This window comes from Scleropages formosus, chromosome 15, assembly GCF_900964775.1.
Source record: "Scleropages formosus chromosome 15, fSclFor1.1, whole genome shotgun sequence".
Classification (NCBI taxonomy): Eukaryota; Metazoa; Chordata; class Actinopteri; order Osteoglossiformes; family Osteoglossidae; genus Scleropages; species Scleropages formosus.
The window spans coordinates 11,989,428-12,118,864 of record NC_041820.1 but is presented as its reverse complement, the minus strand read 5'-3'; the positions used below and the strand labels follow the sequence as shown (position 1 = coordinate 12,118,864).

Here is a 129,437-nt window from a genome sequence, read left to right as displayed (position 1 = left end):
GGGACTGGCGGTTGTTGACAGTGGTTGGTTGGTATGTATGTAGAAGTACGGGAGTCATGCAATCAATACTGAAAGGTTTCATATGATATATTCACTCATGCAGTATCCTTATATGAACATGTCCAGGAATATTATAAAATTGGCTTTCTTTAGTCCCATTCTAAATGTATGCTTAAAGTGCTGTTTTAGTTGTCATAACTTTTACATTTTTTTGAAATTCATCCTACTTCAATAACCTCTTCTTTTGAGAAAGGGCGCGGTGATCTGGAGCTATCCCAAAATTGTTGGGTGCAATGCTGGGGGGGGGGGCTACACCCTGGATGGGATGCAAGTCCATCGCAGGGTAGTGATTTTACTGAAATGAAATTGAAATCTGTTTTGTTATTTAACTGGACAAGTGGCGAAAGGGATGGATATGAAAGTTAACCGGTAAAATGTGACACGTGGACAATGCGGCTTCATAGTGCAGTCGCGTCGAGTCAATCCGTCTCACGCCAGCGAGGCAGAAAAAAGGGGTTTGAGGCAGTGGAATTCATTCTCTGAGGGAGTCCCAAAAAAAAAAGTCGCTGCTGGGGGGTAGTGAGTGTGGCGAGGAGCTGTGTGCCCCATTGTACCCTGGGATTACTCACACAATGCATGATGGTGATGACCCGCTGTGTGCAATCATGTGAATGCTCTCCTTTGCTGTGAGAGGTTAGATGAGCTCCCCAAGTCAGTCCCGAGTCACAGCGTGTGCTGTCAGCTGACCAGAGCTGAAGTGGTGAAACACCGGGCAGTCCCGTCGGCCGTGGAACAGGAAAAAAAAAAAAAACCCCAGTTTTTTTACTGCATTGCACACTTCCAAAAAGACACCCGGAGTATAAATGTAAAGGCGAGCTCTGGGACAAGTCACTTATGTTTTTTGTTCAGCGTTAAATTCAATTTCATTTTGCGCACTCTCATGATTTTAGCTCTGACTCAACTCTTGCCTCGTCAGCTGACGGAGAATTGAGTTGCGAGCACCAGGCGGGAGGGTCAGCTGATCAGCTGAGGAATGAGAAGCTGTAGGAGGATGCCACACCGGCTCTGACCCTGAACGAGAATAAAGGGACCGTTGCAGATAGATAGAGGCACGGGAAGCAAACTTCATCTTCTGTGCAGCATCTCACGATGGCATGACTTCATGTGACGAGGGGGCTTCTGCTCCACATCCTTGGCTGTATCGCACTTTGTTCCGGTTCCCACGTGATGCATTCAGTTCTCAGGAATGTCACTGAAACACTGGAATGTGAGGCTGGATGAGGCGGGTGGATCCAAGCGCAGCGTGTTCATGCGGTGAAGCTGTGGAGAAGTGGGAAAAAAAAGCAAAGCTCTTTGTGGAAAAATGATCAGACAAGAACAAGCACAGTCAGTTCTCGAAGCTGGAGTGTGGCGCGAGGGAGCGCGCGACAGGTCCCTTTAAGCAGGTGCCCAGGATGCTCGTAGTTGCAGGTGTGCTTCGTCTAAAGGGTGGACTCGGAAACGGGGGCTGGCGGGTGTTACACAGACCAATCGTTCTCCTCTTAACGTGAACGCAATTTTCTTTAATTTATTTTGCATTGCATCGTTTAATCCGAACTTGCTCACTCGGTGGTTTCGTCTGTTAATCTGTTAACCATCGTTTTCCAAAGAAGAACAAAAGCAACCTCTAATTTTAAAGGTAAAACCTGTGTTTTGCAAAGCAAATATCATATTTTCAGAAAAAAAAAAAAAAACTGTATTCCAGGAACTGAGAAATGAGCAAAGTATCTTGCCAACATACTACTCACTTTCGAAAAACTCCACTGGCTTTAAAATCCTCTGTTCTATTCATTACTAATATGCTCTCGGCCAGCTGCTCTTTAAGTGGGCACAAACGTCCTGTGACAATTTCGGTAAAAACAGCGTGTGCTCGTTGGACTTAATCCAACAATAGCCCAGTACATTTCCATGCGAACGCTTGCCGATCGTCGTTAGCTGCGATCGACATGTTGCGTAAGCGGATAACAACCATAATAGTGTAATTCAGAGTAAGAGGCTCAAGCGTCTCTATGTTGCTAACGTGTGATGCAAGCGGATGGACGCCACGGACCGTGAGAAGCGTCTGACGCTAAGGGACGTCCACGAGGGAGGGGCCGCGCGTTCAGGATTGCGCATCCCAACCCCGGGCCACGTGCCTCCCGCTTCTGGGGTGGTCTTCACACCCGCTAAGCTCCAGAAGCTTTGCTTATTAACCGACTACGTCATTTGGTCCTGATGGTCTGGCTAACAAGGCCTGCAAGTTAATCAGTGTAAATATGATCCCTACGAAGCCTCTGAGTGGGACGCTTGATTACGCTAATGAAAAGCTCAAAATATTATTATTTAATTGCTGAGCTCAATAGCCACTTCTCTCGAAAACAACACACTGTTTCGCCCACTTATAAAGTACAGTGAGATATGCGCTTGTGTTACGTACCTTGCCGAAAGGCCGTGGATCAGCTACCAGCCGCCTTCGTCGTCCACCCACCTTACCTCCTGCAACAGAATAAAGACAATAAAGCATTTAGAAAAACCACGTTCATCAGGCTGCAACCTAAAGTGTATTCAGTGATTCGTTCAGCTGATGCTCTTCTCCAAAGCGACTTACAATGTTAAGGTTACGGTTATTAGAGTTGCAAGCTTACAATTTCGTATTTACCCGTTTACACAGCTGGGTAATTCTCCTGGAACACTTTAGGGCAAGTACCTGGCTCAAGGGTACAACAGCTGGAGGTGGGGATCCAGAAGCGCTAACTGCGACCCCTACGCTACCAGCCGTCCCCGTGACAACAGGTAAGACATAAAATTCAGAAAAGCGCAATGGAACGGCTGCTGATGCCACAACTAATACATAATTTTGGACAAACAGAAATTAAATGAAAAAGAACAGTGTAAAACATAAATACATGACTGATAACACACACCTTCTCTGGACCGCAGCGAACCGGAGCCTAACCCGGCAATACAGGGCGTAAGGCTGGAGAGGACACACCCGGGACGGGATGCCAGTCCATCACAAGGCACCCCAGGGGGGACTTGAACCCCAGACCCACTGGAGAGCAGGACCTTGTCCAACCCACTGCACCACCACGCCCCCCTTTGAGCAATAACAACAATTCAGAAATAAAAAACCAAACATTTAGGCAAAGTATTGGGAAACTAGAAGCACATCAGTTATAAACAGTATATATAGCTGATATATATTACATACTGTATCTAGGTATAGGTTACATATATATAGGTATATATTATATATATATACAGTATATATATATATAAATATATTATATATATATAATACATATTAAATTATTGAATTAAATTATTAAAATATATAAAAAATTATATATACAGTATATATATATATATATATAAAATTAAAAAATTTCCCCACTCGCCCCCCCCTTTTTTGCGGGCGGTCTTACTCCTTCAAGCTCAGGTCCTCTACCAGAGGCCTGGGAGCTTGAGGGTTCTGCGCAGTATCTTAGCTGTTCCTAGGACCGCACTCTTCTGGACAGAGATCTCGGATGTTGTTCCCGGGATCTGCCGGAGCCACTCTCCCAGGTTAGGGGTCACGGCCCCAAGTGTTCCAATTACCACGGGGACCACCGTTTCTTTCACCTTCCACATCTTTTCTAGCTCCTCTATCAGCCCTTGGTATTTATGTATATGTGAGGGGGGGTGCAGTGGTGTGGTGGGTTGGGTTTGGGGCTGGGCCCTGCTCTCCAGTGGGTCAGGGGTTCAAGTCCCGCTTGGGGTGCCTTGCGACGGACTGGCATCCCAGCCTGGGTGTGTCTGTGTCCCCTCCCCCTACAGCCTTTCACCCTGTGTTGCCAGGTTAGGCTCCGGCTCCCCACGACCCTGTATGGGACAAGCAGTTCAGACTGTGTGTATATATCTATCTTTAGTAAATTTAAACTTATATATATAAAATATTTATATATATACCTGTATATTTGGATGCCTAAGAAATGGCCCTGACTCTGATCACACAAGAAATCACCTGAAACATCTTTCTGTCAAGCTGAACCTGTCTCTCTTCTCTCATCTCTACCTCAACGCAGGTGAGCGCTACCTGGCTGGCAAAGTAGGGAGGCTGGGCTGCTGTAAGGCCACTCTCTGCCAGGGGGAGGCAGTAGAGACGCCCTCCTGCACGGCTGCTCTGGCATCCGCTTCCGCTCTTAAGCTTTCCGCTCGTTACATTAACATGGGGCTGCTGTGACACAGCCGGCATTAGGACAAGTAAGAGGATTAACTGATGGACATTTCTGGCATTGCTAGTCAATTATGAAAATGAAAATCAGCGTCTGGGAAAGCCGGGTGCGCTACCGCATGCCACGCCGCGGATGCGGCACAAAACTTTATCGTGGAAGCAGAGGGTCAATGAAGTTCGCTTCAAAAAAAGAAAAAAAACAGAGCCATATTTGCAATAAAGATGCTTTTGGCTGTGGATTACAAAAAGGCATTTAAATATTAATGTTTTAAGAACTAAATGACATTATGCAACTGTTGAGAACCTGTTGGTTTCGCTGCTGTTCATGTTGCGTGCATATGTTTGGCTATTTTTGAGTAGCACAGAATAAGTTTTGTCATCGCAGGACAGCACTGGTTTTTTTCTGCCTCTTGCCAAGAATTTAGAGTCCGAAATTAGAAGTGGAGGAGACTGGAGACAGATATCATAGGAGCCTCAATCCCAACACTACGCCTGACTTTTGAACACCCATAATATGATCAATATTTCTGCCTACTGGTATTTCAGAGACACCAGCTGATTAAAGGACAGCAGGGTGGCTGATGCCATAGCGATGAGCAGCGCGTTCAAAGTAGGACTGACGCTGCCCCGAGACCCCCTTTGCAGCAGATCCCATTATCTACGTGTGTCCTTTGCATGCATCCTCTTTACTGTAGCTATACACACATGTAGATAGCTGCTGTAGTATAATTTACCTCTCAGTGGTCAGTTACTTGTTCTTCTGTGCAGCGCACCAGCTGGTCTTCCCAAGAACTCAATTTTCATTAGAATGTGAAATGCTAAGGGGGCGCAGCTAGTAGCGTAGTGGTCACTGTTGTACCTTGGGACCCAAAGGTTGTAGGCTCAAATCCCCCCTGCAGTACCCTTAAACAAGATTCTTACACTAAATTGCTCCAGTAAAATTACCCAGCTGTAAAAATGGGTAACTACTTGTAGGTACCTTGGCATTGCAAGCTGCTTTGGAGAAAAGCATCAGCTGAATGAATAAATGTAAATGCTCTTTACTTCCTTCGCTGAATAAACAGTTGGTCCACATGCTCTCTATCTGTATAAACAACTGATCCGCATATGTAATCATTATAACTAAAATCAGTGGGTGTTAACTAAATATCAATTTTTTAAAAATTTCTTTAGTCTTTCATTCAACAGAAGGGGGTGGCATGGTGGCACAGCGGGTAGCACTGGTGCCTCAGACTTCCTGGGCTGTGGGTGCGGACATGGACTGTTCTCCCCGTGTTCACGTGCGTTTCGTCTTGTGCGCCGCCTCTCTCCCACAGCCCAAAGACGTGTGTTTCAGGAGAACTGGGGCGTGAAAATTGCGGCTATTGTCTGTGAGACCTTGCTCCGCTGTGTAAATAGGTAAATGGCTGTCGTATAATGATGACAAGTTTTATTAACAATGACAAAAGGTTCAATCTTCCAAAACAGATTTTTAGACAAAACATACAGGAGAGAACAAAGAGATGGAAGCAGGGCTGCTGGCCAAAACGGAACCAGGTAAGAACGCTGCGAGCAGACACATACAAACAAGATTCTTCTAGAATCAGCCTTAGAACCAGCTTCCTTTGAAGGCAGCCCTGATTGCACATCTGCACACATGTGGAGGAAAAGCCACTGGATCTGAGGGGAGGGAGCCCTCTGCTGGTTAATTGGAGGTACTGCCACCATGATTTCATCTACTGGTTCAGCTGCTTATATTAATAAGTAGATGATGTTCAAGTAGGTTCAAATGTAACCTACTTGAACATCAGTACTTATTAATAAGAAATGCTTAATAAAAAGTGGTTTTCTAAGTGAATAAATGCATGTTCTGAGTCTAACTTCTGCATTCGTATTCAAACTTGGAAACCCTTGTTGGGTACTTTATTTACTGCACTTGACAATAAACAGCTAATTATTTTTACATGCACACAATGTCTGCAAGTGCTTATCCCTAGTAGGGTTGCAGTGAACTGAAGCATAACCCAGCAACACAAGGCACAAGGCACAAGGCCAGAGGAGGAGGGGACACACCTCGGACAGGACCCCAGTCCACCGCAAGGCGTCGCACACAGGACTCGAACCCTAGAGCCACGACACAGCACGCCCTAGTTATCGGTACTAAACAAGAAATTATTCATGGAGATTAGGGCTTTAGAGAATAATTAGTCCAATAATGTTCACTTCAGTATGAAGACTTCTATCGGTAAAAAGAAGTTTGGAATTGCATTTAGAGGCTATTACTAGAGGGGGGCGCGGTGGTGTGTGTGTGTGTGTGTGTGTGTGTGTGTGTGTGTGTGTGTGTGTGTGTGTGTGAGAGATATTACTAGAGCAGTAAAGCTTCTTTACCTGAGATTTGCTCTTGACCACACAGCCACTATCCAGAGAGCAAATCTCAACATTCTAGTGAGGCATGAAGGTTCTTCAAGGAAATTGTCTTTTTCTGGGTGTTTGCACTGAGCACAAGGTGACATCGCATTGCCTGCTAAGTGTAGGAAGCATGAAAAGAGACTCGGAGTTGGAAGAATGTGGTCCGGTTTTGAAGCGATACTTTTAATTCTTCCAGGTAGAGATATCTGACAGATTAGAAGCAAATATTCCTATGTGAGACAATATAATTTTAATTAGACAGTTAGGTTCCCACTGCTATAGTGTGAAATATACAACGTTAAAAATGATACCGTATATATGTATACACACATTCATATACGTACAAAGATTACATGCATTCATATCACATTTGACAAAAGGAATCTGCACCACGTGTGACAGAAAGACCATTCCACAGTGACTAGTTTGAATTAAATTTTCAGCTGAACATTAATCATGGTCTCCATCATTTATCTCTGTGCCATAAATGCCTCACCCAGTTTTAATTTTGGGATTACTATCTGTATCTGTAGGCTTTAAATGCAGCAATCAGAATAATCTTCAAATTGCCTCTATAAGACAGACTTTCGATTGTGACTCGCTACTTTTCCTGCTGGGAATCCCCAATGTATTTCTGAATGACAATATCTGAAAATAATGCTGCCTAAGATCCAATTTACAATTATTAAAAATCCTCTGTGACCAGTGACCACGGGATGATGTAAATATATTTGACAGGCACACGTCTACATTAGCAGATGCGCCTGGATGGGTACTGCGGCTAGAAATAACATCATTAAAGCACCTAGCTGACAGTGTCGTCTAAAAGGACGTGCCGAGGTTGCGTCTTCTTTCTCCAGGAAGAAGTATTGATCTAGGAGACAAACATACACACCACCTCCACCTCCGTTTTGTCAGTTCTTTGTTAAACCTTCCTGTTTGCCAAAAATAAAATTGAGAGCTGCTTCTTATTCCTTTGCTATCGGTAAATGGTTCTGATCAGGCTCGTGGTGCGGTTTGTCGAAGCTCTGAATCAGTGTTCTCCAAAATATTTACGAATAATCCATATGATCCCTTTTTTGTTAAGTGAGAGGAAAAAGTTTAACACCAAGTAAGATACATTACATGGACAAAATGCTTCACCTTTTATCTAGCTTTTTGATGAGATGCAAAAGTTTTTCTTCCAAGGCAAAAATGTAGGATCATAACAGTTTTTCTGCTTTGTAATGCAAAAACTTCGTAAAACTTGCCTATGGAAATTGAAACTGCACAGCACGTTAAGCGTGCTAAAGCAACAGAGACACTGTAATGTCAAGGGTGACTTCAAAATGCGGATGTAAGGGAGAAGATACCCGATAAACACACATTTGAACACGATTTAATGATATCTTTAAGGTAGCAGAAGACTGGGCATAACAGTGAGCCAAATTAACATTTAGAAAGATTCACAAATAGTTTAAAGATATCGCATTTCTTCCTCATTCACAGCAATACTCCTTGATGCTGTATCTTTCAATCATCAGAACATTCAAAAAAAAAAAAATTGGTTTTAAATATATCTTGAAATGAATAAATATTTAGAGATATGTTAAGGATTAGTGCTATCTCTAAATGGTATTTCAGTGTTTGTGGCACCTTCAGTCAAAAAGTAAATAAATAAAACAGTCAAATAAAAGTGCAAACAAATTTTTGCATAACTACAAACTATAAAGACTAATGGATTAACCAATACACACACATTTTTAGTACTTCCTAATATGCATTGTGCAATTCTTCATTTCACAAAAGGTTTTGTGAAGATAAGCAATAACATCATGTTCAGATACTGAACAGACCTATGGGCAAATACACACACACACACACACACATTGTCTGAACTGCTTGTCCCATATGGGGGTCACAGGGAGCCAGAGCCTAACCCAGCAACACAGCACGTAAGGCTGGAGGGGACACACCCAGGACAGGATGTCAGTCCATCGAAAGGCACCCCATGTGGGACTTGAACCCAAAACCCACCGGAGAGTAGGACCTAGTCCACACGTCCACACCACCACACCACTGCAACCCCCTTATGGGCAAATACACACACACACACACACACACACACACACACACACACACACACACACACACACACACACACACACACACACACACACACACACACACACACACACATTTTCAGAACCGCTTGTCCCATACGGGGTCACAGGGAACCGGAGCCTACCCGGTAACACAGGGCGTAAGGCCAGAGGGGGAGGGGACACACCCAGGACGGGACGCCAGTCCATCGCAAGGCACCCCAAGCAGGACTCGAACCCCAGACCCACCGGACAGCAGGACTGTGGTCCAACCCACTGCGCCACCGCACCCCATTATGGGCAAATAGTTATTCAGAAATAAATGTACTGCACAGCAAATGCACGTAGGAAATAAAAAGCCCTGTGGACATGCAGCTTGTTGCACCTCTACAAAGAGTATTAGTCAGTATCTGTCAGAATCTCTGATTGTTTGTTAGAATCCGATAGTATTTGTCAGTACCTGTCAGAATCTGTTATCCGTCAGTATTTGTCAGTATTTTTCCGTATTTGTCAGAATTTGTCAGTATTTGTCAGTATTTTTCCAAATCTGTCAGTATTTGTCAGAATTTGTCAGTATTTGTCAGTATTTTTCCAAATCTGTCACTATTTGTCAGTATCTGTCAGAATCTGTTATCTGTCAGTATTTGTCAGTATTTGTCAGGTTCCGTTGCTCTTGCGCCCCCGTGCGGTGAATTCTGGACTTGTTCAGGACAAAGACGAACCTTCCTAAATACGTTCGTTCATTCTCTGCATTTTTCCGTCACGGATCTATTTCCGAACAGCACATTGCTACAAAGATGTATGAATCACGTAGTGCAACCTGTTGGTTGTGCTGAAATGTGACAGCTGAAATACAGGAGCTTGCAGAAATATTCTTCTTTGATACGGTATCATCCTGTATTATATACCGTGTCCATGGCATTATAAGGATCCTGCCAGCTGGACTGGACTCAGTGTGCTGGGTCAGGACATGGACTTACATTTTACTTTTATTCACTTAGCAGAGGCTCTTGTCTAAAGCAACTTCCAATGAACTCTGTTTAGTGTTACCAGCCCACACACCTTGTTCACCATAGTGACTTACACTGCTAGATACACTACTTACAGTGGGTCACTCATCCATACATCAGTGGAGCACACTCTCTCTGTGTCACTCACATACTATGGGGGAACCTGAACAGCATGTCTCTGGACTGTGGGAGGAAACCAGAGCACCTAGAGGAAACCCACACAGACATGGCAAGAACATGCAAACTCCACACAGACCGAGTGGGGATCGAACCCATGTCCTCTCATACCACCCAGGCGCTGTGAGGCAGCAGCGCTACTCACTGTGCCATCTCGTAGCCTGAAACTTCAGATTATATTCCTGTGCAAGATTATGTGTCACTTGAAAAAACAGCACGGAGGAGCACAACAAAATAAGAGGATGTTCCACCTTTAACGCTGAATGGAGTTTTCAGTGCGGAGTGTTACTCTTTAAAACATATTGCAAACACTTCCCAGGTGGATTTTCCCCCAGAGATGAATCGCCGGTGCCCATCTGTGCCCCGCTGACGTGTCCCTCCCAGATGTACTGAGAAGAAGTCTGACTTTGTGCTGGGGAACAAAGGGCTGCGCCTTCCTCAGGTGTCGGATTCCCGAATTCCGCGGGTACCCTGGGAACGGGGAGGGCGGGCGAAAAGCGGCCGAAACGACAACACCGGGCCCGACAACACAAGGCCTTTGCTTTCGGTAACGGACACGCCGGGAAAAATACGAACAGAAGGGCTCGCGATCCGCAGCACGGCAGCCAGCCGGAGCAGAGCGAGAGGTTCCCGGCTGCGCCGGAACCCCTGACCGGTTCCTCCGCAAAAGGCCCATGAAAGAAGCCGCTCCGGGTGCCGGGCGCAAAGAGGCTTCGGTGGAAAGTACCGACATTCACAGAATTTGCCTTTGTTCGTATTCCTCTGACGGCATCGTCCGCAGACCTGGAGCAACTTTCATTTCTGCTGGGGAGCAACTTAGATTAAATGACAAGACGGAAGACTGGAAAAATTCCCGGCAGCTCTTTGTATTACCTCTAAAGTCGTTTACCGCACCTACAACGTACGTAGGTCGGTTATCATGTTATCATTTGGTGCACTGTTTTTCACCATTGTGGAGCAAAATGTAGCACACGCACACACACACACACACACACACACACACACACACACACACACACACACACACAAAGAGCAGCCACGGTACCAAGAGAGACTGACATAAATCCAAATATTTTCTAAAGGTGTTTTCTCTTTACTCCCATAGACAATACATGGACTTCTATTGTGCTGGGAAGGTTTCTTTGTCCTAAAAACAATATCACCGCTTGGTGAGTTTACACAGGTCAAAGCCCGTACTGTTCCGATTAATATCTCCAGTAATAACTCGTCTCCTTGCCAATTACACAACTTGATGGCGGCAGGTAGCGCCGATGCATCGCAGCTACTGAACTGCGAGTTCAAATTCAAACATGTTGCTCAGTCTGTGTGGAGTTTGCACGGTTATGTGGGTTTCCTCGAGGTGCTCTGGTTTCCTCCCACAGTCCAGAGACATGTTTCAGGTGGATTGGTAACTTTAAATTGCCCTTAGTGTGTGTCAATGCCATTGTGTGTTGCATTGTTTTGTTGTGTGAATGGGTAGATGTTATAAATAGCTTCACAGTGAATCCAGCACTAAAGCCACCTTGGACAAAGTAATAATAATACACACATTTTCAGAACCGCTTGTCCCTTACGGGGTCACGGGGAACCGGAGCCTACCCGGCAACACAGGGCGTAAGGCCGGAGGGGGAAGGGGATACACCCAGGACGGGACGCCAGTCCGCCGCAAGGCACCCCAAGCGGGACTTGAACCCCAGACCCACCGGAGAGCAGGACTGCGGTCCAACCCACTGCGCCACCGCACCCCCCGTAATAATAATAATAACAATAAAAGTTATGGTCCCAGCAGGTCCTCTGGAAGGCTCCCTGTATGTATTTGCAGAATCACATGTCTGCATCTATATCATCTAATTTGTTGGTGAAACGCACCTTTTTCCTTTCGGTTGTAGATCACCTGTGAGAAACGTGTCTGTGAAATGAACAAATGTAAAGGTGCTTGTAAGTGAACAGCACCCATCCTAGGGCCAGCAGCAAGATGCAGCTTCCCACCAGGCCCTCAATACACTGGAGGCACATAGGAGCAGCATGCTCCTCACCAGCCTCACTTGGCCATGTGGAGGAACACACACACACACATCATCGGAAACCACTTGTCCCATACAGGGTTGCAGGGAGCCAGAGCCTAAGCCAGCAACACAGGGCATGAGGCTGGAGGGGGAGGGGACGCACCCAGGACGGGACACCCGTCCGTAACAAGGCACCGCAAGCAGGACTTGAACCCCAGAGCGAGATGCAGCCCAACCCGCTGCACCACCGCACACCCCGATCCATAAATGATGAGAACAAAAAATATTCTTCACTTGAACACAGTCAAACGCACTGTTCAGATGTATTGGATGTGATCATCATCTTCTGTTCATAGACAATATTATATCATCTGTCACTATCATATACACAGCATCATATTATCTTGTTTAGAAAAAAAGCAACTTTGAGAGATTCTTACGGACCTTAGAGGAAACTTCTAGTTTTGAAAAGTGGGATTGTCGCATTCCAGGATGCTTGGGGATCCTTCTATTGTCGCGGGATCACCGATCAGCTGTCTGTAAAGCCATCAGAACTGTGGCGCCTCATACTCATTTGCATCTCTAGAGGAGCAAAGTGTGTGGGAACAGAGAAACTGTTGGACTGAGCACTCTTGGCAAACATTAAAATTGCATAGTTCCTCTTATCGCTCAGTAAAACACATGCGCTGCAGCATCCTGGCTGCACATCAAGGGGGATGTGACCAGGGGGAACACGTCCTCTCCAGTATTCTAACAAGCCTCCACGACTCCATGGAGCATTGCTGCAAACACGCTTCGGTCCCCGAGCCCCTGCTAAGTTGGGCGACCGTTGCCCGCATCGCCATAAAGTTTAATAGCGTCTGCAAATGTACCTGGTTCCTTTGCCAGCATTTTACTATTTCTTATGTGAAATCTGAAAAATTAAGCACCAGTGTCAATACCACAGACCTCTTGAAATGAATGCAACCCCTGGGGAGATCACTGGCACATTACTGGCTGGATGAAACATTCTATAAAATACATCTAGTACCTTTACGGAACTACGGAAGCGGCTAAAACTCCGGTGCTGAGTGTGGAAAATGCAGTTTGCTCATTTTTTTTTTTTTCATTTCATTTAATTAGTGCTATGTGTATAAAATGTACAGTATACACACACATTTTCTGAATGGTCGCGGGGAACCGGAGCCTACCCGGCAACTCAGGGTGTAAGGCCGGAGGGGGAGGGGACACACTCAAGACGGGACACCAGTCCGCCGCAAGACACCCCAAGTGGGACTCGAACCCCAGACCCACCGGAGAGCAGGACCCGGTCCAACCCGCTGCGCCACCATGCCCCCCCATGTACAGTATATACTCATGAATTTTATTAAACTTGTGAGGGGTTGCAGTATACTCTTTAATTATGTAACCATCTAAATATTTCACCAAACAGTTTCTTCTGTGAGCGAGGGCGTGTGAGGCCTCTGCACAGCTGTCTTCTATTCTCACGTACGGTTGTGATCTCACGCACTTCAGAGCCGTCATTATGATTAGTTGATTCTTTTCATTTTTATGTTCGGCGATGCGATATAGAAATTTACGGAGCTGTGCGCTGCAGTGCAAAACATGTGGCTGACAGCGGTGCGCGATGTAGCAACAATGCAGCTTTTTCAGCCTCGTGCTCCTCTCGGCCTGTCATTTGAAGACGTGCGTCTTAATAATTTCAAAGAAATCCTTAGAAGTGGCTTTTGCTTTCACATCCATTAAAACGACATAATCATAAGCATTAGACTTTGATCACATCTGTTCGCATCTGTACTTCTCATATAGCAGGCAGACGATCTCGAAATGTGTCCCGAACGGGAGCCGACTCGCATTCGTTGCCGTATAATGTGGTTTACGTGCGTGCCGATTCATTCGCGCTGCCGCCGTCACTCACAGGGCTCCTTGCGCGGCGTTGCACCGTCTCGGGGTCCAAGAAGCATCGAACACTGTTTTGTAGGTGGTGCAGCGGTTAAGGCGCCGGGCCGTCGACCATGTCCAGTGATGAGCAGTCAGTCTTCAGTATTTTGCCATGAAAATATCACTCTGCAGCTTTTGCAGGCGAGCAGAGGATTATAAACTATATTTGGCAGGCGGAACCTTTTCCTTTAACGTAAATATCAATATATTGTAACGACCCGCGTTACTTGCATTTAGGAGGGAAAGCCGTCTAATGTGAATAGTTGCATTATGGGAAATAATGTTAAATGCGTGTGTGTGCAAGCACTGGGGGCACTTAGGGGGAAAATGATGGGGTGACCCGTGTTTCCGAGGGTGTTGGGAGAGAGCCTAGGGGTGCCAAGCAGGCTGGGAAGGCTGGCTGTAGGTGCAGGGTCCTGGAGGAAATGGGGTTTTTGGACCGAGGGCATTATTTTTCTGGTGCCGGTGTTCTAATAAATTGTTCATAAAAAATGCTGCTTCCATGTCCTTTTTCGCCCCAGCCAAACCCACAGTGAGGTGCCACAATATAAATCTGGGATGACAAGTAGCACAGCGGTTAGAGCCCTCGCAGTGCAAACAAAGGACTTGGGCTCGGATCCCTGCTCTTACTGCAGAACCTTTGACCAAGGTACTTACCCCAAATTGTTCCAGTAAAAATGACTGAGCTGTATAAATGGGTAAAGGACCTTAGTATGCAAACCAGGAATGTACATGGCCGCTGCGGATATTGAATATCGGAAAAAAAAGTCACGACGTCCGAAGCTTTTTTATGTGAAATCCAGTGTTCCGTTCAAGGTGCTTGTAACACAAATTTCCTTTTGATAACGGTGGAAATCATACTCATATTTGCTCATCCTCTCAGTGCCACACAGGATTGCAACGCTGAAAACCCCGGACGCGTGTTCCTCAGCAGCACCGCTCGCTCCGGACACTCGGTGTCGTCCTTCCGCTACCCAGATGGAGGCCGGAATGGAACCGTCGCCCCCAGTCCCCCCCCATCCCAACTCATTGTTGACGAGAGGAAACCAGCCTGTAAAAATGAAGGGTCAGATTTATTCTGAACAATGGCTATTTGATGTAGCACACGTTTGCACGGACACTTGCGTAGTGGAAATCAGCTGGAAATCAAGGGTAATTAAAACACTTTTCTCAAGGAAAAATACAGCTTTGTTCCCCCTAGGGTCCTGAAATCCATCCGAAACACTCGTATTCCAGATGTCCCGATTTAGACTCAATATCGGAAATGCAGTATTATTATACAGCACGTATTAGAAAGCACCTTGCCACATGCATCTTGTTCCACCTGAAGGCATTTGGGAGAGAACTGATGTGATACATTCCCCTTGTTCACGTGCAGGGACCGCAGGAACCTTGAAGACGTTTGACCGAATACTTTTTAGCGAGAGTCACTACTGGTGAAAGTTAGTGACTCTTGCAGTTACCTTCCTTCTAGGTCCTACGGCACTTCGTCTATTTCTTTGATTCTGGTCTCTGCTCACACGCTTGTCTGCCGGCTGCTGTTTGATAAATAGCTTTGTTCTGGACAACATGATGCACTCAGCTTTCATCTGTTCCATTTAGGACTTTGCTGCCTTTTCTCTTTACTCCAGCAGGACTAAAACTAGATCCACGCGGAGCCCAGGTGGAATTAACAGTACAATATTGCGGCAGACTGCCAAAAGCAATCGTTCGTGTAAATGTACCTAAGAAGTGTAAGAAGCTGCATATTGTCACGTATGTAATAAATGCTGTTTCATATAACGCTGTGGAAAATTGATCAGTTCTCTAGAAAAAGAAAGAAGAAAGAAAACAATATTTTGGCTTTACAAACTCAAATAGGGCTGGGAAGTTCATTACATGATTTGTAAATCCAGTGTTGCAATATTGCTTTTACCACTAAGCCGCTATCAATAGAACCTAACATATCAATGCCTGGAGATTTATTCACTTCTGCAAAAACCTCAGGTAAAGCAATATTAAATAAGACTTGCTTTATTTTTTGATTAAATTCACATAAAATTAAAACTAATTTCTAATCATCATTAAAAAAAAATGCTAATTTCCACAACCTGGTGACAGATTCACAAACACCTAAGTATATGCAATATTAATTTTTGCTATGTACACAATCAAAAGATTAATAACACGTAAGTAAATCAATTTATTCATAGACTAGATTAAGTAAAAATCTCCAATATAGCTATAATAAAGAAAACTACTTTGTTGGTAACATTTTGTGCTACATAAAAATCAAAAAAAAAATTAAAGAGAAAACTATTTAATTCTGACTTGAGTGATTCATCCCTTAATCCCATGTCTCATTCGTCATCCTGCACTTCATCACAGAAATTCATGAACGCCACACACACCAGCTATACACAGCAGTGTATCTCACACTCCTGTTCTGTCTCTGTGTGTATTGCTGCCTGCTAGCAGCTGGACGTGTACATGCGGGATGTGGTCGCTTTACAAACAACCAGAAAATTTGAAAGGTAGGTAAGTGAAGAAAATACAATGAAAAATTAATAAACCGGATGACGTGTCACACGAGAAACTAGTGTATTTGCAAGAAAATACTGGAATTAATGTGTCTATTGCCATTATTCAATATGCCATTAGTCTTGAAGACACGTTAGAACATTATAAATATATGTTCTGCTAAGTTATTGCAACAGTTATTGTGGTATTAAAATCTTCAGACTTACCTGTAACTAAGACACAAGAACAATTACTTTACAGCTGCTTGGTCAGAGCTCTTGCGATGGAATCGAAGGACCAAAGTGCGTTTCTTCACTCTACCATTTCTTTCATCAAGGTAAGTACCCTGACTTGCTAGAATACAAATAAAAAGGTAAATAATGGCCAGCAGTTTACTGTGCAAAATTTCCATTGTAAGTTGGTTTGGACAAAGGTATCAGGTAAATATACAATAATACGAAGCAGAAACAATTTTTTCTGTCCATAGATATTGATCTTAAAGAAAAGTCTATACAACGCTTCTTTACCTCTAAAGCAGTTACAGTTTTATTGGTGTCAAGTTTAATTATTTGGGACCCTAATTCAGTCATTTTAAAATTCATTACATTAATATTTAATGAAACATACATGAAAATGACAAGGAAACAAACAACAACTTCCAACTGCAAGCCTTGCAATAATGAATGAACTGAGAATTCTGATGTTTTCAAATTATTTATTGTGCTGCAAAGAAACAAAAATACAGGAAATTGCAAAAAATTGCTGTGCTACGGGAAATTCCGAAACTGTATCTTCATCTATCGTTTTTTATAAATTTTTTTTTTCATTTATTAATATCAACATTTTTTCCATTTTTTTCTTTTTTACATTATCAAAGAAGACCAGAAGGATACGGACTGTAAAACGACTCATCTTTCCGAACAATGAAAAACCAGAAGAGAAGAAATGGAACAAAGTAGGGGAGACAGTGCCATCTCACCGCCCAGGTATGGCATGAGTCATTGGGAAAATTATTTACTATCAGAAGAGTACAAGTCTGTTGGGTGGAGCTTTTACAAATTTCAAACTTTTGTACTTGCCTATGGCAGATTCACAGGAGACAAAGGAAAAAAAAACACAAAGGACTCGGTACACTCCCACATATAGTACAACCTCTGTGAAATAACTCATTTTTTACAAGTTCAAGCTGCATTATTTATGTCATATATGTTCACCTTTTGTTATTTTTGTTAATCAATAAATTATAAAGGTCATTAAACAATAAATTATTATTATTTTTTTTTTCTCTTTCCAACTTATTCCGTATTTTGGCGAATAACACTCAAGTATTTACAACAATACTTGGAGGATGTACTGAGAATACTTCAAGATTTACCCTGTGAGACCCATTATGAATATGTAAAGTTATTTATGATTACAGGATCAGTGGCTTCTGGTTGGCCTGCAATTAGTGGACAAACCTGTACAAGTTAACCAAACGAACCCTTATAGTTTGAATTGTACCCAATGCACACTTTGAAACAGTTTTGAGAGAAGGTGAACTCTGATTAAAATGTTTCACAGCCATTGTGTTTTTTAAGTGAAATACTAAAAAATATAAACCTATCAGTTTTATACAACTGCATCTGAGTGAAGGTTTTGGATAAAAAAAAGACCAAAAAAAAAATCTTCTCTCATTTAAGTAACTGGAAAGTAGCTCTGAACAGTGTAAATATGAACAGTTTTGTATTATGAAAATTGTGACAAATGAAAACACTGCCACATAAGGGTGAAAATGTCGTGTTAAGAAAGACAATATAATGCAGCAAATACTGTACTGAAATTCCATTACATACTGATTAACAAGATTTTACTGTCTTTACATAAAAAAAAAACAATACCTTAAAAACAATACCTACTCTAACTGTGTTTGGAAGGAATGGGCTTCTCATTTTATTGGACTATAAGATAGAGTGTCGGATTCAGCAGGATTTTACTCTTAAGCTGGCAGCGTGTAAATGTGAATTATCAGTGTACAGATGTGGATAATCTTGCTTTCACACATTGTCATAAGCCGAGTCATTTTGCCGAACATTTATTTTCCAATAAATATGGTTAAGAAATCTATTTTTAAATGAAACTTTCTCAAGTTATTTTCATCTTAATATTCTCCATACGCCTCTAAATATACGCAAGCACGTCCGTAAAATTCTTGTGCATTAATGGAAATGATTTTCACCGTTACAAGGCTACATAAAAATGACAGTTGGAAAACATACAATGCCCACTGACATCTACCAGACTCATCCTGCTGATTATTCAGTTCTCTCAAGTCCAAATCTCTGCTGCTTTTAAATACAACACAAGCTCTATAGCAGCCTGAAGCACATAACAGACAAGTGTTACGAAATTCTGTTTCGCAAGTTGACTGCAATTACGATACGGCCGTGTAATTACAGCTAATGTAAATGAATATTCATTTGAATATGTGATGCGTAGACTATTGCAATCACTATATTACAAGCAGTTCAGGTGTTCAGTTATTCACTACTTGCAGGTCATTCTCTCGTTATATGTACTGTACTTTGTCTGCGGTAGAGGATCTCATAGGGTTGCGCGGAAAAGGGCCGCTCCCATGAAAAGTATTTTCTTAAAAAAACGGAACCGGTTACTTTCTATATAAAAGTGCCAATATATCTAATTACATCTGATCAGACGGAGATTGAGAAACACCCAAGATGAACTATATCACAAGTCGACTCCCCCGCCCCGAATCCGGCCCTCCCCTCAGCACGCCCACCACAGCTTATATCAGTCAACTTTCCAGTAGTTCTGACATCGGAAGCAACTATTCCAAGAAAAGCTAGACTCTATGCTGTTCAACTAAAATAAAAACTTAAAATTTAAAAAAAAGAAAAAGAAAAAAAAAAAACAAGATTAACTTGGCGCTCTGACGTATTCTGTCCTCTTATACTCACTGAAGGAAACTTACGCAAGGAGTGAACGCACTCTGTGCAGCTACCGTGGAAAAGCGCGCGTGCACACACACACACACACACACACACACACACACACACACACACACACACACACACACACACACACACACACACACACACCGAGCTACATAAAAGGAAAGAAAAAAAAGAATGAGATGTTTGTCATTTTCATTCCATCTTGTTTCTTTTTATCTTCTGCCAGAGACTAACTTTCAAGGCCATGGAATGCCTTCACAGCTCCCCCGTCATTCAGGAAAATCTCTCTTCACCATAAATACATTCAATAGGAAAATACGTTCAAAAATTTACATGTGAAGAAAACCATGTGTGCATGCATGTGTGTGTGTGTTTATACACACATACTTACATACATGCATAGACATATACACACATACATATATTCACACAGTATTTCATGTATTTTCATTTTAGAATAAAATATATACATAAGTGTTCCTATAATGTCTGAAGTAGCCAAAACATTTACTGCAAAAGGGCAAAGAACTCAAAAGGTGCTTGGATAACATAAAATCGTGTAGCTCCCATGAAAGGGAGCACTTGCATAACCAGTAATGCAATTGCTACACAAAAGTAATAAAACAATCTTTTCCTCTTCCCCAGGACAGCCTGTTTTCAGACCATGAAAAACCCCAAAAGACAAATGACCACCGAGATTATTTTCTGAATTTTTGTCAGGCACCAGCGTCACAACCCTGATAACCAGTGGACCTTTCTTCTGCTTAAAAAAAAGAAAAAAAAAAAACATACAAGCTAATAAAAAGGAGGTGGGGGGCTCAGAAACAAAGGAAAAAGGCGTACTGAGAAAAGATATGCTTAAAATTCAACCCATAACTATCACAGAACATTTATATTAACTTTATACTGTTTTTAACCCTTTATTGACTTTTAACACATTGTAAGGTTTTCAGGAATTGTACTGTAAGTCTGCCCTTACCTTTAAATATAGAAGCCTATTAATGTGAAAACTTGAGCAAAACAAAAAACAAACAGGTGAATAGCCGGAAGAAATCTACTAAAAGAAAAAAAAAATAAACCGCAAGCAACCAGGTTAACATCTGGTGATGGAATAGCGTTGTTTCTTCCTATTGTCCTCTTAGTCGACGAAGTGTTACCGGAAAGTAAAAGAGAAGTGAAAGTGTCCATGAACGACCAGGCGAGAGACACTCAAATTCTGCTGCGTCTGTCCAGGCGCTTTACTCTGCTCTCTGTCTCGGGTACGGTAATAGGAGTCCAGCAGCGTCACCTACCACAGTATAGGGCAGACACCAGCAAGTCTCATCGGTCTTACGGACACATAGACTACGCGTACGCTTTGGTGCTACAGTGCTCTTCGGGGGGGGGGGGTGTTATGGGGGGGGGGGAAGGAAACATCACTCAGAATTTCTGTGTTTTTCTTTTCAAAGTCAGTTCAAGGAAGCAGGAATGGAGTAAAATAGCACTGTTGCCAAAGCCAGTTTGTCCTAATCCCAAAGCTGTACATTAAAACTTCATAAACATACAGACACACGAAAAATCCATCCAGGAAACGTCAGAAACCAGCTTATCTCATTTCGTTAAAACCGCCAAAACAACGTGACTGTTTGGTTTACTATGTTGCATTTCTTGATAAGATTGTCAGTTTGTTTTCTTTCGTTTGGAGTCTGTCACACTTGTTATTATTATTATTATTATTTATTTTTTTTTTTTAATTTTTTTTTTTTGGGAGATATTTTGGTGGCAATGTCCTTTAGCTTCTACAGCCGCGATTAGCTATGCGCCGCACCCACACCTGCCAGCGGCTCACTCACACAGTCTGATAGAAGTTGTCCGCCTGCAGGTTGTTCTGCTTCTGCATGCTGTAGTAGCCGCTGTGCCTGGAGTCAGGGTCGGCGATCCGCAGCACGCGCTGGGAGCTGTCCACCTGCACCTTGGTCCCCTTCTGACAGTCCACGTACACCAGCTGGTTGTTCAGACAGGTGGTCTGCAGACATCACACACGAGACAAGAGGCGCAAGGTAAATGCCCTTGCGGCAGAGCAGAGTTGATGCGATTTTCCAGGACGACATCAATTCCAGCATCCAACACGTCCTTCTCCCCGCCACCATATCTCACCTGTTTTTTAATTCCCAGACAGAAGCGATACTGAAATTCTAAGAACCATGAATGAATAAACACCCTGGCCCTTCACCTTAAAAACGCAACTGGGAGCCGAGTCTGAATAGAAGTCTGGACTTTTCTGTAACTCAAAAGTCACTCAACTTTGTAAATCGAAAGTCTGAGTTATTGCATACCGTATACATACTTTTTTGTGGGTTAGGCTTTGTAAAAGTCCCAGGCATAATAAATACACACACATACACATTTTCAGAACCGCTCGTCCCAGGGAACCAGACCCTACCTGGCAACACAGGGCATAAGGCAGGGGAGGGGACGCACCCAGGACGGGACGCCAGTCCGTCGCAAGGCACCCCAAGCGGGACTCGAACCCCAGACCCACCAGAGAGCAGGACCGTGGTCCAACCCACTGCGCCACCGCGCCCCCCATTGCATAATAAATAATAAGTTAAAAAAAAAAAAAAAACAACTTTGAGAGTCTTTTTATTTTACTATATTAATTTTGAGCTACATTAAAAACATAAACTAAAAAAAACCTTTAAAACAGCTGGAACTAAATAACTTGTCTACACAAACTCATATTCCGTGCTGATCGTTGATTCCTCCCAAGATCATATTCGTTGACAGTCATCGCGTTATTGATTGTCAACACTCAACAACATCACACGCAAACTGTAAACGCTGCGGAAGCAGGCTGATTCAAGTCGGTCCCACATCCCTATGTTGTCTGGGTACTTCTGATGGTCGACAGGTCACGTTCGCTTTGCAACTAACAAAATGCAGAAGATTGGTACGTGAAGAAAATGCCGTTAAGAATAAATACATTGAAAAACGCTTGTGTATTTGACAATTCCAGGAGTTACGGGTTACGCCGGCTTGTACCTTTGTAGGGGTCCGGTAGCAGGGGACGGGGACCCACTGCTTCTTCTGGTTGACGAGCAGCAGGATAGCAATAGTAACGAGCATCATGAGCACGGGCAGCGCCACCCAGGCCACCGAGTGGAAGGTGTCCTCTTCACTGGGCACCGGTGCCTTGCCATCCAAGTACGGCATCTGTAGGCTTCCGAAGTCTGTTGCGAAAACAAAGAGGCTTTGAAATGAACGAAAGCACTTCTCAAAAACACGGACAAAGTAGAACTGATTCTTTTCAGCGCTTTCCGATTACCCAAAACTGTAATAGCTTTGAGTCGTACTTCAGTAACATAAACTGCCAGCTATTGGGGGACATGTTAGGCTTGCTAGATCACTGCTGGGGCATTCCCCCGCCCCCTCACGGTAACACGTGTACCTACTTAGAAGCAGGTAAAGCCGAAAAAGCAGCGGAAAGAAAAAGCTGCAAGGTTGCCCCCCTGACCTCTGAACTGGGGCACGATGTCATTCTCGCTCCTCGTTGGCCAGGCTGACTGGTGCACCTGCGAATCTCCCCGACGGTCTGTCTTCTCGATGGGTATGTTCGTGGGTGGATACACACCTGAAGCACGGACACGGACACGCACCATTGAAAGGCGGTTAATGCAACAATTACGGCTCGCACCGAAACCATTTGAATCGCGTACAGTGCAACGCTGGCTCTACTTTTTTGTCTTTGCAAGTTAAACCGAATGTTGCATTCGATAACATCGTGTTTAGTTTAGTTTAGTTTACACACCGAATGAGCCAAGGCTTGGAATGCAAACACAAAACATGAAACCCCACTCTCCAGCGTTTGCACATTTCAGCTAAACTCTGCTCCGGGCTAATGCAGCTTTTATATAAATGTTTCCCGTAAGTAGTGACGGGTCAGAAAATGCAGAGAAAAGGAAAGACAATAAGATGAGCGTTTATAATTCCCTAGAGTACTCACAGGGCAGCGTGAAAGACATTGGTTTGAATTACTTTCCTGAGTCACCCTGAACCTGATTTGAGCCTGTATTAATTCTTCCATGTGAATTGTACCCTTAAAAGCTCAGTTTTTCCATTTTACTCCCTACTTTAATCATGTATTGCATATAAATTTGAATCAGCCAGTGTAAGGATTCCAGTGGATTGTAATTATGAGAATATTATCCAGCCCTTGCTGAATTAGTATTTGCCACCGAATCAATCGCCAGGTGAAACAGGATGGTTAGGCTGCAATCAGTGTAATTGGCTCGAAAAAATCAAAAGTAGAATATTAATTTAATCAGAGTCTAAACCAAAATCTCAATCAAAACAGTATTTTATAATGTTTCCAGTGTCTACTAGCTATCGAGAAAAGAGGTATTGGCGTAAGCAGAACATTGTGTGCCGCAAACTTAAAGCCACATAATCACAGCCCACCGCTGTTTTTGCAACTTTTTCCTCTGATGACGCATGAGGTGGCATCATGGCAGTTACGAAACCGAATACATTCAAGGGTTGTGTTTGGGAGAAACTTTAAGTACAAATCATGCAGCATTTTGCCGTATTTCATCATTTTCAAAACTACATAATTCAGCACAGCCATTCTTTAAATAAATATTTGCTTGAAACTTTCATGCTTTTCTCTTTCTCCTAAAGATGAGCGGAATCACTCGCGCAGCATCAGCACACGGATGCAGCAGGACTTTTGGGGCGGCGAATAATAAATTTTCTCCGTCTCGGTGCGGATCGCACTCTTCCACGAGCTTGTCTCCCCTCGGCTCTTTGAATTCCAAACATCAAACCGTGAGGCACGGCGAAGGTGTTAAACTGAAACTGCACTGTCGGTGAAACGTGCTGCTCTCCCATCCTTGAGTCCATGTTCCACAGTCTCGCCCTCATTTTGCTTACTCTAAGCAGCGGTGCGAGCCTCTGCAGGGACGTCCCCATGTCTGCCTTACACGGCAAAGCACTAATAAAAACATCACCCCTTTCAATGACTTCAGAAAAAATATCCCGGAATTTGGATTATTGAATTACACTCATGTTTCAGCAATGCAAACAGTCTAAGTATACCTTATCATATCTTAATTACACATTATGTAATTATACTCTATATCCTGATCCTGCTTTCTTACCCTTGAGCAAGGCACTTGGCCTGAAATGCTCCAATAAAAAAAATCCAAGCTGAATAAATGGGTGAACAGTTGTATGTAGGTTACTACACAGACCCAATACTGTAAATTGAGCGTTGTCAAAGGTGTCAAATAAATGAATATGTAAGTAATATGGATATATGGACAAAAAAAATATATATATTATATATAGAGAGATACGGAGAAATGTCTGAAACGTCAGGTTTGATATTCTCCATGTGCTGCAGAACAAAACGGAGAAACGGCGATATTCTCTCACAGTACAACGACAACGTGGTGTCGAGCGGTGGTGTCGTGGCTGTGGACTGCTGAGTAAGGAAGTCAACTCAATGACCTTTTTAAATCTCTCATCCCACTGTCCCCACGCGGTCTCCTTTTGCAGAACTGCTGTTCTATTCATAGTTTCAACAATGTTGTGTTTGAACAGCGAGCGACCAGAGGCCCTCCTCCCCACGCACCTGAGCACATGGGACAGCAGCTGCCCTCCACGTAGACGGGCTCGTGGCAGGGCAGGGCGGGGCAGCTCACGGTGGAGCACAGCGTCTGGCCCTGCAGGCAGTAGCAATGCGTGCAGCTGTCGATGTCCCAGCGCTCCTCGTCGGCGTATGTCTTCCCATTGAAGTGGCACACCGCCCTTGGCACCGTGTCCTCTGGGGGAGCGAGGGGGAGAACGGCGGAGTTACGGTGAAGAAGAGTCATACCTAATGCTCGCTTGCACGAGCACACAGACAAATGAGCGTGCGCGCATACACACCCATGCACACCCCAAAAATGCAGGAACGGGACAGAACAGAAGAGGGTAAGTGCTTTATTTGGTCAGGAGGAATTTGACAGCGTGACCTTTTTATGAGTGGAACTCCTGCCGGACATCGTAAGCTTCCGATCCATTTGATAAAAGTGCCTTTTAAGATAATATCCGTTCGTACGTGCTCAGTAATCCCAGACTGAGACAGGACTGCGGTGATCCAAAGGTGAACGCGGAGTTTGGTTACAAAGGGAAACACTTTTTGAAGGGAAATTTTTTAAGAAAGCCAACATGAGCATGTCAAGAGCCTCATGGACGATCCCTCATCAGAAGAACTAAGGGCCAAATTTGAACCCTTAGCCCTAGGGCTGTGAAGCAGACATCGCTACTCGCTGAGGCGCCTCGCCATTCGCAACACAGTAAAGTTATAGCGTTGCCCCGCAGACCGTCCGTGTCTCACCTAGGCAGTACGGGCAGCACTGGCCCTTGCGCAGCACAGGCCTCGCGCAGCCCACCACCGGGCAGGACTCGGAGAAGCAGCTGATGACGCCGTCCAGGCAGACGCAACTGGAGCACATGTTGGGCTTCCAGGACTCAGCTGCCAGGAAGATGTCACCCTCCTCATTGCGGCAGTAGCTGGGCATGCTGTCATTGCTGGGGGCCTGTGGAGTGAGGGGCTCATCTGGGGGACAGCACATAAAACACTGTTTTGTTCCTCATGCTCCAAAACGTGCATTTATTCTTTTATTCCAAAGTGACTCATATCTCAGAGAAAAAAAGAAAAAAAAACGAGTGCATTACATCCTAAGGATATAAAGGCAGCAGGTACTGATCAGAGCTGAAGGACCCTGGTTTGCACCCCCGTTCCAGCTGCAGTATCCTTCAACAAGGCGCTTTTCCCAAATTGCCCCAGTAAAAATGATTCCGCTGTATAAATGGGCAGAACATTACAGAGAACTTAACATTTATCGAAAGTGGGTTTTGCGAAGTGCCAGTAAATACATAATTAACACTGATAATTTTATTTTGCAAAAACTATTTTTAAACCCCGAATTTCTAACTTGGGCAGCGGGGCTAACGTCACACAGGACTGGGCAACGTAGGCAATGGACTCTACAATGGAAACAGGCCATATATGGGCAACATGTGCAGCTGATCACATCATCAATTGTTCAGTGGAAGTTGTGGACAACATGGATAATCAGACCTGTCTGGCAGAGCAGTGTGGGCAATGTGCCATAGCTGGGTATCAAGCTATGTGTTGACAATATTGGGCAAGTCGGACTCGTGTGCGTACATAAATGTGTGTCATGTGACCCATAAGCTAAATCTGGGCAACGTGACGACTGTACACCATGGGACACACCTGGGCAATGTGGACAGCAGGAGTCCTGTGTCCTGATGGGACTGTGGCATAGCAGGGGTGGGCAAACCTCCGTCTCACACAGCACCCTGCCGCTGTGGCATGTGCACTGCGTGCATGAGTCGATGTTCCAAGTTTCACCCTCCACAAAGTACTCCCCGCTGGGGGCCAGGCACACGGATGCCTCGCTGAGCTCAGGCTTGTGGGAGCTGGGGTCATCTAGGGTCACACACGAAACAAAAAGCCAGACATGAAAACAACACGCCAACATGCATTAGACACCACTGTATTGTCTTGGGTCAACACACAATCTTTGGTCTGAACCAGATACTACCTCTACCACTTACTAATAAACTATTACTACACATACAGAAACCAGTTTGTAGTTTAAGGGGAGGTGGTAACATGGTGGTTAAGGTAATGGTGCAGAATCTAAGAGGAGCCCTAACATTAATGTAGGAGGGGCTTTGCTGTTGTGTTTACATTTGCATTTATTCATTTAGCAGACGCTTTTGCCCAAAGCGACGTACATCAGTTTAAGTAACTTTGCTCATGAACAAAGTTACCTACTTGAACGATGAACCTCGGTGTAGCAAGTGGTAGGTAACAAACTAGGTTTGCTTGAGACTTTCAAGTCTGCAGCTATGTCTCCTTCTCTTAATGTGATGCATAAATTGTATTTCTGCTGAGATGTACGTCGCCATGAACACGGACCTTCATGGAGGTTCAGACAAGGTCCTACCTGCACAAGACGGGCAGCACTGGCCAGGTCGAATGGTAGGGTTGGCGCAGACGGGCACAGGGCACGAAATCAGAGCGCACATCTCCCTGCCATTGTGGCAGTAGCAGTCCCGACAGCCGTCATGCCAGTTGTCACCGTTGTCGTGCCGACGGCCATCCATGGACAAGCAGGAGCCCAGTTTCACTGAGGGTTCCGCAGATGAAGTGCTTTGGTCTGAGGGAGGAGAAGGAGAGGATGCAATAGACATAGGTCACAAAGCCTCTCTGAACAAGTTTATTCTGTGAATGTGATAAGATACAACTCCAGTGAAATGGAGTTCAGGAAACCATTTGAAAAACCTCGGACAAAGTTTGACTAGTCTCCACCTATTTTCTGGTTAAACTACAACCAAAACTCTTTTTTTGATGATGTTACGGTACATACAGCAGCTTATCTTACATACTCGGTAAGGAAACGTATTTTAATGCAGTGGTCCAGAAGTTCACTCAAAAAATACAAAGATGGCTATGTTAAAATTCTACTTTAAATTTCTACCACTGGAAAAAAAATTACATTTTTCTTTTGCATGACAACTCTATGGAATTCTGGAATGTTGGGACATACTTCTAGAAGTTATTAAATTGGGCTACATGATCACACCTGTAGTATATTGTCCCCTTCTGACCTGAGCCGTTGCTCTATGTAGGTGGACATTTTTGTAGCCCCTCACTGTATTGCTTACCTCTATGTTGTTGTAACCCTAGGCTGTTCATAAAACTTTATTAAAAAAGTAAATAAAACAATCCCGTAGAGAAGCATGGCATTCCCATTAACTGTTGAGCAAAGGGAAAACACATAGGCGGGGAACTCAAAGATCCCACCGTTGCTAGTTCAAGCCCCTGGAAAGGCCTGGCTTAAACCCTAGAGCAAAGCACTTAGCGTGAATTATTCCTAAAAAGATATCCGGTGGCTTTGCATAAAAGCAATGATAAAAGCTGTTATTCATTCTTATTTATGGACCAAAACTCAATGTAATAATGCGAAAGTCAAATGAAAATTATAAATAGAATATTAAACGGTTCGAAAATATTAAACAAAAACTTAAAAAAAGAGTTGACATGCATAAACTTCACACTAGTTGAGGGCTTTATAATTCCGTCCCTATTTCACTGCACATGCATAGAGCATTTAATGGATTTTTGTTGATTTTGTTCCTCTTTTGAATATCAAATAAAATCTGTCTATTAAGCCATTTCATTAGTGTCACTTGGAATTGCCAGAACCGCAGAGTGCATCTTTGGTTTTGAAAAGACAGAAAATGAACTGGGGGGGGGGGGGGGGGGGGTTGCTATGTGCAGCCTTGGAGCTTTCTTTCGCTGTAATTAAATGCTGTCCAGCAACAACCTTGTCCCTTATAGCCTCCAGATTAGAAAGCAGGTGCAGCAAAGGGTATAATCAATATATCTGTGCAAAATAAGAGGGACGGAGGATGGAAAATCACATTAATTAAATCCTTTCTTAGAGATATGAAGGATGCACATTTGAAAACATCAAATTAAAGGTGCCTTCATTAATACAGCTCTTCTACTTCCTTTTATAAATATTTCACATTTCAAATACATTATTTAAATTAATTCCCCCAAAACATGGGAAGAATATTAATAACAGAGACGGCCAAAGACCCTGTCTTCCCTTTGCCAACAACAGGTAAACCGAGAGCACAGAAATTAATCATACAGAAAGACAGAATAATATACAACTGCAAAAAAATGAAAAAAATGTTACATATTTATAAAAATCTTAATGACAAGTGAATCTGCACTTGGATGAATGCTAATGTTTTCTGTGTAGGCTTAAATTATCAAGTTTTTTTTAAATGCATCTTCTTATCCCACCGATTTAAAAAAAAAATGACATTTACGCATTTTATTTAAATGACTTTGTCTATTTAAATTAAAATACATGGCACTGTAATTGCACCATAGCCCAGGTGTGTCTCATAATTTAAAAAAGGAGAAAGACAAATCCAGTAAAGCAAAAGCTATTTTGACAATGATGTTGAGCAGAGGTGCAACAGGTGAAGAGAAGAGTGAGTTCTGTTAGTCACCACAGTTACAGAATAGTGTGTGTGTGTGTGTGTGTGTGTGTGTGTGTATATAGTGTGTGTGTATATATATATATATATATATATATACACACACATATCTCCGGTACACACACACACACACACACACACACACACACACACACACACACAGACACACACACACAGACACACACACACACAGAGAGAGAGTAAAGCTCTCCCATATAATAAGACTCCCACCTTTGCACTGGCAGGTGAGGCAGCCCAGCCGGTCAAGCTGGAAGCCAAATGGACAGGACTTGTCGCATGGCACCTCTGGGCACTTCCTGCAGCGGCACACTTCACAGCCATGCTTGTTCTTTCTGATGGCAGACGGTTCGAGAATTAGTGACAAATTGATTCATTCCGTAGCAGGAGTGCAAATAAAAAAAAAAAAAAAACTATTAAATATTGAAGACAGAAAGATAGAGTACATTTAGATGTATACTGAAAAATTCAGAACGGTCTTATCTTTTTAGGGATAGCTAACTGGAACAGGAACTAATATTTATTTTAATATCCCAGTTTATGTACATACAAGCTTTTAGGTGGCGACTGGCATGCTCTGTTAATTATAATTTGTTCAATTTCTGTCACTGGTGTTTAGTACACCGTTGAGTATGAAACAAGTCTTGACAACACAATAGTGTTTTTTCTGTACTTCATATATCTTACCGCCTTACTATTCTCTATAAAAGGGAAGGTAAAGGTAAAAGGGTAAAAATGCTGGGTGAATATCGGACAGAACAAAATTTGGGTTTTAACTCCCTGTATGATAGGTTATGCCCTTAACCAGCGCAGTACACTAAAACACTATCAAAACACAGTGGTGATTTATATAATCCGTCTGTGAACGGTTCCATAAAAACAGCACAGGGAAACTGTAATGGTATAATGGCAACATAATGGTAAATGCATAATGATAATAGGCTGAAACAGCACAGCATGTGTTCCCTTCTATGTTGACCCATCACCGAGATACTTTTACCCCGGCATTTTTTCGAATGTGAAAGGTTTGGGCCTCTTAGTAATGATTCAGAAATAAAATCTATTACTCATTGTAAAAATGAATCTCTATCAGATATGTTGAGCCTTAATACAGAATTTATTATGCTACTGCCACGTGACACGATGAATATAAATGTATTATTCCATTGCTGTATTTGGAATGACTGACATCAATACATCTTAAAGAAAAATGCTAAATTCCCATTGTTTCTGTCAGTCCATTATACAGATGTCTGCAGTATGTTTAACCAAAAAAAAAGAAAAAAAAATTTACCAAGTGATCCAGAGAGCGTATGTCAAGTGCTCTGTGCTTTTTGACTGTCAACTCATCTTCGCTGAAGCTCAAAATTCCTCTACAGCCTCTCTTAAGTGCTGTACCCCGTCTCCTCCCTCTTATCTCACGAATTACGGGGAGTGAAAAGCAGCCATGCGCTATTCTCATTCAGAGCCGTGATAAGGGGCTATCAGCAGTGATTTCAGTCGTGCAGAATATCAACAGTGGAGGGGCAGGGAGCAAGAAAGGGGGCTCTGGGTCAATGAATAATTCAGACGCTCTGAAGTCCATCTTGCGGCAGAACTTTAAGGGGACAAGTATATCTAAAATTATGATCTTAGATGCAAACGTTCACACCGCTGACATATTCAAAAGGACTGGAATAAAGAGAAACATAAAGAGAGATGACCTGAAGAACTATCGCACATATCCAGTTGCACTCCTGCCTATTCAATCTAAATTATTACAATAAAGTAAAATATTAAAGCAGTATGCACTGGCTCCTCAGCTTATGAAGAAAACAGACCAGATGTCTGTTCACACATTAGTTTGTTAAGAAATCCAATGTAACCTTTATCACTAAGTCATACTTAATGAAATTTTAGGAACTAGGCAAAAAATGCATTTAACAACAAAACGAAAATGTCCACATTTTCAAAACTTCGTAACTCAACTGTCAGTAACACAAAGAGCCGGCGCAGTACTCGACTGTAGTCAGCGCAGAAATTAGAAATCGCATATGCAGGCTGGGCTTTGCTTCCTTTGCAAAGACATCTTCTAAATATAATTAAGAAGTCGCTAAAGGCCCATCGTAACAATTTTCACTCTCGCTGTTTGCTCATTCATTTAGTCTCCTTTAGCAAATGTTAATTCTGAAAAAAATCTATGTCGATTTCCTTCCAAACCTGTTAGGGGAATGGAAACAAGCAAACAATGATCAAGTGAATTGAGGCTGAACATCTGACTGCAGGGCTGCTCGTGTGTTCGCTGGAACTCCGAGCCTTGTTGACTTTTGAAGAGAAAGGCGGCGAATGACTCACATGAAGCCAAAGGGGCATTCCTTGTCGCAGGACACGGGTTTGCACTTTTTGGGCCTCGGTCGACACTGACATACTCCGCATCCGTGGACGTCGGTTTGGAAACCAAAGGGGCAGTCGAGGGTGCAGTCCGCCATGAGGCCCCTGCACAACTCCTCTCCTGAAACGAGCAAGAAAATGAAAGGAAAGCTGGACATGAATATGTAAGTACTGCAGTCCCGTGTTGCACTCTATGACTGTTATCCGAAACATCAAAGAATGAAAAGAATTAAATGCTAATTTTAGGTAAAGGAGCTGGAAATCTAATTTTGCTTAATTTAGTCTAATTTAGCGTGTCACGGGTATTCCAGCAGCTGAGCGGAAACTTCATGAGATATTTGGAAAACCGGCTACAACCCAAAAAAAAAAAATAAATAAACAAAACCGCACCGTAATTAGCATTGCAGAAGCGGTATTCGCATAGCTATCTGGACAGTGGTACATGGCACATAACACAATGGTCTGAGATAGATGCAAAATCAAAATGTAATACATTATTTAACTTTTAGTTTTTCTGTCCTACACAAAAGGAAAAACAAAATATTTCAGTTCCTACTTGAATTAACCCCTTGTTATTTACTTATTGGCTATTCTATTTTGTTCAAAATTACTAACATCATTTAAATACATTCTAACATCACCTAACATTAATTTTTCCCCCCTATATTTTAGGAAACAAATCTGGCACATTGACAGAGATCCAAACGTATTATTATCAAAAACAAGAGACTACCCTTTGCTCAAGTTAAATATAAAATGGCTCACATTTCAAATGCATAAACTTATATTTAAACATTTTCCATAAAGAAATGAGGCTCTAAACTGCACTTTGAGGACCTGGACATCATTATCTGGACATTTTTAAAACACTGTTGGTGAACAAATGCTGTAAACACTACTATACTCTCACATAAAATTTTGACCAATTGTCATGGTAACAACAATTGTGACATTTATTTTGATGGAAAAAGCAGGTCTGTCTTTTTATGCCTTGCATAATGCGCAATATTATCATAGGAAAAACAATTAATTTACCTTTTTGCGGCTGAGGCAGTGTTACTTTGTCTCACATCAATATTGTCAATATTTAATAGAGAATCAAGTATCAAATCCCTGTACTTCATGTGTTTTAATTCTTAGAATTGAAATTTCTCTACTGAGAACTTCATACAGCAAAGAAGAAATAAGCTGCTCTGAACAGCACTAGTAAAAAAAAAAAAAAAAAGAAACAGGTCCACATAAGAAATTTTACCTGTTGCTTTACATCAATATGGATATTTGTGCCTAATTTCCTCTAAGTTCCATTGGCTCTGGCTCAACAAAAGAAAATGGTGCTATACTGTGGACAGTGTGTAATTTAAAAGTTTGAACCTCCCAACCTCCCGACTGCACAACGTTCTTACCCTTAAAGTACAAAATGATATGTAATATGGTCACAGTTTTATTTAACTCTTGAAAATAATCACTATATCTCAAGACAGCCTGTTAAAAAGGAGAGAATTACTAGGGTGAAAATGAATGTAATGTATGCTTTTCATGTTTTTATGGTACATAACTGCCACAAATAACAGAGGTTTAATGCATCAATCTTTTACAATAGCGGTTTCACTCTAAGCTGCTAGAGAAGTGTTTTTTTTGTCCTCCAAAGGCTTAGGTATTTATACTGACAAGCTTAAATGAAAAGGTAATATTCAGAAGAAAATTAATATCCCGTTTGACAAATGTGAATAATTAGCCTACTGCGCATATGAAGGAATCAAAAGCACTAAAAGTAGACATGTTCGAGAAATGTACTTAGTTTTACTACTAGTAACTGATTTATTGTGCAGGACTTTGCTCCAAGCTCTAGGCCATGAACATCTTACAAATGTGTGTCAAAAGCAGAACAGAAGATAGATTGTTCTGAAGATCATGGCTATACAATGAACATTAATTACAGAACACTGCCCGAAGAAATGTGTGTTCTGAATAATGTTTAACAAATTCTATTAAGAAGGAAAGTGGTTTCTAGTGGAACAATGAGAGGGTAAGACATTATTTGATTTTTTTAAATTATATATTTAAAAAATTGCAGTAAGTAGCACCGGTCCCTCACAGCTCCTGGGCTGTGAATTTAAACTCGAGTCTAAACTTCAACATTCTCGTTTCCTCCCCACAGTGTAAAGACACATTTCAGGTGGACTCATGACAATAAAATTACCAGTAGACTGTGTGTGTGCATGTGTCATTGCCCAATGTTGGTTTGGTGTCCAAAGAATCTATTGATGATAGATTCCTGAACTGTATGTAAAATGTCTGAAAAGGGGGCACACTAAGCAGGAAAAAAAAAAAAAAAAAAAAAAAAACTATTTAAACCTCCATTTTCAAAGTGCTAATGAAAAAAAAGACATTTCAAACTCATGTTCAATTATGACCTTGAAGAAGTACCACTTAAGTAACTGTTCATAACATATTAGCGTCTAAAGAAGAATATAACAATGTAATATGCAGTTAGCTTTGATATTATAAAATGTATAAACACAACCATTTTATTAATAATAATAATAATAACAATAATAATAATTATTATTGTTGTTATTTACGTAGTAATGAAAAGTTTAATAGAAAAAATTCTCACGTGTCTTGCACTGGCAGATGCGGCAGTTGTCCTGGTCTCGTTTGAAGCCGTAGATACAGTCCTGCTCTGTTAGGCTGCAGTTTTTCATGGAGTCACAAGCAGGGGGAGCCATGGTGATGTAGGTGGGCTCTAGGAGAACATAAACAGAGGATGGGTAACCGTCATGGAATTGCAACAGTTTCCTTCGCTTGAAGGAAATTCTGTCAGAACCCAATTTCATCTAAGCTTATATACTTATGTAAACATATTTCTGAAATTTCTGGATGAATCAAAAATCAATTCAATCTCATCTAATGAATTCATTATTATTACTTTGCTTACATAGCGGACTCCTTTGTGAAAAGAAAATTAGAATGTCAGGTTTGTACGCTAAGCTACGGTAGGTAGGTAGGGTCAGTAACAAAGAGTTGAAGGTGTCTTTTGGTGACCACCTATGCTGTTTTCATAGCCTTCAGTTGGACATGTCTTTGGACTGTGGGATGAATCAAGAGCACCAGGAGAACATGCAAACTCCACATAAGGACCTTGCCGGAAGTGGCCGTGAAGAAAGATTGTAAGTAAAACTGGTCTTGAACTGAGTTCATCAAAGACAGATCAGTGTGGCTGTGTTGGGCGTTGGGCCCAAACACTGGTTCTCCCTGCTGCACTAACGTACTACTGTCAGTGTGCACATGCAAAGAATGTGGCTGTCACCTGTTTGTTGATATATGAACACAATCACCCAACTCCCAGCGCACAGTGATAGGGGCCTGCAACTCAAAGGCTCCTGACTCAAGCCCCAGAAGGACCCCAGCTGTGAGATCCTTAATTGAGACATTAAACCCGAATTGTTTCAGCAAAATACTCAGTTGTATAATTTGGTAAAAAGCGAAGTTGCTTTGGATAACAGCATCGGCTAAGCAAAGAAGGAATAACAATAACAAGATAGATAGGAAGGGCAGGTCAAATGCAGGCTTTGTATGCCTTGTACCTGTGAGGGATGTTGTAATAACCATTACACACCTCGAGGGGCTTTCATCCCAATCTGACAACCTTCATTTGCTTAATTACATACATTGTGCCCCGCAGAATAACCAACTGCCACACAGAGGGTGTCACCTTCAGGAAATGAGGCCTGGTTACAAATAATAATTAAGAAATAAAAATGCATAATTCAGAGAACGGACTAGAAGGATGCTAAATTAAGTTCAACAGGGATCGGAGCGAGAGAGGCCGCACTTTGATGCAACAAGAGCACCGGGCAGGTTTGAAATACGTCAACTTGTACGTGTGTTAACGTGGCCCGGCTGAAATTTGAATTTCCTCAGAGACCCCTTGAAGGACAAAACCGGTCCAACGTCAAAGAGCTCAATGATACAGTACAGGAACGCTAGATATTTGTAACCGACCGAAGCGTTGCTTTTGTCTTTCTATGATCCCTTTCCTGATTTTAATGGTTATAAGTCAACACATAATGTTACTAGGTCTCATGTTAAGGCTTTGGTCCGTCATGTTGGGAAAGCGACTAAAATGAAAATAAAAAATAAATTGACAGAAAAATTAATTTAATGTTATCTTTGCCAGTGAGTGGTAAAACAGCCATTTTCTATATGTGCTAAGTCGTATGAAAAAGCCCAGACATGCTTTTTGCCCTTGTGATGTCAGTGTTTGATTTTTAAAGGAGACAGGATGAAAACTAAATATGAGGATATGAGGACCCCTACTCACAAGAAAAAGCTGAACACCCAATGAGAGAAAGAAAGAGAAAGAAAAGATGGGAATTGTGAAGTTAACTCACACCTGATCAGGTCAACAAACTTCACATGTCTTCAAATGGGTAGTAAGAAATACACAAATCATTTTTCATAATGGTGTAAAAAGAACATTCCGTGCAAAATAATTTTGGCCACAGAAATAAAATCCCAATAAAAACAGATTACAAAACCAGCTGTGGTGGCAAAATCACGTTAATTATTTGCTTAGCGCCACCATAATTAGGAAGTTCTGTTAAAACAGCACAACAGAAAACAATTTTATGTGAATGCTAATCGCCAAAACGTTTTATACACCTGGAAAAAACAGCCTAAAGCGAATAAAAACCTTGGCAGTATTTTGAGGCGATACTTCAAATTCAACCACCAACAGCATCCAATGTACATTTTTCATGCAAGAAATGTGACAAAGCACAAATAAGTAGAAGGTCTGCATGGTGTGATTTTCAGGCCCAACCTCCTTTTTTTCCCCCCTCGTGGGTCACATAGTCTGGAAATTAGGCAGAACTGCTTTCGCCAAAGTCAAACACACTAGGTTAAGGAAGGCAAATGAGAATAAGATTGCAGCCCTTCTCCCGTCTGAGAACAACCAACAGGTTTGATGTGTTTGTCCGCCTCATTCTGAAGGCCCTTCCAGTCTCAAGTTGCTCTTCGAAAAAGCCGCACAACAATATGGCTTCAAAGCCTCTGTGATTCAACTCCTTGCATTCTAATAAAAGTGATTAAAAAAATATCCATGGGTTGCCATATACGTTTTCACTTTCCAAATGTTGTATGTATTGATTACTTTATAATTAGGCTCTCTAGAGGGAATTTAATTGCTAAAGATGTCATACAATAGCAACCCGAGACCTGAGTGAATAGACACGGATGGCTAATGCATTTTGGAGAGTCGTTTCGGCTGTCCCCAAATCGATGGACACTCGAGGGCTCTGACCTAATCATCGCCCGGCTCAAGACAGATAGCGACATGCGTGATAATCAACAAATCTGCTGCTACACATTTCATGACCCTAAAGCAAGATGCAAAGGCTCATAATTGCACCGAAAGGACGTCTCGAGTAGATAAAAACATCTGATACACTTCAAATATTGTACATGATAAAAATGGCCTTATATTATACATTTACATGAATGACAGGCATATATTGTTCACTGCAACAGCTATAAATACTATCATTAGGTATGTCCTTTGAGATGCTAGATACACTTTGGTTTTGTGTGCAGTGCTACAATGCATGTCAGCATACTTTTTAACGGCTTACAAGCTGACATAAAAATGACAAGGCACCCATTACCAATATGTTTTCAGAAACCCAAAACTCTCCTGTTATTATCACATCGTATTATTATTTCAACAATGCTGAAGTTTTGACAACAGTAATGTACTTATACCACAAACTACTTTCTATGAAAAACATGTAATAAATAATTCATGATGGCATGCGACATAGTAAAAACCAGTAATAATGAGTAAATATGTATTTTTCTGCAATACACGTTATTTAACACCCTTTATATCATAGTGCAAGGGATGAATATTCTTACCACCTCCCACCCCCTGTAAAAGTGCTAACAGACCGAATGGTGTTTGTCTCATTATTCTGCGATTACCGAGGAAGATCCTTCTCCTCTTCCTCCTCAAACACCTGCTCCTACCAGTAATCACAAACCCAAATGGAATATGCAGATGCCAGTTTTTTTGATGCTAATGTCATCAAAACATGCCTCTATTTCTCTCAAATGGGACAACAGGGTGCTTAAGCAACTGCAGATGTTCCCTACCTTCTCAGTGCTACAAACCAGCAACAACTGCATTTGTATCAGAGCTATAAATTGTTTACTTAATAAAACTACTGTTGTTTGTGCTATCCATAACACAGTTACATAACAAACAACTAACCAGATCTGATCTCTCACTCAAAATAAAAAAAGTACTTTCATATATACAAATCTTTCCAAAACGTATGTATTATGTTAATATTTTATTACACACAATCCAAATCAAGATTATTCTTTTTAACATCTTTAATTAGTTCACAGTTTTCTGTAACTGAGAACTGCAAAAAGTATTCTGAGATATGCTTTTGCTCTGGCCTAGAACCTTGGTAAAACTGTTCATTTATTTGTATCTGAAACAAATTATGGGAAATGGCTTTCAATAAAAGGTGCTTTTCAAATAGCTTAACTGGTTTCCGAACGAAATACAACAGGACACACGTTACATTTACAAGAAGAGAACTATGCATTACCTGTGTCCATCATAAAAAAGAAACTTGCCGGTAAATGTGAAAGAAAAAAAGTGCTGACAACAAAGGCATCACAAAAAGCACACCTGCCGTCAGCAAGTCCTTATTATGAAGCCATCCAAAACAGAAACCAGCATTATTATCAAACAGAGATGGCTATGAACAACGTCGCCAGCTGGGTTCCAATTACGCATACAATAGCGGCCCTAATGAATGATTCACATTCGGAACCGTATTACCTTCAACCCCATCGTATGTGACCCGAAGCCACAACTAGCAACTGCAGCTGCAACCAAGGCCAGCGTGGTAAGAGCCTTGTAAATTCGGGAGTGCTCACACCACACTTTGAATGCAACGTCAATTCATTTTGTAGAATTTTCAGCCCATGTTTTCTGACAAAATACAGTGCTGGAAGAAAGGCTGTACAGGTAAAGTTGTGTTCTGTGTCTACCCAAGAGAGCTGGCAATCTCCCGCTATGCAGTGAAGGCCCCTATGGATCCCTCCCCTACGAAACAGAGGACTGTGGTGGCTTGGACAGTCCTTTGGAAAGGGTGAGCACTGCGTCTTCAAAGTTGTCCTGAAAATGACATACCTTAAGGCACAAGGCCATCTAGAATGTCAAAAAAAAGATGGTTCGAGTGGCATGCAGTTAAGGTAGAGAAAACACATGGGAACTCATTGTGACTCTGTTCTAAGAAGAATGGAAATGAATATTTAACTACGAAGATTATTACATTTATTTATTTAGCAGAAGCTTTTCTCCAGAGCGACTTCCAAGGAACTCTATGTAGTGTTATGAGCCCACACATCTTATTCACCAAGGTGATTTATACTGCTAGATACACTACTTGCAATGGGTCACTCACTCTCTCTGTCACTCACACACTATGGGTGAACGTGAACAGCGTGTCTTTGGACTGTGGGAGGAAACCAGAGCACCCAGAAGAAACCCACAGACACAGGCAGAACATGCAAACTCCACAAAGGCTGAGTGGAGATCAAATCCATGTTCTCTCGCACCACCCAGGCACCGTGAGACAGCAGCGCTACTCGCTGTACCACCGTGCCGCCCAACAGGACCATACGACAACAGATTTAAAAAAATCTAAAGCTTTTTAAATGCTTTCAGGGTGAATATCACTCTGTCAGCATAACATCTTATTAAATGCTCACTGTATCTAAAAGGTGTCTTTTTTTACATAGAGATAGAAATTGATTTTGTTCGTAAATGTGTTTCACAGAGAGTGAGGAATGGCTGGATATTCCTGCCAGTATGCTTTCCTCTCTTTGCCCATGATGTACATCACAGAGGCAATGTCTTTGATGGCTTTGACGGAAGGAAGGGAGGAAGGGTTATCTCTTCAGTATTGAAATCCAACATGACAACAGCGCGAAAGGGGTCTTTACCTTCGCAGACAGGGCAGCACTCCCCAGGCACGGTGACGGGGTTAACACAGCTGTGTCCGCAGGCAGCTGCCACGCACCGTGCCTCCCCGCTCACACACTGGCAGAATGTGCAGTCGTCCTCACGCCAGTGGTCGCCGTGAGCTAAGATCTGACCGTTGACAAAGCATCCGGCATAATTCAGAGCCGGGTAGCTGGTGTCTGCGGAGCACGAAATTACAGCATCTGTCACTTGGTTTATCGAAAGCAACCTTCAGAGTGAAAATTTCACCTGTTTCTAGGGCTAGGAATTTAAATCACAGATTCAGACTGAATTCCATACTCATGGACACAACAGCTCCTCCTAGAACTTACTCACAGCCTCTTGTGGACAAGTCTGTCCCCTATGCCACCTGACGCCCAGTTTTTTTCTGTTTTTTTTGTAAATAAGCTAAAGACAATGTACCACACACACATTTTCAGAACCGCTTGTCCAATACGGGGTCGCGGGGAACCGGAGCCTAACCCGGCAACACAGGGTGTAAGGGCGGAGGGGACACACCCAGGACGGGACACCAGTCCGTCACAAGGTACCCCAAGCGGGACTCGAACCCCAGACCTCCCGGACAGTAGGACTGGGGTCCAACCCACTGCGCCACCGCACCCCTCAACGTGCTATCTAATGCTATATTTATTTGTGGTATCAAACTGGAGGGTGGAGTCTAGAAAAATTTTCAGCTCAGTTTATACCATTATAAGCTCAGAAAGGGTGAGATGCAGGTTTTACCAGGTGGTTTGCTGTCCATCTAGAACAAATATGAAATGTACTCCACCCACAGCATTCTATAACAGTATGCAATACAGCTGTTGTGGTTATTATTACAGATCTTTTCCATGACATCTTGGGTGCACATGGCAGCACAGTAGGGTTTTCCTGACTTGCCCAAGGAGGAGATGCGTTCTACCTTCACAGACGGGACAGCACTCTCCTTCGGGAACGTAGTAGCGCTGGCAGTGGAGGACACCACATTGTGCCTGGAAGCAGACGGACACTCCGCCCTGGCAGCGGCAGAAGCGGCAGGCGTCCATCCGGAACATGTCTCCATCTCGGTACTCCACCCCATTGAAGGAGCATGGCGGCTTAGTCTCTGGAATGGAGGAAACACGCAGCGCGTTTCGTACAAGGGTCTGACCGTGGCAGCTTATTGACAGGGAGCTTAAACAGGAAGCATTCTATCTCTCTGCATAGGCAAGTGTCATTCCATGGTGAAAAGAACAACTTTTTGCATATATGTGCATACGTCTTTCCAGCAGGAATGGAATAACGCATTACTAAGATATGTTGGCGACGATATTTTTTGTCTCATGGAGATTCAGGATAAAATGTTTTCCACGGTAGAAAAGAGGGCTTTCCTGGTCGCCGTGGCAACAACAGGTGTTACCAGAGTACCGGCAGATTGCAGTGCTTGCACAGTTCATTTCAACATCTAGAAATGCAGCTTGCAAAAACTGATATTTTCACATCACACTTTTTTTTTTTTTCAAATGGAGCTTGCTTTAAAAAAAACAAACAATTGAATTTTTACAAATGAAATGTAAGCTACTTTTCACTGACACTGGCAACATGTCAATAATCAGGTGGGAAAGGAAATGGTAAAGTGTTGCACGCAGACGCTGATGGAAATGATAAGGTTGATAAGCAAGGTCTTGTACGTGTAGCTTTCCTGTTAAGAATTTCTGTTTATGCTTTCTACTCATGGCTATAAAGCAGGTATCTGCTCACAGCCCCGAGGCCCGTGTTTCGATGGAAAAGATTAAACAAGCCTACCAGTCTGTAGTGGCAGTTATGCTGTGCGGGAACCAAAGAATTCGGCATTACCCTTGAACTGATAGCACATGAGTTTGAAAACAGGCCTGCTGATATGGAATGGGACACAGTCTCCAGCAACTGATTTTATCCACAAAAACTCTATGTCAGTTTGTAACCCATTAAAAAAAAAAAAGTTCTAGAGTTCATAAAGAAGGAGCAAAGAATGTGTTAGCTGATGCTCTATCATGGGGGTAAAACCATATTTGGTTTGAGAGACTGTAACAAACATGTTTGTTCAAGAGGAAGGTGTTTTGTCCACAGGGGTGTCCATTTAGTTTTTCTCCTTTGGTTTTCCCCTCCCCCTGACTTGCATTTGGAGTGACATGTGTAAATTAACATTAATCCAGGAGCGATGGATGTGATTCGTTGAACCAGGAAGGCGGGACTTCCTACAAGTTCAAAAGCAGTTTCCTGCAGGCCATTTGGGGGGGGGGGGGGGGGGGGGGGGCTCGCTCATGGAATAACAAAACTGGCTTTTGTGATTTTGATACTGCTCCTTTGCTTTCTGTTTGCTGTCATACACTTAGATATGTTTTCTTCATTTGTTCCAATTACATACTGCTTGTTGGCTCTTTATTTTGTACGCTTTGATTATTCTCACAAGAACACACTCCTGTTTGTACACGCAAATTTTTGCCCTGTCACTTCAAAACCCATAACTTGGTAGAAAAACTTTGTGTTGCACCCCTTGACAACTTTGGGTCGTAACACTGTAACATGACCTCTACAAGCATGCAGACTTGATTAAATTTTAAATCTTTCAACTCAGATTTTTACTGCATGACGTTAAATACATTAATGAGAAACACCCAGAATGCATAAACCTGTAGCCATTTGTTCATTATTCATAATCAAAAACATCAATTACTTGATAATTACAAAATATCTTACTTCATCACCGAACTCAATTTCAGTTGAACCAAGAAAGTAATACTGAGAGCATTATTACACCTACTACACAACCTACTATAGGCAAAAAGTGGCAATTCCAGGAAACATGAAATGTGTCTGACCATATCAGTAGCATACATGTAAACGGAATGAAATGATCTACAGGGAATCAACATTTTATTAATACATATTTGTCCCTTCTTTTCTATCTTTGTTTGCTCCATAAAATTAAAGTTCTAATTAAATGAGATCTCACGGTGTCTTTGTTGGCATATGAAAGGACCAGTGCAAAGAATGAAACCACAGTAACAGCTGTAATTTTATGTAATCATCTCCCCATTATGGTCACTGTGCTTCTCAACCATAGAGACAATGCTGGCCAGGCCAGCAGATAAGGTTGATCTGAGACAACTAATGAAAAGATGTAACGGCAGTGCAGGAGTTAAAGACTATAGGGCTCTCCACTAAAGAAACCTTGATGATGGACCCGATGTGGATGTGTTGACAGCAGCGATGATTGCAGGGCACCTAACAGTCCTGACATGTTAGGTGACTCAAAAACGAATAACGAAGGAAAACAATGCAACTGAAACAGTCAACAAAAATCTAATTGCATGTGATAGGAGCCTCTTTGCTTCTGCTAGACACCGGCACAACCGACTGGTCTGGTTTCCAGGTTCACTGTTGATGCGTTGACGCCAAAAGGATGGTGATGCAACCGGCACTGTTTTGGAGTATTAAAATGCAGGCCTTGGCTACTTCCAAATACCTCTGGGTTCAATATACTGGCATAAGTCTGGAGGCACAGGGTGACATGAACTCATGTGTTGTGCTTCATGACAGATGTCACATTGTCCTTAACTAGGGTTACCTTCCTGGGATTCAGGAGATGTGCAGCAATCTTCATATCTTTGTGCCAGATAATCTGGTAGATGATGATGTCCTCTGTGAACCAAATCGTTACCATCATCGCTGTAACTAACATTAAGTACAGCTGCAATGATTGTGACAATAGCGAAAAGAAGAAAAAAAAAATAATACTAAGCAATACCATCAGTAACAAAAGCAGCAAAGGGAACATGTATATGAATGACAAGACTCATTTGATATGAAATCCTGTGAAGGCAGGGGTTCTTCATTCTGTCCAGCATGCCATGCTGCACCAAAATGCTTTGAATTTGCGCATATTCAAGCGTGACTGTCCATATGGCTGGTGGCGCATTGCAGTCTGCACTGTCCATGGCATAAAAAGAGAGGTCCTGTTTTTAAGGCTCCATACTGCAGCCTGTAGCACGTGAAGGTCGCAAAAAAAAAAATGTATATGATGGGATACTGTGAGTGGGTTATCTGTGAATCTAACTAGAAAGAATGTGCCACAAAACACCAAAATATTTTTTCTTCCATGAGCACACGCTATGCATGAATACTGTGGTGGGAAAAAAACTGAACTGCCCTTGCCCTTTGCATTATTTATTATGCATTGTATTAAAGATCAACAGTATTATATTGCTTCATATTCCCATAACCTGCAGAGGCACATTACTCCTAAGGGTTAAGCAAAATTAAGCATACTTATTCACAGAAATCTCAAGTGTTTTGCAGTCCACAGAATACCCTTCTTATAGAAATAGCCCTGAAGGAGCAATTACTAATTTTGTGCCACATGACCAGAGACCCTAATGTCGCCTAACACTCGAGGGTAATTAGGGACAGTCGGGGTTTCTACACCTATGGGAGAAATTCTGTTGGAACTGGTTGGTGAGCCAGTTAACTGTCCCCCAACAACTAGAAGGGACACTTTCTCTCTGACTTGTTGAAGACTGTGCACCATTTGAATTGCCATGTCTATGAGAACACATTAAGTGGAAGTCTGTCTCTCTACGGCAATGAAAAATCCACAAATAGACATTACTAGCAACAGGAGAAGCAAACAGTGTTCAAAACTTGGCTCTTAAATCTTGGTATTTTTACAGCATAATTAAATGCCACTGTCTCAGCTGGAACTGGTATGCAGAGAACATTCTGGAAAAAAATAGGATCAAAACATTATGCTTGTGGTGACCACAGGTTGGTAGGGACAGGTGACTCGTCCCCTCAGGAAAATGTGTGTAGACCTCTACTCTTTCCTTTCTGGTGGCAATCTAACCCAAATAAATTTCATATTAATAATAGATAATATTCTTTTGTCAGAAGCTGAACATTTCCTGTGTATAATTTGTAAATGTTTGTTGTATTATGTCTTATGTGTGAAGTTAAGCTGGTGTGTAAATTTCTAGTTTTATCCTATCCTACTGTATTCTAAAAAAACTTAGCTCTGTTTGGAATAAGAAATTCACAGTAGGCCTAAATATTTGGCAAGTAAAAATTTCCTGACTAAAAAACAAAAAAAAAAAACATTAAATCTTGAGTTAACCATGGTTGAAAGTGCAAAAACACAAGACTGCTTTAGTGGAGGAGTACTATGACTATGATTATTTACTTTGTTTCTGAAGTTCTGGAAGGTTCTCCTAGTTCCTTGGCAGCGCATTTAATACAAAGAAATGCTGTGCATAATGGATGAGGACATAATCTTTCCCAAACACAAAGGCAAAGTCTCGAAGGACGTGGTGTAACGCACTGCTGCCTGTTGACGGAGTTTCCTCCGAAAGACCTTGCTCTCTCTTCCTCAAAGTTGACCCCTATGCTGTGCATATTTCCCTTTCAATGCAAGTGTTAAGCACTTTGTTTGGAACACATGTGGCGTGTCACAGTTTCCACAGGGCACCACTGCTTCCATACTCAGGTGGCGTTTATTGACAATGCAGCACCGAGCGCGATCCTCTCTGCGGTCTCCGCTATTTCCCACTTGAAGTACGCTAACCTTCGTCGATGTTGACAAGGGGGGGCTCCGTTTTGGAAAGGCTGTTGACACGAATTACGTTTTTGGATCCCACATAAATTGGTATTTGCTCGACGGGGGGATCCGACAGAGCTTTTGACAAAAAAAACGACCGGAATAGTTCAAGGTTTCTGTCCGTCGCTGTAGCCGGGTCTGGAGGGGAAACCTCACCCGGGGGGAGGGGGCCGTAGAACTTCAGCGTGGCTGCAGTTGCAGTTTTTGCCATCTTCTGTGTTGCCGCAGCCCTATTTGTGACACATCCTCGCTGTCGTAGCGTACCAAAAATTACAGATGACACCCTCCCGAAGAGCATTACTAGTACCGAGCTTTTCATTCAGACAAGTAAATAAAACGCACGCGAACGGTTCGAGAAACAGATCACTTTGGATAAAAGCAGGAGGCATAAATGATTTAGAGTGTCAGACAATGCTATTTTAAGAGTAAGCTGGAACAGCAGTTCAACACTCCGTAGCTGCAACTCGGTTCGGCTTCACTTCCTTGGCAGTTTAACATAACTTAGTGCTAGTTATGGAAGCGTCCCAAAAAAACGGGACAAAGGCCACATTAAAAACGACTCAGCTTTGTTTGGTATGTTTGTTTTGTTTTTCTTTGCAGACGCCCTCATGCTCACTGACTCGCATAATTCACATTTCGCAAACGGTCAGTTTACCCCGATCGGTATTTACTGATGCGGCCTAGATTAAGGACCAGACATTCGGTTCCGACATCCCACCGTTCCATTCTTAAACACAAAGCGTATCGCATTCTGTGCCGCACAACGTATACTTCTCATTGTCAGCTTATCCTGTAATAAATCCTGCAGTCTGTGCGCAAGCTGTTATTTTAACTGGGGAAAAAGATGAGGTCACCATTATCTAAGTATATCTTCACTTGATAGTACGCCACGTTAAAGGTAGCGAAGGACACAGGTAAATGGCGGGAAAAATATCTTCAGTGACGGCGAGTGAAATATACACGTTCTTAATTGCTTTAAAACCTTTTTGCCCAGGAAAGGCTGAGGCTCGGGAATGAATGAATTCTAAATGGGGCCATTCATTATTCAGTCGATCTTGGAACAGGCTCCAGGTTGTGTTAACTTTAACACCAGAACTGGAACGAGTAAGGATGAAGGTTTTAGAATTACGTCTGGGATTACACTGTTAAGAACAACAACCGCCGTAGACACGATTTTAGAACTAGGCTAAATAATGGCTGAAAAAGGACACAAAGCAGCACTGAATTAGCATTTACAAAATGCAGTGATTGACACCTTGTTAATGCTAGACTTTTTTTTTTCCTTTTCAACTTAGGTGGTGGCCACCCAATTTGCTTTAAGCAAAGTATTTACTAAGTTAAAGCTTTACTTATTCGGGGAGGGGGGGTGATGAACGCACGCCTTTGGGAAGTATGCGGCTTCTGAACCAAAAAGAAGGTATGTGACAGGATGCAGAAGCACCGAGGAAGCAGAAGATCCCCCATAAGGCCAATATCCGCAACATAGGTGATGCCTGTTGTTCCGCTGCGAATGCCACATGGATGACATCATCTCTATTTTTGGCACACAAACCCCTGAGTGCACTGAAACTACAGACCCCGCCCGTGCCCACCGGTCCCCTCTTCCCCAGCAGCGAACCCTTCTATTTTGACTCCTTTCGAAATGCAGACAAAATACAACGATAACACGCAATGAGCCAGGTGTTCTCTGTCAGACAAGCCCCGACTCAGCACAGCCACTGGCACCAAATAGTTTTTGAGGGAGCAAATAGTTTTTTTTTTTTTTTTTTTTTTTTTTTTCCTGTGGCTTGCATACACATGCTACCACATGTGTGATGAGTAACAGGGAGAATTAAAGGCGAAAATCTGCCGTTGTAAGGGTTCTGCGACTCTACGTCGTCAATATTTTTGGAGCGCGATATAAAAACACGACTGCTTTCATTACATTCATACAATGTACATCTGCAGTCTCTTGCTGGTATCCAAATTTGGAAGATGTTGTAAAAAATTCCACGTTCCAGAAGCAAACATTCCACCTGCACGAGACCACATGTGAACTTTGCTGTTTTTAAACACAGAAATCCTACGGGTGGAACAATAATATTTATAGATAAGGGCTAACTGATGATACACACACACACACATTTTCAGAACCGCTTGTCCCTCACAGGGTCACGGGGAACCGGAGCCTACCCGGCAACACAGGGCGTAAGGCCGGAGGGGGAAGGGGACACACCCAGGACGGGACGCCAGTCCGCCACAAGGCACCCCAAGCGGGACTCGAACCCCAGACCCACCGGAGAGTAGGACTGTGGTCCAACCCACTGCGCCACCGCACCCCCTCTAACTGATGATATTTATACCTAAATCATAACTTCTAAATTATATTGAAGTTGGGGGAAAGTCTCAGACTACACATTGATTATATCAAGCAGGTCCAAGGTGATTTGTATTGAAGGGGACACCTGCGGAATTACCGAAAAGGGTCACTTTTGATTCATTGATGGGGACAGATTAACTTGAACATGACACCTACACCAGAACAGGGAGTTTGAAGTCATGCCCCGTCAATTAGTGCTCCATTTGGAAATGTTCTGTCCTTTTCCACCAAATGCTTCATGTAATGGAAGAAAGCTTTTTCTGTGCTACTTCCAGGCCTTTTCACATTGGCACATTGCATAATGATCTGGTCCTATACTGCAAAAAATTGTTCTCTGATTCCTTCTCTCCGTCTGAACCTGAACAATAGGCTCCCATTTAGTCGGATAATCCCAGCACTAATTGCTTAAGGTCGGGTACATTACCATGGTTCACTGAGAGCGGTGGAGTCCTTTCTCCAAAAAAGAAAAAGGTTTTTGTAATAATAGGGAAAAAATCCAGACTCTTTTTAACGTCCGTCTTTAATCCTGTTTTGTGCATATTAAGTAAAAAGCCCAACACCCACACTAGCCACTTATTTCTCTGAAATTATTTATACATTCCATTTTACTTAGCATTTAAATAGAAACCAACATTTAGAAAACCCCTTTGTCTTCAGCTGTATTGTGTTACGTTTAGACAGCAAGGCTTACTTGGATAGGTAAAACCGAGTCACATTAGACTGGAACTGCTCTTACTCCAGGTTAAAGTGAGACTTCAATGTTCATCCTGACATGAAAATTTCATTTAAAGGGCATTTGCACCTTTGAAGTTTAAGTTAATGCTGTAAACTATACAGGCACAATGTTTTTTATCGTGTTTTTTATTGCGATAAAAAAAAAAAAGGTCACGGCAATATTTCTTAAAGAAAATCACTCACTGCTGATAGTCATCTTTGCTTAAAGCCGATTCCCGAGAGGTCAGATGTCCATCCATTTTGTTCGCGCCTCATACTTTCCTCTAAGAGGACAGTTCATTCAAAGCTGCTAAAAAAATGGCATCACCATAGTAAATATTGTTTGAAAGCACCAGGGATGGATTTTCCAGACACTGATTAAGCCTTGAAAAGCATTCTCATTTAACAGTCCCTACAGACAGTGCAATCCAAAAAAAGACCCAATGCGTGTCTGAAAAACCAGCCCCAGATACCTGATCAATAAAGCTGATATATTTTCCTGTTTTGGTTTCTACATAGACAATCTTCCTTTATTTCCAAGATTTATTTAAAATATTTTACTATTATAGGAAGCATCCCCCCCAAAAAAAGAGTTATCACCAGCGTATCAGGGTCTCAACATGCTTTCTTTGAACAGCACACCCACAAAGCGCACAGCGGGTTGGAGTGAAATCGATGGGTAAATTAAATGGAGAATGGAAGGCCCTGGCACAAGCCCCGCTGAGAGACATACATGGTTGGGCCTTCACGCAGGAAGGCAAGGTGGACACAAAAGAAACACACCTAATTTTAAAAGACATGTAAGGATTTGTTAATTCTGTTACAATTATTGTGTATCTGAAGCTGTTGGATGAAGGGATCTCTTAGACTGTCTGTTTCCAGAATTTCCATCAAACCCTGAAATCACGGCCAAAAAACATTGTGGTTAACATAACCCCACGTAGCAGAAATTAATTTCTATGATATAATTATATTTACATTTATTCATTTAGCAGACATCTCCCAGGAAATACATTATATCAAATTCAATATAATAAACGTGTACACATTTCAAATGTGCAATGCATACGATATATAGGACTGTAATAACTGCGGCAACATGAATTAATATAATATTAATGATTGTTTTTATAGTATTACTAATAACAACAACAACAAAAACAGCAGGAGAACAGTAACTAGAGGCTTTTATTTGGGTTTTTAAAAAATCAATTGTGACCTTGCTCTTGAAGAGGCTGATGCCAAACAAAGATTCAATAGAAATCTCTTCGGTCAAATAGAGGGCCAAGCTTCAAGGCTGCTGTGGAGTTCAAACAAAAACAAGATGCATCTCTGGAATATTACTTATACAACGCATGCTTTGCAAAAATAAAGGAACTGTAACCTTCCACTTTTGAAAATCACCGTAGGAAAAAAGGTCCACTCATCAAAAAAAATAAATAAAATACACATGGAAAAAAATTGTTAATTTTCTTTCTTTTTTGATTGGCATTCAGAGGTGCCAAAACATATACTGTATGCTTCTTTACTTTTGAATGAATACATGAAGACAGAAAGCATAAAAAAAGTTTAACGCAGATGAAATGAGTCTGCTTTGGGAATGCGCTCAAAAAAATATTTAGATAACAAAACAGAATCAAACTGAACAGACAAGATTTTTCCTCAGAAGTCTACTAAAAAGAGTCTTAAGTCTATGTACACAGACGGTGTGTTTTGTGGAGCATGTAGATGATGCCAATCGAGGGCAAATGAGATGAAAAATGAGCACACGCACAGGGTCAATCATGGTAAATATTACCAGCGGCAAACTAAATTACGTACATTTTTATAATAAACTGCTGAATGTGTGTATCAGTTATTACTATTACAACTTCATTGAATGATTTTGTCCAAAATGATAAAAAATGTTACCCACTAATACAGCTGGATTTTACAATGATGATTCGGGCTACTTTCTTTGTTCAAGAGCGACATAGTGGCACAATAATAGCACTGGTGTTTCACACCCCCTGGGCTACGTAATCGGACGTACGTTTAATCGTCACGCAATCTGTGTGGAGTTTGCATGTTCTCCTTGTGTCAAGAGTTCCTCCAACAGTCCAAAGATGCATGTTTCAGATGAAGTGGTAATTCTGGGTTAGTGCGCGAATGAGTGGTCATACAGGTGTCAATGACGGTAGGATGTTTACTTTATAGTGTCTAGCCACCACGGGTGCCATCTAAATAATAATTAATCATTGTATGTCACTTTGCAGAAAAGTATCTGCTATACAAATAAAGATGAATGTAAAGGTATAACAGGAGGGCGACACATAGGACTTGTGAAATTCAGGTTACAGGTCTTGGCCTTTCACCAATATGCAACTTTTCAGCCCTTCATCAGAACCCAGCAAGATAACAAGTATATTTTTAACTTTAGTGAACAGATAGATGGCACAAAGACTCCAATAAGAGGTCTTAAAGTGGAGTTTCAAGTGGTGACCAACTAATATCACAGTGCTCAGTGTATCTGCGACTGCTAATCAGCTGAAAACCAAAAAAACCACCATCACTGCAACAATAGGAAAACAAAGGTTTTACACACAATAGACTGATTGCAAAGAACTAGAAAATTAGAATCACTCTGTACTCAAGAGTGAATTAATAATCATAACCATTCAAACTTTCTTAATGCTTGACAACTTTATTATTATTTAATAAGGTTTTAAAAGTTTTATAGCAGTTACCACATTCCAGGAATACAGTTATACCCTCATTCTGTTTGGTAGGTAAGTACCTTAAGTAAAGTACTGTAAGTAAAGGTAAGTATTATATAAATGCTCCATAGTGTGTTAGTGTTCTTTCCTCTATCAGTATTAACACCTCCTTCACTCATTCACTTCTGTTAACTGCTTTCCTCATGAGGGCCGCAGTGGTTCGGAGCCCATCCCAGAATCACTTGCACACTTGGCTAAGAGGATACACCCTAGACAGTAGCCACACAAAACCATCACAGAGTTACACACCAGTTCACACACTGAGGGCAATTTAGAGTCGCCAATTCAGCTGAACTGCATGCCTCTGGACCGTGGGAGGAAACCAATGTAGAGTCATAGAGAACATGCAAACTCCATACGTAGTGAGCTAGATTCAAATCTGCTCCTGAACAGCACAGGACCTGGGAGGCACCAGTGCTACACATTGCACCACTGCGCTGCCCCAGTATTCACATCCGATGAATGCTTTTGTGGTTATTTTCTGTCAATCAGTGTATCCAATCTAAATGTATATAACAGAGATCCATCTAAGGTCCATCTCAACTAAGGAAATGTCCAGATATCTCTTCCATCGTCCTCCATATGCTGCCTTTAGAATTCAAATGTTCAAATCATTATTTTAAAGTTGGAATTACGAGGAACTGGGTGTTCTTGAACATCAAATCCTGCAAAGTTACGGTGAGAGGATAATACATCATCAGTTATGAAGACAAAATTGTATTTTGCGCAGGCTCCTACCAAAATAAACGTGGGAAGTGACATCTAAAGCAGACTGCAGTTGACTGTCCCTACGACTGCTCAGAAAATGCACTGTTTTGCAGGGGGCATGCAGGAGAGTAAAACGAGGTAGCAGGCCATGCATACTTAGTGGAGGAAGGAGGAGTTAAAGCAAGGGCAATGTGACTTGGCAGCGCTCCCAGTAAAATGATGAAATGGGGCATCATAATAAACACATGAATTAGACAGCAAGGTCTTATGTCACACAATGCAGGCACTTTTAAAACCCTTCAGTAAAGAAATCTGCGATAATTTAGTTAGAAACTAACCACTGTCACAATCTGATCACCAATTCGGAATCTCTGGAGAGTTGACGCAAACATAAAAACAAAAGAAAAAGCGATTCTGTCAAAATAAAGAGAACAGCTTGTGCCTGAAATGAATGAAGCTTAATTTCAGCCTTTATTTAAAAGGCACTTTAATTAACGTGTTCATATTTTTAACGTAAGTGTACTTTGTCTCCGTGACCTGGGAAACGGTAACCGTGTTGTTGCCATCACTGTTTGACATTACTGGCGAAAGTTAATTGCTTTTCTTTCACTTCATTAGTTTATCTCCTGAGCCTTGAAGTAGTCCAGTTAAATTACAAAGATCGCACCAGACAATGGAGATAAGCGGCAGACGCATACTGAACAGCTGGCGTGCATCTACTGATATGTTTGGGCCATGCGAGGACTGATGATAGCGGGCCTACCCGAGTCCTAATCTCCCATTTACTTCTGCATATTAATTCCATTACAAGAAATCTGGCTGAGCAAAGAGGACGCAGCACCCAGATGTTTTGTCAGTTTAGACTCCTGCACTGGCCTCTGATGCTTCCACATAGTTCTCAGCCAAAAACTCAAAGCGGAAAAAAAGGGACTACTTTGCTGCGGAATGACAAAGCATATGGGATTTGCGTCTGTGCTGAATTCTGATATTTACTAAGAAATTCTCTGCCACACCAGTCTCCCTGCCACTCCATCACAACACGCTCCCAGAAATAATTCCATAAACCCCCAATCCACTGTCATTAGCAGGTTATCTTTAAACAACACCTTTAAACTGGTGTAAAAATTCCTGTGTCCTTTCAACTGTTTTATGACGCAAAACCTGAGCCACATAAATTGTTATGAAGTATAGTGTCCTTATCATGGGAGAAATGTGAAGAAACTGATATTTTTAATTGTATTCTCTGACCCTCTGACCTCCCAGAAACAAGCTCTGGAACTTTTTAAAGTCCGTCTCAACGTGTAGAAATAGACTCATGGACACTGCTGAAAAGAAGCATGTTTTCAATTTGGAATTAAAAAGTCTGCTTTTCATCATTCATTCATTTACTATAAAGCAAGATTTCCCTTTTTTACCTTAAATTCCACAACCCATTGCCTCCAGGCTTCTGTGCAAAGGTTGAAGTTCATGGTTTAGTAAATCTCCAGTTCTTTTGCTGATAAGAAAAAACATCTTGTGCGCTCTTAAGATATGCATCCAATGTATCACACCTATTGTTGGTATCCAAGTGCCTAAGTCGATCGACCCATCTCTGATATCCTCTTCCCCCACAACTGTTAATCTTCACCGCCTCCCCACTCTTCTTAAAATATTTACTGTCTGAGCTGCACCTGCCTCTGCTCCTTAAGCGGCACCAGTGGAAGGCCTCCTTCAGCGGGGATTCTGCAGCTCATTGTCTGAGACAGTCATTTTCCACCATGAGAATTGTATTCCTTCCAGAAGCACTATTCGCTTTAGACAAAGATTACCTGAAATCCATTGGGCGTTCTGTGTTTTTTGACCTACTGCAATCAATAATTCCAAAGGTCTTGGTAGTCTGCCACGCCAGGATCAACGTTCATCAAAACCCCAAGAGAGACGGATTTGGGAGAGTTTTACCTCCATTTTTTCTGAAGAAAACTAACCAACTTGCAACTGTTTAATGCCAATCGTTATCATGCATTTTTGGCATAAAACAAATTAAGAGGGGGGGGCGCTGTTTTTTTTTTTTAACAAAATCTTCTTCATAGTCACATTTGTGATATGGCAGCTTCTAATGAACATGCATTTAAAATAGCAAAGAATGGCATTCTTCCTCAGCAAGCGTCAAAACGTCAAAACCATTGCCTGTGAAATCGTTGAGCAACATCTATCTTCACTAAGGAAAACGCAATAATAATAATACCTCAGGGTTTGCACTGTTAATTTCCAAAACTGGACAACAGCAGGACGAAAAAAGGGACTTACCGTTGACGCACTCAAAGACGTCGCAGCACCTCCCCGGAGAGCCGTCGCCGCGGGAAATGACACGGGGAACGCTTCCTGCGGAGCACTGGGGGAAGCCACACAGGCCAGGTAAACATTCACATCTGGAGGAGGCGAGGGAGGACAGGAGGGTGTGTTCAACCATGCACGTACTGCATTTGGACACAACTCAACAAGAATACGACTTTCTCCATGGAACATGTCTCACTCAGCGACACATCATTAACACTAAAATCTCATGATTTCCATCAACTTACTTGTTGCATACTTTTCTTACCTTGATATTCAATTCCATTAGCAATGTTAACTTCTTGTTAAGACTTTTTTTTAACTATCGCAATTATTTAACATTTTTGAAATTTGATTTTTGAAATTCTTTGCCTAAGGGAACTTGTGTTAAATGTTTTCAGAATGACATTGTACACCTTCATTTTTCAACCTGTCCTGTGCTCACTACAGAGATGTGAAAACAAAAATGTATCATATATCAAAATATATCAATACCATTTTACATATCTGTGAGACTATTTATAAACCTTTCATGTCATTTTTGAATGAACAGTTATTTTTGTTCTCTTTAGTATTTTCTATATATGTATGAAAAATAATAAAAATACTGAGATTGATGTAGCTTCCTGAAAGAATGAATAAGGCCGTTAGAGATGAATTGTTTAATTAAAGAAACTATTGGGAGAGGAGGTGACCTTGCCAGGTCTTCCAGGATTCAATCAATGACTAATTGAAAGATAACTAGAAAAACTTGACTCCTGCAGCTTCTGAATTGACATGAGTTCACCTCCCCTCCAAGAGCCAGTTAAATTGGACTTAACTCACCTATGGTCTTTTTTGAGAGCCTAAATAAAAGGCATAGGCATATTTCTTATTTTAAAGATAACTAATCCCCATAAGATTTTTGAGAGAAACGTATAATCAGCTCGCAGACTCTGCCTTCCGCTCTTCATAATCATAAAACACGAGCTTACTACATTACACTGCAGTATATTAACTTCCTTTTGTAAAACACCAATGCATGCCTTTTCAGTCAGAACGGAGTATCACACTTGGTACCAGCCATCTCCTTTATGACCACTGACTATTAAAATATATTGTCAGCGCAATCCAATAGCACAGAAGAAAGAAAAGGATAACAAAAAAAAGATGTACCAAGAATTCAAGTCAAAGCCTTGTTTTGTTACAATGCCAGCTACCCATGTTTGAATAAAGAACACTTTCTAAATGAACATATATAATAACAAACGAGTAAAGTGAAAGTTAGGAGCTTGTCCAAAACAACGAGAAGTGGTTTTTACCTGGTTGGCAGGGTACAGCAGCCATCTGCGGTGAGGCGGACCTGGGTCTCATAGCTGTCAGGGGGGCACTGAACTTGTTGGACTGGCGGACACTCCACCGTTCTACAGTCCACGCTGAAAACTGCGGAAACAGCCATTTCGATTCGATCGAACAAAATTTTAGAAATGCTACAGGGTAATGTAAAGTATAACAAACAAAAGTGAATGTTAGGGCTGATAAACTTCCATTTCTATACAGTGTTGTGACTTCACAGCACATGAGGCCTGACTGTAAGCTGAGCTACATGCGAACGGAGTAGCTGGGATGCAGAAATGCACCGTTCCGCAGTTCCAAAGTCAAAGGACTTTTGCAACAAGCCACCACAGTGTTTCACTAAACGGACAGAAAACAACCCACATTGCCCCCCACAGCCGCAGATTTTAAAGCGCTGAACAAAGGGGTGCACGTCTTCCTATTCCCTCGACTTCCACATCCCCGAGCGGAGCCCAGCAACCGTAGCGTGGCCTCCACATACCTGGCTTGCATTCGTACAGGTCGCAACACTCGCCGGGCTTCCCCGAACCCTTGGACACCAGGATGTTGAGGTAACCCGGCTGGCACACTTTGCGCAGGCAGCCGGCTGGACTGCAAACGCAGCGGCTGGGCAGCGGGCAACATTCACCCGGGGGGGCGTAGCCTTCGATCAGCACGGAGTCCTCAGGACAGCGGGGTGAGAACTGGACCTCGCAGCGCACTGAGGAGCAGTCCGGCTTCTCCTCTGGAGTGGGGTGGGTTAGGGGATTGGTGATGGAGGGGAACAGTGTGGATTGAGACATGACATGGACTTAGGGCAGTGAGACTAACAAACATCAAACTTTTGACAAATGTTGCCACTTTAAGCAGTATGTGGTCTCGGCACATGTTCCCTGCTTCTTTTTCTGTTGCATGAGAAACCAACCGACGCATTACATTTTGCTCACGGTAAGAACTTCTCAAAACAGAAAAATGTGAAGTTGCGTTGACTCAAATCCCAACAGAGAAACTCTATTTCTGTATTCATTTCTTTCTGGAGAAAAAAGGAATAAAAATGGTTGTGAAGTAAAATAACCAACATGAAATAGAATTATTATATGAAAAAGGAATTAATATACGACAGTATATAGACGAAAAAAGCTGAGACAAAGTCCAAGGCATGGGCTTGAGTTTAAAGGCTAACGGTGTTTCTTATGAAAGTGCTTTCTTAGCAATTCCACTTCTCAGTCAGAAGGATGTACAAATAAGCATCGGGGATTTTTATTATCAGGTAATGTTTCTGTTGCTACAGAGGTCTTGATTTCCAGGAAATGCAGCTCAACACTCTGTGAAGGAAACATTCCCTTAAATCAAACCTGAAGGTCAACACTTCGAGCAGAGCCCAAGTTTGCAGTACTGGAAAAAAAGTCAAAGCATAAACAAGCAAAGATAATGCAATGTAACAGTGTACTTCTGTAAACATTGGTAAAGTGGGAGGGAAACAAAGAAAAAAATTGCGAAAAAAAAACCCAAAATCTCAATAAAAGGAACACCACCCCCCAAAAAAAAAAAAAAAAAAATCACAGAAAAGGAACTGCCAAAAGTGAAATTTCAAGAGGTGATTCTCCCCAAAACAAGAAATATTGTAAAACAAATAGCTTCAAGTGTTGGTTATATTGACACAGTGACACTAAGAATGTTAAGGCTTTCAGAAGTGCCTGGTCATTCAGGTACCAACATGGCAAAGGCCAGGTACATCTCCGTCTAACAACATCCGCAGTTTACTCTGCGGTAAGAGTAAACCAACACCAGTGTCAAGTGCTGAGATGATGGCAAAATAATATGCGATGTATACATGTGATGGTGTGGTAAAGTCAGTGGAGCTTCCCTTGTTTTCCTACAGAGCAAGGTGCTACTGTTGTACCACTGAACAAGGTTATTTGCATACCAGCACTGAAAAAGCTGGAGAGAGGAAAAAAATGATTGCAAAGCAATAAATGGTATGCACTGTAAACAAAGTAAGCCTTAATTAAGAAAAGGTCTTAAGAATAAACATATTAAACAAAAACAAACAGGGGTTTGCATGGCGTCATCAGATAACAAGAGAGTTTCGTATAGTAAGTGCTAAGTGTGACGCTGTACAGTTTCAGGTGTTTCACTGTACACTCCAATCATTGTTGCAGACAGAAAACACGGAACGTTCGTCTGATATTTTTACTGACATTTTCCTGCTGTTAGTGGATAAACTTTGAAAGATATCTGGCTGAGACTGGTTTTTAAAATATGCTCAAAACACTGGAGTAGTGGCTGTCTGGGTGATGACGCGGAAGAAAATTTACAGAAAACCTGTGATTCTACTGATGGCATCCATGAATAAACAACCAACTAGCTTCTAAATTATGCAACCTCTGAAGAGTTCCTGAAAAGGCTACGGCATCTCAGGTTAGTTTCACGTTGGGTTCGTGGAGAAACTGTCAACCTTTTTACCTCTCGGCGTATAACAGAGAAGCAGGGCTGTAACACAACACAAAATAGAGTAAACAATCATTCCACCTTGAACTGACCGTGTAAACAATGACTGACTCCAAAATAAACAAATAGGTAAGGCAGATAAATTCCTTTAATGCGACAGATTTACAAGTGAACACCTAAAACTTGCAAATATAATGGAGAGGCTAAAGTTTAAATGTAGACTTTGTTAGTTCAGATGCAGTTATTTAGAGGGCTGAACATTAATTCCAATAATTCAATAAAAGAAGTCAGAAAAAACGTCAAACGACATGTAAGAGAAAGTGCCTAATTTCAGATTGGAAGCATCAACAAATGCCAAAATGGTGTAAAGACCCGTAAGCATGGGAATATAGTTAAGAATGAAGAGAATGAAGCTTAGAAGATGAGCATGGACTGCATTTTACCAAGTGCATGTGCTTTCCCTTTCAGGATTCCACTGTCCCTAATTAAAAATGCAATTACTTTGTACAGCTACTCAATAAAAAGATGGCCAGGGAAAACTGTAAGCATGAACTAGTGTCAAGAGTTCATTGTAACAGATTGAAGACAGCACCAGAAATCAGATCTCATCTCGGTCTCACCCTAGACGGAGTGCGATAATACAATCTAGCTAATAGATTTGTTTACCCAAAGTAATTACATGCAAAGTCGCATTAGGTGGACAGCAAAATGACAGCGATCGCCTGTTATCCAGTTACGTCAAAGGAAAGGGACTGAAAGACAACTGAGTAATGTGCGCTCCATTTAAATTTCTTTTTTTTTTAATCACACGGTTAACAGTAATTTGGGCATGCCGAGCCTGGACAAGAAAGCATAACTGTACATTCCAGTTTCATCTATGAACCCTTTCAAACACTCATGGAATGCATTGCTTAACATGTAAGCAGTTTACCAGGTGTTACAGATGTTAGTACTGTAACTGTAGTATAACAGTTGATAGTTTAAATCCCACTCTGACTCTGTACTAAGGTATTTACGAAGAACTGACACAATGACACCCTACTCTATAAAGGGGTACATCAGTGTAAAGTTAGTTAACATAGTAAGTCGCCTTAGACACATTGATCAGCTAAACAGAGGTTAATGGTTTAAGAATATATTTCATTTTGACTGACAACTGACATCAAGCACAATGAAAATATGACCTATGGGGAACTTACTGAAGACAGAAGACTGAAAAATAAAGACTCTTACTGCTCCAATCTATTGTAAACCGTCACCCAGTTTTATGAGAATTCACTTCGATGAGCAAATTCTATTTACGAGCTACGAAGCCTGCAGTTATGAGACAGCCTTTATGGCCAAAAATGTACAACTTGAAAACTGTGTTCCTTCATGACATGGAGGAATGCATAGAGTGCGAATGACATCTGAGACAATGTAGTCGTTTCTCCCTTGCATCTCAGCTCCAGAGTATCCACACAACTTCATAGGCATCACCTGTTGATTTTAAATATTCACTTTAGCATTGAGTAGCATATTACACATAAGGATTTTGTTGATGTTTGACGTGATTTACCTGTTTTCCTGCAAAGTTGCACTCGAAGAAGAGCTGAACAACTACAGGATACAAAGATTTTAAAGGGACTTGAACTAAGTGAACTGCCATGTTGTGATAATGAGTGCCAAGTAATGAAACTAATTCATCATTGTTTATATAATGAAGCAATAATTTAGCATAGTTTAGGTGGAAAACTGGTGAGTTTTTTTTTTTTTTTTTTTGTCTCAGGATCACATTATAATTATTTGCTATTTAAATTAATGGTAATCTATACCCCAGCTGATGAGAATAAAATTTTGTTGTTCTTAGGAACACATTACACTTGTAAACACGGGTACGAGTGTATTTACTTCAGAAATTAAAGCACTAAGCATTATTTTATTGACCGTGCAACATGGAATACAAGAGTAATACAAGAAATAAATGCTGAGTGATATTTTTGGAAAGCATTTCAAAAGCTTGAGAATGAGAAAGATTAGTGCCCGAGTTTGTACAAGAGAAATTTAATACATTAAAATGCAATACTAGAAAGAGTAACTTGCAGTAATTACAACAGAATCCCTTTCAACATATTTTGTACGCACTCCAATTTATTGATTGGACACTTTCTAAACCTGTTATCCACTAACTGCTCCTCTAAATGTCTTTTCACTCAATTATCTTTGATGCCCACTTTTCACACTCAGCTATAAGGATAGATAGCCTTACATCCATCACAGAGCAATGGCCACAGCAGGATTTACAGATTGTACTGTACAGTTTTTAATATGTGTTTCATTCAGAAATAATCCTGGAAGTTAATCCATAATGCAGCGGTACCGCCGTCCATTCTTATCACTCTCACGGCTACGGCGCTCCATTCTACACTATTATCTGCTATTCACAGGGCGTTATCTTCTCCGCACTGTGGCGTAGGCAGTATGAGAACTTCTACCAGCTGACAAACTGAAAAAACAGCACAGCCGTCACAATAAGGAAGTCAGGAGACTGTTTCCCACCTTCAGCTTTCCAAGGTGGATCCCTGTCGCTCCTTGACGAGAGACAGAGGAACGGTCGGACTTGATGTTTAATTTGAGGAAATAGAATATATTTTTAAAAAGCTGACAGTGCCATGGTTTGGACATTGGTATTGATGGACTCTCCACTTTTCCACTGAAAGATCCTGCCATGTGTAGGTGGATTTTCATCAAATGGGCTGAAAAGACGACTGCTCAGGTTTGCTTTTGAAACGTTAAGATGGAGACACACCAAGTGCCCAAGAAAGGACAGAAAAACATCCAGTCAATACCTCAGCCTCATAACCCATGCACAACACCGAATCAATGACAATGTGAGTGCTACGACATAGAAATGTCTTATTATACGTCAAGTTATATTCAGGTTTCTTGTTGATGCAACAGATGGTTTCTGTATATTGCACATATCAACAGCAGAGCTTATTTGTTTTACCCATGGAACTGCACAGAAATACACTTCCTGATCAACCAACAGCCAAAACACACAACATCATGTATTCTCCAAGGTGACACAAGCATTATGATTACGGTGTTTTTTTTTTTGACCTCTTGTAACTAAGGCAACCAATTCTACAGGTTTCTCTGGCAACCAATTTAACTGCTCACCGTCGCCTTTCCCAGTGGGAGTAAAACATCTGTGTTTTCAACTGAAAGCTGTTAAATAGAGTTAGTCATTCAAAAGCAGGCAGGTGTTAGGAAAAATTATTAAAGGCTCATCAAAACATTTCAGAGTTTTGAAATTTTTACACTAAAACATTATTTTAATAGATTTACACACCCAAGAAGTTAAATTGCCTATAAATAATTTGACATACACATATTTAGATTAACATGCCCCATGATATACTGATCAGCCAAAACATTAAAACCACATGCCTAATATTGTCTAGGTTCCCCTTGTGCCACCAAAACAGCTTTGACCCGTCACGGTATGAGCTCCACAAGACCTCTAAAGGTGTTCTGTGGTATCTGGCACAAAGACATTAGCAGCAGATCCTATAAGTCCTGTAAATTGCGAGGTGAGGCCTCCATGAACTGGACTTGTTTTTCCAGCACATCCCACAGATGCTTGATCGGATTGAGATCTGGGGAACTTGGAGGCCAAGTCAACACCCTGAACTCTTTGTCATGTTCCTCAAACCATTCCTGAACAATTTTTGCAGTGTGGCAGGGCACACTATCCTGCTGAAAGAGGCCACTGCCATCAGGGAATACCATTGCCATGAAGGGGTGTGTGTGGTCTGCAACAATCTTTAGGTAGGTGGTACATGACAAAGTAATATCCACATGAATGCCAGGACCCAAGGTTTCCCAGCAGAACATTGGCTGGTTGTCCTCCTTGGACAACTTTTGGTAGGTACTAACCACTGCATACTGGGAACACCCCAGAAGACCTGCCGTTTTAGAGATGCTCTGACCAACGTCTTCTAACCATCACAATTTGGCCCTTGTCAAATTGACTCAGATCCTTACGCTTGCCCATTTTATCTGCTTCCAACACATCAAATTCAAGAACTAACTGTTCACTCGCTGCCTAATATATCCCACCTCTTGACAGGTGCCATTGTAACAAGATAATCAATGTTATTCACTTTACCTGTCAGTGGTTTTAATGTTGTGCCTGATCGGTGTATTATTCTATCACCACAGTTAGTTTTCAAATCCCTTGGAAGAGTAATACTGTATTAACATTTAACATGCTCTTCATAGTATTAATTGAAAGTTTGATTTTCAACTTTTAACTGTATTATTTTATCCACAGCTTACAACAATGCATACAAACCACACACAGGCAGTCCCTTCACACGGGAACAGACAGAAAAGTAACCATTATAAAACTCTTACATTAGAGAACAAAAAGAGAAACTTTTTTCAGTGTAAAAGCCCCAAAAAATGGAAGAGTGGACAGGACCATTATAGCAGAATACTAGAAACCCAAGCACATTCGACCTGTCCCTCACTCAAGGAAACATCTTCAGGAGTGTAAATCACAGAGGATGATTGACGCCAAATGTCAAAGCTCTTTGAAAATCAGCCCTGGATTTAGAAATTTCAAATGCCGATTAAACATCAATGTTCATGTTCATTTTTTAAGTGGTTCTGTGAGTGTCAAGAGTAGTCTGAACACTGAAATGCTTAAATGAGGGAAGAAAACATAAGCAACTAAGATACAGAAGTGGGACAAATATGAACTGATCATAATGTGAGAAAATCACATTAGAATCCATTTAAAAAAAAAACTGTAGAAAAAAAATGCTATGGGCTAAGTGGACAGCAGCAAAAAAATTACCATTCATCTCGGGTGATGAATTAACCAAATGAATGGCGTACTTCAACAGTAACCAATAAATAAGGCTTTTTTTTTTAAAGAAAATAATGCACTGTGTCCCTGTTAATGTCACATGGTCTTTTCACTTCTTCAGATCTCAATGGCCTGACTGTTTAACACTGTGGAAGCGTGGACCCCCACCCCCGATAACTGATCCAATGTAAGGTTGTAGTTGTCTAGAACTTATCCTGGAAGCACAAGATCTGAAACGACTACACTCTAGATGCGATGCCAGTCCATCACAGGACAATCACATACACTTATCTACTCATATATATAGTACATAGAGTAAGGGCAATTTAGAGACACCGATGCACCTGAAATATGTGCTTGGACTGTGGGAGGAAGCTGTAGGACCTGGACTAAAAACCACACAAACACAAGGAGAACAGTAGAGTTACTCTACGAATATGTGCTGAGGAAATAGCCAAAAGGGGATAATTCTTTGTCACTTCTCTTGCTAATGATGGATATCATCTTCCCTTGTGCTGCTTCTCGCAAACATTCTTCTGCAATCTGCTTTAAAAAAAAAAAATCAGCTTGGGATAATTTCGGTGGAAGTTCCACAGGCACATCTTTTGCATAATATTTACATTTCAAACGTGTTACGGGAGCAGATGGCAGATGTGAACAGCATTTGAACGAAAAGGCACATGTGGCCACGTTTTGTCTCGCTTTACAATACACTCTAACCTCTGTCGCCGAAATGCTGTTTTATAGGACTTAAGTGGCTGCACAGGAAAACCTAATATCTTTTGTTGTAGTGTTCATTTCTTTGTTCTGAAAAGGTGAACTATTTCATTAGGTAATAATGCACACCCTACCCGGCATTAATTTAATATTGCTGCTGGGATGTTTACAGTACTATACTGTGCTACACCCAATCCACAAACCCATAAACACATCCGAGACTCAGAAAGTCTACATAACACAGGCAGAATTAAGTTTCCTATACTGGTTTTGCAAATAAATGTAAACTCTTTTACCCGTAAAGCGGCATGCCGTACGTACAGGTGCAGTGTCTAACTGTAAAGGTTTGATACTGGCACTCTCTTTGTATCACAGCCACAGTGGATGTGTATTTAATGCATTTAAATGGCTTTCTGTCAAGCTGGGCAATCTCTCCCCGCTCTCTGCTCCACATGTGAAGTCAAGACTTTTCCCCTCCGGCAACAGATACCCTGCAGCAGACCTTCCAACTCACAGCTGGGCTCCTGTTGAAGCGACACGGTGTAGTAATAGGGGAAGAGTGAGTGTGTGTGTGTGTGTGTGTGTGTGTGTGTGTGTGTGTGTGTGTGTGTGTGTGTGTGTGTGTGTGTGTGTGTGCGTGTGTGTGTGTGTGTGGGGGGGGGGTATGGCGTCCCTGGCTCGCCGCCAGCCGAAAGGAGGATCAATCTGTCCCAGTCTGCTGCGAAGACTCGCAGAAGTCGCATGAATAATGCAGTTTCATTTTCCCCGTTAGGTCTGTTTGGATTTACATATCATACGCAAGCCACTGCAGGTTGAGCTCTCTGTAGTGATTGCAGTGAGTTATCCCTGTTTCTTGGGCGCATCGTTTCAAACATCATCTAATTACGCTCTCCATGGTTTTTTACTGCCCTAATGAAAAACTCTCCTTTTTAAACACGGAACGGGTAATGGCAAGTTCAATGGAGCATTTTAAGCACGTGCAATAAAAGTAGCTAAAGTAACAATTTTATAAACGATACTACAGTAAGATCTCTGTCCGTGCCCATCTGCCTTTCATTTTATCCTCGGAGCTTTTCCAAGAGCTTTGAAAGAGGGGGGAAAAAGACATTTTTCCATATCTATTTAATTCAGCTTAAAATATGTCCCACAAACAGGTCACCACATGATGCAGTAACACTGAAATCAATTAACTGTGACATTAACCCAAGAGGGAGAACAATGTCGACACGGACTCTAATGGGAATCCACAGACTGACAGCAGTACTCTACATTTAATAAAGACAGGCCAACGATCCTTCTGTGACAATGATTAACATTTTAGCTTTACCTATTTATTAAAACACCAGGATCTAAAATGTAGATTAATTATTCTCAGTAGGTTAGGCTTTAGAATTGTTATATCAAAAAAATGGATGTTTTGTTTATGGTGCAAGATACATCCAACCTATACTGCATATACTGTCCTCTTCACTCTATTTTCAGAAAAAACAGTGAGGAATTGAAATAAGGGAGCATGAATTCCTATGAAGCCTTCTGTAAGAAAGGCATAATTCGAAGCATGAAACTGCCCTTACAAACATAATATGTAAATTACTTTTCCCTGTCAACATCGTAACTTTTTAGTTAACGCAATCTCGGTTATTCGTGTAATTCAGTTCCAACTCATAGCTATCTTGGATAAATGATTTTCTTGAGATGACTACAAAGAATGTTTATTACACTGTAGCTGTGCTGAATACATTTGAATTAAAGGTCAAATCAAACAAAGCCAATAATGCAAAACTGAAATCTTCCCTCAAAATCCACTTTTTCTTCCTCTGTTTTTTCTTTAGTCGATGTATTAATTTTCTGAGCTTTTCCTTTTGCATGGCAAAAGCACATATCTAAGACTGCTACCTTTTATAATGTTTTCACTGAAATCAAATGAAATTGTTTACTAGGTTAACCGTTCCTAAGGAGTGCTTTACTACTTCTTTCGTAGGCTGACAAATTTGTCTTTTTTTATTATTCTTTTGTGATACTCTTTTCAATGACCTCTGACAGCGTACTAGAGGGGAAAAAACAAACCAAAAAAAAAAAAAAAAACTACGGAATATTGTCAAGTATGTCAATACACATTCTTTAAAGAGACAAAATCCGTAATAAATGACAGTATTATGACTATTATTTCAGCAAAGCTACCATCACCCAGGATTGTCTCATTCATTTTTCCAACAGGCAGGGCCTGTGGGACATTCTGCTGTCACAGGGTTCCGTGATAAAGCAACTGAACACAAACGGTGCGCCGTGCCAGATTGCGTTACACTTGAAACAAGTGAACAGGAAATGAGAAAGGAGTCAGCGAGCATGGCATTCTCCTCTTTCACGCCTCATGTGTTTGGCTCACTCTGGCCTTCCCATCCCGGTGCTCGAATATCCACCGGGTTTAATGAACACATTAGGTGCTGTGATTGCAATCAGTGCTGGAGGCTAGGAGTTCTGTGATGTCTGTACATGTCTAAGGTTGATAATTACTGAAGTCATACACCCCTGTCAAAGAATCTTTGCAGTGCGGAGTGTTTCATTGTGACAAATGCCTATGAAATGACCTGTGTCATTTGTATTGGGGTGTATGAATGAATCAGGCATGAATCAGGCGCTCACCTGGATCTAAGTGCTAAGCAGCTAGATACGTCATTTAACTTCATTTTACACAAGTTTTACTAGCTGATGATGCTGCTGCTGTAGTTGCGTTTGACCTGCTAAATTGTTCCTATGTATTCTCTTCCGTGTTTCTCTCCATTGGCTTCCTGTAGCCGCTCATGTCAAGTTCGACACTGGTTACAGGCTACAAGATCATCAATGAATCTGCTACCCGATGCCTGCAGGACTTGATGAATTGCCATGCCCCAACCAGACTGCTGTGTTCTCCACCTCTGGCCTTTCGTTTCTACCATGCACAAGAGGTGCAAAATTAAAGGCCTGAAGTGTTTCAGTTCTGTCTCCAACGTGGTGGAACGAGGTCCTTCTCTCACACAGAACTTCCGATTCCAAGTCAACATTCTGCACAGGTCTCAAAACGCATCTCTTTTAGAGCGAGTTCTCTCCTGATCTCATATCTGCTCCATAAACTTTAATATCATTAATGTATGCTGGTCGTATTGGACTAACTGGCTGTACGTTGAGAACTGCGTGTCTGAATTTATCTTTTGAGCTGTTGCTGAAACGCACTTTCAATTTCTGAGTTGTACATCGTTTTGGACATAAGTGTCTACCAAATGAATAAAGTTCACAAATAGGCAGAAAACACTGGCCTTCTGGTCTCCGAAATAAGCAATTTCTCTTGGAATTAAATGTGCGTACTTCTTTTGTGTGTACTTTATAAACAGCTGACTTCCAGTGTATCAATATTGACTGACACTGTAAGATCAAAATAAAGCAAAGGCAGATAAACACATTGTCTGAAGCCGCTTGTCCTAAGCGGGGTTGCGGCAAGCCGGAACCTAACCCAGCAATGCAGGGCGCGGGGGGAGGGGGACACACCCAGGACGGGACACCAGTCCGTCACAAAGCACCCCAAGCAGGACTTGAACCCCACACCCACCATAGAGCAAGCCCTGGCCAAATTCGCTGCGCCACCGCACGCCCCCCCCAAAAGGTGGACACTCTAACTCATAAAGAATATTTGTCTTTACATTGAACCTGGCTAAAAAAGTGTTCCGTAAAGACAAATCATAAAATGAACTAAATTAACTGCCAAGAAATTCTTATCAAGTTATACAGCATACTTTATATACTGTTATTAACACATAACTATTTTTTATGTCTGTTTACACTGAATATTTCAAATCGTTATGAAAACAAAGCACATGTACACGTGATTCCTGTCATTTCCCAGATGTGATCACCAGTGTCCAAAAGCAACACTTCACAGAGCAGTCTGCCTCTTCGGTCAAGGAGAGCTCATGCAGGTGATAAGGAGCTAATTTGTCACCTAGGGCCATATCACTGTCATTGTCAAAAGGATCTTCTTTACACAGATTTCAGCTCAGCTGCACTAGTCTGGAAATGATAAAGAAACCGGGGTTTTAATAAAGCTGATAGAATTTTTTTTGTTTCCTTAGTCTACAGAATATAATGTCCGGCATATCCCAAAACATAATTTAATTTGATACATTTTTCATACAGAGTTTTCAATAAGTATCATGGCTCAATTATCAACAGTATCAAAAGATGTAACATTCAACTTCATGTAACAGTCACAAGGAAGAATATATTAAAATGAAGCAACGTCCTATATAAAGGCTGAAAACAGGCAGCAGCTCCTAACCTACGTGTTAAAGAGGAAGAAACAGGACAATGAAAATTCCATTTACACATTATTATTGACGTAACAAATACGATTACAGAGTAATGATGTCGTTAGCGGTGTTGCTTTGCAAGCTGAGGGTTCCTACTTTAGTTTCCACTTGTGCTGCAGAACCCATGATCAGGAAACTCAACCAGAACCGATACACTAGAAATACACTGACACATAAACGACAAAAATAATTTTAGAATTGCTCACATAACATTTTACATCATCTTAGACAAATGTTGAGTCAAAAACTAAACAAATATTACTACATTAAAAAATGATCAATTTCTGGCACACTTCTGTAGCATATCACTGCACACAGCTCTGCGGAACCACATTACTGAACTTGTGTGCGTTTATATGCACAGCTACCTAAAACTTCATCGATTACATCTTAAAATCAATTGTTTTATAAGGCTTTACTACACTTTCTTCCAGTGGTTTCCATGCACTCTAAAATTGAACTGTCTTCCTTAAAGGCATGGAAAAAGATTTACAGAATAAGAAACCGCAATCTGGAAGAGACCACTCTGTTCTGTAAAGGATAGAAAACTGTAATTCCTGTAGGGTTTGGGTTTTAATGGTTATTGCAGCTATTACAGACACTTATAAATTACCATCATGCAGCGCCACTAACATTTTCTGGACTGAGAAGGACTTAGATTTACACTGAGGAATGGCCTTCAGCGTGACAAAAAATCCTGCTAGACTACAACAAAAAGGTAAGCGGCTAAGGAAAACTTAAAAATTTTCACATTAAAATAAATGTGACGGGAAAGCTAAAAAAAAAAACAGCAAAGTCTCATTTTGTCTACGATCAGAATGAACAAATGTAGAGACGAATTGGGATCAAACTCCTATTAAGGAGACTTGTGTGACTGCACCACGCAGGGGGAGTCGAATGCAGCTTCTCGAGGCCCTTTCATTGTACGCTGCTGCATTCTTATGGGATACAGGGAAGAATTCGGTACGGGGGGTGGCGGGGGTAGGGGGGAGAGCAGATTAAGCCCAAGACTTCTAGTCCAGGAAAGAGATTATCGAGTTTGATCCTTCTGAACAGACCCCCAGCCCATATTCAAATGGCCACGATTCCCTCCCCAGTAATCGCTTGGGGGGCCGTTTCCAGTTAATGCGCAGGGATATCTTATCGTTCGGCATACTCGAGAACACAAACACAATTCAGAAAATTTGCAATTAGTTTCAGCTGTTATCCAACACAAGAGGGAATAAACAAATTAGGGGAGAGTTTATGTGCAGGAAATTTAATTGTAGGTTTCTTAGGGAAATCATAAGGGGAAGAGACTTGACATGTGTAAACAAAGGAGTGGCATTCGGCACAGCTCGGCGTCATCATCGGATCTTCCCACGTGTGGCCATGCGGAGTTGGATGGTGTAAACGACCCAATTCGGGTGATAAGGACCAAAACACACGAGACACTTCGACATGCATCAGAATCTCGGCACAAACAGCACAATTTAAGCGCGACTAACAGAACGACCCCGTCTAAGGGGCAGCTCAGAACCGCACCGTTAACACTTCTGTCCTCATTGGAAACCGCACAAGAAACGACCCCGAGCTCTATTCGCTGCAGGAAACCCCAATTCTCTTACTCATTTCCTCATTCTTGAAAGCATAAAGAATACACGTTGATGTTACGCTACTACACAATACGCATCTACGACTGGACTCGGACGAAGGTGCCGGCCAAATACTAACAAGGGACGGTTACCTTGAAGAAAAGCACCTGCTAAGTAAAATGTAAAACATTGTGCTTACAATTCATTATTTAAACTGGCCAAGTGCTGCGCACAAGGCAGGGGAAGGCGACTTCTTGCCATCATTAGAAATCCACCGGAAACCGGCTCCATCGCCGCAGCGCTCTCTCTCTGACACCGCAATTACGAGAAATGAGCACCCCGACAGCACTGATTGACAGTGACTATATAAAGGACAATCTGACAGCCATGCGAAGGAAGGGGGTGGGGTGCCACTGCTGCTACGCAAACATTACATGATGTGTGTCTTCTGGAGAGCTGGTGTCACTCCAGTCTCCCCTCTTGTAAATCAGCTTTGACGCACAACAAAATGAGAGAGATGCAACAGTGCTTTGGCATCTGCAAAGCACTGCGTGTCTATCAAGAATGGAGAAGGGGGCGGGGGCAAATCGGTGTGTCCTTGATCATTCTTGCGGCCGTCCTTGCCCTCCCCCGACGACGGCCTGTGCCGCGACCCGCCGCTGAGCCAAACTTCCCACATATCTCTCGTAGCGAGCAGCCAGTCATGCAGAACGTTCGCCGCCAGTGTCCGCAAATTATTTCCCAACATGTGCTCCACGGAGTTATTAATACATGACGGGCCAAACCGAGGGCCGGGTTCACCGGGGTACAGCGATTCACGGGAGCAGGGGGTCTGAGGGAATTAGTACCATGGGGAGTGACCCCCCCACCCGACCACAGTGTAAGTCTGGAGTTGCACACTGCTGTTTGTGTGCAGTTTATTTATATTCGAGAGGCACGGTGATGTGGCAGAAACATTTCCAGTGACTTGGGTGGATTCAGAAAGCATCCTTTTCTGCTGAGGTGCTACATTTTTAAAATCATCCTACGTAACCTTGGGCCAGAATGTATTTCCAGCAGCCGAATCCATTCGTCTGACGGTCCCTTCGGTGTTGGCATTCAAAGTGTGTCCGTTATCGGTATTATTATCGGTGAACGCAATTCATCCGAATCTGACCTGAAATATTGCTCTGCTTTGGATATTGCTTCAGTTTTTCCCCCCCTCCCCTCCCGCATCCCAAACCAAACAGAAGCTATTCCAAATGCCTTCTAAACCAAACAGACTTTGACATGCAACTCTTTGCTTACTGCTGCACCTGTGAAAGAAGTATTTTGTAACAAGAAATATAGGGACAGTTAGGAAAACGGATTCACACCATTATGTAAAATCACAGGGTGGAAAAAACACAGAGTTTAGCAAGTCCTCCCAAACACATCTGTCTGAGACAGCGAAACTTAACCGCAATATTGAACCCACTGTAAAAGCAGCCAAACTTGAAGTCTAGAAAATAATGCTGCAGTCAGCAGCTATACATAAAAATATGTTTTCTCAGTCACATTTACTCCTGTTTGATATTGCCCTTTATCCAGCACCAGGCTATTTTTTAAACTTTGTACTTCAATACTCTTTAATGAATAATAAATATTTCAATTACAGATTCTGTGGTTCGGACAAAATGATGAATATACTCACGCGCCGGCGGAACACCCCAACATATTCTGATTCATCTGTGCAGTCGCTGCTGCAACACTTATTAATCAAAAGTTGGTAAATTAGCTTCGCGTTCTATCGTGACTTCCGCTTGGGCACCATTTAAATAATTGCCATTAACTGCATTCACTTTTGTTTTGTTTTATTATTCTGTAAGAAAAAGTGAAAAATTGAGATGCTGGCTGCTGGCGTTTTATATTTCTCACCCATACATACAATAATCATGATGCGACTCTTTACTAAAACAAGTACATCTGGAAAGGCTGTGACAGTTAAAAGGTGGTGGGGAAAGTTTGCACAGTTCCCATGTGTTTAGATGCTCCCGTTGCATGTATATTGGGAGATATCTGGTGTCAGGCGGCTCGGCTCGTTTCAAATTGTGCTTTTGGCAGCCGGCGAGACCCCACTGCAAGGTCACTGCCGTACAAGTGAGAATTAACGTATAGCCAGCAGCTATAAAAGTGCTTCATTACGAGAGTTCCCTGGCTGAAATGAAAACCGGGGAAGATCCATCAGGCGATCCTTCCCTCCTCCTTAGCTTAAATGCAACCCGTGTCAATCCATTTTCCGGAGCGGGTGAAAGCATGCGTATTTAAACCACCCAGGTCACGAAGATCCGTGCTTTGTGAACAAAACACCTGCGCCTCTCGCCGGCTGCGGCGGCCCGCCGCTGTCGGCTTTAAGATGCCGTCTTTCAGGCGCTGTGCGGCAATAGCTGCCGCGTCTGCGTAGCCGCAGCCCAGCAAACGGGCGCGTTAAAATTGACGGTAGCGTAATATCAGCGAATCAAAGGGTCAGCGACATGCAAATTTACGCCCGTGAGCATAAACTGACTTCTTAAAAACCGTGGCTCAATTATATACTGTATTTTCAGAAACATTTCTTCTAGTTGCTTTAATAAATATCATTAACCAGGGACCTATTCGGTTAAAGCATCAGCGTTAGCCATCGTTACTATTTCATTCATTGTGTAGCTAGCTTCAGGTTCCAAGTCCATATGATTTAGGAGCGTGTAACTACACGTCAGGTATTGCGAGTGGGGACTAAAATTAGTACAAAAATAGTAATAGAATAAATTATACATAAATATTGGGGGGCACATTATAGACTTGGCTGAACACTGTTAGTCCTTTAACTATTATACGACGTTGTCCTTACACATTACAGTGCTCTTTGCTCAAAAAACAAAAGGGGCCCATTTGAAGGAAGAGAAATGAGCAAAGTTTGGTAGATTTTTCCTACGGAGCAGCGTTCCGTGGTTAGCTGCGGATAACTTCGTCCCCGCTGAGGCCATCGCGCTTTTCCGCGTTTCGTGTCGACTGTGACGCGCGGAGCTGCACGGAGCAAATCCTCGCGGCAAACAGCTCCTCGACACCGCGGCGTGCCGTCACGGGGCTGCCGAGTCGGCGGCTTCCTGTGGCCGCCCGCCACAAAAATATCCCGCCTCCCGAATTAATCACGTCAATAAAGCCGGGCGAGTGGCGCGGCAAAGACGGATCAGCTGATTGCCAATTTACGGGCTCTCGGTTCGCCTCCACGCTCCTCTTTATGATTGCTTCTGTCACATTTAAAGCTCTGTCCCCGGTCCCTAAATCACATTCTGAGCAGAGCGAGTGACGGAAAGAAGGCTCTCGGCCCATCGCGCGCTTGACCCGTGCCGTGACAACGGGAGAGGGGAGCTTGGCACGGAAAGGGAGCAGGGCCGGCCCACCTTCACAGTTGAGAGATAAGCACATTTTCTGGTTCAGCCAACACACCCGCTGAAACACTGCACAGCCCTGTTTAACTAAAACATTAAACCGCGTACATTTTTCAAGTACGGATTATTGAAATATTCTTTCTACTTACTGTCTTGTTTACCAGGGCAGCTTTCAACTCGCGGGCCTTAGGAACATTTTCATAATTAATATCGTTCAATATTGAACAGAAGTTTAACGCCATTATATTCAACAGAACACAGCAATGATGATTTAATAATCATTTGGTAGCCTGGAACACAGAAGAAAAAAGCTGTACTAAAAGTTGCTTCTCAAACTTTTCTCATGCCTATTATTTCTCTCCCTGTTCAGTCAAAGTGTATTACTGCCTAATGTATAATGAAGATTAAACTTTCCCAACATAATTTAGAGAAATAATAAAATGCATTGATATATAATGTATCAATAGGCACTTCATAATGATTTATTTTTAACCTTTATCATCGCTGCTGTATCCCCTGCTGTGCTGAAAACTTCACATTTATGTGGTTACGCTCTGCATGCCATTCTAGATAAACGTGCTGGCTGAACAGATAAAAACTTAAAAATATATGTACATAGGGCACAGAATTCACTTTCGTCAAATTTACAAGTGCGTTGCTTGTGAATCAGTCAACTGGTAGATAAGTCACGTTTGTATACATGTCTGCATAGCATCGCAGTTGCGTGAAGGAAAGCAATCATTTTTTTTTCTACTTAGGTCAGTTTGCGCCGCTTCAGTCCGGTCCACTTTAGAATGGAATTGCGGGGAATTTGTCTCGGTCGTGAGGCTGAGGAATTTCAGAGCGCTGCCAGCTCGCCGCTGCGACCCGTTGCTAAGTGCCAGGGCCTGACCTGCAACACCGGCCGAAGGGTCATTCGGGGTTGGCGCAATGCTTTCGTTTTCTCGCAGTCGACCAAAGTCACACGGTCATATGTCATAGCCTTTCCTTCCCAAGCAGGACGAACCGTGACTCCGACGAACAGCCTGGGAAGCAAGGGGGACCTTTCGTTACTGGGCCGGAGTCTGTTCTTTATAATAAAGCCAACTCACTGAACATCGTGGGGGGCAGTATTCCTCCTTCACCGCACACTACTTACTGTAACATCTCTAGAACCATTACAAAAATACTCCTAATGACAAAAACAAAAGTTATACTTATTAGAATTACACAACACTCAAAAGACCAAATTTATTATTGCTCCAAAGCAACTTAGGTTTGTATGCTTAGCTCTTTACAAGGATTTACTCACTGTTACAGCCTGGAAATTTTTACTGCAGTAATTCAGATTAAGTACCTTGCTAAAGGGTACTACAGCAGAAGTGGGAATCAAACCCAGGTCGTTTAGGAGGAAAGTGATGACTGCAACCACTACACTACCTGCTGCCACTGCTACTTTATTACTCGCGAGAGAAATACAAGAGTGCCGAGTGTGCGGGATCCCCCAGCGCACCTGACCCGTGTACAGCCCGAGGAAAGAAGCTGGACAAACGCACGCTGACGCGAGCCGGTCGGAGACAGTCTTGTGCTATAACCATGTCTGCCGTGTACACCATTAAAACCTGCTACAGCCCCACTTGTCACAAGGGCCCCGGTCGAGAGCAAAGCAGTCACACATGACAAAGGAATGCTGCTACATGGGAAAGTAGGCTGGTGTCTGGCTGCAGCCACTTAGACGTTCAGAGATTCAGAGATGCTCAGTGGACACAGCAGCCAAATATATATATAATATATATATATATATGTCTATAAACGATCATTTAAACTGCCGAGTTCTCGCAACTGCAGCCTCCAGTAGTCTCCAAAACCCTTAAAAGTAAGTCAAGCTGGAAATATGGATTCCAGACTCCTGTAAACATGTCAGTGAGGAATCCTACTGCTACTTTGAGCTATAACTCTGCGCTTGAATCCAGAAGCCCACAGGCATCTGAATGTCACTCACTGCTTCATTTTTGATCATGTCTGGTCAAGTGTACTTTTTTGAAGGACTCTTCACAAAAAACACATTTCCTAGATGTACAGAAGGGTAGAGTGACTGGAATAATTGCAATTTGTTTTCAAAATACTCTGTTGCCTTAGATCCAGGAATAAATGTATCTCCCTAATGAGGGGGCATAATTTCATAGCAGGCAGAGATGGCAAGACAACAACCTGCTAAACAATGAACTTCTGTTTTTTGGTCATCTGCTTTGTCTAAGCAAGCAGATAACAAGTGGATTATTCACTGGAATCATCTTTGGCAGCTGGATGGACAGTTCTGCTACATATTTTTTTTCAGTATAGACTCATAAATAACTGCTGGCTTTTAATCTGAATTACTGCAGTTGGCCTGAAATAAATTATGAATTCTGGACTTACAGTATATAAATTATATTTTAAAAGACTGTGGAATGTGTTTCAAAAGATACTACTTGTTTTGACCTTGAGAGGAATTAATAAGTTCTGCAGTGTTCATTTAGATACAATAAAACTATAACAGTAATACATTTTTCTATTATCATTTCCATTTTTCATTAATCTTTCAATTTATTAAAAAAAAAATATATATATATATATATATATATATATATATATATATATATATATATATGTATGTGTGAACATTTTCAAACTGGCAACTAGTTGCTGAAACTCAAAAACACATAGCTTTCATTGTATTGGCCATTATTCTAAAAGTAATTATTCGTTAGAATTAACCTAGGTGATGAAATGACCGTGGCCTTGTTACTGGCCAATAAAACCTAATTAAGCATGCTGCTGCTGTAAGTGAATTTCTCACCACAAAGCATACAAAACAGTTTTTCCTCTATTTTTATTTATTTTAACAGGCTCTGTGATGAATGCTGCATACAAAGCAGTACTGGTGCTTTACAGTGTAAATTTAGAGATGCATTCGGCAGCACAGACCTTACATACCATACTATACAGTACAGTATGTTCTATGCCACCCTTAGCAGACCTTACAAAGTAATTAGCAGGATCCAAACCCTCTTCACCCCTATTCTCCAGTTCCAAAGTATCATTACATCTCCACTGAATGAAAAAGTGAGAGGTAATGATTCCTTTTTAATACCCGTAGGCATTATAAAAAGTGTTAGGGAAATGGACAGGGACATTTCAACAAAAACGCTAATTATTGGAAAACCGTAAGGGGCAGCGGAATGAGAAAATAGCCTTGGCAAAAGATGTTATAAAAGCGCTGTTCTTCTTTCAAAGCCCTCTTTTTTTTAAACAATACTGGAGAAGTATCTTGTTATATGGGAGGTTTACAGCATATGACATTAGCATACATAAATTAATTAAATTACATGTAAAAAACCATTCTACTGTAAAATGTTAACAATTAAAAGATCCAGTTCATTAGATCTGTTCATAAGATCAAATTTAGTGCAAAACACTGACCCTATTAATTTGATGTATACAATACCCAGTAAGCAAATAATTATTACTGGATGAACACCAGCAAAAAGTTTTGTATGAACGAACATAACAATGAAATAAATAAGCCAAAATAGTAAGGTAAAGCCATCTAAGAATTAGTCTTTCAGCCGTGAGGGTAAGGTAGAAAAATTCATTTGCAAGGAATCATTAATAAGGGAAATAAAAAAAACCAACATTTAAATTGTGCTGTGCTCATCATCATGGCCAGCAGTTGAGTACCGGAAGTACGCTTTACCAGTAGAACATCCTCATGGTAATTTCGAATTTGGTGGAAGCTTGTTCCTGTACATCTGCTCATTCTCTTGCTCAGTTTTTCAGACTGAGCCAGAACCCAAACACATCCCCAGACATCTGACTTGTGACAGTATCTACAGACAGGATCAGATGCCTTAGCCGATTCATTCTTGAGATCCATCTACATCCTCTAACATGTCAAATTACCTTACCACAACGGATGTGCATATGCATCTCTGGAAGTTCCCCACTAATTTTCGCCCCACATATTGCAAACTGCGTTCCGTTGTACTTTTGAGAGCTTTTTAAATTTGTCTGGCAACTAAAATACAGAAGTGTATGTAGATCAACTTGAACCAACTTGTACCAACAACTGATTGCACCAAAGGTTTAATACCTCTACTACAGCTATAAAGTGCACCAAATAAAGCCAGATTGATTAATTGCACCAAATGGAAATTAGCCTTTGTTCAAAATGACGTGTCCAGTGGTGCCGCTGTGGACCCAAGGCTTGAGCCCACCACACGCTCCCTTCCCCCAGCACCTCTGCTCTGAGCTGCTGTGTATTAAATGCACCTCCATCGAAGCAGGCGAGCATGACATAAAGTATTAATCCACAGTGGTGCATGCGGTCGGGTTTTACAAATGAACGACAGAAAGAAAGAAGGGTGGAAGACCCTTTGGTTTATTTATTTATTTTTCTCCACACAAAAGCACACGCAGACAGAGGAGCTGGCGTGAGCGATGGAAAACGGCAACGCACCATGCCGCAGCGGGCCCAGCCTTCCAATGCACATAGATCAATGGGAGGCGACAAACTGGGGAGAGCACAGACAGGCAGATAAGCAGATTCCGACAGGTCTATCTATCACGTCTTAGCCCCTGACGTAAACGCATTTTTTTGCCCGCCTGTAGACCTGCGTATTTATCCAGCCACCTCATCTAAATTGGAGATGCGATCAGTGCATAATGTTGAGACAGCTATTCATTCTTAAAAAAAACAAAACAAAGTCATTGACTGTGTTATTGACCAGCGTGTCATGCGCTTGTGAATTTAAATAATACCTTATTCGTACAGCCGCAACGTAAGAATGACACCAGCTGAATGTTATGATGACAACTGACTGCATTGCAATTCATGATCAAACTGTTTAGAAACGTCTGCTCGCCTTACAAATACTGCAAGCAGACCAAACACGAAAGGGAAAGAATAGCTGGGAACTTGGCAAGTCAGTCCAGATAATGTCTACACGTTGAAATAACTGACTTTATTAAGTCCAATAATGCAGTTTTTAAATATGAACCAAAAAAAAAAAAAAAACAAGGCAGGTTTAATATATTTAAATTAAAGCTAATTTTAAAAAAACACAAGGCTAATGCAGCCGAGCTATTTTAGATTAAAATATTATTTTTGTTTACACCATTTTTTACAAACGCACTACATTAGAATACAATGAAAAAATATTTCAACAATGGAATATTTCCTGATTAATGCAAGAAAATACTGGAAGAAATGTTCCCTTTGCCACATTTCAAGGCAACTGACAAGGCCTTTTCAGTGTATTGCATTTTCAATAATGAGGCAATGTCTTTTGATATGTTAATGCCATCCGTTCACAACTACGCTTTCCTTGTATGATTTACATAACTTCTTTGTGGACAATAAAATGAGGGAAAATGTTCTTTTAAGGCAAAGTGAGTTTTAAAGAGCTTTGAAACTAACACAGACGGGGATCCTCGATCCTGCATGTGCCTAGATGACATAGTAATTAAGTAGCCCTTTTACATGGAAAAAGTTTTAGTGAAGATGAACTGTTTGCACAGGCTGTGTATTTGAGGGGAAAAAAAGACGTGCTTGTCCTCGTGATGGGAATTCATTCATATCGTGATGTGCAAATGTACATTTTCCGAAGACTAATTATACAGGAATACAGATAAGCTGCATACAATGCGCACAACTAGCTTTACGCTAGTTTGACTAGTTTGCCTGAAGGATCTTTTGAGGATTTTTTCTTTTGTTTCCTAGATGTACATTCAAGAGTGTAATTTTTCTCGTCGTCTACTACAGACGCCTGCAGTGAAGTACTCTCGTACACATCACCGACTGTGCAAGACTCAGCTCTGGATAATACTTGCTGTGCAGACCCAGAATTAAGGATGCAAGCATTCAGCACATACTGCACTCCAACTTTATATAAGATGACAGACTAAGCTGCTTCAATAATAAATAACCTTTTTATGCCAAACTAATGGTGGCAGGTTGCACAGTGGGTTGCTTCACATCTCCTGTGGTTGCGGGGCTGCATCCGGTCTCATGTCTGCATGGTCTCTCCCCGTTCGTACGATTTGCCTCCCCACCCAAAAGACACACTTCTCAGGTCACTGTTACTTCTGAACTGTGTGTGCGCCCCCCCCAGTGAAAGAGAAGAGTCAAAGGTGCATCCTGCTTAACCTTGGTTCTGGTCCACTGGAACCCTCCTGGAAAACCAGTTAGTGAAAATGGAAGAATGATTAAGCTAATTTGAAATGTGGCAAGAAAAATGAAAAACTGTCCTTGGAAGGCAATCTTAACTGGTATAAATCCAGGAGACCTTTTTACTAATGTGGTCTTATATGAAATCATTTGAAGACACATCTTATTCAAGTTTATATGAAATGCCGTGGATACGACTGTATGTAATGATATGAACGACGTGGGCCCATTGCACACTGTACTGAGAACATATCATACAAAAAGGTAGTGTTTCCACACCTGTTTCCATTTCTTGTATGTACAAGTTTGATGTATTTATTACCGTTCTTTCAGTAACCAATGAAAATTCATACGAATGAAGGGTGTCAAAGGATAAACTCCAGTTACACACACAAAACCAGTAGTTTAAAAATCACTGTCATTGTGTCACAGTTTCATCCAAATTCATTTAAGAACCCCAATGGTGCAACTTTCACTCTACTCTACTCATTTTCACAACTGAGCAAGTTACCTTTTTAAAAAAGTCAAACAAATACACAATTTGAACAAGGAACATGTATATAGCACATAAAAATGAGAAATGCTGCAGAATTTTTTGCCCATGAATATATGAACATTTAAAAAAAATAAAGAAATAAAATAAAATAAGAGCAGTTAATAGCAGCTATGCACTTGATGGAAACATACTTGTACAGTTTCACTGTATTGTGTTTCTCAAAAATCAGGGCCACACAGGTCTTGATTAGGCTCATAATTGTTATTCCACTGAGTCAATCTTTTCACCACACTCCTCGGAAAAAAACAATTGTTTTTTCCTGCAGGTCTTTATGTAAACTGCTGCTTTACAGTCTACGTTAACCTTGAAAATTCCACTATGTCAACCTCATCTTATATATAAGAAATTTGCTTTTCTTTTTTTTTTTTTAAAAAAAAAGGGACCCAAACAGACAAGTTTCTCTCATATCTGCAAGGTCACATGCCTGTGCTTAATCTCAGCAAAACCACAGTACTGCCAGTGAAATGACAGCACCCACTGCCATTTAAAGATCCTTCCAGCTCCTGTTAATATACTTTGTTACCTGTTCATTGAGGACACATCCTTATTTTAAAAAAATACGGCATGATTCTCTGCAGAGCATGCAACACATCTTACCCCCTTCAGAATCATTTTCTTTCACCTAGGTATACTTCCGCTCATCCGCCGAGAGATCCGGCTATTTTCAGCTGCACCAAGAGGAATCTCTGTGGGGTCAACAGCACAGCCATATAACTTTGTACAAACAGCAAGAAGGACGATCGGACAGCGGTTGGTTGGACAATAAAAACATGGACAATATTGACTCAACCGACCCAAGGAAAACTCACCGACAGACCTCGCAGCTCCTGAGCTACGCGTTTCGGGCATGGGTCCGATTTCAACCCTACCTGTGTGGAGATTGCATGTTCTACGCATGTTCCTGAGGTTACCTCCCAGAGCCCAAAATGTGTTTCAGGTGCAATGGAGACTTTACATTGCCCTGAGTGTGTGTGAGTGAATGAGTATGTGTGTGTGTGTGAGACTGCCCAGTGATGGACTAAGGTCCTGTCCAGGATGTACCCTGCTTTACACCATGTGCCTCGAGAATAGGCTCTGGACCACAGTGACCCTGCAGTGGACAAGTGATTTCCTTAACTGAAATCTACACAAATAAATGTAACCTGAATTTGTTTGCATGGCCTTGCAGCAATAGTCACTTTAGAACTGACTGCTTGGTAATAGCCGGCAGTGGAGCAGTTTGTCTGAAGATATGTTGTGCACAGTCAAAGACTTAATATAATATCTACCTTCTCTTTATGCCACAACGCTCAGCGTTCAAAGAGCAACCGAGTCCTCGGTAATGAAACAAGCCTCCTGCTCTTAGCAGTTCTGCCAGTCAAAACAACACACGACCCCTTTACGAGTCCTTACGCAAGGCACTGGTACAATGCGCTCGCTTCCCGTGCTCCTTACATCCCAGGGTCCTCCACTTTGAGTGGCAAATTAGGCTACCCACAGATTTGTCACCCTCTCTTGCACACGTTTGCACTTAAGGGCGTGCGCGCACGCACACTTATTGGTATTTACTGCGTAAATGGTGAAAAGTGACCACTCCAAAGCTGCTTGGAGTTTGACAGCAGTGATGTTATCAGGACTTTGCGGTTCTTTTCCATTCCAGTTCCCACCTCTTTGCTTTTGAAGGCAAAAGCAGTTAAGATGCCACCGTGCTTTCAGTGCAGATCGTCAACGACGCAAGTCTGAAGGAATAGCGTGAAAACAACTAAAAAAAATAAACGGTTCCCAAATCTAGAAGGAGCTGCAAGCAACATGATTCCAAGATGTGGCCTCTCAGCTTTAATAATTTTGTCTCCTGTGCATTCTTCGTTTACTTGTAGCTCATTCTGACAGACTATGCCACAGTTACAATAAGCAATCTCGCAGGCACGAGTTCAAACTCAAAACACTTTCAGCATAACACGTCTTAGTTTAAAAAAACGGTTTTCTGTATATCGCAGAGATGGCATGGGAAGGAATATTCTTCTGTATGTTTCAGGAAACCTTTAAAAAAAGTGGACATGTGAAGCCGGTGGAACAATAAAAAGAGGACGCGTGTCACGTTGAGCGTTTCAGCCAAAAACAATACGCCAGCATGACGTTCGAACGGAAACTTTGACAAAACCGCACCGAAAAGTTTCAAATGATCTCAATACTACTGTTACCAAGGGGCACAAAAACACAAAAGTGTGGCCCATAGAAGGACTGTCTGCTGCTTACAACAAGCACCACGGGCACAACATTTCTGAGATTCCTGTTAGTCAGCTGCGGCTTCCTGCCCTCAGATCTGACATGAGGCACGCAGCCGACACTAGCCGAGAACGAGCAACGCGAAAACACATTTTTGTCTAAATGGTTTTGTTATCAGAGCGGACGGTGGGGCGGGGAGCGACACGCTCCGCTGAAGCCCTGTGAGCCCGAGCTGCGGCAACACGCCTATGAATCCAAGTAAAAGTGCTGCAGGTCAGAGGACAAATCAACACACATGCTGCGGAAATACGGACTGCATGGGGGACGAGCCTCGGCCTGCTGCCCCGCGGTGGCTTTTAACCTGTAGCTGCCGATCGGGAGCTAAACCAGTGAGAAAGAGCAGAAGGTTAGGACAGCGGATGGCAATCCAAGACCTTGAGAGCCACAAAGTTTTATTTATTTAGCTGACTGTAATTCACTTTGGAGACACCAATGTTATGCCTCTTGTAATTATTTACCCATTTATGCAGCTGGGTAATTTTTCCTGGAGCAATTCAGGGTAAGTACTTTGCTCAAAGGTACTACAGAAAGAGTGGGATTCGAATCTGGGTTCAAAGTCACAGCTCCAGCCACTACACTACTTAACGCTTTGTTTGGGGCAGCAGGTGGTATAGTCGTTAAAACTGTCCCCTTGGAATCAAAAAAACCTGGGTTTGAATCCCTCTTCCTGCTGTTTTAACTCTGCACGATGGAACTAATTTGAACTGATTCAATAAACATTACCCGGCGGTATATACTGGCAAATAAGTAGCTTGGCATACAAAACTAACATTAACACATTGCCTTGGACAAAGCTGTGGACCAAACTGCTAATAAATAATAAGAAAAAAGTCCTGATTCAAACCCGATTTTATTTCGCTGCCACATAATTACTTTAATTAAGTTACTAACAGAGAGAAATAGGAGAAAAAAAAAAAAAGAAGAAAGCGGCAAAACCCAGTGACTCCTGAAAACAAACACCCTGTCTGGAAATTCAAGACCTCATACTCTTCTAGTAAAAAAAATAATCAAAGTCTACAAAGTAAAAATGTTAGCATGTTAAAGTGTTGCTTCTGAGCAACTATTGTTTTTTTTCCCCTTTAGACATTTCCTTTTAAGAAGTTGCAGAAAAAGTGCTTTGTAAATGACAGAAGTTCCTCACATGACGTACAAATCAAGTAAAAGGAAGGAACGAAACTTCCTTACTTTTTGCACGCCACCGTGGGACCACCTCGGGAAGCATGAGATATAAACATGGAAAGCTAGGACCTTAAAATATAATTTAACTATTGCTTAAGGCTAGCTACTGACAGTAACAAACGAAAAAATGCACTCTACTTTGACACAACAAGAAAACAAATCTTGGGAGAGCTTAGCATACTTCCTCTGAGTCAAAAGCAATACTAATAATATACAGGACCTTGGAAACATTTCAGACATTTGTGACAATGTTTTCCCATTGCAGTATCTAACGAGAAAGTTAGCTTGTTATCTTTATTATTCTCTAATCCATTCAAATGTCACATCGGGTATTAACATAGCATGGCACGCATGGCAGTACCCTTCAAAGCCCATGTCTGTACTTGCATTGCCTCCTCTTTCATTTTTTATGCTGTTTAGTAAATAGTAACCGGCACTGCAAAATCAACTCTAAAATAATAAATACATTTCAACGTCTTCACGGGAATCGTACACATCCTTCTTATTAGCAACAATGCAAAGGCAAATGAAGTTAAAGCATACCGCTGTGTACCCGAAGAAATGTAATTTATTGATCTTGCCACAAAAGACACTGAGAAACAACAAATCAAATGAAAAGTACTCAAGGTCCTCCATCTCAACACAGTTAAGACTGCAAGTTTCGTTCCATTCCTTCTCAGAGGAAACTGACAGCAGTTCAAGGAGAGGGTGCGAAGCTCACGGTTTATAAATTTCGTGTTTAAAGCCATTACAAAAAAAACATAACTTGCTGTAAGTCTCTGATAAATTCATCGAGTGCTGAAATTCTGCAAAAAAAAAAAAAAAGAGGAAACATTAAACACTATACTAAGTGCAGATACACTCTTGGTCTAAGACTTTCCTGCATATCCCCATCTGGATTTAATTTTAATCCCAGTCCAGCATCGGACGAGCAATGGGACCTCCGTCGGCCCGCTCGCTCTTGACCTCTACGGCACATCATTGCCCGTGACCTCAAACTTCCAATTCAGGGAACATGTCGATGACATCCATACTGCGTTTAATGTCGCATCGCTTCGGGGCCAGGCACAGACTCTTTGGCTGCTAATTACATATCGGGAAAAAGTTGATGCGCCCAATAGTCATTGCACAAGGTTATTCAGACTTTGCTTTTTGTTTCCGCCACAACGGACAGGGGGTCACCGCATGTGTCCCACATCACAGTATGTAGATCAGGGGACTCCTGAAGATTAGAGAGCTGTTGTTCTGTTGTAGGACACCGGCACACCTCACCAGGGATACCTCCCTGCTCGATTCCACCGTTATTCATTCAAAAGGCTTGACTGCTGAGATACGACATGATCCGGGTGGTGGGAGAGACTAATTAAACCCTGCTCCTTTGAAAAGCTGCATTTACATTCAGAAAACAAATTACCAACTGCGCTTCATTATTACAAACAATTTTTAGCTGTGCTTCATTATTTGGCTTTGTATTCATCTCCAGACTTTCCACCACAGGATGCCCGAGTCGGTCACAAAAGTGACAACGCACATTTGTACCGGCTTATTTTTGCGGCGGAAACAAACCGAGCAAGAGCTGATGCATTGCACATTTGCTGATGCAGCAGTACGTTTCACTGAGGCTTTTCAGATTTATGTTGGATTTTTATTATTGTTATCACTACTACAAAAACCGCTACTGACAACGAATGTTATAGTTATTAGAATTACATAACGCTGAAAAATGGGGTATATTTTAACTTTAATTTTTTTCCCCATTTTGTCCAAGGTGACTTGCACAGCCTGGCTTGCATACTATACTACAGTACAATACAATGATTTACCCATTTATACAACTGGGTAATTTTTATTGGAGCATTTTAGAGGAAATTCCTTGCTCAGGGGTACTACAGCAGCAGAGGGGATTGGAGCCCAAGTCCTTCAATCGCAGGTGACAGCTCTCATCACTAGACTAGCTGTTTCACCCCCACAAATTTTATTATTACAAACATGTTCGATTTCTTTTTGTCAGCTCACTTGTGTTCTGCTTCTTCTTAGAGATCGTCACAGATTTAACTGACCCGTGGCCCTTAGGTCCGTCCAGTTCCTAACGTTCTTCGAGAAAACTCGGCACTCGTGCCCCGAAGGGAGAGAGGAACACGGAAACGCGGAGCTGAGGTGGAGGTGAAGCTGAAGCAGCACGGCGCGGGAACATGTTGCCTTTGGCAAGGCCTCCCTGTGCCGTCCGCATAACTAGGGCAGCCACGGGCCATTAGTGCGACTAGCTCCCTGGCTCAAATGTTCGCCGCCGCCGCCGCAGCCCCTGCCAACGCGCGGAGACACAACTCTTACAGCAGGAATGCGAGGCATTTCCTCTAATGTCCTATGGCTGCGCTGGCTCAGACAACTGACGCTCACAGGCACCCAGATCCTAGAGAATAAAACTTCCACTGTATATACATAAAAAATTCCAACATCCCTTCCAGTTCCTTTTTAGCCCTTTATTCTACACTCCCCACCCCCTCCAAATTTTCTTTCTCCTAATCACTGTGCTTGTTTGAAGCAAGCATTCCATTCTGGCATTTCTGGGTTTTTTGTTTTTTTTTTTTTAATTTTTTTTAAATTTCTTCCAATTTAGAATATCAGTAAGGTTTTAATTTTGTGTAATTTTGTGTTTGCGCTGAACAACTGTAGTAAACTAGTGGGCAAGTGAATGTTATTATGTCCTACATTTCGCTCACATGTACAATTTTGGTGGTACGCTCTCAAGACTAATCTTAATGGTGCTGGTTTGAGTGATAGAAAAATTATTCCACTTGCACTGAATATATAAAGCGATCGTTATTTTATTTCTTGGCAGTAAAAAATATTGAGGAGATGACCCAAAAAGTCAGACTCAAATGGAATAACAGTGAAAGGCCGTGGCACCAAGAGAATATAATCTAAAATTTTGCTTACCATTTACAGAAAAAGACTTCCTTGAAGATTTCAGATTGAAAAGGAATTGATTTTGGGACCCAAAAAGATCAACTGCTATGCAAAACAGAGGCAATTTTATTCTTCGTGTGCTTTATGTCTGCTTTAGGTCTGAGGGTTCCATTAAACTTTTTGCCCTTAGTTGTGTGTGTGTGTGTGTGTGTGTGTGTGTGTATGTGTGTGGGCACAAGACTCTTGCGGAAAACAACCGCAGGCCTTTACCTAAACATAAACAACTTGCTTTACAGGGAACCACAGACATTACCATAGGCCTGTCAGCCACAGAGCGTAAAAGACAGACTGTCAGCGAATCACCGGTTTAATGTGTTCCCACAATGTAAACCATAATGACAAACACATATCATTACAGCACCAATGGGGGGGGGGACCCAACATGCCACCTGAACACACAAACAGATGCACAACCTCACAAATATTGCCACAAAAAAGCCTTTATAGGACTGCCAACAGATGAATCACCCCTTGAACATTCTGAAGCATGATTTTCAGGAAATTGCTTATTATGTGTGCGGCAAATGATGACATTAAGTCGGCGGAAGAATGGGGGGGGGGGGTTCTTATTTTCCTAAATGAAGCAGCGCGTCCACACAAGTGTTCTGTCTCCAGCCTCAGGATCGCTGGTAACCCTGCCCACCCATTCTTAATCTCCCAGGACTGCAGCTGAAAGATGACTCAGTCCATCGAAAGGGGGGGGGACAGGGGTCTCCGTGCAGCCGAGCGAACGGAGCGGTCAAATAAAGAGAATGAAGTGGAATCTAGACGGCTACAGTCACGACAGACAAAACAAATCAGGCCGCAGCTCCGCCCAGGCAGCCCGACAGGAATGTGCGGAGAACAGAGCCTCGGCCATATAAAACAAAGGGGGCGTCGCTGATGAAAGGACACCTGTCATGGTACAAACACAGAGGGCCCCGTGGTCCTCCTACCCCCGTTGCCCTCGCCGTGCTCTCGCTGGCGTCTCTTCTAATGCCCTAATTGCGAGTCGGCTGCCGCGGGTGCCGAACCCGGGCCGCTCCGCACATGTACGCGGCGCGAGCAGAGCGAAGAAGCGGATCCATCTGGGAAAAACATTCCTGGCAGCCGCAATCACATACCGACAACCATTTCGGGTTATCCCGTCAGCCAACACGCTTCCACAAAAGCATGTTTGTTTACGTGCGGCCATGGAAAAGAGTTCTTAAGGGAATTTTAGTGTTTATTCTTGAAAAAATTCCACTTGCGGAGCTGGGGAGGGGTTGGCATTTCAGCAAAACGATCTGCAAGCACGCATGACAACTCTGCTGGCGTACCTACTGCGCCAGTCACCTTCCTCAACCGCTCCGTGCTGCAAAACAAGAGCAAGTTTTACGCGTCCCATATCTCCCCTCAAATATTTAATTAATATTTTTAGTAACGGCGATAAGCAGATAAGGGCTGGAACAGGCAAAGAGGTTCAGCTTTAGTCCCCGAAAACAAGAGAGCAGAGCATACAGGAGGGAGAACATTTTAAAGTCAAAAAGGGGAACCATGACTTTTCAGACTTCGTAAAAATTTCCTGAGAAACCTTAATATGAACAAAAACTCAAAGACGCAAAAAAGAGTCATATCGTTCAGAGTTTTTTTTTTTTTTTTTTTTTTTTTTTTTTTAAATACATAAGTGCTTTGGAGATTCCCTGGCGATGGTACAAATGGCAAAGGTGGCACTGGAAGTGATTGCTGACAACCTTTTCATGCCGGGGTAAAAGCCGAGTCTAAAAGCTCCTTAAACATTTTTAAAATTAAAAAAAGAAAGAAATTAAACGTAAAAACGAAAAAGCGGCCCAGGCCCTCCCTGCTGGCCGGCGGCGTTAAGCCGAAAATGAGCGTGCCACAGGAAGGCGACGGGGCACGGTGTCGGAAGGGCAGCTGCTCTCCGAGAACTGAACTTAGACGGCACAGCTGGAGGTTCGCTGCTTAAGTGCGAAGGGTTACACTGTTTACGCTGCTTCTGATAAAATTGTCTGCAAAGGATTAAGGCAACAGCAGACACTCATCGCTCACTACATGAGAAGGATTGAGGAGGGAATAAGCTCTGCGGTCGGCATGGCGTGGCGTTACCTAAGACTACCAGAGAAGCTGTGCGCGGACTCTGGGCAGCTAATAAAGACAGACAGATTTCGGTGGGCTCACCCTCTGAGCTGGTGGCCAAGTTCTACACCACAAGTTAAACTCAATCACTGAACGCTTAAGAAAAGTTATGGCATAAAACATAACATTAAAATTTTTAATATGAGCAAGGGGAAAAAAAAATCAAACCAACAGTGCTTATTAAAAACCACGCTTTATGAAGATGCTAGCAAGCGAGGAAGATTCGAAGTCACTGGAACTACTCCTCACAAGGTAGCCGAAGAAATGGCGGAATTGAGGAGAGCGATAAAGGACATGGCGCCCTACCTTCGATCTTCTTGAGCGCAGCCTGACAGGCCCCCTGGCTGGGGAACTCGAAAGGGTTGCTGCACGTCCGCAGGCTGTCGCACTCGCACTTCCCGTCGATGATGTTGCAGCCCGTGATGAGGTTTTCATTGCAGGGCTCAAAGCCCAAAAGCTGGTCATCATCCCAGTTCTCATCTTGAGTGGAGGGAAAGGAGAGGACGCAAGGGTCAGCGGTCACAGTTCCAGGTAGCATAGTGGCTGGAGCCTTCCTAGCCTTGCAGTCAGAATGTCCTGTGTTCGAACTGAGCAAGGTACTTACTTTGGACTGCTCTATTGAAACACAAATCTATATAAATGGGGAAATAAATGTAAGTAATTTTCATGCACTATGACTTTAACATCATGCCTGGATAAACCTTACTCCTACTCCTGTAATGAAATGTAAATGTTTATATATATTTAAAAAAAAAAGTGGATTTGGAATCATGGAGAAAAGTGTCTGCTAAATGAATAAATGTAAATGGAGATGCACATAATTTTACGTAGCTCTGCATAAAGCCTAAAATGTTAAGTTGCACTGGATAAAACGGTCATAATTCAAAGCCACCTACACAAAACCCCCTGCTGGAACTACATCTCCTCTCCTTAATGCAAGTCTCAGCAAATGCAAGACTTTAAATTCTAGTGTTATTGTATGTGTACTGACAGAACTACACAGTATTCATGCCTGCATAATTACATGAATGCTCTGTCCAGGGGGGGTGCGGTGGCGCAGTGGGTTGGACCACAGTCCTGCTCTCCAGTTGGTCTGGGGTTCGAGTCCCGCTTGGGGTGCCTTGCGGCGGACTGGCGTCCCGTCCTGGGTGTGTCCCCTCCCCCTCTAGCCTTACGCCCTGAGTTGCCGGGTTAGGCTCCGGTTCCCCGTGACCCCGTATGGGACAAGCGGTTCTGAAAATGTATGTGTGTGTGTTCTGTCCAGGTTTCATAAGTAAGATGTGTAACGCAATCAGACAGCATGCACGTTAAGCACAGCAAAGGCACACGGTACTAGCAGTACAGCATCAGCCCTCCAAACAAAGGGTGTAAATATTGAGGACCACAACTGACCTCCAGCCACTGCTATTTCAGCAACATTACCGAGTTTTATTTGCAGTACAAACACACATCTGAAAAGAAGCACTAGTAGTCTGTGCGCCTTGGACTTATCGCCGAGTGTGTTTGTGTGTTAAAATTAGCATCTATTACAATGTTTGGTTCTCCTTTCATGGTTGTGCTCAAGGTCTGTTTGCTCTGAGCCGCTCACCTCATTTGCCTCAAATATGCAGCCAAGTTCTCCTTACAATTATAAAAGTTAGATTATTCTTAATGGATTAAAACAATAACAGCAGAAATGTCAGAACACCGGGTTTCAGGAAAGTGCGCAAATGCAGTAACCTTCACCTTTCCTTTAGATTTGTCACACAGATGTTCACCACTGGTGATGTACACATTAATAAGAACCATTACTGGTTTCATGTTCCAGATTTCTTTTACGAGGCCTATTTCTGCCGGGGAAATAACCAGTGCGATGGATGGTTAACAACCTCACACTCGCAGAGAGTGTCCTTAGCACGTCTGGTTGGGAAATTTATGGTTTCTCAGCTGCTTTCAGTCCCAAGACCCACAGCTCTTCGAATGATGTTGTTTATAGCTCTTGAGATTAGATTTCCATCCTCTAATGATAGAGGTGCATGCTTAAAAGCGCAAATCTTTTTTCCCCTCAGTCTGCAGCGTCCCATTTAGCACGGAAAAAAAAAACTGATTTGTGCAGAAGGTTCTTCCTGACAGCATGCAGCTAGACCTTGGACTAAGTTCTGCATGGAGGTGCAAATTTTAATAATAAAAAAAAAAAAAAAATCAGTGTCACTGTGATGGGTACTTTTTTTCTTCAAATTTTGTAGAAAATTGTGTAGGAGGCCCATATCGGTCATTAAAATGAAGCATATTCTAGTTAACACAGCAATATGTAATGAAGACAAAAAAAAAAAAATGGGTCAAATTCGTTATGCGGAAAGTTTGCAAACAGCCGTTTTTCATTTAAATTGGGCCTCTGACACTACCCTTTGAAGGTAAACCTCTAGTTGCCATGCAGAACGTAACCCCTCCAAAGACAGTGTTTATTTACAGTGTTACTCCGACTTCCAGAACTGCACATGACAACAGAAGGCAGTATAGTGGTTGGAGCTGCCACTTCCCGCCCAAAGGCCCCAGGTCCAACTCTCTGCTCCTGCAATAGTTCCTTTCAGCAGGGAACCTAAATTTACATTTATTCATTTAGTTGAAGCTCTCCTCCAAAGCAACTTAAAATTATTTATCCATTTATACATCTGGGTAACTTTTAATGGAGCAATTTAGGGTAGGAACCTTGCTTGAGCTTACTACAACCAGAGGTGGGACTCAAACCAGCAACTTTTGGGTCCAAAGGATGCAACTCTAACCTTCACACTATCCGCTGCCCTTCATTTACCCACTGACTTACCTTAAATTGTGCCAATAAAAATTAGCCAGCGTGATAAATGGGTAAATTGTTGTTATTAATTTAGTATTCAAACTTAACTTTGTAAGTTGCTTTGAACAAAAGTATCAGCCCAGTAAAGGCAAACAATTATAATAATTAGAGCATCCTACTCATTATTCAAATGAAACCACTATCTTTGACACGCAGCGGAAGGTTTAATTCTGTCCTTGTGCAACTGGCCTGGGAATTGTCAGTCTCATTATTATTGACTACATAGGAGGCTAATCAATCAAATCAGCCCTGAGTGAAATCAGCTCTTATTATGTCAGGAGGCACACAAACCTGTATTCACCATCACTTGTTATGCCGTTTACAGCATTAGTTTCAAATAATGAGAATTGGGAATTACATTTGCTAGCAGTGAAAATGATTAAAAAACCTGCGGAGGTAAAAGTTTTTCCTCATGTTATTATTGTGCTTGGTGTTTTGCACAGTGTTATTATTTTAATCTAATACATCCTCCCGACGATAAGGTAAGCAATGTGAGTAAAAAAAAAAAAACAATTTCTCACAGCAGTTGGATACTGTCATTTATTTTTCCATTTTCTAAGCTATCGAGAAGAAACTTAACAGGGAGCATATCCGCTGCTAGTAGTACAAGATCACAAGATCAAAGGCTTTTAAATAAATATTGCAGAAGTATAAAGGTGCAAAGCATAATACAGCACATTTAAAGAAATTACATGGTTTCAAATATAACCAAATATCTTGAGGAAGCTGAAAACTGCAGTCAAAGAACACTGACTTTCAATAAAGCTTTATAATTAAAATGTGTCTTGTCCGTACACACTTTGTACAGACACAATGAAAGAAAAAAATAGCCTAGCTAGTTTTCAGTGTCACTGCAAAGATTTGTAGCCAAACGTGTGAGAGGAAGAAGGCCTACTGCTCAACTCACATACCCAACAGGCGTATCGACATTTTCGGAAAGATGGTCTCTTCAGCGAAGCCGGTAGCCGAGAACTCCCGCTGCACCGACATGGAGGAGGCAATAAACCTTTAACTATGCGTTCTTGTACCTGTTGAGGGTTGTGCAGCAGCATTTTTAATTACAATATTAAAAGTACAAAAGGAAAATTATATTTAACAATGGAAAATGTCACTTAGAAAAGGCAAACAGCAAATTATTCACTGTACTAGTTGAGAACATCCTCTCAGATGACTGGGATGTTGTAGAGACCCATAGATTGAAAGTAGCCTAGCTACTGAAGCTACCCTGGGGAACTGAAAGCCACTGAATTTCCACCCTATCAAATAATCAGATGCAAGCTGTTGCCTTGCGTGCTCAGTAAATTTTTCAATGCTCCTGCTGCACAAATAATCAAGTAATATACACAGGTCTGGGACAGCTGGTAGCATGGTGGTTAGAGTTGCTGCCTTTGGACCCAAAATTCACAGGTTTAATTCCCACCTCCAGCTGTACTACCCTTGAGCAAGGTACTTACCCTAAATTGCTGCAGTAAAATTAGCCAGTTGTATAAATGGGTAAATAATTGTAAGTTGCTTTGGAGAAAAGTGTCAACGAAATGTAAAAATAATAAATAACGGAACAGCAAGTTGACAGATTTTTATTTTTAATCAGGAAATGGCGGTGATTCCTAATACAAAGGAATTTAAATAATGTGCAGTTTTAACCATTCATACACCTAGATATTTTACCATCATTTCTAAAACTCAGGTCAAGCTCTTCTGACACTTGAACCTGTAACATCAGACCACTTCACTTACCTCACGATCAGTAGAAAATCTGACTAAATTTAGAAGCTAGATAGGGAGTTTTCAGCAAAACTAAATTCATTTTAGAATAATACTTGTCCCGAACCATCAGCCCCACAGCCCTTCAACATACTTTCAAGACACAGCAACTATATCACAAGGCCTGTGAACGATAATATCAGTATCAACTGAAAAAGAAATAAAAGTAGCTAAATTTCTGCAGTTAATGTAACTTCCACCTGCAGGCCTGGCATGCTTTTCTTAGTGCGAGTAAACGAAACCTTATCGAATCATAAATCCGGAAAAATCTCATTCTGATTAATGTTGAAAATCTTTCCAGATTGAAAGATTCTTCCTGACGGTGCAACGTCACCTCGATCAGACTAATTCTCGTCTCTCTTCGGTCTGCTAAGTCAGGCCCTGGCATGCCTGGAGCTCGTTCGCAAAGAAGACGAAAAACGCTGAAGTTAAGCTTCAAGGAGGGACATGGAATCTGTGCGCTGAGGGTGGGGGCCAGAAGTCCTCAGCTCTGGCACCTCTCTGTCCCCATCCGGCACACAGAGCTGCTGTAATTCTGCATTTCAACATCATTTATTTGGTTTCTGAAAACCAAACACCTTCCCGCTAGCTTTCGAGCCAACTTGTGGACCCACGTCCAGTAAGCTTGGCCAAAAGCACATTCCAAGACTGAACTCAAAAAACATGGGGGAGGGGGGAAAAGTACACTAAGTATGCCTGGGCTCCTCAACCTTCCCCCTCTTACATCAGAGGCTTATGTGACTCATCAGAACTGAACCTCTAATATTTTCAAACTGGGTCGTGGAAAATTTTTCCCTTGTATACTGTGGTAATTTCTTAAAAGCTTATATTTTAGTCATTGAGTGGAACGTGTTCAACAAGAATGCCGGAGAAACGTTCTGCATTGTAGCTAGAATGCAGTTCACTCTGCTTGAATTCACAGAAATACGGGCCTAATCCTTACAAGACATGCGTATTCTTTCAGCCCTACTTATAAACAGCGCAAAACACAAGTTACAGTTTAAATTAATTATGCAAAGATCTCAGCTGCCTGCCTGGTCTTAGTCTAGAAAGTTCAGCGAGTTCAACTGGAGTATTAAACAAGACCACAAGTGAACATCTCTCCTTAACCCGATTCCAACAGCACATTACATTTACATTTATTTATTTATCAGACGCTGTTCTCCAAAGCGGCACACATCTCATAGAAAATACAATTTGTGCATTAACTTAGGAGAAAGAGACATACTGTAGCTGCAGATTTGACTCTTAAGTACAGTTTGTTTCCTTCACCATATGCACCGACGTTCATCACACAAATAGCTGCCTAAAACTTCACCAGAATTTAGCTGATTCCTAATCACCTTTCTAGTAGTTTTTTTTTGAGATACATATAAACATGTTACACTGCTAGAGTGGCTCTATAAAGGACTGATCCAAGCATGATCACAACCATTTATACCTTACATGAACTTAAGAGATTATGGGCGAAATGAGTGGGAGCACGATGTGAAAAGTTTGCTACATACCTTAAACAGACAAAAGGAAAGCAGTCTTACAGCATGTCTCATATATAATATGGCACGCCCAATTCCCGCCTACTGCTGTAGCACCCTTGAGCAAGGTACTTAGCCTAAATTGCTCCAGTAAAAATTACCCAGCTGTATAAGTGGGCAAATAATTCTAGGTTGCTTTACACTAAGTTGTTTTGGAGAAAAGCATCAACTGAATAACAAATGTAAATTTATAAACGGTACAAGTCAAAAGTCTGAGAACATCACATTGAAAAAAAGAGGTTTTCATGCTTTATACTGTATGAAAAATTTAAAAATTTCAAATTAAAATCAGGTACATTACAATAAAGTGGTCACCAAAAATCAAATGAAAAAATTGCAAATTATTAAAAAGATTTAAAAAAAAAATGCCACTCTGCACTGATTTGTATCTCCGTACCTTCTATCCAGGTATTTACCATTGATAACGAACCATTACGCTCAATGGAAGGTGCAATAAAATGATTTGTATGTTTATTGCCATTTATACACTTTAAAAGTTATTTCAAAATGTGGCATGCCATTCACAATCTTGAAATAAAGGTCGAGCAACTATATAACGGTTCAATTATCTGATATTGTATACATGCTGATGTATACAACACACAGAACTGTAAAAAGAAGCTCTATCAATTTACAACAAATTATATGCTGCAAAAAAGAATATCAAAACAAGGAATGGTTTATGCATGCCAAAAAAAAAATGCTCTCATCTTAACAAAAGAAAAGAATGTGTGGAATGTTGGAAATTCTGTCTCCCTATATAGCCATCCTGTTAGTTCATACTTGCCTGTTTGAAGGAGTTTGCTGTTTGTTTAATTTGTGTAATTGCAGAACACAGGAAGTAGCAACACTGCTGCTTAGACAAGAAAAGTAAAACTGGCCTTCAGGTTTTCTGTATTTCCATTTATATTCAGTAATCAGATGAGCAAAAGGAGCAAATTTGCTCCATAAAAAGGAGCAAATAGTAAAGTATGAAATCTAGGATTTCTTTCCAGGCTTGTCAGTTTCGATATGTCACTATTCCAGTCTCAGTAAACCCACATTTGACAAATGACTGATTGGATTATTATGGCACGCTGATGTTGTGCAAATATCTTAAGGACTTTATTCTGGTTGTTCAGAAGCTGAACAAAAAGAGGGAGAATATATGGCCAGGAGGGGAGCAGGGGATCATAAGCCTGTCAATAGTCTGAATAGCAAAACAATTGAAATTACTATATTACTGCCATTATTTCTCATGTGCCAACCAATATTGAGCTATTTTTTATTGTTAAACGTATAGATTTCTTTTAAGTTACAATGGAAAAAAGCACTTTACACACTGCAAAACTAATTTCAAAACATGAAAGGCTGTTAAAGCTTGAAATAAAGGTCGAGCAACTATATAAATCGAACACACAACGGTCAAACAGAAAGTCCACTTTAGCACATGTAACAGATTCCCCAAAGGCAGGACATGTTGTTGAGCGAGCCAGTAATGTAATTTCTGTGTCGATGAGCACCTAAGTGTAGCCAGACTCCCAGGGGGTTGCTAAAGACGAGGGCAAGCTGGGGAAGTGGGACGCAACACCATCAGCTCCCCCAACGTAACCGTCTGGACATGTGCCCTACGCAAGAGCTTCCAACAGTGGGTCACAGCTCACCGTCAACACTGCCTGGCTAAGGCCAACATCAGAAACAAAGGTGCAAAACTACTTAAGGAAAAGAAAAAGTTACTAAATTATTTGGACAAAATCTGTTTCCTCCCACAGTCAAAGACGTGTTTTTCATGTTGACGGCAGCTCGGAACTGCCCGTAATGAACGAGTGTGTGTGTGTGTGTGTGTGTGTGTGTTACTGCCGTGTGTACTCTGCCTCACAACCTGAACTTCCAGGATATGCTCTGGAGCACCGGGACCCCGCAGTTGACAAGCAGGTGCTGATAATGGATGGATGGAATTTACAGCTAGCTAGAGGTAAAGACTGTTACCTCTTCAGTGCAAGACAAAATATTGGGCTAAACGGGTTAAAATTCTAAAGTTCCTTTAACATTCACGGTTCGGTCCACATACTGGTTGCATAAACTACACAACTAGGGCCGACAAAACGCGGAAACACGATATTGTCAAATTACAAAGATTGCAAATTTCTGTCAGTGATTAAAAAAAAAAAGCTGTCACTCCAGCATTTAACGTGCCTCTTATTCATTGCTATATAAGATAAATAAATAAATCATTCCTCTGATACAAATGCAGACTCTATAGTGAGTTTGAAACAATCCAGGGGAAAATAACCGACTTGCTAAAGAAACATATATACAAATAGTATTACGATGATTATGAACTAACTATGAGTTAACTACGAATATTCATCTCTGCTTTGAAAGGAAAACTGACTGTATCCCTAACCCAGCAGTCAAAACTGTGCCACTGTCAAGAATTAGTGCCACTTGTAGTTTCCGAACACATGGGTTCCATCATGATTTCTAACAAGTGCGGTAAAAGCACATACCGGTGGAAAACAGTGTGCTGACCTCAGAGGTACGCGAAGGGTACGAGTGTGAGGCGGCTCACTGAACCTATGAAAGTCTGCTGTGACGATTACACCACTCCCTGGGGAAAAGGCGAGTGTTCAATTAACTTCACTTAGCTGGAAACATGGTTCTGAAGGTTCCTCTCTCTAGATGGTTCTGCAGATTTGGCTAACTGATGACTCCAGTTCGATCACCTGTCATGCTATTTCAGCTCTTCAATTACAGTAGAAATAAAAATGTATATATAAAATTGGGTCCATGTGTACACATTCAAAAGTGATGCAAACATCTACAAAATGTAAACTGTACATAGTATATGTAGTAGAAAAACATTTCCATTTGTCCAATTTCTCATTCTACAGAACTCACGAAAAGCCATTCTTTCAAAGGTAATGACACAAACCAAACATCTGCATCACACCAACTATTTGAAAAAGACACTTCAATCAATTTTTTTCCCTTTTATAGACACAAGTGTATAAGAATAGGTTAAATGTTTTAAAAATGGGAGTTGCATTTAAGGTTTTTCACTGTAATCCCCTCCCCCATCGCCAGAAACCATCCCATACAACCCCAAACCGTCATCCTGTGTAACCCTTGAGAGATCGAGCTTTCATACGGTTCTTAGCAGTTGAAAGAGTAGCTTTTTTTAAACACTACAGCTAAGCCTTCAAGTGCATCTTATATATTAGAAAGTGCCATTGCTACACATGGCAGCAGAAAAATGAAGGCTGATTGCTGGCACAAAACCCATCTCCTTTGTAAGGACAGTACAAGCCATACACACTCTTGGACCAAATTTCTGTGATTTGTGTTGGCAGAATATTAATTAGGAACCCTACTTCACTAAATTTGTATATTTTATTTTCAGTGTGTTCTACCATTTCTCCTCTTCTCCCTTTCCATAATGCTCTGGCCATGATGCAGTTATTATAAATTTTTTAATAATGAATGAATATCAATTATAAAAATGGCAAGTTATGAATGTAGCTTTACTACATCTGTCATTTTACATGGCGTACACTTGGACCATATTGATGCATAAACTAGTGCATGAACAAATATTTTAAAATGCTTTAATCTAGTTAAAAAAAAAAATGAACCATAAACTTCAAAGCTACATAAGTCCAGTGTTTCAAAAAAACTGGCAATTAAAAATAAAGAAATCTTTCCTCTGCTGAAAATAAATAGAAGCTTTTATTTTAACTCAAAGCATGTACCTAACCACTCCCAGTCATGAAGGTTTGAGCTTTACAGTTGTGACAAGCATTACGCTTAAGGGATTAAAATGTGGTGTAACTTTAAAGAATTAATGCCTCAATTTAAGATCGAGGATTTACACATAAATAGGATTTCCAGTATTTTGCTCTACTTTGTTTTATTTTACTGTACATGTCTCATGTATATGCTTTACATGCCTAATTAATGTTTGCTACAACTTTCACCCATTAACACGTCCAACAGGAAAGCATACTTAAAGACAACTTTAAGCTTATAATTTGCACAAATGTGCTCCCTGTTCATTCATTCCAGCTGCACAACTGCACTAAAAAAAAAGCATTTATACTTGTATAGTCTTTGGGGGATATACTAAACATAACATGATTCTGAGTGCTCCTCTCCGGGGTACTTGACACCACGTTACTTGTAGGGGAAAATGCATTTAAAGTCTCCATGCATGTGGAGCACTTGAAATGCAGCCAAATTAGAATCACAAGCACGTGTGCAGTTAATCAAGGCCTGATCTGGCCTGAGGATCCTGTGGGAGTTAGAAACACTGCGGGGTGTGGAGTGGGGGGAGTGGGGGGGGGGGGTGTTGCACAGTCACTGGTCTCAACTCCCCAAACCCTCTTGTGATGTTGTTGACAGCGCAGAGCCTCTTCTCACATCTTCCGCTAGGGGGCGCTACTGAGACAGGCTCCAGTATTACTACCGGGCAGCATTTCGAGCTCGTACACAAGTTTCACCTGAAATATTATTCAGGAACGTTGTCTTTTCACCCCCCCCCCCCCCATTCTTTTACACAGGGCAGTATTTCCATTACATACCATTTACCTTTTACGTTATAGCACATGCTTTGCGCTATACCAAGAAAAAAATACAAAGGATACACGTGTAAAAAAGTATAAACTTTGTATTGCGTTTTGTTTTTTTTGCACTGCCAGTTTAGAAAATGCTGAATTTTATACTGTAGTTATTATCCAGCTGCGGGAATAACATGTGCAGAAGAGAAGCAGTCGGTGCGCTGCCAAGGGTACAGGCAGACATCACTGTATAGAGACATATAAATATACACACACACACACACACACACACACACATATCGGACTCGTATAGATGTGCTTCAGTAACGCACGGATTTATCGGCAGCTGCGCGCGGGTGACATGTGGATGGAGGCAAACGGAGGTGACATGATGATGTTTGACTCTGAGGGAGATGATGCACATTTCAGGTGTCAGTGCTGGAATGGAGAGCAGGCGCATAGCTGACATTCCAGCGAGGGGGTGGAGGGGAGACCCACAACCACGGGAAAAATAAGAAAATAAGCATGAATAATACAAAGTGTGGCTTGCGCAGGATCCGAGCACAGCGTGGAAGTGGGCAGAGATGAGGAAAAAGAGGAGGGGAGAGCGAGCACGCCGCGAACACACCAAGTGTCGCCCGTCCTCGCGCTCCTTCTCTCACCCCGCCGCGGCGCAGCGACGCTAAACGACACAAAAGTCGCGCGCTCGCGTCGCGTAAACCGGGCCGCCCGCGAGATCGGACACGCCGCCGACATGTGTGTCCGCGCTCCCACCCAGCAGCAGTCACAGCCGCGGTAAACAACACTCGAGATCATTGCTGGGAAAACCAACGAGTCGCTTGCAGGCAAAACCGTGTTTTCAACTTGAGTAAACATGTTTTCAACACATCCTAAATGAACCGTAATACTTTGTTTGTTTGCTGGCATCAGGCAACTTCGCAAACATTTTTTCCCCATGCCATGTTAGTAAACCCCGGGGGCCAAACAATCACGGGAGCGATAAGGCATAAGAAAAGTAACCGTGATTTTACAGCAGTGTTTCGGAGATTATCATCATGGGACCCCGACCCCCCCTCCTATAGTCTATAGAGTAACAACAGGAGCAAGCGGCATGGAGCACAGTTACTAAGTTTACGGGACACATCAACACACATATGTAGGCGCGCGCGCACGCACGCACGCACGCACACACACACACAAACACACACAGAGACACGCGGCGCACGCTGGCTGTCACGAATACGGACCTTCGCAGACGCCGACCTCGTACTGCGTGACGGAGACTCCGCCGAGCGCCGGTCGGATGACGCAGCGCAGCCCGCGATCGCACGTCCCGTACAGCCCGTAGACTCCGCCGCAGCTCTCGTTCCTCTGCTTGGCGCACACGGAGCAGCAGCCGCACACGCCGAGCACCACGGCGCCCCTGCAGTGCCTCGGCTCCTCGCACTTGGACTCATCGCACGGCAGGCAGAGCAGAGCGCGGCTGCCCTTGGCCATGAGCACGGCGAGCTGCGAGATCACGATGCATTTCAGTGCGAGAAGGTACATCCTGGAGGAGGCCATGTAGGAAAAGAGCAATATTGTATACGTATGTATATATCTGTATGAATGCGTGTAAATATAATCCAACCTCAGAACCTGGACCGACGGAGGACCCCCAGTCGGGACTGTAAATTAACACCCGCCCCCCCCCCCAGGTCCGACCACCACACACAGCTGGTTAAATAACAAACGTAAAAGCACAGCGGTCCGAAAAGGTATGGGTCCAAGAGTGGTGCCTGGCTTTGTCTAGTACAGCGTTATATTTTCCTTTCGCAAAAAAAAAAAAAAAAAAAGTTGCTCTTGATGTTGTTCTTGCGAAAGCCACACAAAAAAGAACGATTATTAAAAATAAAAGACAAGAGAGCAATTCCAGAAAAGGGAAGGAAAACACCAACTATTCCACAGCGCAGAGAAAGTGCATCGTGAAAGCGCTACACAACACAGTCAACGGTAAAAGTTTTGCTCCTTGAACGTTTCCCACTTCTGGGGAAACTTTCTCTCCTTCCTTGCACTCGTGCGTCCCTCTTTCTTTCTCTTTTCTTTTCCTTTTTCCCTCGCAAGATCGGGAAATTTCTTCCTGTTTTCAGCGCACCGGAGCGCCGCCGTGCGTGCGCCGCGCGCTTCTCTCGCGGCTTCCTCTCTTCTCCTCGCGCGGAAAGCGAAGCGGATGGCGCGTCTCTACTGCGGACAGCGGACCGAACCGAACATGCCGGAGTAAATGGCTCCGCGGCGGCGCGCACACTGTCCCGAGCGTCCGCGTCTCATGTTTATCGCCTGTGTCTGAGCGCGAGCTCCTCTCTCGCTTCCACTCCCCCCCCCCCCTCGGTTGAGTTCCCCCCTCCCTACCGCACCCCACCCCCTCCACATCGTGACCTCATAACGGAACCACTCCCATCTCGCATGACTTCGCTCCGCCGGGCAGTTCCATCCAGATATGGAGCGCAGGAAACGTCGGCTCGCGGAGCGCGCGTTAAAAGTCGGGAGCGCGCTTTCAGGTCCAGGTGAGGAATGCGGGGCTCTTGTTTGCACCGTAAATCACCCCCCTCCTCCTCCTCACACCCCACCCGCTTCAACTTTTTTGGGATGAGTGCTGGAGAGCAGAACATTGGTTGGGAAAGTAGAGGCTCAGTGACTCAGTAAGTGGCGGAGTTACACTTGCGCCAAAGGAACTTTTTTAGCAACAGAGTGACATTAATTTAAGTGCATCAGAGTTCAGCTGACACGTGAAATGTAGCGCAGGGCAGCCTCGCCAGTTTACTCGGATTTGGTACCAAACGTAGTAGAGATGGGGTGGAAAAACAGCAGCTGAGTCTGTTCATCAGTAGGAGCGGACCGATGAACATCTAACATGTCCTAGAATACAGTATATTCCCTCTATGTGATAGTTGATCCAGCTCACTCACTGCACATAAAAAGCAATATTCATTAGTTGAGAAAATGTAAATATAGTTATCTGCATTAATCATCACGTGTATTATAACTGACATAACACCATGCTCAGATCGCCTTAGGTAGTCCCTGCTAATGTTCATTATAATTTGTCATTTATAGGTACACAATATTATATATAATTATAAGAAAAAAATATATGACAGCACTGTTGCTCAGATGGTGCAACATATTTTACACCTGATTCACATTCATAGCTCATGTTAACCCTATAATGGATCCACCCATGCATCCATTATCAATAACTGCTTGTTCAGCTTATTCTGGGAGCACAAAGGATGAGGCAGGGTACACCCTGGGCTGGATGCTGGTCCACAGACACACTTTCTGAACCGCTTGTCCCATACGGGGTCGCAGGGAACCGCAGCCTAACCTGGCAACTCAGGACGGGACGCCAGTCTGTCGCAAGGCACCCCAAGTGGGACTTGAACCCCAGACCCACCGGAGAGCAGGACCCGGTCCAACCCACTGCGCCACCACGCCCCCACCGTTCACCCATACACACACACACACACACACACTTTCAGAACCGCTTGACCCATACAGGGTCACGGGGAACCGGAGCCTACCCGGTAACACAGGGCGTAAGGCCGGAGGGGGAAGGGACACACCCAGGACGGGACGCCAATCCGTCGCAAGGCACCCCAAGCGGGACTCGAACCCCAGACCCACCGGAGAGCAGGACTACGGTCCAACCCACTGCGCCACCGCTTCACCCATACACTGTGGGCTATTTAGAGTCATCAGTTCACCTGAAGCACGTCTTCGGACCGTAGGCTGTACGGTCGTACTGTATTGTAGGCGGAAATCGCATGCAAACTCCAGACAGAGTCCACACGGAGCCAGATCCGAACCCACGACCGAATTGACGGTCCAGGACCAGCGATGCACCAGCGCCGCACCTCTCTGCGACCCCCGCCTGTAATACATACTCATCTTAAAAAAATATAACTGCGGACTGAATTCTACAAAACAGTTAGAGCGTGAACGGTTTTTCCATGGCCTTCCCCTTACTGACTCCTGGGAAGTGTTACCGTTGTCAGGCGTGACAGAAATGGACCTCCTCGCTATTGGTTGTGGTGTGATGTAACTGGTGTACAATGGCAGTTGTTCTCCCGGGACTCGCAGCTTCTAGGTTACAAATTCATCTCCTTTGTTTAAGAAAGCACACTTGCAGCGGTCTTTTCTTACACAGCAGCATTCTGGTGGTCCTCAGCAGGGAGGGTCCTGGTTAGGGCTGTCCCGCTCTTGCTGTACTATTCTTCAGCAAGGTGCTCGCTTTGATTTATTACATTAGGAATATCGTGGCAGAAGGGGGAAATATTGTGTGAAAAAAGTGGGTTATCTAATACTGTCGGTTGCCTTGAACAAAGGTGTCGGTTAAATTAAAATTAATTATTTTTGCCTCCTGCATTCTGGGAACTATTAGATTGCACAAGTTTGGCCTGCTGGAGTATCATCATTTAGCGAAAACAGACATGAGATAATGGTGAAATATTCATTGTAGATTCCAGTTCAGTCCCACAAAACAACAACATGTGTGCTGGGAAGTGGTCGTGCCTTTTGGCCGATTCATCCGTATCACCAAGTGGTTGTTGTGTCTTGTGTAAACTGGCCACTAGATGTCCTATATTTTCATTGTTTTCTTATTATTTTTGGTGTGTGTTTTGTCTCCATATTGCACACAAGCAGGTCAAAGGTTTTTGGCATACACGTGATACTTCACCCTGGCTATTCTTGCGTGCAATTATATTTAGTTTTTATTTTTATCATACTCAGTGCACCGTTGGCGTTTCTGTACCGGGCTGAGTTTTTGCAGGGCGGGGGTGCTAGCCGCACGATTGGCCCTCCTCCTTTTATATCCGGGTTTGGGACCGGCACTCGCGTAGAGTAGAAGTTTTTGGCAAAATTTGTTGATGGCCTATGCACCACCTGGAGTGACGTATGAAATTGAACAGCTAGCCGTACTCTGCATTTTATCTTCTTTTTTTTTGTCCAGTGCATCATTGCTGCACTCTGTGTGGACTTTTGAGAGGGTGTACTGTGAGAGTCCATGCTAATTTTGCACAAATTTTGTTGTTTTTCAAGTTTTTTTTTCTTTTTTTTTTTCCTTTTTGATATTTTTCTTTTTCAAGGACCAACGTTTGGTTTTGCACTCCTTCCAACAGCTGAGCAGTTAAGGACATCTGTGTTTATAGTTATTCATTTCGCAGATTCTTTTCTCTAAAGTCACATATAATGATTATCACCTAGTACTTAGCTGATGCTGTGATCCAAGGTGACTTAGAAAGCTGTATGCACTACACTCCCAAAAGTCATTCACTCATTTATACAGTAGAGCAATGCAACACACACACACACACACACACACACACACACACACACACACACACTCACACACCCGCACGCGCAATGGACCATTTAGAGTCACCAGTTAACTGAGACAGATGTCTTTGCCCTGTGGGTGGAAACCCACATGAATGTGGGGAGAGGTGAGGGGATTTATTTGTTCGGGGGGGTCTATATATATTTATATGTGTATTTATTCTGTATATATATTGTTTTTGTTATTTCCTTTTTATTATTAATTCAAATATATTTTATAAACATGTGTGTGTGTGTGTGTTTATTGTTATATGTTTTATTAATTCTTGTGCAAACACAAGTTCATTGTAGCATATCCCCATAAGGCTTATGCGGTGACAGGGTTAGACATGGTTTTTAGAGCAGTGTTTTCAGCAGAGCAATGTAATACACACGCATTCAGACACCATGGGCAATTTAGAGTGCACTGTTAGGCTCAGCCAGGAAACAATGCTCCGCATTCTTGAATCTAGAAAATGAAAGAGAAAAATGGGGCATTTAAGAATGTAATCCTTCTATAGACAAACACCCCAATGGGTAATTGCTGGAAAGCTCCAAGTTATGGGTCCAGGTATAACCCATTGGTAGCAAAGATGTTTAGGACACTGCTGAAGTATTGTGAAGGGCCTGGTGGCTGGTGTATCATTCTGTCAAGAAATCTTCTTCAGTCTGGATGAATCCAAGAAGATTAATCGGCAGGGATGACCAAGAGGTAGAGACAGAAAAGGACGGAAGAGGACGTGACAGTGAGATTTCGGAAGACCTTTGCAGAGCTCACTTCTGGGGCCTTTCTTGGATGTACACACATTTGGCCTGGAAGATTTGGCCTGGAAAAGGCAGCTCGTATTCTATATGGTGTAGACTGTGGCAATTCAAAGTGACGTGTGGATATGAACAACGTGACCTTTGGTTGCCAAGCAGAAGATGGGACACATTCAATACGCCTTGATTCTGGAAATGAAATTGGCTGGGCTATAGGCTGTCCATAGGGTACAGATGGTGTATGACAGAGTGATTGCTGGGAATAGAGTAGAAAAAGCCATAATGGATGTGGGAAGCAATTTAACTTTTTACACATCCATCCCTGTTTAATTTACACAGGGTTCTGTCTCAGACTTCTGTGCAGAAAGGATGTATTAAGTAATCAATATACAGACATCACAGCCAATAGTGAGCTCTTGGGTCAAAACTAAGAAAAGTGCATACTTAATATGACAGAGCATGGGCCAAAAAAAGTAAGGCTTTTAAACTTGACTTTGTTACGGGATACTGACAAACTTCCATATCTTTCCTGTGTCAGTGTGCAGGATAAGGATGTCTTCAGGCTCACCTGGACAGAATCTTGATGGCATCTCTTTTTTCCCCAAAAATATTAGTTTTCATTTTGTACAGAATAACCCAGCTGCTTGCTCAATATACAGTTTTAACTGATCACATTTTAGGAAAAACATAAAAACAGACGAAAGAAAAAAATTAGAAGTAAACCTGGCAGTACATATATGAGAAAGAAATTATTAGAATAAGAGCTACTGAGAGTTTTGAAACAAGCTGCAAAGGAGACCTTGGTTTGTTTGCAATCTGAGTATGTTTATTTTCATAGAGATTTTTACTTGTCAGATGTTTTTCACTTGGTGTTTATTCTTTTTCAGTGTTTAATGTTCACACACACTCATACCTGCATATTTCAAGATTATTGGTTTACTGTTATGCTTGAATCAAAGGAAATATTGAGCAGTCAGCAACTTCCTTTGCTTACTTCCTTTTTTACAGTTTATGAAAACAAACACAGTACCACATTTAAAGTGTGGCTCCTTGCTAATATTATAATGCAGAAAATCTTTTTTTCTTCGTCTCAGGAGTAGAAAGTCATACATCTTACAACTGCTGGCACTACTGATCTGCAAGAAGCGATATGTTTGAGACAGAGCCCTTGGGATTTATTGATTTGTGAGAAAAATGTTCTGCACATATACACTTACTTTTCCCTAGCTTTACAATACACTCGCTGGTAATATTCTTAAGGGAAACGGAATTGACAATTGTTCATTTTTGCTTTTTGCAAGCTTGCAAGAACGAATCCCTAGTTACCTGCGAAACATTAGCCTTGGAATCATTATTCACTTTAACAACACATATACTGCATATTGGGATTTTGACAGCAAACCCTTTACAGAATGAAAATTATTGAAAACAATTACACCTGCAAAGTGCGTAATGTATAAATGCATAAGAAAACTGTACAGAAACAAATCAAATTTACATTGTTTTAATAATAATGTATGTCAGGAGGAATTAATGGAAACATCTGAAATAAGTGTATGAATGTGAGCCGGTGAACTCATGGCACTGTAATATTGAGTTCTTCCAGCATTCTTTCATCAGCAAGAACCTCTTGCTCAATTCAAGATGGGGTGGTCTAGAACCTATCCTGGAAGCACAGGATGTGAGGCAGTGTACGTCCTGGACTGAACAACAGTCTATCAGAGGGCAGTCACACACACACACAATTATTCACTCACCCGTACACATGCTGTAGGCAATACTGAGTCGCCAGTTCATCTGCAACACGTGTCTTGGGACTGTCTGAGGAAACCAGAGAAAAGCCACGTGAACATGGGGAGAACACAGAGTGAGCAGAATCAGAACTCACGTCCAAACACACAGCGCAGGACATGTGAGTCACCAGCGCTATCTGGTACAGCATCATTCTGCTCCTGTTTTTCCGTCATTGACTTTCCTTTAAAGTGAATAAACGTCCGGATGCATTTTTTTTGTCACACCCAGCCGGATTTCTCAGTTTCTCCAATTCTCACTGCTGAACTCCATTTCCTTTCTTTCTTGAACACTTTCAGTCCAAAACAGAGTGGACAACATCTCCTGCTATGCAGCTGAGCAGATTGTGGAATGCTGCTCCCATGCTCGTATCCAACTTCCCAGAGGTCTAGAACTGTCAACATTAAAACTCTGTAATATTTGATTGGTACATTTTCCCTGAGGAGAGGGGATAAGTCAGATTATCTTTGAATAAAATAAGGTTTCATTAATTTAATTGTGGTTTTATCCAGAGCTATCCTGAACTCATGCAAGGAAGCAGTTTCATATATAAAGTCATCATATGAAGGAAACCTGGTGAGAAATGCACAACACTGCTCCATTTATCTTGCATTGCAAATGCCCTTAAAATGCTGTTCTGATTTGCGTGAGACAAAATAATTTTACCAAGAAAAATTAAAACGGAATACAAGCAGTATATGGTTTTATTCCGGCACGTTAATAAAAATACGCATTTAATAGTTGCAATAAAATACGAATTTATGAGGGAAAAAACAAAATAATATAGATTAAGATTCAGTTTACAGTGTCTCCAGTCTGTATTGGAAGCACAAGTCCTTTTAGGATAGACTCATAATATCAAGACGTAGAAATCAATCTAAGGAAGGTGGCAGAGTTTATTGTAGTGAAATGAAACGTAAGGTGACGTTTCACTCATTCACACAGACGATCACTGGACCACAGTAAAGCAGAAATTTGATTGGATGTGGACCACAGTTCAGGTTAGGACCATGCTGCTGATGTCTTAGTCATGAGAAGATCTTGACTCTTCAATTCATTGCATGTCCTGCGAGGGTGTTACCTGCAGGGTCAAATGTACGTGTACCGTAGGCCAAAGCTTGGCTACAACTGCTCATTTTCGCATGTAAATGTGAATGGCAAGTTTTCAAAATGTGCAACAGATGGTAGCCTGATCATCTATAGCAGCAAATTACATTTCATCTAAAGACCGGCAAACAGGTCCAGTGATCCTTGAAAACGATCTAAATATCTCCTGTAACACTGAATGCCAGAGGTCCCAGTTAAACAGTGACGTCAGGCACCCGATTATGGTCGGGCAGCACAGACGTCCAACAGTCTTTTACTGTGAGATACTATTCAATCAACATCAATTCGGGCTGTGAGAGAGGGTAAGGAGAGGTTCTTGGTCTTAATTCAAATATTGATACTTTGGAGGTTTGGAGCTAAAGTTTCTCATCAGTTTTGCTTTCAGTGATTTGCAGAAGTACAAGATATGCAGATATCAGGGGAATGCAGAGAATTAGAGCGGATTAGAAGCTCTTTCATATGAAGCCCATTTGGGGAGGCTACAGTAATTTGCCTCCTTGTAGGTTACGCTGTTAGATAACAGGTAAATCTGTAATATAGGCCAGGTAATTTGGCAGTAGGCAGCGTGGTAATTGAAGAATGGGAGATGTGCTAAAATAGTTACAAGTTCACACTTCAGATGGGAAATTGCTGATGTTACCCCTGAGAAAGATACTTAATCCAAATGATTCTGTAAATCACCCAGCTCTATTAACAGGTTAAAAAATGTAAATTAAAAGGTATGTGCTTTGAATAAAAATGATCACAGTTTTTCTTTAAATTAGCTGCAAAGGAATTATACATGTTTTAAGGAAAAAGTGCTGATGATGTATTTGATTTATCAAGAATGTGTTAACAGAGAACATATCAATAACTATTTGACACTATTTGACCCTGGTGCTGATGATTACAGATGCTCTAAAAAGGCTCTTGCTCCTTTTTTAGAAGTTGAGGATGACTAAGGTCATTGTCACTGTTGTGTTTCCAGAAGTTATTTTGGTCCAGTTTGCCAGTTGTTACTTGAGGTCATTGAATCTGAGGTGGGGGACAGTTTTCCCCATTGATTGTTCTGCTGTGATGTAAATGGCTGTTTAGCCTTTAAATGATGTGTTTTTAAGACCTCGTAGACCTGCTAGAGGCCGCTTTGTCAGCCTATCCATGCCAGAGCAAATTCTCTGACCTGCAGTAGAGAGAGTAGCCTAATTTCTCCAAGGCTGCAGAAAGCGCTCACACAGCTCTTCCCGGGAAGCTTTATGAGGTCCTGCACCACTCGTCCAGCAGTCCCCTATTTTCTCAAGTCATACTAAGGAGCTGGTGCAGCATTTCATTTCCAGCTTGGTTTTGATGGCGTGTCAGGGCTTATCAGGGCCGAGTGCTCTGAGGTGTGATGGAATCGTGCTCCTTTCACGTATTTCATCATATGGTGAAAATCCCATGATTTTTCCTGCCACGTGATGGAAGTGGCTTCAGTCCATTTTGTCTAAAAAGCAAAAAAAATATACATAGATATATATGCCATCTTGGAATGGTGTTTAAAATGTCCATGATTTAATTGAATGAAAGACCTTCTTTGAAACTGAATTCTATGAATCTTGACAGTTTTGCACACTTTGATTGTGCAGTTAATCATAATATCAATTCATTGTGAAGTTGTTCTTTCTTGGAACATTTTGACAGTGATATCTTTAATGACACAAACTATGAATCACATATGGCTACTGGAAATCCAATAATATAACAGCAGGTAACAAAGCCTACAGCCTTGAATTTGGCTGTGTTACTTTCAAGTGGATTGTGTTTTACTGTGTGCATTCATGCTAATAAAATATATTTGGTAGCCAGATATGCAAGAGTCAAACTCTTGCAAAATGTTTCATTAATCTGCCCCAGAGACAGCAGATTTTAGAATCTTCACGTAAGACCTCATTGTGCGTATGAGCTCATTGGCCCACCCGTTTCTGAGTCAAGATAAAGGTCTGATTAGACCCTCGTGTGAGACATTCTTACATGACAAGAGGTAGTCATGTGGCAGTGCCAAGTGGGGTCAACACACTCAGGTGAAAGACCCAGACGGGTCCCAAGTGTTGCACCAGTATGCTGAGACAAGGACACTTATCTCACATATCTATTTGCTGGGGTTGGCTGGGCTCTATAGAACAGAGACTGTAATGGCGCTGACATTATATGAGGGTTGCCTGTGGACAATGAGGGTCACACCCTGATGAAAGTACAGTTAGGTCCCATCTCTGAGAACAGATAATATCTTTTTGCTCAGAATAGTGCATAATTCATAACATAGGTTTGTGCTGCAGTCAGTTCACTTGTTATATAATCCTTCTACATTTTTTAGAAAGGGGGAAAATGTTGAGCATCATTCTAAAAGCAACCTATGTAAATTATTTCATATTACAATAAAGTAAGATTCGAAGGCAAGTTTATCAACACACAGTGACTGAATAATGCAATAATGTATGATTTTTTAATGTTTGTTAGAATATTGCTTTGACAGCTCATTTCCATAAGCCCATTAGTAATATCAAATGTAATTGGGTGGCATTATTACTGAAACTGTAATTATTTGCCCATTATTGTCTGCATGTCAGACTGAAGAAAGGAACATGTTTTTTTTCCTCCAGTTGTGTCTCTCACTTCACACATATCACATATCCTTTACTTTTGCTTACTGCACTGCAGTTATGAATTATGTTGTTCAAGTTAATTAAAAGCTTTTACAGCCAAAATCAGCGGGTCGAAGCATAATGTTGCATGATGTGCTGATTATTTTGACACATTTTATGTTATTGATTTCTTTCAATTTATCACATGACATCTTAAAACTTGCCCCCTAATTATTGTAGCATAAAGACCTGCAACATACAGAAAGACATGGAAAAATCTGCTACATTTGGCTGATGATTTGCATCACCACATTTTCACAAACAAACCAGAGAAAACTGTGAACTCATGAACTCTATCATAAGATCAATGCTGTCAGTCTAACTATTTCTTGTCAACAACAGAAACTGCTCTCTGGAACATGACTCTCCCAAAGTGTAAGCAGTCTAATGTTATGATCAGACCTGTGGGACGTGCAAGAATTTTATCAAAAGTCTAAATCCCTAGTTTTAGAGTTGCTAAAGTGCCATAAAGAAGGATTTTGATTTGGGAGCCTTTGCACTGGGCTGCCATCATCGTGTGCCTTCACACAAAATGTCTCGAAGTCTCGATACTCGTAGCAGCTATGCGGCAATAGAACAAGCCTGTCCTTGGAAAAAAACATAAAAATAGTGAAATATATATGAACTATTTCAGAAAAGTGATTTGTTTCTGTACAGTAGCAGACAAGAAAACATATAAAATATGATGGAGTGTATAGAATGTGATATATTAGATTACTGCCTTAAACCCTCGAGAAGCAGGTCTTTCTTGAACCTGAATAGTTTAACATGAAATATTTTGTAAAGTTGGAAACCATTATGAAAGTCTTTCCGTATGCTGGTCAAACAAAATTCCACAACAGGACTCAGATGCAGAGAACTACTTTTGAGAAGAGTGTCTGTCAGAAGAGTTTGAAAGGTTCTGTTGATACGCTGCACGTCATCTGAGCCACGTTACGTCTCGCTGGAGCCTGAGCTACTCCAACAATGACTGGGGATGCAATTAAATAAGAAGTTGGTTTCAGCTGGGTAAAATGGAGCTTTCAGTAAAAATATACTTTCCTCATTGCTCATCTTATCCAGAAACAACTGTATTACTTTTATGTTCTCATGCAATCTTTTGCTCACTTTATATTTTTCCATGTTATCAGCATCTGGCGTGTATGTTTGTCAAAGCGGGTAGCCTCCTGCAGGGGCCCCATTGCTGGGCATTCGCTCTTGAGGAGAAATGCAGTGAAGATGTACTTTGGCATGATGGTGGAATGTGCACGTTAAATCCCTGTCACGATTTTTACTCTCTAGGAACTCTATAGAAAAGTGAGCAATAAAATACAGCTGCACATAAATACACAGTATATTTGATATAAGTAAATAGAAAGCAAAATACTATAGTGCTTGTAGTAGATATCTGAAATCTAACCATAAAGTGAAATTAATTCTTGCATTTATGGTGCTTTGTTGCATTTATGGTTGCCTAGATGAGCTGTGTTGTATAACAGTTATTGCTTCATATGGACAAGATTATTTTCATCAGATAAAGCAGCGAAGTTCCAGCACTAATAAAAATTTTACACTTAAAAATATATAGAGGACGGTTTATAAGAGGGGAAGTGATCAGTGGAAGAAAAGCCTTTTTATGTCGTCAACCAACAAAACCGAGAGCAAGTGCCTAAGCAAATTGGAACTGCAAAACACTGGCTATAAGAGCCTCGTTCTGTTTTATTCCATAGTAAAGAAGCACAACACACACACACACAATGTACAAATTATGGTCTAATAAAGTAAACTTGATAATATTTTCTCCCTTCCTCGTAGCTGAAACACTTGATTAGCAGTCTCTGTGGCTAAAAATGTGCCCATTAATACAGTTTCTGAGTAACATAATCAATTTTTACTTGGGCTGCACTTCAACCTGGTGTACAGTGCAAATGATAAACAATCTTGTAAGCATCATAAATTGGATTACAATGTACAACATTCATCGCCATTGGTTCTTGTCGGAGCCATTTCTCTTTTGACACCCAAGGGAATTGTCTATAATCAATTCACTTGAGTTTACGTGGCCTTGCTCTTTGCCATTGTGTAGATTCAGACTGTGTAGAAGGGCTGCAACGGAGGACGTTCACGGACCACAGACATTAGACGTCATAATCCTGTCCGGTGTTTCCTCCATCGAGCTGTAAATTTCAGATCTTCGCAACCTCTAGTACACGTATACAAAACAGCGCGAGGACCATGTTCCTGGAATTCGCTGTGATTGTCATCAAAAAGTAAACGTCCCCTTGCAGGGAATGTGGATGCCACTGAAAGCTTAGCGGAAGACCCTCAGACATCCTTCACGCTCCAGCTGTCAGAAAAAGCAAGCTGGCTGGAGCTGCTGGTATGTAAATGTAACCCTACCGTATACAGACACAAGTCAGTGACTGTGCCGTAAACGGTTTTCCCGCTCGCTCTAGCACTGCTGCGGGTCATCGGGTGTCAGGGGGTGGGGGGGGGGATTTGTCAACACAATGGTGCTGGTATGCTCTACTTTATATGGAAAGAGCAATAATTGTCCAAACACAATAAAGGGTCCAGACTTCTAGAATTCTCCGTCCCGGTTCTCACAGGCTGGTGCTACTGGAAGGTCGGCTGGTGCCGCAGTCACTGGAATTCTGCACATATTTTCAGGATGTGCTCACTGTAAAGCTGGAGAAAGAAAAGAGAGCAAGGAGTTAACCCTTAGGTCTGCCTGGGCTAATATCCAGCACATTGTAAGACACTGGAACATATTATTTCTGGAGACAGGCATTTAGCTGCCTAACACTGAGTCAAATATGCAGAACTGTGAGTTAATTCAAAGATTTTCAGTGAATAGTCATTTCTATTATTTCTGGTTACATTAGACTGAGTAATGATCCATACAAGGTTTAACCAAAAGGCACAAAGTGTGTCTTGCTCAGGATTGCTTAACTAACTGAAAAAGTGGAATAGAACTAAATACTGATAAATTTATTGATTCTAAATTCTGGAAACAACTAGATACAACCTGGCACTGTAAATCGAATTCTGCTCAGTTATGTTTTAATAAACGATACTAATAAAACTGTAAAGAAAATGATAACGGTAGGCTGATCTGAGCTACTTTTTAAATGCCTTAATTGTAAAATGGCATCAGTACACATCGTGCACTGAATAAATTGATATGAATTATGATATACAGTCTTCTTTTACATATAGTATCTATGATATTGGAACAGATTACATGTTTACCACCAAAAAAAGTAAATGGAGTGAAACCAGATTGCAAATAATCTTCTCTCTTAGTAATCTGTTTATGACTTACCAAATGGTCATACATTTTGCTCTTGAGAATTTACCTGTATCAGTAATTACTGCATAACCTATAAACATTGGAAATTATTTGGAAATCAGAGTTTTGTATGTATTTTATTTGAAATTACACTTTTTGGTTTACATTATAAATGATTCATTCATTTAAATAAAATCATTGATCTGTTGTAAATATATGCTGTAATTTATGTAAAGAGCAGCTTATTTGATGAGTTTTTTTTTTTTTTTTTTTAAAAGTTGATGTATAACTGAATGAGGAAATGCAGATCAAGACGAGATTGAAATTATTTTAAAAGTCTAAATTAAAATCTGATGTTTATGGAAGAGTACACTTGTAACCTGTGAAGCTCATCTAATTTAAAGACTTAAAACACGGACTTATGTATTTATGTGTTTCTTTGTCCCCTGGGACCATCTCGAAGGCAGTCTCGCTGCATTCATTTTAATTTAATTACATTACAGGCATTTTAAATTAAAGATATTTTCTGCCATCCTGCTGTGCTGTTTCATTTCTAGAGCGACTGTGGGGTACTCCCATAGTCAAAGATGGCAGCATCCACAGGTTTTTTGAGTTACCTTTCAATCAGCAGTTGCTTTACAGCTGGAAAGACAGGTGAGATAGGTTCCCTGTCCAAATAATGACTCCAGTTAGAGAAGCGGTGATGTAAAACGAAAGAAATCACACCCTGCAGTCCTTGAGGACTTGAATTTCCCAATCTAGAGGATCAGAAAGGATGGACCAAAAAGGGTGTTCATGAGAAAAAAAATTGATTAGACAGAAGTTGTTGTGAATAGATGAAATTTTTTTTTTTTTTAATGCTGAGCTGATTTGGAAGTTTCACACGGTCTTGCTTGTCTTAGTATGAAATAACTGTGACAAAGTGTCCAGTGACTTGACTTAAACCGCAACATTGTTTAGATATTGATTAGTCTGAAACCTATAGGATTAGCGATGGAGTTCCGGAAGTTTCCGAGCTACTGGTTTTAATAGAAAAAGCTGTGACTTTGGACTATATCTTAATGCTACATATTTCACAGTGGCAGCAACAATACTTGAGTGGGTAATTACCTTCCATATTACAATTTAAAAGTGCAGGTGGAGGTACAGGTTGTGAGGAACATACACAGAGCAGAGACGCACACAAAAGGAGCCATTTCTGTGACCAGGGAAGGTGATCATTAGTTTGTGAAAAATCCACTATGGTAAAATCGCTACATGTTAGTCTGTCAGTCTATTCTGCATACAGTCAAACTGAAATGCTGGGAATAAATTGAAAGCCACTTCAAATGTAAATGTGAAAGCACTTCTGTATTATAATTCATAGGAAATGAGAATGTGCATCCTGACATATCACTTTTTCTGGTTTGAGATTTTTTGCCCATAATAATGAATGTCATTGGTTCACTCTTGCTGTTGTACCAAAGATTTCAGAAAATATATCTGTTAGCTGTTATGTGTGGCAGTCCACAGTGTAGTGCTGGAGTAGGATAATGGTAATACAGTACAGAAATATTTTGCACTATAATATAATACGAGTAGCTGCAGTGCTTTACATGACGTTCTTGAATAGGACATATTTAGTGACACGAGGTGTTGTATTGCAATAATCTTCACTGATCGTTTTTTTTCCCACCATTTTCATGAACTGCATGTTCATTACAGCTTCATGATGGCCTGGAACCTTCTCAACCACAGGATGCAAGGCAGGGCAAACCCTGGACGCAATGCCAGTCCACCACAGGGCTATCACACACAAACTCATACACACAGGAGACAACTAAGAATGAGCAGTGTCCTCTACTTGAAGCACATGTCTGGGTTTTAGGAGGAAACCTTCAGGAACATGTGGAGAACATGTAAACTTTGTGCTGTTTGAACTAGATTTGAACCCATGTCCTACCACACAGCCCATATGCTGTGAGGCACCAGTGCTCCCTGCTGCACCAAATGACAGGCAAAATTGCAATAAAGTACATACGTAGTCATTTAGTTAAGCTTCCCTGGTCAGTTCCATAAAGCACTTCTGCTATTAGAAACCATGTTTGCAATTATAAAGGCCCCCATTTTACTTTACATTTTTGCGAGACTAACTGTCGCTGACTGAAAATGCTTATCACAGGCTCAAAGTAAACAAGCATCAACTCAAATAATTCCCTTCTCCCAATACTTGCTATTCCAGTTGCAATGTCATGGATTTGCACAAAATCATTTGTTTTTTCAGGGCGGAGGGTAGGGGCAAAAAAAACCTTCCAAGTTCTACTGCTGAAACTTTGAACAGTGAAGTACAGTAAATGATAAATTACACTTTTATAGCAAAAGTATAAAAAACACATCCAGTTTAATGAAATTTAATTATTAAACCACAGTTGTACAGAATTTTAGTAAAACTGTTGTACGCGTGCACGGTGACACAGCGGGTTTGGCCAGGTCCCGCTCTCTGGGGGGTCTGGGGTTTTAGTCCTGCTTGGGGTGCCTTGTGATGGACTGGTGTCCCATCCTGGGTGCTTCCCCTCCCCCTCCAGCCCTGCGCCCTGTGTTGCCGGGTTAGGCTCCTGTTCACTGCGACCCTGCTCGAGACAAGTGGTTTCACACAGTGTGTGTATGTCTGGGGGTGTGTTGAATTAGTTGCAATGATAAAGACTTCTAATCACATTTAAACAGAGTGCAAATATTAACACAAATGTAGCATAAACACAGGTGATAAAAACTGTTTGGAATCTTAAGTATTAAAAGCTAAGAGTACTGAGAGAATAACAGCAGCACCTGGGCTCTTCGATGTTGTTAGAAAGTGCCAGAATGAGATGCAGTTTCCCTGATCACCAAAAAATAGCATTTTATGACAGAGACCAGAATCATTTGTTCCTTTTCATTATAACACGTTGGTACAATGACAAGAAGCTGGGTAACCAGCTATGCCAAACTAGAACAAAATGAAAGAATGCAGACAAACCAAGATGAGGTCAGAGTGATTTTAAAGGTGCAGCTGAAAGATACAATAGATCAGTGCTCACAGCCCTTTTTTTGTTCTGAAGCCAGATGGGAGGATTTCCTTTTGCAATGGTGTCCAAAAATGGAATGACATTTGAAGTTGCTTGCACAATGCTTGGTTTGCTTACATACAAGCATGGCAATGTTCATTCTATCAATATACTCAAAAAGGTTACTGGCAAGCGTACCTGTTTTGAGTTTCTGGGAACAAAAAATTGACCATTGGGCCTAAACAAATACATAGAATTACCCTTTGGCCTGCATGGAGCACCTTCCATGGGATAGAATTAAATTGTGAAAAAAACTAAACACATCAAGAAACTGTTGGGTGGAACAAACAATGTCTAGTGTTAGTTCCTTGTTTCTCTAAGTTTTTTTTTTCTATTATTAATTTTTCTCACTCACTCATTCATAACCACTTTTCCTAAGTTGGAGTCACAGTGATCTGGAGCCTATTCTAGAAGCATAGAGCAGTACACTAAACAGGGTACACCTTCGATGGGATGCCAGTCCATCACGGGTCTGTTAATAATTTTACTCATGCTGTATAGTTTCTGGTAACTATGCTGGGAAAGGCACTACAAAAACGTTACTGAGAACAATCGTCTGCCAAGTAGTGCCTTGGAGACCCTGTAGTAATGCATTTTTGTTGTGATGTCATCTTTCTTACAGACAAACACCACTATTGTCTGCATGAAAGGAAATATGAGTCCATGAGTGAGTATAGCAAAGGCTGGCTCACTGTAGGTGAAAAATCTTACGTAGCAGGAAGATCAAGGATAAAGGGCAGGGTGTGTGATGAGACGAGGGGCACAGTGTAGGCAGAGTGCCCTCTGCTGAGTGCCTTGTGTCACTCCTTGTTTGGGCCACAGCCCAGTCTGAACCCTCAATGTGGTCCATATCTGTGGCCAAAAGGCAGTGAGGAAACATTCTGAAACCCACTGAGCACACAGATTCTGAAATGTATTTCAGCAGTGTATACTTATTGGAGGCACTTGCATAAAGGAAAGACTAAATCTCCAAGGTTGTTGTCTTAAGCATTGCATCTTTACGCTTCCAGTACAAGCTTTCAATAAGATTAATAGAAGAGCGTGACAAAATTCTACAAATCAACAAAGATCACAATGTCTAGACACCAAAAATATCAGCAGAAAACTTCCCAGATGCAATTTTACGGAAACCTATTGAACCAAGTGCTTTCTTACTGCTTTTTTATATGCTGTATAACAGAGGAAACATATCAAGGCCTCCAAACTTGAGAATACCATTGAAATGAGTTACATCCACAGACGTCCCGATTCCTTAATAATCCGAATACATATTTTCTCATTTACTATGATTTACTCAGGTAAGACACACTGCATTAATTTCCTCATTCTGTTCCAGAGCATATTGAAAAGCGACAAAACAATTCACGAGAGCGGTACCCTCTTCATTGGAGTGCCCCGCAGATGAATAGTTCAAGTGCCAGAAACAGGGTGCCATTAGAACAAACACTGCTTATCCATTCCTGACACTTCATAAACAAAGGCAGCCTAAGCACAAACACATAATCTGGTAATGTGTTTGGCTTCTCATTCCAAGCCTCAGTGAGCAGCCTTTGTCATTCAGTTCCTTTTTAACAACCGAAATCCTGTAATGCGGCAAGGTAAAGAAAAACATGGAAACAAATAACGGTACTGAAGTATTAGACCCAAACCAAAAGGCATCCAGCAGCCACGCATTTTCTATAATTTATTTTTTTTTATTTTCTGTCATAGCATTTTATCTGTTATTTTCTATTATGAAAACTTTCGGCAAAATATTAAGCTTACCCTAACTTTATCTTTTCTGGTCTAACCATTGTTAAAATTTTTTATTTATGTTTCATTATGACTTTATGATAATAAATTTTTAAATAATTGGGATTTTGTGACGTCAACTGAGTTTTCGCACAGCCTGGTGCTGTAAAAACTGTTGAGTTTTTAGGCGTATGATTACTTGTAAAAACTTCTTGTATTCGTGTGTACATTGTCCCCCTCTGTCTTTCAAAATGGGTTTATTTTTTTTTTTACAAAAAACTGAAGTCAATACAGACTTCAATAAAGAGAGTAACTCATTCTTCAAGATCTGAGAATTTGTTTAAGAGAATTCTCTTAAAATGAATTCTTCAGTATTTTAAATGTGAAAAATGTGTTCCTGAATCTCAAAGTTCTTCCATTTCCCCCTGAGCCAGCTTATACTATAATTTCTGCTTATGTTTTAAATACTGAGAAATCTAATTATACAACAGTTCTAGAATAGCATAACTGCTCTGGACACCTTTAAATCCAAGCTTGATGTCTGCATGTTACCTTTTCTGTCTCCTTTCCTCATTTCTCTCTTGTTACTTAACTTATTTTTATTCTGTCTTTTTATTTTCATATCTTATTGTGTTGATTTTGGCATCACAATGGCACTGAAATTTTAATCTGTCTCGGTCCGTCTGGAATTTGCATATTCTCCCCATATTCACACGAGTTTCTTCCCATAGTCCAAAGGCTAGTCATCATTTGTGATGATGTTACCTTTCAAGAGAAATCTATGCGCTTTATCACAGATCATTTTCAACTGATTTCTTACATTTTTCTGCTGTTTAAAACTTTTTAACTTATTACATGCTTCTTATACTTATTATCGGCATGATAAAGTTTGTGAGATTCCTGGGTTTCCTGTAAGCAACCACACCTTGATTGTAGGAAGAGGCTGCTCAGCTTGTGAGTTTGTATTTTGAGTTGCAGTTTCTGTTCTGTTAAGGCATTTCTTTCAAGTGTGAGTAGACAGCTTGTTATGCAAGTTATACTGTTCAAACTACATTTACTCATAAGTCTAACTTCTCCTGAAATGAGCCTTTGTTGTATGAATGTAGGCTGTATATCATCTTTCGCTGTGTAATTCACATCAGACTACATGCATACACATCACATCACATTTATGAGACTAGATAAAGTTTCAGTCCATATTAAGGAGTAAAAGTTGGGAAACAGCAATGGCATTGCTTTTTTCCCCAGAGTTCCAGAATACAAAAACTAAGCTTATTTAGGTATATTTGCAACCCCAAAAACTAGCTGACCAAGCATTTCGAAAAGGCCAGTAAGAAACAAAGTGAAGTACGAGACAAGAAAATGTACTCAATGAGCTAAAAAAGGGAACAACTGACAGGCTGGCACCATTAAATCAAATTCCATCATCTAAACAAATGGTTTGAACTTCATACCTTCAGAACTGAAAATGAGATATTTTTGATCTTCTGTTCACTGACTGTCTCAATAATGTCAGTGGGGCCAGTATAGTCATTTACAGCAGGTCCATTAAACTGATACCCTTAAGCAGGTATCATAATGATTAAGAACATTGACTCTTCACCTGAAGGTTGCTAGTTTAAATCCTGCTCCTTTGAGCAAGATACTTACACTGAGCAAAATATAATACTGTATAAATGGGAAAAAAGCTTTAGATGAAAACATCAGCTAAGCTAATATGATGCACAGAACTTAAGCTCCTCTTATTAGCTCAACTTGTATTTTCCAATTTCTGCATTTTTGCACCTATATACTGTGTATTTACTATAACACACACACACACACACACACACACACATTTTCAGAACCGCTTGTCCCTTACGGGGTCACGGGGAACCAGAGCCTACCCGGCAACACAGGGCGTAAGGCCAGAGGGGGAAGGGGACACACCCAGGACGGGACGCCAGTCCGTCGCAAGGCACCCTAAGCGGGACTTGAACCCCAGACCCACCGGAGAGCAGGACTGCGGTCCAACCCACTGCGCCACCGTACTATAACACTGTAGTATAATAATAACTATAATTATTAATATTTTTAGATAATTATTATTTTATACTACAGTGTTATTACTATTCTTCTTCTTCTTCTTCTTATTATTATTATGGGGGGTGCAGTGGCACAGCGGGCTTGGCTAGGTCCTGCTCTACGGCTTGGTGTGCCCAGCGACGGACTGGCGTCCCATCCTGGGTGTGTCCCCTCCCCCTCTAGTCTTAAGCCCTGTGTTGCCGGGTTAGGCTCTGGTTCGCCACGACCCCACTCGGGACTAGCGGTTTCAGTGAATGTGTGTGTCAATACGTGATTATGTATACATAAACTGTATTAATGTCTGCAAAGAAGTGGTAGGACCTTGGCTATAGTTTCATTTACTTCAAATGAGGTGATGTTTTTTTTAATGCTGTGTAAAGGAATAAATTCTGTTGTTAAGTTCTTTTGATTTATTTCAAACAAACAATACAGTATATATGACTCCTCCTTCTTGCTGTGATTTGTTTACTATAACAGGCAGTACATCTTGATCCCGAACAGTCTGTTCTTTGTAGATATGCACAATTGTAGCTTTTCTCACTTTGTCTAACACAAGGTCATAGTAACTGCAGTGTACTTTGTAAGAAATCTTTCTTTGAAGTTTTCTCCCATTTTAATGCATTCTGCCAGTATTATTTTAATGTCTGGCAGCACTGAAATTTGTCAGTTTTTCTGTTTTTAAATATTAATCTTTTTTCTTACAGTGCCCTTTTTCATTGCTCTGTTGTGATTTTGTTTTTATTTTTTTGATAAATCTGTTGATTCGAAAGTGCGTATAGTCAGTGAAACCAGGGGGTGCGGTGGCGCAGTGGGTTGGACTGGGTCCTGCTCTCCTGTGGGTCTGGGGTTCGAGTCCCGCTTGGGGTGCCTTGCGATGGACTGGCGTCCCGTCCTGGGTGTGTCCCCTCCCCCTCCGGCCTTACGCCCTGTGTTGCCGGGTAGGCTCCGGTTCCCTGCGACCCCGTATAGGACAAGCGGTTCTGAAAATGTGTGTGTGTGTATATATTCAGTGAATTTCAGTGCCATCTACCCTGCGGGTATCCATCTTTCAAGAACATTTATGAGGTATTGCAGGTGTTATTTGGGACATTTCCATTAATCTGCTGAACGTTTTAGTAGAATTTCAATTTGAGCATTTGTGCTGATCCATGGCATTTTAAAAAGTCTGCAATGAGATTTTAGCAGAGCCCTTTAATTCCGCTGGACAACAATTTTAAAAAAGTACTGCTTTGTGACTAAACATGCTAAATTCAATAAAAGTGTCACACCCTCGACTCAAACAACCGCACCTCCCCAGGACTTAAAGGAAGCCGTGCCAACTCACCTAGTGTGAAATCTCATAGAGACAACCATCCTGCTCTCCGTCATCCCTGATTCCTGGCTTCTGACTTCGTCTACGGATCTCCACTCTCACTCTGATGGCTGATCGATCAACTCTTCGCCCATCCCTGACACCAAGAACTCGCCTGATCCCTCTGTTTCAGATAACCTCTCCTGCACTTGGGTCCATGCTTCTCCGCGCCCTCTGTTCCGCTTGACAAAAAGTTAATTTTGCGTTTCTCCAAATTCCTTTGTGATACAGTCAACCTGAAATTATATTCGTGTTCATCCCGAAGCTGTCTATCAAAATCGCCAAAAGTGTTTCAGGAAACACATTTGGTTTTTGGTACTCTCTTCAATAAAGTAATGTACACACACACACATTGTCTGAAACTGCTTGTCCCAGCAGGGTCATGGTAAACCAGAGCCTAACACAGCAACACAGCGTGCAGGCCTTGGGGGGGTACACCCAGGATGGGACACCAGTCCACCGTAGGGCACCCCAAGCAGGACTCAAACCCCAGACCCACTGGAGACCAGGACCCGGTCAAACCTGCTGCGTCACTATGCCTCCCCTTAAAGTAATATAGGGTTTTTAAATTAAACAAACATCCATGTGTCATTCATTCACATTCAATAACTGCTTGTCTAGTGCATGATAACAGTGGTGTAGACCCTATAGGTGTGCCATAAGGTATGATGAAAGGTACACCATGATTGGGACAACAGTCTGTCACAGGGCAATGACATTATCTGCCACATTATACACCATGTGCATTTTTGTGTCACCAGTTCACGTGAAGCACATGTGTTTGGACTGTGGGAAGAAACCAGAGCTCCAGGAGGAAACCCACGTGAACATGGGAAGAACATGCAGACTCTACACAGGCTGAGTGAGATTTGAAGCTACATCCAAATCCAAAGCCAAGGAATAATGAGGTACAAGTGCTACCTGCTGCTCCACTATGCCACATGAACTGCACATTTTAAGTAGAACTTAACTAGAATTTAACCAGTATTTAGACCTACCTAAACTTGTACTAATTGTTTGTCCAGAATGACCATTCAGCATACTGTATATACTACAGTATACTGTTGCATAGACCACTATAGCAGGCACTTCTTTCAGAATAGAGCTTCAGTGGGAGTACTTTAGAGATCTGGCTTTTCCCCGGATAGGTATAATTTTGGTTTTGTCCACATTGTCAGTGCTCATCTCTGCCAGTATTACTTTTACTTAGTTTCATTGCCCCCAGAAAAAGACCTTACATCAGTCTGTTGCTCTTAAAAAACGATCTTTGTGTTAATATTGCATAGACTGATTAATTTTAATCTTTAATATTAGTTTTATTCAAAGCACAGCCCAAGACTGCAGATTATTACAGTACTGTGGCACACTCATTAATGCAAATATTCAATAGTAGTGGATTCGAGCTTTATCACTACCTCTCTATACCAACAACTGTGTAAAAATATATTAATCACAAATTTTACATTTTTTATGCAATGCTCTATATAATGATTTTTGGAATATTATGTGTTTCTGAACTATTGACAAATATATTTAAATGAAATGCTTATTTCATGTATTTTTTTATTTGTAAGCTTGTAAACATGATTGTAATTTTGCTTCTTGAAGGGTTGTTTGGTGCAGCTTTTAATGCTAGATACAAGTAGTTTTGGTTCCTAATGTGTTGCCACTGAGAAAATTAAATTTGACACAGCAACATTCCATGATTTAGATTTAAAAAAAAAAAAAAACATTCTGCTTCTTGATTTCTTTAAAATTTCTTCTGATCTCTGCGTGAATATTCTGGGTGAGGTTTCCAAAATAATTTTTACAGATTTTCTCTCTTTCTTTGCTAGTGCAACAGAACTTAGTTTGGTTTTGCTTCATTTTTCTTGCAATGTTGTTTGCAGTTGTTTTCTGGTTTTTAAAACAGTTTGAATTATCAATAAATATTCATACAATGAAATGTATGTTTTTATTTTAACAATATTTTTAACTTTGTAAATGTTTTCTTTTCCTGTCCTTCCACTTGTAGTGTATCTAACTTTCAACAGAATCCATTTCTCTGCAGGACAGTGATTTGTGAGTTGATTGCCTGACCTTTTCATATAAAGGACAATTTGACAGTGGTCAGACATTGTAGTCTGTGTCTTGACTATAAATGATATCACCAAATTTGGGTCAATGCCAGCCAATGGTATCGTGTAAAAAAATAAATGTTAAAATCTTCTTCTTGACTCTTGGCTAATAAACTCATTATTGCATAGGCATACATGTACTGGTGACTGAATTATTTGACCTCGGGCGACCTTTCGTTTTCTGATTTTCTTTTTGGGGGTGCATTTACAATAATACGTAATATTGTAAATAATATTATTCAATGCCGGTCTAAGAAGTCTTTTTTGAAGAATCAGCAGCTGTTTATTTTTAGTATAGTAGAATGATCAGCTAAATTATTTTTAATGGCAACGTATACATGTACTTTGCAGAAACAGATTTTATAATAAATTCAGTTATTTCTTGGGTCTTTTTCCAGGTATACTGAGCATATTACCATGCTGAAAATTATTAAAAAAATACCCCAAAACAACTCTGTTGTTTAAATTTAATGCCCTTTGTCATATTAAAGATTCTGATGGTGAACCATTTTTTGATGTCCTGCTTTAAAATTAAAATTCCATCGGGTATGCAATATTACCAGTGTTATATCTTAATTCTTCTCATCTACTGTGGCATCCTCTTGTGACCTAAGGCATAGTGCTCAAGTAGTTTGATCTGTCTCTTCTAGGGCACCAGGTAGTGTACTGTTATGCTGGTTCATGCCCCACCCCTGCTTTTGCATTTACCTTGAATTCCTCCAGTAAAAATGGCATGCTGTATAAAGGGGACAAAAATCCATGAGTCTCATTGGATAGTGTCAGTTCATCTAATTGATGATAACAAGTGTCTTAGGCTTTTAAAGTTTAAGCAAACAACTCAACAAAGTGTGGGCATTTGTACATCATCGCCTTCAAGTTGAATGAAATCTATGACAATCTCTGGGCTCCTTCTCATGTTTGGCCCATACTTTTTTCTGTCTCTTACAGAGGGCACTGCTTACAGGGGTATAAACTGTGGTTGCCCGCTGGTCTTTTGCCTTGGTATTGTTTCTAGCAACCACTGGCTTTTCTTGAGTTCACCTTCACCGTCACTCACACTATCAGTTATTTTACATACAAGTCTGAAAAATTTTAGTTTGAAAACTGTAGGAAATGCGGTTGTAAATGAATTTAAGACTTTGTCTTGGTTGCCATATTTCGCATATACACCCGGCTCCCAGCCTGTCTTGCTGTACTTGCTCACTATGATCCAATGTTCAGTCTTACGCTTTTTCTGTATTAAATCCATAATCTGTTTCCTCAGGAATTTAAGGTTTATAAAAAATTAATTCTTTCAGTCTCATCAGATGTGAACTGATTCTGTTTCCAATATTTAATCTCTGGACATGAAAATATTAAAGGTCTCATTATGTGACCCACTTTTGATTTATTTGGTTTGGGAATTATTAAAACCCCTCCAAAAATATCATTGCAACAAATGTCATTTTAATGTATGTTTTGTACCTTTTTTGTATGTATCATTCACTCTTAATCACCTAAACCAACACATCGCTTTAAGAGTATATTTGACTTTTCAGGAAGACTTCAGTTTTTAATTATAAGTTCATAATTTCAGTTATAAGTATATTGTCCTTAGAATAAACTTGAGGTCAAACCACACTGTAATCAGACTGGATCGGGTAGTTACTACAGTCTACTGAAAATATTTTAATTTCTTTTGATTTGCATTTTATATTTGCGATTCTGTCACACTGCACACATCTGATAAAATCTTATTACATGTCATTACCTGTGACTGTACTGCTCATTATATTTGTATATGCACCAAAAGATGACACTGCCCATCTGTGCTGAGGGTCTTTAAACAGAATTTTGAAGGTAGCTGACATATCAGAGAAACTCGTTCACAGAATGATTCATTCTGCAGGGCCATGAGGCAGGTAATTTAAAGGTTTCACTGAAACTGACTCATTCTGACAAAAGTACCAATATTTGTATTCTTTGGTAACCTTCTTCTTTCACAGCTCCTAAAACCCTGGTTTATCTCTGTTTTTTTCACAGGCATCTTCAAAAACCATCGCTGAGACTAAGAATATTTTGTCATTCCAAACAATACAGTTGCTGCTGTATTATGGATGAAGGAAATAGAATGTAGGTTCTGACAGCTGTGAGGACCCTCTTCCACAAAAGTAATGGAGTTGCCAGCTTTTAAATGAGGTAAACGGTGTAAAAGCCTGTCCTTGCCATGCATTCATACATGTACCTTGCATTCAGATGTAATGTGAAATACATGCCAAAAATGTAGGCCCCTTGTATGAAGGGTTGCAAAATACATTCAATTACAGTATCCCCTCTCTTAACATGTATTTAGTTAACGTTTTTTCTTACAATGCCTCTTGGATTTAATACCACTCTCTCACATAGTGTTCCATTTTCTCACTATAACAATATTAGCAAGAACATAGTCAATAGTCATACTCATTCATAGTCAATACACTGAAATGCACGCCATCAGGTCGCCAAGTTGCATATACATTACCCATAACACACTGGATGTACAGTCACCTACTTCTAAAGTATTTGCTTGTCTTCTCCTATTGTTTTCTGGTGGTATTTCCTTCCCTGTGGCAAAATGAGGCCCAGGAATGTACAGAACATGTTACAGGAAGTTGTGGAGAAGGAAGCAAAGAAGTAGAAAATCAATTACAGTTCAGAACAAAATAGAAAAGAATGTATCAAGAAAAGCGGACATATGAAAGATGTAGCTGAACATGCCCATAATAACAGTGCACGCTATTTTGGTGGATAATGATAAAATAAAATAAAAAAAATGAAGCAACACTTGGCTCAGGAAAACAAACGACAGTTACAAGAACAAGACATCATGTAATGGAAACACTTGAAAAATACCTGGTTCAGTGGATGGAAAGAGAAACGGGGTACTGTCACCAGAGACTGCCGACCACCTCCGCCGCCTACGACAGCGCATCGCAATCCACCGATAACTGACTGCCATTGTAGCCCTCCACCTCATCCTGTTTCAACATCGAAGATTATCGTGATTTTTGAGAACTGTTAGCGTTAGGAAATTGATTGTCATTAAACATGTGTCAGGAATTTATTCCTTTTTCCCCTTTCCGTGTTTTCCCCTTCCGTTGTTTTTTTTTTCCATTCTTTATTTTAGCATGCTGCATCCTAAATGTTTATGCTGCTTCATCAATTTATTTTAACTGCATTCATTTCTGTTGTTTGGTAAATTAAAATCCATGGATAAACCGTTTTGACATCCTAAAACTATTGTTTCATTCATAAAAAGATGTTTTACTATGTGTTGCTTGGCTTGTAGGAGATTGGATGCTGGTGGGAGGGGATCGTTCAGAACGCATAGATTTTTTTCATTAAATGTAAATTTTCACTTTTGTCAACTGTTTTACTTATTGTTTGGGTTTACAGGAGTGAATTAGTGACGTTAAGTGAAGGAAAGCTGTATAGGTATCACTGCAATACAGAAACCGATATTAACATTTGCTAGGAAACTAAATAGTGTTGAGTGGAGATTTAATTGTTTTACTTGGCCAAAGTGTCTTTCAGGGATAACAGTTTATTACACGAGGATTTTACTGGTGCTCCTTAGGTTACCGTTCTGGCTCATAGATATTTCAGATGTAAACTGGCAGCTTGTAGGTTCCAAATCTGCATCCTTGACCATCAAACATTATACTACCTCTCTACTTTTCCATTATGTGTGCATTTTGGTTTCTGAGAAGGCTAAAATTTCTTTTTTGAGACTGCCTTTCAATGTACCCTGCAATAAACACTGGATTCACGTGTCCGCATGCATTTCCCGGATCGCGTAATAAATTTGTAACTTTTCAGGTAGCAGTAACCACGATCCTCCCGAGGGCAAGCGAAGGAAACTGAAATTTACTGAACAGTTTGCAGGATATAAGCGGCTGCTTTTGAATAACACCGCTTAAGTGTTGACTCTCCCATTTTCATTCTGCTACATTTTCTTCTGTACTTCTGTTCCTCCTGCTGCACTTTGGAAAGGAGCTAGTCAGCAGTATAAATTTGATTGGTATCTGTATCCTGAGGTGGTCAGCAGTTCAGATTCAATGCATGTCTGTATCTTGAACTGCTGAGGAGCAACTGTTTGCTCTGCCTCTCTACCTGCAGCTGGTGGTATTTCTGCTCACAGAACTGAAGGTATCCAGAAGAATCAGTGAGAGTTATGCTCAACTTCACCTTACCTCAACGATGGATGGCTTTCACTGATGCACTTTTTGACTTAAACAGTGTATAAAAATGATTCGTATACAATAATTATATGCTGTTAATAATTATATATTTATTCAGATTTGTTTACTTATTTAAACAGTTGGCTAATTTTTACTACAGTATATCTTTTATCATTTAGGATCTATTGTTCACTACAGTAGAGCTCCTACCTGGGATGGCAGTTAATAGTGGTTGGAGTTGCTTCTTCTAGACTTGGAGGTTGTTGGTTCAAATCCTACCTTGTTCTTTAAAACCCTTAAGCAAGGTACCTACCCTAACTTGCTCTAGGAAACATTACTCAGCTGTATAAATGATAAATCACTGTCAGTGATTTCAGAGAAAAGTATCAGCTAAATAAATAAATGCTACCTTAGCTACCTTGCTCAGGGCTACTACAGCAGGGTGCTTTGATTGCAAGGTTGTAGCACTTGCCACTGTGCTACCTGCTGTTCTGTGTTGCCTTTACTACATTTGAGTAAAAAGCAAAACTGAAATGTGGCTTTAAAATGCTATGTCAGATTTACTTTTAAGTAGTTTGACTGTTTCTGAATTTAAGATGTGATACTAACAGTAACAACAAAATGCCTGAATAGCGCTCAATCTTACCAGTTTCCCCTTGGGTACCTTTATTTAGCAGACACTTTTCTTCAAAGAGACTTCCAATGAACTCTATGTAGTGTTATCAGCCCACACAGCTTATTGACCAAGGTGACTTACACTGCTAGTTACACTACTTACACTGGGTCACTCATCCATACATCAGTGGAACACACACACTCTCTCTGTCACACACACTATGGGGGAACCTGAAGAGCATGTCTTTGGACTGTGGGAAGAAACCAGGGCACCCAGAGAAAACTCACACACAGAACGTGCAAATTCCACACAGACTGAGTGGGGATTAAACCCATGTCCTCTCGCACCACCCAGGCACTGTGAGACAGCAGCGCTGCTCACTGTGCCACCATGCTGCCCATTACATTTAGAGCCACTGAATCGCCATTAAATGTGTTTGTGTAAAATATGGCACATATACAAGACTGGCTGCATCACTTTCATGTTAATCTAGGAATATG

The 129,437-nt window shown here is 41.4% G+C and overlaps 1 protein-coding gene across 1 annotated transcript; it reads right to left on the bottom strand.

The window, feature by feature from the left end:
• Positions 1–20,103: 20,103 nt before the first annotated feature.
• Positions 20,104–101,186, bottom strand: crim1 (cysteine rich transmembrane BMP regulator 1 (chordin-like)). The gene is made up of 17 exons (XM_018732332.2): positions 100,084–101,186; positions 88,476–88,649; positions 56,074–56,316; positions 55,559–55,679; positions 54,231–54,352; positions 40,719–40,901; positions 39,778–39,975; positions 34,370–34,498; positions 31,717–31,873; positions 29,596–29,717; positions 27,291–27,503; positions 26,552–26,767; positions 25,646–25,867; positions 24,899–25,090; positions 22,781–22,897; positions 22,309–22,496; positions 20,104–21,292 (listed from the first exon to the last, which is right to left on the bottom strand). The coding sequence occupies exons 1-17, from the start codon at positions 100,397–100,399 to the stop codon at positions 21,116–21,118; spliced, it is 3,090 nt and encodes a 1,029-aa protein (XP_018587848.1). The 5' UTR covers positions 100,400–101,186; the 3' UTR covers positions 20,104–21,115.
• Between the last annotated feature and the right edge of the window lie 28,251 nt (positions 101,187–129,437).

Coding starts and splice junctions, on each gene's coding strand:
- crim1 (XM_018732332.2), bottom strand. CDS start 100,399: ATGGCCTCCTCCAGGATGTACCTTCTCGCACTGAAATGCATCGTGATC. Junction 34,499..39,777: donor GTGCTGCCCTGTCTGCGAAG/GTAAAGACCCCT, acceptor ATGTTCTCCTAG/AGCCCACCTACATCACCATG. Junction 26,768..27,290: donor GTGCTGCCCGTCTTGTGCAG/GTAGGACCTTGT, acceptor GTGTGACCCTAG/ATGACCCCAGCTCCCACAAG.